This window comes from Colius striatus, chromosome 8 (assembly GCF_028858725.1).
Source record: "Colius striatus isolate bColStr4 chromosome 8, bColStr4.1.hap1, whole genome shotgun sequence".
Lineage (NCBI taxonomy): Eukaryota > Metazoa > Chordata > Aves > Coliiformes > Coliidae > Colius > Colius striatus.
Genome location: NC_084766.1, coordinates 5,988,936 through 6,124,345, shown reverse-complemented (window position 1 = coordinate 6,124,345; position 135,410 = coordinate 5,988,936). Strand labels below are relative to the sequence as shown.

At 40.4% G+C, this 135,410-nt stretch overlaps 2 protein-coding genes across 6 annotated transcripts; both read right to left on the bottom strand.

Moving 5' to 3' along the window:
- Positions 1–7,456: 7,456 nt before the first annotated feature.
- Positions 7,457–38,397, bottom strand: CSGALNACT2 (chondroitin sulfate N-acetylgalactosaminyltransferase 2). Its single transcript, XM_062001633.1, has 8 exons — positions 38,351–38,397; positions 21,705–22,953; positions 15,938–16,154; positions 15,307–15,408; positions 13,514–13,692; positions 11,867–11,961; positions 10,418–10,499; positions 7,457–9,455 (listed from the first exon to the last, which is right to left on the bottom strand). The coding sequence occupies exons 2-8, from the start codon at positions 22,366–22,368 to the stop codon at positions 9,163–9,165; spliced, it is 1,632 nt and encodes a 543-aa protein (XP_061857617.1). The 5' UTR covers positions 22,369–22,953; positions 38,351–38,397; the 3' UTR covers positions 7,457–9,162.
- An 11,518-nt stretch (positions 38,398–49,915) lies between these two features.
- Positions 49,916–129,448, bottom strand: RET (ret proto-oncogene). 5 transcript variants are annotated; one of them, XM_062000781.1, is made up of 20 exons: positions 129,154–129,448; positions 84,846–85,097; positions 82,937–83,230; positions 82,214–82,455; positions 80,417–80,618; positions 79,768–79,967; positions 75,220–75,478; positions 74,005–74,133; positions 73,060–73,170; positions 70,830–70,949; positions 69,064–69,320; positions 67,714–67,861; positions 65,173–65,280; positions 63,463–63,677; positions 63,232–63,354; positions 59,722–59,792; positions 55,905–56,042; positions 54,006–54,105; positions 52,391–52,538; positions 49,916–50,474 (listed from the first exon to the last, which is right to left on the bottom strand). In XM_062000781.1, the coding sequence occupies exons 1-20, from the start codon at positions 129,200–129,202 to the stop codon at positions 50,317–50,319; spliced, it is 3,324 nt and encodes a 1,107-aa protein (XP_061856765.1). In that variant the 5' UTR covers positions 129,203–129,448; the 3' UTR covers positions 49,916–50,316. The 5 variants fall into 5 exon arrangements, with proteins under 5 accessions (XP_061856765.1, XP_061856767.1, XP_061856766.1 ...); XM_062000783.1 differs by having other exon boundaries at positions 52,451–52,538; XM_062000782.1 differs by having other exon boundaries at positions 74,005–74,130.
- Positions 129,449–135,410: the final 5,962 nt, after the last annotated feature.

Genomic DNA, 135,410 nt, shown 5'->3' with positions numbered 1-135,410 from the left:
CATGCTACTTCAGGGTTACAAGCCTCAAAAGGCAAATGTTACAAATGCAAGAGCTCTGGAAATCTCATAAGCATTTTTAATCTGTTGAAAACTCTCTAGGGAAGTTGTTTTGGTAACCAAACATCCACAACAGCCTCTCAGAGTAAAGCAGTATTGCTTTCAGTCACCATGGCTCATTAGAAAAGATAATGATATTTACCAGCATTAAGAGGATCAAACAGACAAGAGTCTTCCTGATGGCCAGTTCACACTCATAATTAATATGCATATTACAGCTTTGAAAACTCACTTCTAATTATGTCCTATCCAGTCATTAGGGTAAATTAGCTATTTACACAGGCATAAAAGTAAACAATAAAATGGCTTTCCAGGCACTTCACTGCCATTAGAGCACAACAGTATGACAAGCAGGAACTCAATGCCAGTGAGATATCTTTAGTTACTTTAGCAGCAGCTTGATTTATCAATTTAATAGCTCCCCAAAACCAGCTTTCTTTTCACTAACAACTCGTGTAGCAAAATTCATCTGACTAGTCAGCTGACAACTGCTGTTAGCACATCTTTTGCAGATAAATCATGCCAACAGTCCCTCTTCATTCTGCAATGTCTATAATTGTATGATAACAACTCCAGCTTCTCAACCAATCAGAGGAGCCTGCAAACAGCATACAGAAACACAGTTTTGTCCTATTTGGCTTTCTGTGCAACCATTAAGTAGGGCTGTGTGGACAGTGAGATACTTAAAGTCTTTCTGCAATTGGTTTTATCCTAAACCATTAGTGCATGCTATTAAGGAAGCTTTCAGACCAGTGAGCACACAGGCATCAGCAATAGCTCTTTCCAAATTCTTTCCATGCATGTCTGGAAAGGCAGAGAGAACTGAGTATGCTTCTGGCACATCTGTAAGGGTCCCTGACACTGCAGAGTTTTGCCTTCCCTAACTGCTCCTCAAAGGTGAGTCTTGGAAGAGAGAGGAACAATATTTAGTGGGGTATTTCTGCAGTGATTTGAGGTACAGTCTGAACTGTAACCATTTCTGTAACATTATTCAGAAAGGGCATTGAACGTTTCTGCAATTTCCAAGATTGTAAGTGATTTCTAAAGTCAGCATTTTTGTGTCTTCTTAGTATCACATCCACCTTTTGCAAAGAAAATGGATGCAATTGATTGCTACAAAGTAACTGGGATGTTCATTTATTTTCACAATGGAAGATGAAAAAAACAAGACGTATGTCATGCAGTGAGTGCTGATACAGTCTCAGATACTCTACCTCCTGAAGAAGTGTGGCAAGGAAGAAATTCAAACCCCCAGTACATGCAACATTTATTTAAAAATACTAAGCCAATAAACGTACTGTTTCTAGGATGCATACTTTCAGATATTAAGAATCCTTTAGCTTCTAATAACTAATAATTAAAAGCACTTCTGTATAAAAAGTTTTGTAAGAAACAGTGTTTGGCAACACTAATATAACACAGTTACTTGGTAATATTAGTAGCACCTACCAGAACAAAAACAAACCACACAAAGACCAAAAAGCACACCACAAAAAACCACAAAACAACCAAACTGCACAAACAAACCCTGAAACAATCAAACAAACAATCAAAACTCCAGAGGACTCCTGTTAACAAACTCCACCTCTGTTAACAAACCTCACCTTGATGCAAAGCCTGGAGACCATTTCACAGGATTGAGAGAAAGCTGAATGGCAGCATGAACCCAAGCTTCAGTTTCAAACATCTTCTAGGGGTCAGGAAAGAAACAGTGTTACATTCAGTGGAAGTTCGCTTCTAACACTTCTAAACTTGCCTGCTTAATATGAAGAAGCAAGATACCTTAATCAAACTCTGTGTGGAAGCAGAAGTCCAAGTGAGATCCAACAGAACCTCATGATACAGATAGAAAAGTGTTTAACATCTTATTTAATACTTATGGCATGAGCAGAACTTGCGAAACATTGAACTCTTCATGTCTGTGGACATTATAACTCAGTGTTGAAGAACTAGTCTCAAACTGAGGGGGGGGAAAGACCCAACACCTAAAATACTTTATAGAATGGTAGGGGTTGGGAGGGACCTCTAAAGATCATCTAGTCTAACTCCCCTGCTCAAGCAGGTCCACCCAGATCAGGTCAAAAACATGAAATCCAAGCAAATAATTAATAAATCCAAAACCTAAGCAATTATTTTTTCCCTATATATCTCTTACCTCACTCGTCAAGTGGCATAGCATCCAAGTGTTCCAAGAAGAATTTCATGAGAACCCAACAGCCAAAACTGGGGAGGTAAAAGAGTGGGAGAAAGTATCCTTCCCTGCCTTCCCCTAGCTTGGGTGAGATTACTAATGATTTCTGAGAGGAAAAGCCTCTACAGGAGTGACCACAAAGCTGCACACAGGTACCAGCTCAATCCAATAACCAACAATATCACAGAATCAGAAGGGACCATCCAGTCCAACCCCTTGCCAGTACAGGACCACTTAGAGTAAGTCACACAATATAATCATATCAGAGGTTAACAGTACACAGTAAAATGAAATCACGGTCCTCATGAGGATGTTTATCACCCAGAAGGGTTACCACGGATTAAACTCAGCAGGCAACAACCAGACCACGCAGCTGCTCTCTCCTCCTCACCTCATCAGGACGGGGAGGGGAGAATCAGAAGGAAAAGGTAAAGCTTCACGCGCTAAGAGCAACTTAACAGGAGAGCACAAAGAGAGAAAAAGCAGCCATACCAAGGGCAGAGGAAAGCACGGAGCGAGCAGTGCCCGTGGTTTCTGCTCACCGGCTGCACCCACAGCTTCTGCGCGCCCCCACCGCGGCGCACATATACAGCTCGGGGGAAGTTCACCCCATCCACGGCCAAAGCCAGCCCTGCACTTCACACAAACCTTTAGCATCTGAGCACATGTCTTTTAAATGAGTTACAGTTTACAGATTCAATAGCTGAATTCATTCCTGTAAAGTGTCTAACACCAAAGCGTGCCCTGAGCTGATCTGGACTTCCCTTAATCAAGAACACTCCCTTCACCTCTCTCCCCAATTGCAAATTCCTTGGAAAATTTTACAATTAATGCATAGGACAGCTAAAAACAACAACTTGAAACGATTATTTCTCAATTCAGTGGAGCTGAATGTTGCTATTTAAACAAATGTTTCTATATTTACTACCCTTAGCACTAAAAGGCAGTGACTCTTCCAGGCAAACACAGCTGGCTTCTTACACACAACTTACTTAAAAAAAAAACAAGGGAAGTGTTATGTTATATAAACAGCATCTGCCAAAACACAGCAGGGTCCCACAAGGCTATGGGAGCCTGAGTGCTGACCCTGGGCAGACAGCTGATTCTGACTCCAAAGCATAATATTTTCATTTACCTTAAGACCACCAGCAGGGGTTTTATCTTCTCTGCAGGCACAGCCAGCCTTGGGAAAGCCAAGAGTGAGTCTCCTCTACTGAGTCAGTGATAGTCTGTGCATGGCAAGCACCTGTTTCTGACCCCCTGGAAACATGCAGGTCAAAGTAACCATGACCCAAGATCAAGTCCTCACTGTTCCTCTTTCTCCAGAATCTGCCTGTGGCTCTGACCGAAGGGCCTCAGCCCTTTGAGCTGATGGGGTTTGCGTTTGCACTAGATCTGGCTACAGGGGACCAGCAACAACATGATCCGAGTACCAACAGTGAAGAATTGATGAGCTTGTTCTGTGGACAGAGACATCCTGAGGTTTAGTTTCATGTTTGTTGCTGAACCAGAGTGCAAATCCAGGCCAACGTCCCCAAGAAGAATCTTCAGATGGAACTGGATCAATGGTCTGAGGCTATGTGTGTGAGGTTTAACAAGGCCAAGTGCTAGGTCCTGTATTTAGGCCTCAAAAAACTCAGGCAATGCTAGAGGCTTGGAGAAGAGTGGCTGGAGAGTTTCCTGGCAGAAAAGGATTTGGGGATGTTGGTCCACAGTGGCTGAACATAAGGCAGCAGTGTGCCCAGCTGGCCAAGAAGGCCAATGGCCTGTATCAGACACAATGTGGCCAGAAGAACCAGTGCAGTGATTGTCCCTCTGTATTCAGCACTGGTGAGGCTGCACCTTGAATACCGTGTTCAGTTCTGGGCCTCTCTCTGCAGGAAAGATGCTGAGGGGCTGGAGCGTGTCCAGAGACAGGCAATGGAGCTGGGGAAGGGTCTGGAGCACAAATCTCATGGGCAGCAGCTGAGGGAGCTGGGAGTGTTCAGTCTGGAGAAGAGGAGGCTGAGGGGAGACAGCAGCACTGGTTGCAAGGAGCTTCTCACCAGTGCGGAGGACAGTGATGCCACGGCCTCAGACCTCAGCTGCCCCATTCCCATCACTGACCCAGGAGCTGCGCTCTGTGCGTGGCCACAGCCTGAAGGGCAACACTGTCAGGAGCTGACTCATAACCTCATCTCTGCAGTCTCCTGACGACACTTACAAGCTTGAGATGGGACACTTAGCCAACATCTTCCAGTCATTTAGACCGATTTATGCCTGAAGCAACATGCAGAGTAGATTTTATTCTTCAATGAGAGATTTTCATATCTGAAACATGATTTACTTCCTTTCTTGGGTGAGGTTAAGAAACACCTCCAAGGAAGAGTTATACATTTTACTGGGCAAGAGCAAACCCACTCTGCATTACTGCCTGCAGCAGTAACCAGAACGAGTGACACAGCTGTGTACAAAGACCCATGCTCCCCCTGCAGCATAGCTATGCTAAAATGCAATCAGCAGTACTGGCACAGGCTGCCCAGGGGCTGGGGAGTCTGCTTCCTTGAAGGTCTTCAAGACCCGCCTGGACATGTTCCTGTGTGACCTGATGTAGGTGAACCTGCTTATGCAGGAGGGTTGGACTAGATTATCTGTAATGGTCTCTTCCAACTCCTGCCATTCTGTGATTCTGTGACAACAGTGGCATATGTTACTATCTCTAATTCCTTTACAGAACAGAAGCAATGGTGTGCAATCAACAGACGGTATGGTTAATGGTCTTAAATTACTGCTCTTTGACATGAACTTGGTACTGCTATGAACTTTCTGTATTTCAGCATGAACTATTATGACAAACACAGAAAAAAAGAAAAAAGCTTTATGTGTAGTACATAGCTCATAAGTGCAAAAAGGAGAGGAGCCATAACAAATGAAAAATAGATTGGGTTCTTAAGGAAGGCAGCACATAGACGAGATGATGTGAGATTAGGAGAAAACATGCTGTGAGACACAAGTTTTCAGTATATAGTTTATTTACACAGCACATGTAATTTCTTTTAGGTATGCTAAGGACTGGGGAAAACAAACTGCTCTCTAGATTCATACACTTTTCTTGCCAGTGCTGGTCAACGACTCGACTTTGCATTAACTGCTTGGGAGCATAAAGTGTCACTGTCATTCACAGCCACATAGAAGACACTTGTTATTTTGCAGTAATGCAGCAACAACTGATAAGAACTGCAAAATCTGAGTTGTGAAATGGGCTCTGCTCACGCCTTTCCCCAAGACTATGGCAGAGGAACAAGAAAAAGTGAAGCACTTCCAGAGGACTTTTTGGCAGAAAAAAAAACCCCAAGACCAAGATGACAAGCAGCAGAGGACCAGGAAAGCACTCATCATGTGATGACCTCACAATGTAGTTGTAGATATCTGAACAAGTTTTGGAGCAGTACAATGAACATGGTAATTTTTTCAGCAATTTGTAAGTCTCAACCTTTTCTCTATCTATTTGGGGATCACTAGGGATACATAAAGCACTATGTCCTCCTCTGGGGAATCCCTCTTAAAATAGACATCCATCCGTTTAACACTCATCAGTTAGTTCACTGGAGAACTTGCTTACAGGAAAACGTTGCATCTTATTTTGAACAAACACCTATTAATTCATTGAGGGACAATTCAAAGTAAGAATACTGGATGTACTGTTTTAAATGTAGATAGCCAAAGCCTCTAGTCTAACCCTAAAACAAAAAATACTCGAGAACTATAATAAAACATGCCACACTACTGTAAGACTTGAATTAAAAGCTGTAAGTTTAAGGTAGTTATTTATGTTTTTTAAATGTAATTACACAATCATTTAGAGGCAAATAGGTAGGCAAAATGGACAGGCATTAGGGAGCATGAACTGTACATGATTAGCAGTAATTCCCTGGAAGCACAAATTTAAAATCACGAATAACAGCTTTTAATTTAAGGAACTGATTTAATTTCCAAGGTCAAAGCTGCCAATAAGCTGCCACTCAACCTGTAAAGCACTAATAGAGGTATTTTCCTGCTGTTAATGTTCTACAGATTGACTGTGAGCAGTGAAAACATCTTCCCTGTGGATGCACACAGTGAGGTGTGTGTACTGAATCCGTGCAACAGCAAAAGGCATCCCAGAAGGCTCGGTGCTTCAGCTTATTCCCATTCCTACCACTGGGCTGTGAGTACCTCACATTGACTTGGCACACAGCCTCTACCAGTCTCTCTGGCTTTGGTAACAATGCAAGTGATGGTGCCTGTGCTCTCAATGAGCTGCCCATTACCCAGGCAGTTATTGCACAGAGCAGACCTGCAAGGGCCCACAAAAGTCTGGCACCCTCAGATACTCAGTTACTGAGACTGTTTGTCTCAATACACAACCCTGACATTAACAATTTCTAAGAAACAGTTGGGACTTACTTCCTTTTAACTCTAATGCATTCACTTCCACATTTTGAGACAATGGATGTAAAAACCAAAAGGTTTCAGAAGTGGTTCCTGTTCACTGCATTCAACTTAACTTCCTTGATTGCCCTCCAGCACTGACACCACACAGCGCTTTGGCTTGCACACGTGCTGACAGCTGACACTGTTCTCCTTCCTCACCATGACTAATGAGCACAACCACCCAGTGGAAAACAGCTGAAGGTGGGAGATCTGCTTATCAGCATCAGCAGGCTGCTGTGTTTCCAAAGACAAGGGGATCTTTCTCAGGTAGTGGCTAAGTGGTAAGAGCTGGGCTGCAGCAACCCTTAACATCTCCACGCTACCTGGGTATCTGTTACAGAGCATGCCAAGCTGGGCTGGTGTCTGAGAGGCACTTTTAATGCTTGTTCCTGTACAGCAGAACCAGGACAGCAGTAGCAGCTTTAAGGGCTGGAGTCTCAGTAAAAGGTTTCACTTGTGTTTTTGCCTCAAATCATCACATCTATAGATTTAATCTTTTCCCTCACTATCATTTTTGTTAGGAACAATCAAGATATGGTACAGTAAGATGAAATAACATCTGGTGTAAGTTCAAGTTGTCTGGGGAACTAACTCTGCACTTTCCTGTCTGACCTGGGTAGTAACTTGAGACACAAACCTGACCTGGTTGAACTTCTTTCTGCAAACACTGTTACTTCAACCCAGCGCATCATCTGCCTTGTAAAATATCATTGCAAAAGCTTATTGCAAAGAAAAAGCTTCCAACAACTTCTCAAATGCAGAAATTCCATTTATTATATTGAGAACATCGATTGCAAGAAGTCTTGCAACACATTCTCTTCACTCTAAGTACAATACAGTACACTGTTTTCCACAATAAGTTACAGAAAGGCAAAATTTTATGTACATATAAAAAGGATCAGTGCCCAGAACTATTTGCACAGCATATCTGCTATTGAGAAATCAACCATTGAAGTTTTTTAGTTGCCTTCAGAATTCTTGAAGTAAATTGAATTCACAAACTGCTCTTCATTACCTGATTTGAAAAGGGTTTTCAACTAATTTCTAAATTCAGTGAAGACCATGCAAATGGCTTAACCACTGAACTGGCATTCTCAGCATTCAGTCTATAAACAAAGGTGTTAGAAGTGAGGCATGCCATATGGTAGCATATAAGACAACATGGAGAAAAATGACCTGCCTGCATTGGAAATGTTTATGCATCCCAAAATAACCAAAAGGGAAGTAGCAAAGTAGGAGTGCCATTGTAAAAGGCACTAATATGAGACCACAGCATAATTTAGCTTATGCATGCTCAAAAAAAGCCCCCAAAATAAAGAACCCAAAATAAAGCACACTCCTGAAAAAAAACCCAACCCCAAACCCTAAAAACCCCCTAAAACTGAAAAAGCGAACAATAAGGCTACAGGATAATCAGTGGAATGGAAAGCACTGTATGAAGAAGGACTGTAATACCAGCACTTGCTTTTTCAGTCACTGAAACAGCTAAGGGTATATGACTGCCTCCCAAACATATGCCAGAAAAAGCAAGCAGAAGGACATTGGCAAGTGGGCCTCTAATAATGTATATGAAAAAATGGTTCCTCAGCTTAAAGGATGAAGATAGATGTAGGGGTAAGGCTTTTGAATAAGGAGGAGTGGGGCCAAGAATCTTTAACCAAACACGTTTAATAGCACACGTTTATAGATGGGACTCTGATGTGGCATCTACTGTGGGAAAAGGCCAGACCCAGAAACACCCGACTGGAACGTCCCCAACTTGTCTGATCCATCACTAAGATAAGAAGGTGGTGTCTCTTTTGCAGTGTGAAATTATGTTACATGCTCTAAAATTCCACTTGAAAAGATTTTCACACCCCTCCCCCTTCACATTAATTGTATATTCAACCATGTGAATGTCTATTAATACAGCAAATGCAGCACCAAGCCCTGGCTGGGAATTCTGTGACCCCTGGTGTACCAGTCAGCACGTCCAATACACCACCTTTCACGGTGAGATTCGTTCACACCTTTCTCTTGCTTCAACAACAGAGTGTAAGGACAGTATCCTTCTAAAGTCACAGTGCAGTGAGCCAGACAGACTGAAAATATTCCAGGCGACACAAAAGATGACTTAATTAAACACTTAAAGTAATGCAAATGTAAAAATTGAAATGTACCATGTGGAAAAAGTGTTGAGTTGTACATTCCATTGATTCTTTCCAATCATTACTGAAGACACTTTCCTTGGACTACTTAGGCATTTCCATTTATTTGAGGTGCTTGAACTTGCAAGATACGTAAGGTAATAGCACATCAGTCAAAAGAATCACTCTGAAAACAAATAGAAGAACAAAAGAAAACCCCTCTAAACTCTTCTTCACTGAAAAAGAGAGGCACTGCATTTTTAAGCTGAATTAAGGCTGTCAGATGATGCTGGTTGGTTGTGAATGGGAAGTCAGCAAACGCCAGAGGTGTGCCGTTCAGCCCACAGCTTCGCTGTTAGTCCTGTAAGCCTGCTTCCGGAGGTGAGTCTCGATCTCCTCCCTGAACACCAACATCCCGAGGTGGGAGTGAGAGGCCTCGTTCATGGCTTTGGACTGGATGCACATGCGATACTGCTCTGGAGTGAGTTCGTCTGCACAATGCTTCTCGTGCCAGAGGTGGAAGAGACCAGGCACTGGTGTCCTCACCACAATAAGGTCCCCATGCAAGTACTTTCTGTAAAGGTGCACATCCTCACCGCCCCAGCCTTTCACTTCCAAGTCAAAACCCCCTACAAAAACAATATCAGAAACCATTATTTTGGCTCACAGGCTAGATGCAAGGTAAAAAACAGTCACACTTCTTGTTTAATATGTTACCAGATCTGCTATGACATACCAAAAATTCTGGAGCAATTAAGTTCTCCATGGCACATAGAGGGAGAAGAGCTTCAAGCATACCACATCCTTCGTGGTGGAAATTGCCCAGGACACAGATCATGCACTGCTGACTTCAGAAAGTCTCCGAGAATAGTGTCTCCAAATCACGTTATGCATGACATCCCACGTGACAGCTGCAGAAAACTGCAGGCAAACCTCACTGGCTATGCTTTTGCATTATTTTTAGCAATCATAATGGATTTTAGCAGCTGGAAAATTAAGCAGTCATGCACCATACAAAAAGTCCTTTCTAGCAATGCCAGCAATTAGTCCATAGGTCACAACTCAAAAAGGTGGATTAAGGAAAGGAACTCGTTCCAGTGTTTTAAGTTCTTCTGCCTTTCCAGGACCATCACGAAAAACTGACCCAGACTCACACACAACTTCCAAGATGGGTCTTATGTCACATTCAAGCACACCAAGCTGTTCTCAGATTTAACAGCACGCCACAAGAGGGTGCTCAAGCATCTATCTACAGTCTCAAACTACTATGCTCGAATACTCAAGAATTCGAATGCTTCTTTGTCTATGTCGGTGGGACACGTGTCTTAAACTTGATTTATTTGCCTCAGACAGTCACAAAGTACAAGAAAAAAGAGATTTTAGAAGTTCTAGAGCAAAGTGTTGTTACAAAACAATACTGTGACTTCAACAAACACTCCTCAGATGATCTCACTGGTGAAACTTAAACAAGTCTGACTGCTGGGCTTGGGAATGTAATAAAAGAAATAAAATGTATTACTTTCCAGTTGTCAGATGAGAACAGAGAAACCATTTCTAAACACTGATCTTTTATGTTTTAGTGTCAACTTACCAACAGTCAGAAAGTCTGTCCGATACTGACAAGTCATCCCAAAGCCAAAATCCCGCCAGAAACCAGAATCCTTCTTGTGTACCTGGCATTTTAAAACAATAGCATTTTGAAATGAAAAAATACATCAAAGGAGGCAAGTTACACTTGCTTTTGTACAAAGCTAAGCTCCTCATCATCATTGGCTCCGTGCAGGGCACGGCATAAAACATCTCCAGTGTTTCTGTCTCATGCACAGAGAGACATGGGCTTCCTAATTAGCTGCTATTCATTTCACCTCTTGCCATCTGATTCCAAATGCTTAGTTTCCACATTTACCTTTGTCACACTACCTCTGTTTTCTATGTATCTGCTCAGAGGAGGCAGTAAATCTTTAGCAGTCTATTGCCAATTCATCTGATACTCCAATTTCTACCTGGTTTCTAAAGTCAAGTTGGTCTCTTGTTCTGATGTGACAAGAACAGTATGGTTTCTGACCTCAACCACACAACTTGAAGTTGTCAGCATCAAAAATTAAACGGCAGAGCCCCTGGGCTGGAGATCACTCCTCTCTCAGCTCACTCCTCTCTCCACTGTGATGATCTGGGGCTATAATATGCAAAAGCTTCCCTCCTACTTGTTTTACTTTCAGTGCAGCTGTGTTGAAATCTCCCTTCTCTTCTCCAAATCTGTCAGGCTCAGAAGTCCCAGCTACAAAAGCTAATTTCTTTTACACAGTCTCTTAAAAATGTCACAAGCTGGAGACTGACCAGGGTTGTGTCTTCTTCAGGCAGGAAAGATGCTGAAATTCTTTCTCCTGAATCCCCAGTTATCCTTAAACCTATTCTTTTGAATGTTTGCAGGCTTTATTTATTATTTTGACTACAAGCTTCCCTAGAAGCAGTGTTTCTCATTCCAAAAGCAAGATGACATTCATATAACTGACCACGGTTCCAGCAGATGTTGGATGACAAAGGTAAAGAAACCATCTGCACGGAGTAGAATATGAAGAAACCAACTGCCTAGACATCTCACCCCACCTCTTGAGCCCATATAGCACACTTCCTGCAGCTACCATTTGGGAGTTAGTAGAGTGGATACAGAGGCAAGCTTATCAAGCACCACTCAGAGCTTTTGTCCTTTCACCACTTCTTTCTTTGCCAGATGTAAAATGAAAGTGCTGTTATATTATGTCACCAACTTCCTAATATGCTGGCTTTTCAAGCCAGAATTAAGAGATAGATTAGAACTACCAATTTCATTTGATTAGGAACAACACTAAGTAGAAGTTCAAGTTTATCTAAGAATAAGTTTAAGCTTTTCTTCCAAGTGCTCTGCCCATAATTGAGACAAGTGTTTAGATACATGCTGCCAAAGGTCATAAGATAGTCTGTTTGGGATATCAAGTTCCACTTGATTTTGTTTTAATACAAAGCACAACTAATTCTATCCAGAATAAATCACTCTGCTTACCAGTTGCTGCTCCACAGGGGGTGGTAGATCTTGGTTGGCATAGACAATAGCAGGATTATAAAGGCTGAATACCACAGGATAAAAAACCTTTTTCCCTGGAAGTCAAAAGGTAATTGTTACTCACTGTGGGCAACTTTCTCAAAGCAAGAGGAAACCAGAAATAGTCTCTTGGTGTGAAATATTAGCTATTAACCACCTAGTGAAGACAAATAAATATAAGGTCTACCTGCTAGGACTTCCCATTTTGATAGCCCACGACATCTAATGAGGCAGAGTCCATAGGATAAAAAAATCCCAACATAGTCTATAGGCATACATTTCTATATATATAGTTATACATATTGATATACATATAAAATATTATATATCTATTGTATATCACTAGATGACAGGGAAAAATCCCTGCAATAAATTTGTTAGCTTTGCTTGGACCCACTTAATGGAATGAAGTAACACCTTGCACAGCTTGAGTTTTACAAGCGTGCCTTTTCCCACAAGTTTTCAGAAGTCTGTACATCCAAGATGTCCTGCGAGGGCATTAAAGCATCATGAGTATCCCAATTATGCTGTGACACCACTTCTATACCTATTACAGAAACCAAGATTCTGCTTCAAGCACCTCTTGCATTGCCAGTGGTACAAAGGTATCAACAACAGTCCACAGGAATACTCAGTACTCTCATTCAGGCAGGAACTGTAAATGTGAGAGAAGCATTTTGAGGTCTCCCTTGAAGCAGAAGTGACAAACTGTCAGGATGAATTGTCAAGCAGTCTCTCAAACTTCCTTCCCCATGAAAGCTCACAAGATGGTCCTCTTTAAAGTTCTTCCAATTACTCACACAACTTGTTTCATGAAGTGCAGAGATAAGACAGAAATGAAAGAAAAAGCAAGAAACAGGATCCAAATATCTGGCTTACAGTAGATTTTTCTTGCCTATTATGTGAAGGAAAGGTATCCATTCCAAATTGACATTTGGAGAAAACGGTTTCTGGCTGCATCAAATCTGGGATAGAGCAAGCATTAAAAAACCCCAAACCAAACAAATGTTTGACAGGAGAAGGTCTTAACTAGTACACTTGTTAACTCAAGAAAGCTTTATCCTTCTTGGCAGAAGCTTGTAGAACAAACAAGCTTCACACAAACTTGAGAAAAATGGTCAGAAAATTGCAGAGCCTGGGATGTAAATATGGAACATTTGCTCCGTCTCTGTAAGGAGCACATTGAGCAGCTCTGCTGAAAGCCGTTTGTGTTTGATGTGTCTTGGCCGTAAAAGTGAGAGAAGACATAAACCAAACTTGTTTGAGTTACTTCCACAGTAAGTGCTGCAATGACTTCTATTATACATACAGTCACCCTGTCCAGCTTTCTTTCAGACTGACAAATCTCAAGAGAATGTGATAGCTGTATGTATTGGTCAAAAGAGACAACATGTTGTTAAAGCAAGCTACACTAAGGCAGAAGTTATTTCTCACTCTAAATACCACTGTCTCTTGTGCACAGAGAACCTTTCACTTTTCATTTTCCTAGGTGCAGGGTAGTGAATAAGCTCTACCACTTGTTAGTTTTCTCTGTGCTCAACACAGATCTGTCAGTTTAAGGCAAACAAGATGACAAGACTCCATTAGAGCAACTGTAAAGCAATGTACCTGGCTCAGCATTTAAGCGACAACTGTTGAGGAATTCAGCTGTGAAATAAACATCCACATCGCAGAAGAACATGAGCACTTCCCCCTTTTCCCAGGCTCTGGCACCCACGTCGAGCCCCCGGCCTCGGTTAAACTCCTCACTCAGAGAGACGAGCGTGTAATTGTGGAAGTTAGTTTCTCTAGAAGAAAAATAGAGCCAAACCCAAAGTAAATCCATGCTGGGGGGCAGATGGGACCATTTTCAGCATTTTACAGTAATTTTACTGTACAGCATTTTACACTTTTTCAGCATTTCACAGTGATTTCACTCTGGACATTTTTTACAAGCCAGTGATATCATCAGAATGAGGGGAAAAAACCCAACCCTGTTGCACTCATTTGTCTTAAAATAAGACAAAAATAAGTGTCAGAGTTCAGACACTGTAAAAAGATGGACCTCAGTCTCACTTCACAACTTCACTGTGCTTCCAAACTCATTAGGCAAAGGTCATCTGTCTGGTGATGCCACCATAACCCAGTCAGTTGGCTTCTCCTCGCTGTCTCATGCCAGCAGCATATATCACAGAATCATAGAATCTTAAGGGTTGGAAGGGATCTAGAAAGATCATCCAGTTCAACCCCCCTGCCAGAGCAGGACCACACATGCCTCTACTTGTTGCATAAGAGGGAAGGAGCAGCAAAGGGAGACTGGAAATATAACTCGCAAATATCTTCAAATAAAGTTAAATGTCTACTTTGGAGACACTTAAGCAGCCAATGCTTGCAGAGAATAGACTGAAGATGCTCATCCGTATTTTCTTAATGGTGTTAAAAAACAGCTAAAAACCAGATAAATGTACAGTGAGTTTGCAGTACTGAATCTAACTCAATGAGAGGACATCTCACAGGGAGCATGGCAGAGCAGCCTCAGCAATACAGGCAATTGGCACTCAGCGAGCTAGATGCCAGGGAATCTCTGTGGGAGGAAGGCAGAAACACTTCTTCGTTCCCAGAAGGTGTCTGTGCATGCTGCCACATTTTAAGCCAGTGCCACCATAGCCTGTGCCCAATACACTCATTGAGCATTGTGAGATGGGGTTATCTGGGAGCCCAGCTTGTTCTTGCCTACCAAGGGTAACAGGCTCCCAGCTCCGGGACAAACACAAGAGCTCGGGCAGAGAAGGAGCCCCTTAGCTACATGTTTATGGACACTATTACCTATCAAACCCCTATGGAAAAACAAAAGCAACATTTGGGAATTTTCCTACTGTAATGCAGCACAACCAAACAGTGTTTCAAGCTGGTTTATAGCAGAAGCTAAGTATGGGACCAACTACCTAGTACCTAGAGAACAGAGAGCAAAGCCTAACTTGTCACACTCTGCAGCCCCCCAACCTACTTAAAATTTCTCTTTCTTAGCATGAAATAAAATTGAATTTCCAGTGAAAGAACTACTGAAATGCACATCTCAGTTTCAAAGAACTCAGATTTTGATCAATCTGTTAGCATGACTGAATATTCAACTGCAAAACTTACCCCTGTTGTTTTTTGGACTGTCAGATAGAAACCTCAAAGCCACTGCTGTTAGTCTTTTTTGGCCTATAACTTGACTTTAGTATTCTTCAGGAGACTTTTGCAACTGCAGCTGTGAAATGCCAACCAAAAAATGGCTTACTGTAAATGATGTTTACTTGTCCTATTCATCTGTAATGGACTACAAAATTATTCTACTGTTTCATCCTTAAAAGAAGAACCCAAACCATTTTAAATGCCAATCAATAGAGTTTGTACTGACACTGGATTGACAGACTTACCTAGCTACAGATTCTAGGATGCTTTTTACTTCTGATAGCCCATCTTGTCCAAAATACACCACTGTGAGGTGAACACGCTTATCCTGATGAATACACACATCCCTTTAAGCACAAAGATAAGCTGATATTAGTAATCACTTGCAACACAACAAAAGCATCAGGTACAGAAGATATTGCATTTAAAAGCACTGTCAGATTTAAGTATTCTGGTCAGACTTCAACTGGCTTCTCAAGCAAACATGGAAAGATGTTTTGCCTTTTCTTTCCTCATCTTTCCCATTTGAAGGTTCCAATACTGTGTGTCTCATTCCAACATCTTACTTATAAAAGCAAGGGCTCAAAAACTGTTGTAAATACAGGAACAGTGTTCAAGATCATCCATGTCCAGGTTCACAGGGACCCTGGCATTCAGTCTTAAAAGAGGTTTTGGTGCAGTTTGAGAATCTCTTACATCCTTCCAGGAGGAATATTTTCTCTATACAATTGATTCAATTACAAACATTCCAAGGCAATTCCACACAATGTCGGAATCATTAATTCTGTCACACATCCACCAGGAAATACATTTGGAAAATGAAACAAAAGACTGTAAACCAGCAACATAGCTCACTAGATAACCTCATGCACCTACCTAAAGTTTTGCATAAATTGTGCAAATGCCTCAGTTCTTCCAGCAAGAGGGACAATAATGTTAATGATTGATCTAGAAATATCGACCGTTTCACTCTTCACTTTCATGAGGGGTCCAAAAGGTCGGAACAAGGTGACATGCCTGTATTCCATGCCATCCATCTTCTTATAAAACAGCTCATACTGTGTCCCCTTATCTCTTTCTGTACGATAGTAACCTGAAGAATAAGTCACACAAGTAATTTGTGAAGTCAAAGATCCCAGCAATTTTATGTCAGAAACACCATTTTTCCCCGAGAGCTACAAAGAAGTGAAAAATAAAGCTTTTGCAGGAAAGCTTCTGGGATTATCCTAAAAACAATCAAAAAGTCTACAAACCACCAGTTATCATAACCACCCTCCTATGTTCTTAGGCCAAACCTGAAAAACAGTCTCAATCTCCAGCTTCCCCTTCTTAGGTTTTATGGTCCCACCATCAACTTCTCAGGCAGAATTAGTTGAGCCTTCCCAAGGAAAATGGAATTCAGCTACTTGTTATGGAAAAGGATGGCTGAAACCTAACCCTGCCTGTTCTTAAGCCCTTCAGTGAGGATCCTCCCCTGGGCTAGTCCACAGTAAAACCTGAGATCACCTGGCCAGTAATCAACACAACACAACGTGGGCAGAATGAGTGACACGACTTACTTGACCAAATGTGTAAAATCTGAAATGTACTAGTTCAATAAGTACCCACATGATAAAAGCTGGGATGCTTTAAAATTGTTTTCACTGCTGACCACTAGCTAGAGTGCCTGCTATCCTATACATAAGGATGTAGTGGCATTACACAGTTGCCAATAGCTTATCTTTAATCAAAGCATAAGCTTAGACGTCAGCCTACAACAGAAGGCTGCAGCACAGAGTAAAAGTTCCTAAATGAAAGTAACTTAATAAAACAACCCCACTGCTGTAACTTCATAAAGACCTTAACATGCAAGTCCAAATCTGAGCAATGTCCTGTCAGCCTTCAGTTGCTGGAGTATAACATTCCAAACTTCTGAATCTCACCATCCTACCAGTGCCACACTTACTAAAAATGTGGCAAGTGTGGGTTCCTTGAGTTATTCTCCTTGCTATGAGACAACCTCCATAGGTAATCTACTAATTTGAAAACACAAAAACCCAGAATTGAGAACAGACAAAAAAAAAAACCAAATCCACATCTGCTTTACTCCTTAGTGGGTTTAGGCTTTTAACACTCAGGACTGACTCATGTAATAAAACCTGCTACCTCACCTGCCAACTAGCACACACCAGCTGCCATCCATAATAGAGCTCTATAAGCAATGAGGTAAAAAGCAGCAGAAATAATTTAACAGCTGTTACTCCTGGTCCAAGAAGCTTTAACTCCCTTTGCAGAAGTTCCGTTTCTCAACCAAACAAACTGAATCTTAGGAATACTGGGCATCAATTATCAAAGTAAAAAAGCTGTTCATCTATTGCAGTGAATACTCTTTCTTCTTTTACAACTAGCAAGGAAATGTTTAGGCAATGGAATTTAAGACATATGCCCTATTTTTTCTTTTCATGTGTTAAAATTCCTTGTTCAAGTTCCCAGGACAGTTTCTGGTCTTACCCAGGACACATTAAACGGGGTGTCTGCATGACAAACAGCCCACACTGTTCTATGGATGGCAAGGACTCTGGAAGACTTATAACTTTGAGCTTACAGCTTTGGAATAAACAATTTTTACACGCCAAGGACATTTCGGGTGGGGAATCCTCCCTTGAGATTCAGACCTAAAGATAGCTTCTGGACTTTGCCCGGTTCCAACTGGAAATAGAGAAACAAAAGCAGTTCAATCAAGCAGCCAGCACTTGAATACTGGTAGACACTCAATAACAAGACCTTTATTAGAGATTAACTAAGTGCTAATTAGCTTCTGAAAATATGCTAATGTCTTTATTTCCCAAAGGTTAATTTTAAGTGTCTATTCAATAGAAAAGGCTTTAATCTCTTGCTAAATTGAACCAGTTATGCTGACAAATGTAACCCAAATAAGCTGGCTACACTAATAGTAAAGTACAGATATCCATGAAGGCTTCTCACCGAGTTTGGCATCACTATTCAAGCCTTTGTGACAGGCTTCTAAAGAAAGACAATGGATAGAGGGAATGTTATGATGCTTTTCTCATCTTACTTATACTAGCTTTCTCAATATTATCAAAGACTCAGTTCAAATCTATTTTTAATCCAGGACTATCTCAGAATGGCCAATTCAGCAATTATGTTCATTGCTTGTAGTCCTAGAACCTTTTGTTTGTGAAAATGTAATACTGAAACTGCAGAACAAAACTTGCTTTTAAGGTCAGGTTTTTGTTCTGATAATGTTAGAATTCGGGAGGTTGCAGCAGAGCAAAAAGGTAACAACGCAGCAAATGGAGTCCTGCAGAGCTGAGAAACTCTCTGGTTTTCTCCTCATCAGCAGAATGGGTGAATTGAGCCTGGTGAAAAAGAATTTGGAGCTTTCAGAAAGTATCTTCACTGTTGCAATCAATACTTGCAAGTCTTGGTTTTTACTTGGTGTTATTACTGGAAGCCTGCTAATAACCACGACTAGGCAGAGCTGCCCCAGCCGCATCACCTGTGAAAAACTCCAAAACACATTTGGTCATTACTTTGTTTTGCAAAGCTCGAAAAACCCCACAGCAGTTGTGGTAACACTTGAACAGGCTGCACCATATCGTGGATACAGCTTCCTTGCACCACTGGTAGAAGGCAGGGTATCTTCATGTAGAGACCAGGGAAGCTGAGCATGCAGTAAAAAAGCTGCATCAACAGTTAAATCAAGGGTGCAGAGCAAAAAAAGGAGCAGCAAGAACATTAGCACCCATGAGCTTGTATTTTGAAGACTTTTAGCTCATGTGGTATTAGAGTAATAAAAACCCAATTGATTCAGACTACCATGTATTATTGAGTAATTAAGTGGATGTCTTCAGAACAGTTTCTTTAGGAAATGTCTGTTTATAAAGTAGACAAGGCAGATTAAATTTAAATACATATCATTCTTTGTTGTCACAAGTGACTCCAGTAGAGGTAAATCCTAAATACAACAAGAAAAATATCTCCTGATGCTTTTACAAATCAAGATGCTGATATTCCACTGAGTGGGGAAAGACTATGTAAATGCTGGGAAAGAACTTCAGATATTCAGTGGTGATGAAGAGATACCATAAGGTAAAATTGCATAAAAGCTAAGATTCTAAATTTATTTCAACAGCCCTCAATTTCTCTAAGGATTTACTAATGCACCCTGAAGTACATACCACAAAAAATTACTAGACTAAACCTTGAGCTAGGTATCTTACAAATCTAGGAAAAAAGTTAAAATCATTCCCAGAACCAAACAATCACCTGAATAAAAAGTCAGCCTATTGAGGTAGGAAGCTGGAACACCTGTAGAATAAAAATGCCCGTTTCTAGCTTAGCTTGTATTTGTGACACAGTTTTGTGGGTAAGTTTTTGTAGGTATACCTGAAGCAGTTTGGAGAAAAAAATTCCTGCAAGCCAGAACAAAAGCATAATCAATTTATATTATGTATAAAATACAACGGCTCTGTATTAACTAATGAAGTATCAGTTCTCTCTTTTGCTCACCCCTCCTCCAAGTAATCCCTGCACCAAGTTTCTCAGCCTCGTTTCCAATTGCATAAAACTTCAGTCTTAGTCCCAAATCACTTAATAGAAAATAATCTTTCACAATCGAAGGATACAGAACTGAAGTGACAAACTATTTGACTTTAAACACTTTATCTGAATGAGCAATGGTAATTCAGCAATAATTTACTTGTGTTCTTGGTGCACTTACAGGAATGGCTGTGACTTCAGTAGATACGTCACATCTGCTATGAAAGTTGAACCCACCAGCCTATGATAGTTTAAGGGAGCGGTATTCTCTAAGTGGAAGGACATCAACCTTCCAACTGCACTTCCATCAAAAAGGATGCAAAACCTGCCAAGCCAGGCAGTGCACTAGAGCCCAGCCGCAGGGCTGCAGGCTGAGTGACCTGCAGGTACCACTTCCATTTCTCTCAAGTTTTGGAATAAAAGAAGAAAGAAAAACATGTCAATATTCAGATGAAGCCTTTTTTTTTTTTTGACTGATGTCTAAATTAGGCAGTCATATTCTCATATACACATAAACACAGAATAGCCACCCAACCCACAACTCCTGCCTGAAACAAGACACTGATAGGTATCACTATGGCTAGTTGCTAAGACACTCATGAGCTACAGCATAAAAATACTTTTAAGTGCTGTGTATTTTTTTTCTACAGTTCCTGAACTTATGTTTGAAGAAACTGCCTTTACAATAGAAATGAACTAGTTCGGCTTCTGAAACCAATTATCAACATACCGTTGTAGAGGTATAAAGACAGTTCTAAGGTCCTACACTTCCAGAGTTTCTGGGAAGTCTGCAGTCATTAAAAGCAGTACAGGAAGAAAAAACTGTAACAAGCAGCATCTAAAACAGCAAAGGAAAAGCAGCTGCACACTTCATATAAAAAAGAAAACAAAAGACTGACAGAATGAGTGCTTCCAGACAAAATAATGCTGGTTTAAGTGAGAATTGTACTAAGAGCCTAACACTGCACTAGCTGTGTTACACTGAGGCAGCTGAGTGGATTCTATGCCCTGCTCCACATTCTGGCATGAAGAGTACTGGCAATAAACTTTAAACACAGTAGTTGTTAAAAGCAGATATTTTTTGTGCTTCATTCCAATGACATCATCCTAGACTGAAAAAATTGATTATTCAAGGCTAACAGTGCCTTTCTCCAGCATGTATTTGCTTAATAGTACAGACACCAGTACAACTGAGATCCGAAATCTCTTTTACAGTAACACTTATAACATGGTCCACCTTTTGTTTTTATGGCAGCATGAGCTGTATTTAATACTGTAAACACAAAATAGGTTCTAGGGCAGTTTTTTATAATCCTTATGTCCCTCAGCATTATACTGCACCTCAAAAGCCAACTTCTACAGGAATTACCTCAATGCAACTTACAGGGTGTCACTAAATTCCAAAAGCATAACTGCTCTTTTTGTTTTCCTAGTAATGTCTTCTGTAATTAGATTTACAAGCACTGAAAGAGAATTTAGCAGAGAACAAGAGAACAGTTCAGGTTGCACAGCTTAATGAACTCTGTAACTAGTGTACCACAAAGGGTCTCTTCAGGACATAAAGTTCATCAGCTGACATGACCAGAACATGTTAGGCTACCAACGCTTCCCCCTCCAATACGAGTAAGCCAGCTCTATGTGAGTCAAAAGCCTGAACAATAACTGAAAGTGGCATAGAGATGAATGAAGAAAAAGCCTCTGTAGCTTCATTCTGAAGAGCTTAACTATGCTGGAACAAGAGAAATGAATCAGTTTCTCCCTCCCACTGCAACCAGTTTCACTGGAAGACTTTCGGTTATTTAGTACCGTTAAGTCACACTAACTTCAGCTAAAATCAGTTATAAATGCCTCAGTATTTCCAGCAGTTACAGCTTCTCCTGGACACTTCTTGTGGCGAGCTCTTCTTCTGAAATAGATTTCTTGGTCCCTACGCAAACACAACATAATGAAGCAGTAATATTCTCACCACTAGAACTGAAGTTTCTTACTGTGTAATTACCCTTCAAGACAATATGCAAGTAGGTGAAACCTCTACAAATACCAACACAACAAAGCACCTGTTGTGTCGTCATCTTAACTGGCTGGAAAGCATGTAACATACCTTCTACGAAATCATTCTCACTATACAGCTGCCTCTCTCCAACACCATCTTCTTCATCTTGTCCATCTTCTTCATCTGGGTTATTGATAACTTCTAGGCCAGCCTCGATAACTTCTACCAATTCGTCTCGTTTATCCTTTCTAACAGGTTTTTCTTCTGGATGGCGAGTGAGCCCCATCTCCAACTGGAACACCTTCATGGACGTAAAGCTTTCAAAAGGAATGACGCCATATTCACTGGGCAGTTTGGCCCCCACGCTCACCTCAGCTTTGTCAATCTGGGAATGAAGAAACTCTAGGAGATCGTTGGATGCTTGCTCTTTGGTGCCTTGGTAATTCATACCATTGACCTTGGGGCTCTTTTTTTCCTGTAGGGATTTCAATTTATCACTCATTTCCTGAAGCTCTTGTTTTAACTGAGCAATCTGACGTTTCAGACTGGTAGCTCGGTTTTGGTAATGCTCTTCTTGCTCCTGCAAGAGAGCTTGATAATATTCTTTACCCATGTTTTCACCTACAACACCAGGTAGAGATCCATTGCCATCTGTTTGTGGAGCACACTCCAGCAAATACATGAGTAGGACTAAACTGAACAGTAAAGCAAGGCCCACTAATAGCCATCGAGTCCTGGCTTGAATTACTAAGCCTCTTCTGGGCATTCTCATAGTATTTCTGTTTCCAATTCAAAAAGATGACTTATCTGCTCACACCTTCCAGGGAACATCACCCCAGAGGTCAAGTCTTAGAAAGAGAGAGAAAGCATGACCATAAGAATTGCTACAAGTTTTGATAAAGTAGTTGATGAGCAGTTTTCAACCTTTGCCTTAATCAGGTGTCATTGCAGAGATATAAATCTGAAGTTCCTACATCATCCATAACTATCAACTGTAAGCTTGGGTGACGCCATGCAATTTGCTCAGGATTTCCTACCCCAAACAAAAAAGCCTGCAGAGAGGAAGGAAGATGGAAGACACCAGCAAGGAGTCATATTTCCATTTCCTAATTCAACCCTAGTTGAAGGGTTTTCACCTATTTGCAGGTCAGTAAGGAAAGTCTGCAAAAGTCATTGTATACATTTGGAATCAACAGCAATTTTTTTCCTCATCCACTATGTGTGAGAGCAGTCTACAGTCTAGCAACAGTAATTGTCACTGGCTCGTCTGGCTTTTCCTCTGGCACTTGAATATTTTATTCCACTTCACCCTCCTTTCCTTGGAATCTGTGGTTTGAGTCAGCAAAATGAAGAGAACCTACAATTAAAAGAAAGGTGCATATTAGAACTACAAAGCAGCCAGTCATTTGGGAAAACACATGAACAAAGTTGTGACATGTGGATGCAGAGGGTGGCTAGAGGAAGGGGAGGTGAAAGGAGAAAGAGAAAACATTCTTTCTTTCCATTGCTTTACCCATCACTGATTCCCTTTGACATAGTGTCTGGAAAATAGCAATATGGACAGTCTAGTGAGTACACTTTTTGTATAGCTGGCTAAAGCAGTAGAGGTTCTTCTAGTCTCATCAACTTTTCTTACTTTTAACTCTCCCAATCCTTCTTGATTTGTTTTATTTTCTACTGTGGGAGGAAAAACAAGCCAATAAAACTCATGCCCTTCCTACTCCTGTAAACTAAACTAAAAATCCAATAACTATTTTGAGGCAGATGCAGCAGCTTGCATTTCCATTTGCTTTTACTTTAAGTAAGTCTCTTTTAGGGAATAATTATTCACTCACTAATTAAGTACCATAGATTTAAATACCAAAGTTGACTGAAACAGCATTTCAGGAGAGGTAAAATTTAACAGAAACCCAAATTCAAACCCCAGTTCCTGATTGATGAAGGGGAGGCATCAGGCCAACATTCACCAACATTTACACCTTTTGATTTGAGTAAGGTCACCCTCTTACGCTGGTGAGCAGACCAGCTCAGAGGAAAAGACCAGGGAAAAAGATCGCGGTGAGGCGAGAAGGGGATGCGAAAAATCCTACTGAGCAACAATAGCCAGAAAAAGGTTTATGGGCCTCTTCAGTGACAGCATAAAGAGCTAAGAAGTAAGCTTCAAGGCACGTTAGTCTACTTTATGATGCTAATAAAACATCTTTGGTTAAAACTTGGTTGTAGAAAATAAGTGAAGCTCATTAAAATTTATCCAAGGATGTATTAGCTGTACATTCATTTTGTCTGTGTTGTGTAATTATGGTTTGGAGGAAGTTCTGGGACTTGAGTAACGTCGGTTCAGGTTCAGTATGCTTATGAGATTAGGAAAAAAACGACCACTTCAATAGACTGTTACTCAAGATCACCAGCAGCCACAAACGCCATCTTCCTCTGTCCTTACAAGTAAGTCCCAGTGCTATCACACACTCTCCGTGTTCACAAACACCTTGCAACATTTCTCCCCAATCACATCCTTGGGCCATAGCTCCCTTCCCACCTGGCCTCTAGCAGCGGGACATTGCTTTAGTGAGAACCAGGTATCAGTGGTATCATGCTATTAGACATCCTCATTTCCAGGAAAGCTCCAAAAAACAAAGCCTGAGCGATTAAGTGATTTATTCAAACCACCAACACCAATGCCTGCAATAGTTGGTCCTAACTTTGCATGCATGGCACCCACTAAGGTTTTCAAGAGCTGCATACTTTGGAGTTGTCCAGTTGAAGTCTACAGGACTGCTTGAGGCAGTTATTAGTATTTCTAGTGTTAAACTCCCCACCTATGACCCTGTCCACGAATAAATTAGATCCACCATGTAGAAATTCCTAATACAACAGCTTAAAAGCAAAGTTAGCCGAAGCTTTTCTAATTCATGTAAAACTGTTGGATACTTTGGTACAAAGTGAATACCAGCTTTATCAGCTGAATTCTAGGTGACAGCTTTGTAAGTCCAAATAACACAAAAGCTAGTCACTCCTCACTGCACAAACACAACATTATATAAATGCCTAAAGACCTAAATGCCTCTAAAGAGTGATGACCACCAGATGTATCCTCTGACTATCAACCGCCAGGGTCCAGATGTAGTGAATCAAGAATGGAGAAAGAATTAAAAACAATCCACAGTACAAAACCAGTATAAACCAGAAGTGATGTAATATCATCCCAACCTTTTTTTACTACAAAGTTGTCTACATGGCATTTTTTTCCACGTTTCTTCCTGGATTTTTGTTCTGTTAGACTGCAAGAGGTGAAGCCATGATTAACACCATGAAGAACCACATGTTTCCTTACACCTATATAACTAGGCTGTACTGAAGACACTCCAAGTAGAAGCTGTCACACCTCAGATCAGCCAAGGCATACTGAAAAATGATCAAACTCCCTGTCTTGTACCAAATATTGACAAATCCAGTTCCAACTATTTTTCAGTGCACAACCTTATTACTTCTGTCAAAACCAACAGCATTTCTGCATCACTTTACACTGAAACAAAGCTGCTGTACCACTGCAGAAATTAGCTTTCCGTTATGTGGAGATGCTTTTGGTACTGGAGACAAGGTAGAAAACAAAGCTGGCTCTTACAGCTCAGCAGAACAGGAAGCTTTGCGCTTCTCTGATTAAACTGTAAAAGTGAGGAGAAAGGTAAAGAAAAAGAAAGCATGTACTAGAAAGCAGGAGTTACTATTTCTAGTTAAGGCTGTCTTGAGACATTATTTGGGTTACCATAGTACAGTCTGAGAAAGGGCAGTGCAGGCAGTTGCAAATCATGGTCAAATCAGGTTCATCACTGAACTTAAAGCCCCTTAAGTCACACAATCTCCTACCACCTTGGGCTTTAAACAAACAACAGCTGTTGTTAAGTGACACACATCCACACTCCTGAAGCTGGGATATAAGCCTATGGGGGCCTTTATTCAGTTCTTGCTCTACCAATAAATTGCTCTTTGTTCAGGTTTGCTAAGTCACAAAGTTTCTTTAGGTCTCAATTCACGCCTTAGAAGCAAGTGACAACATATTTCCTGATGTGGTGTCAAGAAGACACAATGCACCAGGAGATTAGGAGTCCCACAGACAATATCAGGGGGCAATGAAAGAACAACTCTGTTCTTAAGAACTTCAACTGTGGCCAAATATACATGGTTATGGTAAGTATGGATTAAGCAAGTCAGCAGTCTCCAGGGGACTCAGAGCTTGCATTGCATCACCAGCTCAAGAACAAAAGATGGTGAGTAACTGCAGACTTCTGAGCCTTCCTACTGGCACTTTACCTATTTTATAGTAGAGGGCTGTTTTATGTTGCAGTGCCTTAAGGGGTGCTTAGGGACAGAAACAATAAGCCATTCCTGAAGGGATGGAAACTACCCATGGCAGGCTCCTGATTCTTTTCCTTCTAAGCCTCTAATTATTCTCTCATTAGTTGAAACCCTTTTCTAGTGACTTCGTGAGAATCTTATTAACAAGACAGCCTTTTTGAATAGAGATAGGCCTTGCCTATTTATCTTGAACAATTTTCATGGGACACCACATAGAACGGGCATTTTTCCCCACTACATCTCCCCTGTGGCCTTCCAAGGCAAGGAACATTTGTGCAACCAGTTATGTTAAAAAACATTAACATTTTAAATTGCACATGGAAGGGTAAGTTAGTTTGCTAAAGCAGTGAGACTGAGCCAATTTGGACACCTCTGGGTTTTTTTTCCCAGTATTAATTCTGCTGAGAAAAGTCATCATAAAGGAATCAGGCACAGACTTCATTTCACATCCTTCAAGGAGTGAGCGAGGCCAGTAGGAATCCTAATTCTCATCCCATCAGAAAAGGAAAGTTTACAAGCCCTCTCTTTTCACTACTCCTTCTTTCCAGAAAAGCAGTAGCTTTGCATATTTACAATCCAAATTGGATATGAATGAGATCTGGCACAGCAGACTATTTTAGGAATTCCAGTAACTACTCCCAGGCTGCAGCAGATGATTACAAGAACAAAGGGGCTGTGAAACTCTCGAATTAGCAAAAACATGCAGGACCCCAAGAATCATAAAAGCAAAGTTAATTCAGTGTCACATGGTACATTCTGAAGTTTATTAACAACAACAATAAGATCATGCAGAAATAAGTAATCATGCACAAGTCCCCAGGATCAGCGTTTTGAGTTCCAAACATTTAAATTGCACGTGTTGATATTTAATTCTTCAAACCATGTCCATGTGCAATACTCCCTATGATCTCAGACAAACAACACTTACACAATGCCTGTAAAGATTTGCAGGTTTTCCAGAAGCAACTGGTTGTTATTCTTTCTGCATTTCCAGGGCCTTATGTATATTCAACTATGGAAATGTTTCTGTTCCTTACAAAAGAGCTCATTGATTCTCTAAGCACAAGGAAACAGACCAGCATGCTAATTGAAAACGCTTTTAAATTTGTTTTTATTATATTAGCACTCTGTTTTGGTTCCTTGTTGCAAAGGATGAGTAAGTCTCTCTAAAGAGGGGAAACATTCACACTTAAAGCAATGACCTAATTCAGTATGCACCCGGCTTCACACCAGACTGTACGGACATGCCTCATTTTAGCATGTTCTAATTCAGACACAACCTTTTCGTTCAGCATGCCCTAGATGGTCATAGTTTAGCTGCTTATGAAATTCCAGCTGATATTCATAGTTATTGTTCATAATTTCACCCAGATGCCACAGATATTCACTGTCTTAAACCCCGTCCACACAGACATACTTCTCTGCTTGGCAAGTTAAACAATGAAAACATAAGATCCAATGTCATGCCTTGAATATTCCTCCTTATTCTGAAGAAGAGTGTCACTGAAAGGAGAATTGCTTGTGAGAACTGGATAAACACTGTGTGCACAGTTATTTTTTCACTTGCTGAAACCAACACAAAGCAAACTGGCCATCTTTTGCTGTCACAGACCATCTTTGCATAAACCTTAGAGTGAGAAACCTCAAACCCATCATCAGAAACACATGTCTGTTTACTATGCTGAGGTATACCCTCAGGAAAGACACAAAGAAATTTGTTCAGGGTTTTATTATATATTTCTAGTCAAATGAGTATGAAAGTCAGATTTTTCAGCTGCAGGGAAGATGAATAGAAAAGGGGAAACAAAGAGGAAAAAAACATCTCAGAGAAGAGTTTGGGAACATAGTTCTCACTTTCCACAGAAAGCTAATTTTTCAGTTTAGTAACTCACTGTACTAAGTAACATGTTTTTATCACAACTCCACCATCTGATTTGCTTTCAGTCACAGCTCTGCTTCCCAAGCACACATGTACACACATGCACACACACTGCTGGATGGCAGAGAAGTGAGAGCCACTATCAGTTTCTGGAAAGAAGATCTACATACAAGCAAACCAGTAGGAATGTAAAAATCATCACAAAATATTTTAGAACTCAGAGGCTTTACAATAAGTCCTGAAGAATTTGAGAGATGTGCTTACACGCATCGCAAGTACTGCCCACAGTAAATCAACCACATCAAGAACAAGCAGCAGCTGATTTTCAACTTTCTGAAAGTTTAGAGCATAACACACAGTTTTAATTCATCATAAAAGTTCTGTTTGTAAGCACAGTACCTCAGCTATGCTACTCACATTATCCATCTGACACTAAAGTGAATTTTAGTTCCAGCTATCTCTTACGATTTCCATCAACATTTCCTCATGTCCTTCTCTGTACCTTTGCAGCACTCCCATCATGTGCCATACTGCCTTGGCATGCTCACCCGGAGACTATTGCATAGGACCAAACCTAAGTGCACACACCAGCCCTCAACAGGACAGAGTAGCTGCTGTAGTTATTTTTCCAGACATTGCAGAACTACATCAGAAGTGCAACAGTTAAAAAAACCCAACCCAAACAGAGACAAATCTGCCCTGGGAGAGTAGGTGACACTATCGGTTCTCCATCAGATCTAACTCAACCTCAAAACCTGTGATTCTTAATTCTGAAAAGCTTATTGGCATCACTTGGTTGATAAACCAAGGAAATGGCTGCACTTGGCTCACGTCCATCACTGACACAGCAGACTCCAGCAGTATCAGCTATGCAGTCATCTATGTTACTGCAGCCAGCCTCACCTGGCTGCTCATCAGCCAACCACCCAGAACAGTGCTGAGCCATCAGTTTAGCACTGCTCCTCATTTTCATTCATGGGTCTGGGCTTTCTTGTCTCCCTCTGCTTGCTTTGTTATCAACTCTCACTTGTAAGCACTTCCAAAGACAGGGGGACAATGATGACTACACACTGATTGCTGAACATCTTACTTCACTTTTAATTAAGGACATGGGAAAAGAAAACCTCACCAGACAGTCAACACAAGAACCACTGCATACATTAAGGACAGCCTGTGATGAATTATAAAGTGCTCAAACATATCTGCAATAGGTAACTTAGGATATTTGCTTAGCTCCGGAATGGGAAGGAAAAACATTCATGCCTTTGGCACAAGGATTACAGGGGTGGTCACAGTATACCAGGAAAAAAGTAGTTGAGGCATGGGAACCTGTAGGAAAACGTTACTTCAGCGACAGGTGACAACAATCACAGGATCTATTACTCCCAAAATAATATTCCCTATGCAAACGGTTTCTTTTCCAAAAGCAACACTGTGATTTTGCCAGAAGAAATGCTGTGCTCAAAAATAAATTACGACTAACCCTCCACAACTTCCCACTGTCCTATTAGAGATTCCAGTACACAGGGAAGATAAACAGGGCTTCTTATCTCACTTGTTTCGTGCAATAGATCAACTCACACTCAACACTAGAGAGAATTTATCGATTAGAAACTCTGTCTTCTTCCTGGATCAGCTGCTGTTTGTTAATTGCATCTTTTCAAGAGACGCAACTGAAGCAGTACACTTTATACTAACCTTTTTTAAGAAAAAAAAAACATAGAAACAAGTAGCATTTAATTTTACTCTTGGAATTCAATCATTGTAAGATAGATTATACCCAGGCTTATCCTACAAAGAATAATCAAGCAGGGCTTGCTCTTCAGAGCCTTCCCAAACACACTCTTGCAGTTTCTGCCCCAGTTTCCCCAAGTTCATTGGCATGTGTTTTTACAACAGCAATGCAGACCATCAGGCCAGTGCAAAGGACTCATCCTGCCCCTGTACCACACAGCCCTTCCCATCCCTGTATCCCAGACCAGAAGAGAAATCAGCACAGCAAGCCGACAGACCAGGAAGCAATATGGACTTTATTGTCCCTGTTCTCAGTGCTACAGCTAATGCAGCAGTGAAAGCGAGCAGGTGATATCCAGTAATCTAGAAATCCTGCTGGTTTGGCCACAACAGTCCCTGGAAAGAAAACAATCATGCTTGTCATCCTCAAATGAAGGAAACACTCACCGTACTGAAACAGCTTAAACACAATTCTTGCTAATTTACTGTGAAATGACAAGAAGAAAACAAGCCTTTTGCTTAAGTGACTTTATCTCCCACAAGTTAGAGGAGCAAACAAATTATCATTGTCCTTGCTCTTGTTCCTACACAAAACCCAACCCATTGCATAGTTAAGTGGACAAATGAAAGAACAACATCATTCAAATTATTTACTTTACACCTAATCCAAAGTAGGCAATGAGTTTATGAACAGGAGTCCTGCTTTGGCTTCTGTGAAGCCAAAGCAAGTCCATTTGTCTGGAAACTGCTGAATAGAAATTGGAACTTGAAACCCAAACAGCTACGTCTTAACTACACTGGTCAGTATTATCCTATTTCAGATAAGGCCAGGAAACAGGAGTCAGCTTATAGTCACTTTACTGCTTTTACAAGGAGACATCTGCTTAGCAAGAAACTAGGTAAAATGCCCTAAGTAAGACTAGTTGAAGGAGTTTTGTTTGCTTGCCTGTGTGTTTTTAAATCATTATTATTAAACAGCTATCCTGAAAGACTCATTACCTACAGCTTCATAAGATAAGTAACTTTTTCTATTTTACAGACCTTTTCATAGACTAATTATGGTTGGAAACGACCTTTAATATCATCAAGTTCAGCCACTCACCTCACATTGCCAGGTCCATCACTAAACTAAACCATATCCCTTAGCAACTCAGTTTATACTACAGTTTGCACTACTGAGCTTGCTGTAGGCACTATTCCCCTTTTTAAACTTGGCAAAAAACCCACAAACTCCAAACTCAGAGAAGCAAGTCTTCCTGTTATTATAATGCAATTAAAGGAGCAGCAGTGTTATATGACCACACTAGACTTCTTTTGCCTACTCTACAGCTTGTGAAAGTTCTATCTAGAAATGGGAAGAAAAGCACAAGTAGCAACCTTACTACAGTTATCAGGGAAACACTTTCCACTGCTATTCCCAACATTAGGCAAGAAACCAATTACATTTACTACATGCTTTCCAATAACCTTATTAACAACATTCTGTCCATAAGAGACTGGATAAATTATACATCTATATGTACAATCTGTCACTGTAACGTGGCAGCAAGGTGGGCTCTCAGTCCAGAGCACATCACCTGAGCAACCTTACCAACTCAGGTCTGTTCACTGAAGGCTGGCAGAACCTCCAAACCGTGCTCATAACACTGTACACTTCATCAAAGGCAAAAGGACAGCTGCATTTCTGGAGAGGATAGAAGGAATGGAACCTACAAATATCTTTAGAATGGATAAAAAGCAGTGTGGTAGGGTAGGTTCTGCTTTCAGCACAACAAATCAGCCACGAATATGTCACCAGAAGTGAAAGTTGGATGCCAGATGATTGAGAAACATGTGGTACGTTCCAAAAGCACAGCTAGATGCACTCATGTCATCTGTAATTTTCCAATTTGACATTATAACTAAGCCTTAACTTACTCTTAGAGGAGTAGCAATACCGGGCTTCATTGAAAGCTGAGAGGACAGCAGCTTGTCAGAACTATCTATCTTGGCTTCAGTTTTTTCTTAAAGCTTCCTTACATTGAAAAAGACATCAGTACAAAAAATAGAAACACCAAGCACTCAACACTTGGCCTTACTCTGCTCTATCTCTCTTCGTTTTGTATTTGCAGTCCCTGAAGTCAGTCTTTGGACCACTTGGACCATCTTATTTGTTCCTCATCTCTTCAGGAAATTGATCTCTCTTCAGGAAGAGAAGGTCATGATTTGGCAGAGAGAGAAGCCAGGAGTTTCTGTAAACCTATATTTTCACATTCCTTGTGCCATTCTTCTGCTGTGCTCACATTCTGCAGTTTGTTGGGGTTTTTTTGCTACACATCAAGGGACACACAGGTTATAACCACAGACACCTGTTGCAAACTATTCCAAATGCTACATTTGACAGATGGTGCTACTGGCAGCAACTCTTATTAAGCCATTTGAATGTTTTCTTAAGGTCTTGTTACCTTCTCCTCTTGTCCCTTCAAACAGACAACTTAAATTCCTGTTACACTTCCATCTCTCCACCTAGTTAGGGAAAACTCTAACAGAAGCTCAGGGTCTTACACAACTAAGGAGCAACTCTGAAGGGTTAAATGCAAAAAACTCCACGTCACTGGATTATGTGACCAAACAAACCACCTTAAAGGAACATATTTTGTGAAATTAATAGTAGAATCTGATACAGCATTTTGTATGTTAAAACTCAGTCATGTTCTAGCACTGGGAGTGCTGGGGCAGAGTTTACCCTGCACAGACATTGCTTCCAGACTGTGCTGGGAAAAGGCAGGCACACCAGTCACATCAGCATCAGCCACAGCTGATAATCATCCTCCTAATTTGCAAATTTTATGTCTCCAGATTTCTATCTCTATCAGAAGTTTCCAAACTATCATTCATCAGTCTTCATTTCCACTCTACCAGAGCATGTAGGAAGACATGCAAGCCACCTGCCACCCCTGGGGCTGTGAGTGGTAGCAATAGTGCTGACAAGTGTCCTTATCCTTTCTGACACCACTGCTTGTGGAAATCTTTAAGAGTCAGCAGAAGCACAACCACAAGTTGTCTGAAAGCTATCACCCAAAACAATCTTGCACGACAGATTTGGTTTCATCTACAGGCTGCCCAGGGAGGGTGTGGAGGGTCCTCCTCTGGAGGTTTTCAAAACCCACCTGGATGTGTTCCTGTGTGACCTGATCTAGGTGGACCTGCCTCAGCAGTGGGGTTGGACTAGATGATCTCTAAAAGCCCCTTCCAACCCCTACCATTCTGTGATTTTAGGTGACACTGATGACTTCTATATAATTCCAGAGACTCTAAACTGTGCTCAAGATTTAGCATTTTGTATTTTCATAGAGTGCTTCAAGGCACAAGGTCACTTACCTCATTTCCTCTGCCTTAATGTAGTTCCACCACTTTAATGCAGCACGCTCCAAACAAGCTTCAGTTGCTTCCTGTGCATCACTGCTCAACACCTGCCCTTGCAACGGCAACAAAAACTCAACCCAAAAGAACCATTTGAGTATTATTTCTTCTGTTTCTACAGAAACAATACACACATGCAAACACATGTATGCACACTGCAGTAGCACAAAATCTGCCTGGTTAGGTATCATGCTGCAATTAACTCTCTCATGTTAAATGCCACAGGACATACCCATAGCATCTACAACCAAAATTATTTGCAGCACCTCTGTACAGCAGCAATTCAGCCATCAGCTTTAAACTCTCACACCTTTCTGCAAGCTACAAACTGTTCTTCCATGTCTTTCCCTTGCAACTGGCATATGAAAAAATTATTAAGTCCCTTCTCCCTTACAAGATAATCTGGGACTAATTACCCTGATTTTCAAATCCTAATGTTAATTTTAAAATGAGTCTAGCTTTGTATACTACGTTCTGGAGAATTCAAGGCATGCAACTGTTTTGACTTGCACAAAAGTGCTCATCTACTGTCTTGACAAAAGGCATGATCAACAGTACAGACACATTTTAACAGTTTGTGGTTGATGTTTGTCAAATACAAGAAGCAGATATCTAGAGAGGGTTAAAAAAACCCCTCAGCTTTAAATATACTTGAAAATGCTTATTACATATAAGTATTGTAATACATGCATGCATTTCTGAGTCTACCTTTCAACTCCTAGCTGTTCAGCACTACTATTTCACCATTGAACATGAGAACCAATGTTGAGTCATGTGCAGCTCGATGAGCGGACTGCTGCCTGTGACAGCCACTAAGTATGTGGCAGGACCTATCTCCAGAGCATTCATAAGCCATGAAGGAATTTTACTGCTGTTCTACAAGTGGAATACGAGTTTCTCTTAAGAGAAATTCCCTGTAGAATTACACAGAAGAGTAAAATTAGAGAACAAGTGCCAAATGTATCTGTTTGCCCAGCTCTCTCCCAGCATCAGTCCAGCCACTCCTGCACTGCCAGGATGGCTGCACTACTGCAGCTCTGCACACTGTTTCCCGAGTTGTCTGTTGTGTACTTGCATTGAAACTCACATGGGTAAATGTTCTTACCTCTCCATCAAAGTAACTCATTAATTGACAGCTTGGATAATTTCTGGCCATAGCAGAGAAGTTGACAAGAGGACTCACTTTTGACACCAGGACACAAATGCTGACTGCTGAGTGCTGATCTTGGCTTCCCAAATAGCTGCTCTGAAGTGACATCCCTACTAGAAAGCCCAGGACCATAAAGGAGAAATATCCTCTTCCAGAAGCTGCTTCACCAGTGAAACAGCACCACTAAGTGTGGGGAAGAAAGGTCCAAGAACCTCCCAAGACCACGGTGGGAGCTAAAGGAGGTAATTGGGCCCAATAAGAGCATAGTGCTGGAAGACGTGTACTGCAGGCAGATGCTAATGAGTAAACAGGCCAATCACTACAGCTATTTTTTATTAGAGTTGGAGATAACTAAGAATGGCAGGAAATGGTTAGAGTAAAAAAGTACATGCAAGATTTCTATGATTGTGATTTCCTCACATGATAGCTTCCTTACCTCAAGTCATATGTGAATGTTCTGAACATGGCTTTGGAACACCGATGCCCCACTGATGCTCTTTCCAAGGCTCACATTGGCATTCCCAGCACCTGCAATGGCTTGCCAGCCTTACCAACTCCCCAGTAAGTTTTAAAGCATTCAGTTTGTGAATGAAAAAAGCCTTTTAAAAGAGGTAAGGTAAACCAAGAGATTTTTAGAAGGTATTCTTCCCACCTCACTCCACTCTGATATAATTGTGGGGCAAGTGTCTCCTGCCAGCCTCAGCATAAACCAAAGAGAAGCAGGATGGACAGACTAGTGCCAGCATGGAAAGAGTACAAGCTTCTCGCACATATTTTAGTGTGCCCTATTTTCACGTGCAGTAAAATCTTCCAGGATTAGGAACAAAAAGCTCATTTTCCTTTCCTCTTGAACCTTTGCTCTTTAATGACTACATAGAGCTTGCCACGATTATCTAGTCACTCTTACTTTCTTAAAGAATAACAGTTTCTCAGCCAGCAGTGACCATCAGAACCACCAGTTTAAATCAGGCACACAACAAAGTGTAAGACATCCAACAACTACTAAGCTGCCTGACTTGTCTATCTACATTTTTAGGTACAAGTAAGATCCCCACAGCCTTACTGTAACATTTTTTAACAGGCTTAGATGAAAGCAGCAGACAGATGCACCTCCAAAGCGCCTCAGACAGAATCCTGTCCCACTATTTTTGCACCAAAGACACTCAGGACAAGGAAGGCTGCAGCTTGCTACTGCCTTCACACATGTTTTTGGGTTTTTGATTTTCAAAAAAGAGCTTCATAAGAAAGAAACTGAGTGTACTGAAGTCATTGCACACTTTCAAATTCTTCCACCAATATTATTGCCTATTTTCTAATCATCATGCCAAATGGAACAGTTCTGGCAGACAGTGAGAAGTGCCCTTGCACTGATTCTTCTGATAAGCTGTGGCATCAACTCAGAAGTAAAACTATATTCCCATCCCCTCACTAAAGCATTACACTTCTGAATACCTTGCAAGTTACAATTTCATTCTCCATTTCCAGCACTAAGCCTGCAAGAACACAATTAGTTGCACAGATAAAGCACAGTATCTTATTTTCTCTTTCTACAAAAGCTATTAAGCTCCTGAGACACTTTCACATTTTCTTTTTTTTTGAGAACTGTTTTTCTGTAAAGATTTCATTCTGTTGTTTTTTTCTTTTTTAATAAAGCCTTGTGCTTGAAACCCTGGTCTATTTGTTATTTTACTTCTCCAGAAACAAGATGATTACGGTCTCCTCCTATACTTTTATTCTGGAGGGTTGATCCTCTAAGAGGCTAGAAGACAGATGAGCTAACTGAAAGCCAAGCACTTTATCAGTTCCAGTGTCACCCAAATCCTTATCCAAAGCCTGAGATTCATCCCACCTCCATGATCCTGCTTCAGCACTGTTTAAAGAGAAAATACTGCGAGTCATGAAGCTTGCTTCATAATGACAGACTGTTTCAGAGCTAAGGAAAATATTGTGCAATTTGTTTTCTGCAGTAAAAAAAGCCTGGCCTCCTATTTCTTATATCTTCCCTTCCCCAAATTTGGTTTTATCTCTTTTAAAAGTTCTGATCATTTTGGTGATTCCTTTTCAAAAGAGGCAGGTCCACAGAACACTTCTGGCAAGCACCAAAGTAGCAGCCTGTAGTGCAGCAGTAGAAATTGTTGTGCCAGATATGTTTGTGGGTTTTCTTGGCAACAGACCACATCTACTTATCATTTAACTATGCCCTCAGAAGATGCTTCTCACTGACTTGGGAAGACCTGTATCCCAGGGCTGGAACTTTTCAAAGCAAAGAATTTCAATTCAAGAATAACTTGGTGCAACGTCAACCATGAAGCTGCAGCCTTAATGATATGCTTAGAGTTTTCTTTCTTTTTTTTCTTCTTCCTTTAAGCCTGAGGAAGACACTGAAACGGAGTCATGGGATCAAGAAGGGAAAGAACTATTCACGATCAACTGATCTTAATCACACCCTTTAGTGGGTTTCCTCCAGGAACAGACAAGCTAAACAATTTCTGTTTGCGCCTGTACTTCAAAACCCTTATTCTTCCTTCCATTTTCAGCTTAACTGCAGCTTAGGACAGTGGTGCTATAGCAACACTGTGGGTCTCCTGATCCTTATGATAAGGGCATACTTTTGGGACAGTCTCCCATAAAAGCCTCAGGGTATAATTGAGGCCCACAGCTAACACCCCTTGAGTAAAATGCATCTCTCTCCACTGACAGCTACTGGGAATACTTCCAAGCCACTGCCTTTGACAGCATTTTGGGACTTACTGTCTAGCTAATAAACACGGGAAAACCAGAAGTTTCCTTCAAACACATTGAAGCAGTACAGTAACTTTCAGCCCATCCATGCTGGAAAAGAAGAAACTCTCTCACAGGCCAGGCCTCTGCATGTACAGTCCCATAGGAAAAAAAAAGAAAGAACTTTCACTGTGTGATACTGTAGGTGTTGAAGGACATTTACTCAGCATTAAAACAGCTTCACCCTTTTTTGTAGCTCTTCAAAGTTACCCATCAGAGTAAAAGAATACACATAGTCCTTACCCATCACCCACAAGCTTAGCAGAAGCGATCAGTGTCTCAGTTTCCACCTGACAGAGGGACTTGAAGAGAAAAAACCACAACCAAACAAACTACAAAACCACAGAACAAAGTAAATGTTAATTATGCAGATCTGGATCAGGCTTTACTGAAAACACACAGTATCAAGTTGTAACTTTTCCTACACTTAGCTTTAAAAGCTGTCTTGCAAAACGCAAAAGCCATGCTTCTGCTTTAGCATTCCTTCTATACATGAGTTAGTTTCAGGGTTAACGGTCCGATGACAACGATGCAGCTTTATTTCTGATGTTCAACATCAAAACGTTCCAAATTTCACGGTTTACGAGAGCACAGAATTTACTGACCAAGAACCCCACTGACAAAAAACAAATGAAAACCACCGTTAAACAGGTCTAAACACCCCACTGGAAATAATCAAGTGCGCTCTCATAATTTCTTCTGCTTTGGGGAGCTTGGGGCGGGGGTGGGGTGGGGGTTGATGGCGGAAGGAATTGGGCTTCTTGCGGTTTGAGCAAATTACAATGCCATCGCCGACCAGCCCATGCACTGGAACGGAGAGACGGCAACTGTGACCTCTCCAGTCTCCCGCTATCACCGATCGGGGCCGGTCTCAAGAAGAGCGGGGAGATGGGCAGTGATGCTCTCTGCAGAGATTCGGCCCCGTAGCATCCCCAGCGCTGCCTCTGGATGCCCGCATCTCCCAAAACGCACTCCCCAGCTCCTTAAAGCAACGGAAACGCAACGGCGAGAAGGAATAGAGAGATTCATTTTATTGTTGAGAGTGCACTAAGAGGGAAAATCGCGTTCGGTTTGCGGGGCCCCCGCCACGAGGGCGATGAGGAGCGCTGCCCAGGAGCGATCCCATCTGTTCGCCCCTCCGGGCACTGCCGCGGCCCGCAGCGCCGGGCCGGCAGCTCCCTCGCCCCTCCGCCGGCCGCGGGCCGCCAGCCCCGGCCCCGCCGCACACCGCGGGTCGCGGGGACGGGCCTGCCGCGATGTCGCTGCCCGCCGGCCGGGCCGAGCAGAGCCGAGCCGGGCCGGGCCGGGAGGGCTCCCGGGGTGCCGCTCGGCACCTTCCCGGCGGCAGACGAGGGACCGAGCAGTGGGTGAGGAGCGCGTCGCGCCGGAGAGAGGAGCGCGGGAGGGAGGCGCCGGACGGGGAGGGCGTGAGGGGCGCGGGGCGGCCGTACTCACCGCGCGGGCCCCGCCGCGGAGCCGCGGCCCCACTTCCTGTGCGCTGGGAAATAGGCGGGCGGGGCTCTCCGCCGCGGCCCTTAAAGGGGACGGCACCGACCGCCTCCGGGGCGGGACTGGCTGCCGCTGGCGGCCGCGCTGCAGGGGCACCCCCGCCCCTCTGGGCTGCCCGCGGAGGGGAAGCGGAGGCCGGTACCCTGGCGGGCAGGGCCCGGCTCGGCCCCGCGGCCTTTCACCCGGCTTTCTGCCCGAGCAGCGCGCCCCGGCCTCCACACGCCGTCCGGCTGCAGGCGCGCTGGGCTCCGGTGCGCCAGAAGTAGGTGTCCGAGAGCTCATGTTCGGAGATTCATAAATAGCCCTATGTGTGACCGGTGATAAGCACCGTCCTGATGTGTCGGGGCGTGCGCGTCTGCGCAGGTCTGTGCATCGCCGCAGCGCCTCAGCCCACGCGTCAGGCGCACGGACCGCGGCAAACCTCCGTGAACTTGGGGATGCCAAAAGGGCACATCCAGGCCCACGGGCACTGACCCGCTGCACAGCCACGGCAACTGCCACCGCACGCGGCACAGCGGGAAGCTGACACACGGGCCGCGGTTGCTCCGTGCTGCTTCGGACCTGCTACCCCCTGTCTTGTGCCACTGCTCAGTCCCGACACTGTGGCACAGCGTGTTGAGGCTCCCGTGCACCAGGACACGTTGGGAGTGACCTGCTGGGCAGCATCTCCAGGGGAGGGACCAGGGAGTCCTGGTTGATAACACTAAGCATCAAACAGCAATGTACCCTCGTGGCCAAGAAGGCAAATGGCATCCTGGGGTGCATCAAGAAGCGTGTGGTCGAGGGAGGTTCTGCTCCCCACGCTCTACTCTGCCCGAGTGAGGCCTCATCTGCAGTCCTGTGTCCAGTTCTAGGCTCCCCAGCTCAAGAGAGACAGGGAACTTTTGGAGAGAGTCCAGCACAGGGCAACCAAGATGATCAGGAGACTGCAGCATCTTCCTTATGAGGAAAGGCTGCAGGATCTGGGGGTCTTTAGCCTGGAGTGGACAGGATGGGACAGGGGGACACAACTCATTAATACTTACAAGTATGTAAAAGGTGTATGTCAAGAGAATAGGGCAACACTTTTTCTGTAGTGTTCAGTGATGGGACAAAGGGTAATAGACAAAAGCTGGAACACAAAAAGCTCCAGTTAATCACAAGGAAAAACTTCTTTACTGTGAGGGAGGCCTGGCACAGGCTGACCAGGGAGGGTGGAACCTCTTTGGAGGTTTCCAAACCTGCCTGGATACATTCCTGTGCTCCCTGATCGAGGGGAACCTGCTTTAGTAGGGGGCTGGGCTGGTTGAGATCTAGAGGTACCTTCTGACCCCCATTATTCTGTGATTCTCTGGGCACTACGTAAGTATGGACAGTCGACACCACTACGCCAGCAGTGCAGATCAACAGCTAGCAAAGATCCAGCAGCAGCACAGTGATGCTGATTTTTCGTATGTTAACAAAACCACAGAGTTGTGTAAGCTGGAAACTCAGGGTCTACAAGAAGCAGAATTTACTCATCATTATTTTGTGCTTACCCAAATATTTATTTATGGTCCTGTATTTCCAGAAGAATTTTTTCCTGCAGGGTTTGACTTGAGAGGAAGCCAGGCTTAGGGTCTCATGCACTTTCCACTGCATGAGGGGTGGCATGCAGCAGCTTATAAGGATAGGGCTGGGAGCAGCTCAGGAAGTGGGTGAGGTAGTAACATTTTTCATGACTATATGTCAAATGTTTCTGGCCCCACTCATTAGAAACAGTCAGATGCACTCACAAGTAAGTAAAGGCTTATTCTGAAAAGACCTGCACCCCCCACTTGACATCAGCCCGCTGGTTTGCCTGTGACTGCCCACCTGCCTGAAAGTGAGGCACAAAGTACTTTCCAGAGCAGAGAGTCCTCTATGGTCCATGCAGGCACTTTCCCATCCCTTGAAGTCTGTCATGAGTCTGGATCATCAAACTTGGGTATTCACCAAAAATATATTTGAAGAGGCTCATGGAGAGGCAAGTTATCAGAAAGTTTAGATGTTCATGTAAGCACTCCTGAAACTAGGTACATGTGGGTTCATTCTTTATCAAAAAATAGTATGTAAATACTATTATGTAAATACACTGCTATTTTAAGCCTGACCCCCTCTGTGAGGTTTCATTGTTGCATGTTACAGATGACTGTTGCCTACACCTCAGCTCCTGCTTGTGCTGTGTGGTGTGGTGAACGGATAGGAGTTTACAAGCCACCCACATTATTTTACTGACACATTATTTTACTTTACAGCAGCATGCTGTAGGCATAATAGAATGGAAATAAGTGAAATTACAAATTTCATTAAATACTGCCACAATGCAGATCTCAAACAAACTCTGACAACCCTGCATCACCCACTGGTTTGTCTACAGAGAGCGAACAGACTCTGCATATTGTCCCTCAGGCTTCTCTCGTATTGCTTTTCTGCACAGGAGTTAGTTGCCGCTATGCGGGGAGTTCTCTAAGGTGCTTTACAGGAGATTGTACTTCCCCTTCCTGGAAGATTTCATTTTTTTCAAACTGAGAGAAGGAAGAATAGGTTTCTTGAACTCTGGCAATAGCAACTTCGGTATTCGTAGTCATCTCTGTAGCAGAGGTCTACCGCAACAGGAAAAACAATGTTTTTGCAGTGATGTTGTGTGTAACTTCCTGACTCGCCTAAGAGAGTGAGCTATTCCAAGATGAGACATTCCTTCATCACTCAGGCCTATATTTATGCTGACAGATGTCGTAGTTCTTATTTGGTGTTAGTCTTGCAGGCCTATGGAGGAATTCCCAGTTTGTGAATAAAGCAGGCAATAAAACATGTAGTGAATGTCTGTGTTCTAAGCCACAATTCTTAGACAGTTCTCTTTAGTTATTTGCAGACCTCTTAGCATCTGGAAGCAGTGAGTATGTGTGTGTATATATATATATATATATATATATATACATATACAGGTGACAGCTTTGAATTGTATTAAAATATTAGGATAGGATGATTAGTTGAGAGATACACAGAGAGACTAAAAATGTTTTGCTAAGCTTTGGTAAATGCTGCTCTTAAAGGGTACAGTTAGGGGAAAGGAAGTGGCTGGCAATAGCTGATTCAAAGAAGAAGAGTTTTTCACAGTAGCATTAGCTCCAGTCCCTAGTAGTTTTTATCTCTTTTTTTTTTTTTCCCTTGCCTTTTTCTTTTTTTTAAAGCCCATGTGTGGGCTGGAGAGGAAGAAACAATAGGAAAAAAAAAAAAAAAGAGGAGCTGATCTGAGAACACGATGCTAAAGTGAAGGAGTAATGTAAGTGAGACCAAAGGAGAAAAGGAGAAGGAAAACAAAAAGCAATCATTCAACAGTGGATATTTTTGTTCTCTTATCCTCTCAAGCTGAAATGAAATGTGTCTGTGTAATAAGAAAAATGGTCTGTTATTTTGCCTGAAAATTCAGAGCTTTAATTACCAAACAATAGTCATTAGTTTGCCTTGACACAGGGCTTTTTGTCAAATACCACAGCTCAGCCTTACTGATGGCACAATTCCAACACGGTCCCATGTGAAGCCACTTTCTTTATCCTTGTTTTAATTGTTGCAAATTATTTATAACATTTATTGAACTATGCAACCAGAAGTATAAAGAATTTTTACTGGCCTGACATAAACCACCCTGCAGTACTTTAATCATTTCCAGCTATATTTTTTTCCCTTTAAAATCCTCATTTTGAGCTTTTATTCTAAGTTATGTTCCATAACCTTTTGCCACCAGTCCTGTCCAAATGCATCTTGTTGCTATGGGCTATGAAATAAGGGGTCATAGGATAGTTGGTGTGCTATGGCTGAATTAGCTCATAGCTGCTTTGGGGAATGCTCATCTTAACCTCAGGCTCTGCTGAGGACACTGTAGTGTGAGCAGCAGCCAGGTCAATGAAAGGCCAACCTGGGGCTGGCTTTGTGTGTACCTCCCAAGGGAAAAAAGACACCATTGCTGTCATCTTACCCATATTGTGGGGCATCTGTGGTGAGTATTAAAGGTGATTGGGAGGCCTGCATAGTTTACTTTGCTGCTTCAGAGGCTGAAATAATCTCCTGATTTACAGTAGGTTTAGGAGAGACAATGCACATGTAACTTACTTTGTACCAACTTAGCAGAGCAACTTGACTATGCAGTGATCTTATTGTTACTGTTCCCTCTATTTTGGATCGTAGTGACGTTTTGATTTTGGCAATGCTTAGACTTTTGGCCTCTACATCTTTGAAGAACTGCATTTATTCATGTAATGTGGCTTGGTATAAAATAAATACTAATTCTTTGGTATTACAATGTATTGAATTTTGGACCCAGAAGCATATAATTTATATAATACTTGTGACATGAACTGCTATAGATTGTTTTTTTCCTGCTGTGTTGGGATCACAGTTGCTAAATTACTTCCTGTCAGAAATGCCCATTAGAAAACAGTCTGTACAGACTATATCAACCACAGTATCAACCAGCTTTACATTTATATAAAGTACTTTCATACATTAAAGCAGACACAGTAATTTCTATACTCATTGATGAAAATAGAAGACATTCCTTATTGGAAATATAATCGATGCAATCACAGCTGTGAGTGAATGTAAATGAGATTTAAATTTACCTACAAGCTGAAAAAGCTTTCTTCTGGTAACAGAAATACTTATTGTAGCCCACTTGTTTTTCCTTTGAGTAGTGATACTTTAGTTTAACTGTATCAATGCTATCAGCATCCAGAAAAGTGCATGGAAGGCTATATCAGAGTTGTTCAGATATAGTCTCTTAAAATAACATTTTCTTTGTGAAATCAGTACTTACTGTGAGTAACAAGTGTTTGCTGAGCATTATGATGGTAGCACGTGGATCTCAGAAACATTGTAGTACAAGGGGTATGGGCATCTCTTTGGCTTGTGCCACAGAGGAACAGGACCACAGCAGAAGGAGAATTGCAGAGCTGTGTTAAGTACCCAGGCTCTGCTGCTGCTTCTGCTGAGAGCAGGAGTTGATGTTCTACAGTGGTAGTTGATCATTTTTCCTGGACACAAGGCCTTATTTTCTCTGGCAGGCACAATGGGTCTTATGCCCAGGGCTCCAGCACTAGCTTGCAACTGCACCAGGGTACCACAGCAGACAAACAGAAACAAGACATGTGGTAAGTAATCCACAAATAGAGTCTGCAATTCTATATTGTTGTATTTCTGACCATTCCAAGATGCTTTTATTAAATAGTTTGTCTAATGACACCAAGAAGTGCTTTACACATTTTGCTAAAAAGAAAACTCTATCACAAATATATTGACTGTAAAGCAGGTCTGAAACAAAGCCCAAGCAGCCATACCCTGCACCTAGAATGGAAAATAAATTAGGAGGACTATGACTAGAGGACTCAGTATCAGGCAAAACATACCAAAAATGACACATTCCTACCTCTCCCCTCCCTCCAGAATTGCAGAACAGTAACCCATTAAAGCTATAAAATAACAATCCTATAAAAACAATCCTATAAAATGACTTTTAAACTGTAAAATATTTTAAAACAATCCTACAAAATTACTTTTAAACTGTTCACTGTCCACAATGCAGAAAAAGAAATGTTAGATGATTCTATGTAGGAGATTTAAGCCAGATGCTCTTTCAGGAGCTCTCCTTGTCTGAGAAGATAACACTATAAATTATCAATGTCTTTTGGTTGGTTAGGTTCCTTTTTGTACTCAAAAACCTCATGCACCAAATCTATCTCAAGTTATTCAGATATTTATCTACATTAAATAGGATATCTTTATAGAGAGAAAAATCTGGGCTTCCTTAATCTGAGATGCTTCATGTTTCACACAAAACATTCAGTGTATCAGTATCTAATGTGCTCTATTGTATAATCTGTTTTACCTACTGGGCCTGACTAACAGGCAAAAAACCCACCACCCCCTTCCACACGGAATAAAGACAAAGCTGTGGGGAAGTACAGTGTAGAGATGATTGTCCATGCTGACAGAATAGCAAACTGGTGTTCATTTCTTTATACAATAGATGGGACTATAGATAAAGAAACTTCTAACGTATTCACTGTGTTGTGCTGGCCCATTTTTGGCAATATCTATCTATTCCACTCCAGTTTTGGGTTTGTTTTTTTTCCACCAGTGTTAGCTACAAGCTTACCTGTCACTGCCCAATAAAGGTCTCCCTCCCTTTGAGTCCAAACTCCAATCAGTTATTTCATAAAATAAGTGACCCTTGTTTCTTTTGTTTTAGGTGCCACTCCCTGTTGCATACACATTGTTAAAATGCTTTTAAGTGTAACATGTTCTGTATTTGTAAACTACTCCCATAAAATGGACTTGTAACAACTGTTTTCTCTTTATCTTTGTTAAGGAAAAGCTTTGCCAATGAGAATCTTGCAATGACTCATACCTATCAGTAAATGGATCTCCAAATCAAATTAATTCAAAGCAAGATTTTACATTAGAAATGCAATCATAGGAGACCTGAATGGCAAGATGCTTTGAAATTCACTTGAATTTGTTCCCACTCCTTCTCATGTACATGGAAAAATTGTTCCTGCTTTTCCTTTCCTGCTCCTATTTTTAGAACTAGAATGGCAAGATCTGGCAGCCTGCACTCCATTTAAGTTAAGGGCTATCGGTTTAGAAGTATTTACTAGATGGAACAGAATAGTTATAAATTACATTTCTATTCTATTTTTATTCTTTTTTAAATGTAAATGTCAAGAATATCAGTTATCAGTCCTGTGACAGTGCTAGACAAGCAACAATTTGTCCTATTTTAGAAAACAAATCATATCTAGGACAGGATAAGCACAGAGATAAAAAGTTTTCTCTAAATTGACTTTCTGCCACTCAAGCATCTTTGAAACTGTGTGCAGGCTGCTGTGTTAAAGCTACTGACATGTGCTCCAAACATGAGGATGCTCATTATGAATGCAGATAAATGCAAGGTTTAAGACTTGGCCACAAGTCACAGGTAAAAAAAAAAAAAAAAAAAAGAGCTTAACCTGTGAATGCCATCAGGCTGCTGGTAATTTTGTGTGTGTGTCTACAGTTTTCATCTCTCAAGTCATAAGCCTGCTGCTTGACAGCTGCAACTAGTCCAGGCTGGCTGTAAGGTTTGATAAGACCCAAGCTAAACAGAAGCAACATGTCCTGAACCTCCCAGCTAATAATGGGATGTGAGGCAGAACAGGGTGGTGCTTGATTGGGGCTCTGCACAGAAGCTATTTACATGGGGAAGACCCAGTGGGGCTGCCAAGATGAGGCAGTGCCAAAACAAAGGGGTCCTTGGGCATCCTTTGCCTGAGAAGGGGAACTGCCATCAGTGTCCCAGCAAAAACTAACACAACATTCTGCTCCAGCTTTCCAGGCCAGCAGCAACCTTCCTGCTACAGAGAGAGGTCAAGGCACAATGAACCTAAAGCTGGAGATGGTGAGCCACTAAGAGACTGTGTGGAGTAAGTTAAAAATTGAGATTAGAACCTACTTGCTTAACTAATATCCAGATTAACTAGGGGCTCTTGTTTGCCAGTGACATATGAGGAGGTGCTGCCTAATTGCTGAGGGGAAGGTGCTATTTTTGTGTACATTTCTGTTGTAATGAGGACTACAAGGTCATACGCAAAGTACAGTACTGTACTTTCTCCTTCTGTTCCCCTATGTTCACGTCTTGTATGACAAGGTCTTTCCTATATGTTTGATGCATTTCATAGCAATAGTGTGTGCTATTCATATTACTGTATTTCAAGGTCTAATACCATGAAAAATCTTTTGTTATGCATTGCCTAATAAATATCTGATTGTCATTTGAAATGGGAACTATTGCAAGTAATCTCTAGTTTAAGGCCTAAATGCTCATTGCACATTTTTTAACACTAGTAAACCATATGGGGACTCAGTTAAGGAAGTAAAAATGATTCGATAAACATTTCTGTTAGGTGAAAATGTGTCTGATGACAAATTGTTCCAGTCTAATTTGATCACTTACTTTACATTCATGCATGTAAAAATAATGGTGATAAAGGTCTTTCAGTGTAAATGAAAATATTCTCAGTAGTGTCTTTTACAGAAATCCACATCACCTGTTTTGGCTCAAAATATTTACCAAACTGTCACAGTGCATTTTAACTAACAATCCTGCAAGAGCAACACTGGGTGACACTTCCAACAGTCACATTTTAAAATCAAAATCCTTATGATCTGAATAAACTTAATGCCTTTCTGTTTGCTGTGTCTGGACCAGGCCACTGTTCAGAAAGCCTCTCTGCACAGGAAAGTCAGTTCAGTGTTTGAATGATTTCCTCACTTAAGGCTAAAAATCTCTGTCAATCATTTATACCTTGTAGCAGAAAGAATCCTTCTTGTCTTCTGCTGTCAAATCTCTGATAGTCCTGACCAGAAAAAAAACTGTCCCGGAGAACAGTGAACTCTGTATGCTTCTTGCTGGCTGATTCTTTAAGCTGCAAACACATTTTTCAAAATACACTGTGACTCTGGTATTTATCTCCCATGTATTTCCACAGACTTTCCCCATATCTCAGTCTTTGCGATGCTGTTCCAAACTTTTCAGTCATCTTAAGAAGATGAAACCTTTACCAGCTTTCTCAAGGATGAAATTAAGTTTTCTTACTAAGATTTGATATACTTGTATACATGGTGAGGGAATTGACTCTTCAGATAGATGGCTTCGGCTGGAAAATTCAAACCATTTATCTCACTATGGACAACCTGCAACTTGTCTATGGGGAACGTTTCCTGGTGCTACCCAGGAGCTGACGCTGCTGAAGGTCATCTCTAGCATTTTGTTATACATTTACCATTGTGGCTGCAGTGAGGGACACGGGTTTTAGGCAGGCTGAGTTTTGAAACAAAGCACTTCAAAACTAGAAGTAATTTTTTTAGAACTCTACAAATCAATATTTTTTTTAGATGTAATTTAAGGCTTGTATTATTTATCTAAGATTGATTACAAAATATCAAGGAACAGAAACTTGCTTTTACTATACATATTTGAGACTTAGGTTCAGTTGGGTGTACCACATAGATTCCTGCACATTTTGCAGGACAAATTGTAGATAAAACCTCATGAGTTAAACATTATGTCTCTCATATTCACAGCACAAAACTTTTCTGTTTTATGAAACAGGCTAATGTCTGCAGGTTAACCTCTCAGTACATTTTCTGAGTATCACACCTCTGGAAAAAAAACCCCTGTATAACATGACAATAACTTCCCCGTGCTGCTGTAATGACTGGAAGATGCACAAGATTCACCCTCTCCTCTGTCACAATTCAAAGCACAGGTGAGGTAAACCATGTCATCTCTGTGGATGTTCAGAAAAGGCTGGCAGAAAGTCTTCCCTCCAACCTGCACATTTAGGCAAGTCATTTGTTCCCTTCCAATTCACCTCCCTCAGGGCAGCCAAGTGCATGAGTATTTCTGGCACCGATGGAAATAATCACCTGCAGTGTATCACCTTTTTTCCCCCATGTGGAAAGTACATTGACTTTCTAATGGAGAACTGAAATGAGATTGTCACCATTCTGACTAACAGCAATGCAGAACAAAGAGGAAACACTTCAAGGGAAGTATTCACAAAAATAGCATACACAGAAGACATAAGAAGCTTTCATACTGTGAAGGAATACTTGAAAGGAAAAACCTATTTCTTACCAACATTCATGAGCAGAAAAGGAGGAAAAATTAGTTGGATTAGGAAACCCTTGTTAAGCATTTTTCAATAAGTTTATGTGATGCAGGTTTATTGTGTACAGCAACTGTAACTATGAACTGCATATGTATTTTATATGCAGAAGCTATGTCTGGTAACATAGGTGACCATAACTATTAGTGAAATTTTTCACAGGAATTAAAGGTTGAAACAACATTGACTCATGCTGGAAGTCTAAAATATGCTTTCTGCATCCACTGGTTATTGCAGCATCACTTACTATCCCACTCACTTACCATACAGCAATGTTGTTGCAGGGCTTTTCAGGTTAGGAACTGAGTGCTTCATGTCTCCCAGTTGAATAGAAGATGAGTAATAAAAAGAAATTCTTCATTTAAGGAATAATGTAAAAAATCTTGATTGCTCGTGGCAAATAAAGAATTCCCATTTAAAGACATAAAATACAGGAAAAGGACAGGAAAGCAAAAAGTTACCACAAGTGCTATTTTCCTCTCCTTTTTTTTCATATAACTCTCAACAGGGGGGGAAAAAAGCCCAGATAATGGGCTTAATTTTCAGAGTGCCATTTATTTCAAAAGGATGCATTCTGACAGTTATGTCATGCCAGTGAAGATCACCATTGTATTACAACTGAATCCTTTCTGAATATGCAGCTGCATCTGTTTACTGTACACAAGCATTACATGACATGGCAAATGTTTGTACAAAGAAAAACCTGGTCATCTTAGTGCTTGTCTGAAAATAGGGCAGGATCGAGTATGATATCTGACAGTGGTGGTGTTTCAATTCCAACACAGCACTTTTTGCCCCACTTTCTGTAAAACAAAGATCTGTGTTTGGGTTTTGGCAGTCTGACTCTCTTGTTTCTGAAATCACAGACTTTAATGGAAACATAAAGTTGATACACAAAACAACAACTGAGAACAGCTAAATTGGATTGTTAAGTGACAGGAGTAAGCTTTGGTAGAATTGGATTATTTAGAATAACCGTCACAATGCTAACGAGTCACTTGGGATTTACATCCCAACATTTGTAGCAAACAAAAAGTTATCAGGTTACAAATCAAGACAAAAGCAGTGCTCATCATTTACTCTTCCACACAGAACATGACCCACAGTCTCACCGTTCTCCAAAATATCATGTCAGTGTTGTACACATAACTTTTTAAGTATTTTTTTAATATATTTCACCTTAATGTTGGCATTTTCCTTGTGTAGTTTCCTGAACACACCTCACTCATGACTCACTCATGAGCTTTGCTCACTTATGACTTTCAAGGTAACCAGTTTATTTGGAGTTAACGTCATGGCAGTGTGCTGTGTGTGGCAGTGTATCCAACTTGGAGCTGAAAGGAGGACTCCAACCCACTGAACATGACTGCAAACAAAATCTCTTTACTTGAATTCAGTCTAAAAACCCCATACAGTCTATATTGAACTCATAGGAGAAATTATGATTGTACAAGACTGTACATTTTAACATTAGTAAGATGTAGGTGATGGAAAGTAAACTGTGTCAGATGACCACTCTTGATTGCCATCAATCTATACAGCTTATCTTGTATCAAATTTCTCTCCATTGTGCTAAAAGTAAGAGAAGTTAAGACTAATAAAACAATTTCTCTTCTCATTAAGACAAGACAATACATTTTACAAGACTTCAAATGTTGAATCTCAAGTCCTCTGTTGAGTTACTTAATGTTTGCTTCCAAACTAAGACACAGGCTTCATTAGCGCCAACATCATCGCAACGCTTCTCGTTTGCTAGCAAGCTCAGTAATTTTGGAGCCTATTTCCCTCCCCTCCCCTTCCATATATAGTTTGTGCTTCCTGCTTAGGTCAAGTGGTCATATGCTAACAACTGCTATAAAAGCAGCAGTTCAAGTACAATTTCCCATCCAAGAAAGCTGTAACACAGGATGGTTAGTCTAAAAAACAGTGAGGCCATTTGCAGTAAGAAGTTGCCAAAAGGAACCATATGCAAAATGGCAATTTGGAAAGGAGTACTGGAACTGCAACTCTTATCCAGCTTGATATGTTTTCTGAAAGGGGAAATGACCAATTATAGTCTTCAGCATGAATAACACACTTTAGAAACTACCAATAAAAGGGTATGCCGATTTTATAGTTGTTGATCGTACAAAGAACGAGCCAATGGACTTTGTATTCTTTGCATCTTTGTTTCCCCTCAGGAGTCCGTTACCTTTCACAAAGAAAATTTTAGCTATCAAACTTGTCCATAAATTTTGCCGCTGAGTGTGAAACCATCCAGTTAGCATATACACTATCATTTGCATATCTTGAAAACACAGAGTTAGTGCCATCGAATCTTGTGAGTGGAACGGGGCTCTCCTCAGGCCAGTTCGGGTATGACATGCCTAAAAATGAAAACAGATAATTTTTTCTGCACTGAAGAACCATAACTTCATGTGCAGACAGTAAGGCCCTTGGCAAAACTCCCTTCAATATTTTAAGCCAGTCCACTGGATTTTGTCCCAAATCAATTAATAGAAAGGATTGTTTTGAAATCCCTGAAGCACAAATTCAGATGTAGGCAAAAACCCTGACAAAATAAAGTGCTTACTTGATAAAAAACTGCGTGGGCACGCACATGTGCATAATAAAAAGCTAATAGTTTCTCTTCTCGTGAGCCTTCGACTGCCCGTAATTGTACTTTTTAACAATCATGTAGCAATATATTGCTTTGCAAGAGGAAGCTCTTGCCGTACAGGAAGTGCTCCACGAATGAATAAACCTATTTGGGACAGGATCCAAAGGCCATTTGAATGACTGAGAGCATTTCCATTCACTAATAGGGCACCTTTCCTTCGGTGTCGGTGAGGCTTTGGGGACACTCTCACACCCTCACCCTGGATCCTCTGCTTAATTTTAGGAAATCCCAGGAGCACAACTGAGTCCAACTGAGTCCAACAAAGTCCTGAGCACTCTTGTCTTGATTCAGTACTTAAATGTGTATTTCAGGCATGTAATTATTTGCATCGAGTCCGGTATTTGCTTCTCAGCTTAGGCACAAGCGATCACCAAAATGGAAGCAGAGTGCTTAGCACCATGTTGATCTGGCTGTTCAAGCAGAGAAACACACCAGGCTCAAGATTTTCAAAACCAGAAATCTGATTTCGTTGCTTATTAAGCATTCAGCATCTGCCATCAACGATGGTGGCAATTTCTCCTGTTACTCCATCCTTTTAACAATCTGGCCACTAAGTGCCCCAAAGTGAACGTGAGTTGGGGGAACCTATTAAGGAAAATTGTAGCTAGGGTATAGATCAAAAATAGACCCAAAGCCATGTATTAATGGCAACATTTAAGCTAAAAGATACAACTTTTCAAAAGTCATAAGGCTTGAAGAATGAAAAAAAAATATATATCTGTGATGTTAGTAAATGTCTAAAAACATGTCGAATACTTAATCAGGAGACAAAGTGTAGGAGTTTTGGCAAGAACCATTTTTACTGTCCATCTCACCATCACAATATGAAAGCATATGTTCTTTTTAAAAACACTTGCTACATCATTCAATCAAGGTTTAGTACTGACATGTTCATAATAAATCAAAGGACGTGAAAACAACCGAGTGTATTTTCAAAATGCCCGTGGTTCACCCAATTTTCAAAGGACTTGAACATGTTGATTTAGTCTGTATATAATACTTATATACAGTATTTCTACTTTCTGTATATAATGCTCTGGCTTCATCCTATGATACATTAAATAGACATTTCAGCTTATGGAACCAGAACGCATTAACAGCAGCTGAAATTTAGATATTCACCTTGATAAACGAACAACTGTTGAAGATGGGTCAATGAGCTATAGCAAAAAACAGTATTTTAAAAAAAAACGCTATTGCTTAAATTAGAGGTGCAGAATCTAACATACTTTAAATGTCTCTAGCCCCTTGCAACAGGATAGTTGAATTAGATACTCATTAGCATTTTATATTTCCCCTGAGAATACTTCCCTGATCTTTTTTTTTTTGTTTTCCTTTTATTGTATGAGATTTAGTCATTTATTTTCACATCCTTTTCAGAACGTTTGTTTTAAAACACAGCTGCAAAACGACTAAAGGATGATCCTGATGCAAACTTGGACATTTACTAAAAGAAAAAACGAACAAACAAAAAAACCCAAAAGAAGCTTCCAAGCAAACTTTGATTGGCTTCATTCAGACAAGAAACACTGTAATGGGGTTACAGAGTCTGAGAACAGTGCAGAAGAAAAGATCTTTTTTTTTGGTGTTGCTAGAATCTAGTAAATGCATGTGAAATTCTACCATAGAGTTTGTTTTCAATCCATGTGGAAGGGAGGGTTCGAGGGAGGGGAGCATTATTACAGTCCACAAGTGGTGTCTCCTCTTCCGAGAGCCCATCATCATAAAGTAAGGAATCAGAAGGTGTGGAAGCTGCAAGATCTAAGTAGTCCTGAGAAATGAACACAGGAGAAGCTTGGTTAATGTGCCTGGCAGAGTTGCTGTCTGGGTGTAAAGGTTAAATGTGCATCTGGTTTCTTGAAAATGAATAACCCAGACCCCACTGCATCTGTCTTTTGCTAGTACCTCTGACACCCGAGTAGACTTTCCCTTTCTCCAACTGTAGCATCTTTGGATGTATCTGATTAACACTAAACATGCAAGAGACATGTTAATACTTCCTTACTTGATTCTGCACATCAGTAAAATAACCAAGACATTGAAGGGCTGCTTTTTTGACCTTCAGTTTCTGCTATGCCTGATCCATATCTACTCCTGACAGATACCTATGCACACTTAGAAGGTACTGGGACCTTCTCATCACTTCACAGAAGCTATTACCTTACATAATCATGTATAAAGTTATCTGTGTAAATATTGCCAAATAAAGCTTTTCCTGCTGCTGTTCTAAAACAAAATATTTAGGTCAGCCATAAGAGTTTGTAGGTGTTGATCTATGCTGCCAAACTGCTTTGATGCAAAATGCAAATGTCAAACATTTTTGACTAATCTAAAATACACTTTTTCCCTTTTGAAACGGCTTTTCCTTTGGAAATCTACTGAAAGGAAACTTTGAATAGGTAAAGTTACCAATTTTATAAACTGAAACATCTTCAGAAATTTTCATTCAGAAAGGCAGGAAGAAAAATGACTGATTTGTCAAGCTCTGTTTTGGATTGGCTTTGATTTAAATGAGGATGAAAATTTCAGGAAACTTGCCAGCCTCTATATTACCAGTCTGTCACTAGACATGCAGTTCACCTGCATACTGATTCTCAGCAGCTATAAAAGCATAGTGGTTGACAAGTCAGAGTGATTCAATGTGCAGTCTAGACCTTTCATTTAGCCATTTTTCATTTAGAACTTATTTCTACATTCACATTCTGACCAGCATTCTGCCCACTTGTTTACTAGTCCTTTCTGTGCACAAAATAAATGCCACCACATCCTCAAACCTGATAACGGTCACTGTATTTCCTCTGGTTTTCATCTGTAAATGCCCCCTTTCCCATTAACAGTAAAACCTCAAGTGTTGTTGTGTCGGTATGTATATGTTTTATAAACATATGCAACTTGGGACCTATTTTTAGACCTCAGCATCCATTCAATTAGAGAAAGTCTAGATAGTAGACGGTAGTTTTAAAGTAATGCAGAATGGTGGAAATGTACAGCTTTCATATGTCTGTTGCTATAATTGTGTAACTAAATCAGATTCAAGGAAATAATGCATTCTTCTAGTTCTACTAGAAGAAAGTAGGTACTGCTTTCAAAAAGCTGGATGCATTTGGAAGAAACTAGATATGTAAATGCTTCCAAACTGATTGAAAAGTGAAATGCTTCACCAGAAATGATATGAACTCTATATTCAAACTCAGATAATCACACAAACTTTCAAAAACTCATGCTTTCCCATACTTACCCTACTCTTCACCATCATTTTCTCTAGTTCCTTGCTGATCTCAGCAAATGTTGGTCTTTTATCAGGTTCTTGCTTCCAGCAGCGCAACATCAGGTTGTACCTGTGACCCATTGCCGGGTGAAAAAAAACCCCAAAGTTGTTAGAAGTGAGTCCTGCTTTTGCTCAAATAAATTATAGCACTGGAGTTGAACTGGGGCATGAAGGTCATTCACAAGTACATCACTCTTTGTTGTGCGTTCTATTAAACATTTCCTTGACTCAACAACTGACATTCACCAGAATGGGCTTTTATTTTTGTGAGTTTGAATTATGACACTTGGTTGTCCTTGAAGGGTTGTAGTCTTCAGCTTCCTTGACTATTTTCACTTTGTCAAAGGACTATATCATGTGTAGGCAGCATGCCAGGTTTCTAATTGATTTTGTTTGCATATGACTTTGAAGAAACTAGTATATCATCACTGCTGTGCACCTCTCAACTCTGAGAGCTCTGCTGCTAGGTCAGAAAGCAGAACTTTGCTTTTCATTTGTTTAAATTCTGAAAAAGTTCAGTAAACTTTTCTTCAAAATGGAGCCTAATCTAAGGCTATTTGCACAAACTAACATTCTTTTGATGACCTCCACTATTGTTATTTTGATTACATCCCGTTTTGTTCTGCCTTTAACTGTGTTCCACAGCGTACAGCACGGAAACGAAAGGGAGTAGAATTGAAGACTATTGAATGACTATCAGACAAACATTGGCCAAGCTCTGGATGTGTGACCCCAAAGCCTGTGCCATTCATGTTATTATTTTGCAGCTCAAGTGTTTTCAAGACTAAGTGATCTAGTCACAAAAATGCTCCAGTTTTGGAAGTGGTTGGCTACAAGACGTACAGTAAGCTACTAAAAAAACATTTCATTTTTTGCTTTCATCCATGATTTCCCTCTTATTTGACTAAGCAGAGAATACAATTTAAGAAAGACAGTCTTAAGTGAGCTCTCAAGCCCGCTCTGACAAACTTCTGAATAACATAGGAAAAATCTGAACCAGTCAGAAAACCAGGATGTGGCTTGAATAAAAAAAGAAACTCAGACGTGGTCAATTTGCTTAACCTAATAATTATCAATGAGGTAACATATATTTAAGGAATTAAGTATTTTTTCCCGCTAAGCTGAAAAACAACAAAAACTGAAAGGTTATTTGCTAGAGGATATTTGTCAGTGACACTTGCCCTAAATTCAGAAACTTGTATTTTTTTCTCTTTGTATGGTGTTAAAAAAATGAAATTATATTATTTGTAGTGGAATTTCTCAGCCCAGATGTGGCCAAAGCACCCTTCATATTGCAAAATCAGTCAAAGGACATTTCATAGTGATTATAGCCTGGTAACTTCCTTACAAAAACTGACCATGACCAGATTCTCAGGCTGAACATAGAATCGTGCCTCATCTCCAAATGCTATGTAAAACCACAGAGAGAAGATATTTCACATATAGAGTGTTTTAACAAACCAGCCAATAAAATAAGAACTCTCTCCAAACAGAAAATAAATTGTCATGGACTTAAGTCACAGAAATTGTGTGTCTTCTGGCATATAGACTTCTGGGTCAAGGGTCACTTCTCCTATGAAATGCCAGGACAATGACTAGACAACTGCTTGAATATTCAGACTCTTTTAAGTTTGGCAATATTGTTGTTCAATATTCTACAAATATTTTGGATGTAGCTGCAAAACTTCTGGTCTAAATTCTTTTCCAGTGCTTTACTGTCCTTTAATTTCATTGCATTCTTTGAGCACTACGTATGTTGATTATACCTCTTAGATATACACTCTTTGGGTGGTATTTACTTATTTGTTTGTCTCAATGTATTTATTCAAGAGATGCTTTGTGAATCTCATCAAATCAAGAGCTACTTACATTTCTTCACTGCAGTTTTCTGGTCTCTCCATTCTATAGCCTGTTTTTAGGAGGTTAAAGAGTCTTTCAGGAGCAATACCTGGGTAGGGATTGCCTCCCAAAGTTACAATCTCCCACAGCAGAACTCCAAATGACCATCTGAAAAAAGAGAAAATGAGCTTTTATTTAGAGGGGTACTTTTAAAGTTTTACTGTGGCTTTCACCCAACAAATCTCTTTCCTGTGTTTTGAGAACCAAACCAAATTTAAGAGATTGCTGATCCAGGGAGGCCACAGAGATACATATAGGGCCATCCTTGTTCTCAAATACAGCTCATTAAAAAGATCAGCAACCAAGACAGCAGAGATAAAGAATACCGTATTTTATCCATTAACAAAAGCTAACTGTATCCTGGGAAGACCCAGGACAGCAGAAAGTCCTTTCCGTGGTGGCCCTGCCCAAAGGCTTCTTCCTCCTCTCTGCAGTCCTGGAGGTGACTTTCTCTTTTCCTTTGGCTGCAGAGAGAGTCTAATCTCCCTAATTAACACACATAGTCCTATTCAGAAATAATTGTCTGCACTTATACAGGCTGACTCAAACTCTTAGCAAGGGACTGGTTTGGTCTCTTGATTATTTCTTTACATGCACAATTTAGTTTTTCAAATTATTTCATTCATAAAACATTGTCACTCGATCATGCCTTTGATTTCAGCTGGGCCATTTCAGTGATTCAGGGCTTAATTCTCTTAGAGTTGATGGAAAAAGAGGAAAGAATTTATTCTAGAAATACCAAATGCCTAAACTATAGTTTAACATAGAATAGAAGAAAGAAGAAACTTTTTTTCCTGAAACGAACAGAACAAATGGTGACTTTTTAAGCCTACTTTATGGATGAGCTAGGACAAAAAGGCCTTGCTCAATGAGCTGGAAATATTTAGATAAATTAAATTAGTCCTTTATTGGAGGGCAGATCAGGAGAAAAGAGGCAAAAATGTTTTTCTCCTCTTTTCTTAGTGGAAGGCTTATTCAAGACACAAAGAAACTACAAGTTACTCTGGATGTGCTTAACTGACAGAACTGCGTTACGCACCTAATGCCAACCAAACAGCAGTGTCTAATTCCCTTTGAAAATCCTGTCTCAAAATGTAAGCCCCAAACCTCAGCTCCTGTCTGAGTACTCTCCACCTGTGCTTCTCACATTCTAAACAACAGTGATAACCCCAAAAGTACAGCAATAAAACTTCCAAATGGGGCAGAGAAGTCAAAGGGAGTCTCATACAGCCCTAAGAGATATGTTGCCAACTTTCTTCCTAATGCCATTCATTGAATTAATTTTTAATCACTCTGCACATTCTTGAAAGCTAATGAATATTTATATCACTTTCATATACTTTATTAATATACCTCCTCATACCCATTTTGAGGCCAGTTATGCTCTGCCATCAGGTTATCATTCTGTTCATGATTAACTCAAATATATTTGGTAGCATGAAAGGTTTTATTTTATAAATCTGCCTCTTCTGCTTAAGAGGAATTTTACAGAACCTGGAAGGAGGGAATAGATGAATGATTTCTTAATTAAAGATGTTTAGTAAATGGGCATATTAGAAAAGAATTCTGTAGAATGCTGCAATGCTGTCAAATCATCATGTGAATTAAGCAGTATGGGAGGAGAAATGAGACATGAAGAATTTCTCATTGTGCCATGTTTATTGCTGAACACAAGTGTGATCAGAAAAAGCTAGGAAAGAAGAATATAAGAAGAGGAAGACCGTAGACCAGCTTTCCACTGATGTCATTGACCTCTGAAGCAAAAAAAGAGGTTTTATAAATGCTGGCACGTGGTACTGCTATCAAGCACTGCTAACCACTAACTATACAGAAAGGCTTTAGAAGGAAGAGGCTGGAAAACAGAAACACAGAGTATCAGAATAAAAGAGCGTACTGAAATGGTTGTTGAGCATATTAATATATACACGTGTTCACCTAAACTATAGTTACATCATCACAAAGAATATTGATAAGATAATATTTTCAGTGAGTGTAGTTATCTAAAATAACATTCCACGATGCAAAAAAGCACTTCATTTCTGAATTTGCTGCTGTTGGAACAGAGAGCTGGGGAGGGTTTGCTTTGCAGCTCTGTGTGTCTCAGTACTGTTCTGTAAGGACTTGGCTGAATTAGGAGCTGCCACATAACACTCTTGGATTACTTCAAGTATCATGACATGAGTAGTGAAGGTGCCCTCACCAGAGTCAAAGGCATGTTGTAAGTGTGGCAGTTATTTCACCTTTTCTGCCATTGTACTGAAGTGGACCAGCAAAGAACAATGCAGTGCTGTGTTAAGAATAACTGATGCATCTCCAGGAAAGCTGGTAAATCACCATGGCTTTACACAGAGATATTAATGCAGACCTGGGAAGTAGTAAGGTGTGCTGGCCAGGGCTCTGAGCTAGCTTGCTTGATGCCAGCCGGGCAATCTCTGCATGGCACTGTATCACATGTATAAGAGGTGGGCTCCTGGGCTTAATGAGCACCCATCGGGAATATAAACAGAGAAGAATGGTATTGGATCCAGAAGATCAAGCAACAATCAAAGAAGGGGCAGTTACCCAGCAATGCAATCTGTTCTGGGCCCAAGCCATAGTGACAAGCTTGTTTTGCAGAACCTAAAGAAATTAACACTTCTCTAGGAATAGTCATTGTAGAGAAATGTACAAGGAAATGTTTTGGAAATTCACTTTGTAAGGAATTTCCAAGGCAAGCAAAATATTTTATTTCACTAAAACTACTTTGACCTGCAGAGCGGAAAGTAAAAAGTGAATGTAACTAATTTCAGAAGTACAATTCAAAAGGTTCCTATTTGCACATACTGCTATTATCAAAGTGTCTTCCCCTAAAGTGTCATTGAGATTGGCATGTTTTGCTTCATCTTAGTCTAACAAAAACATTACTTTAGTTAGATCCTCTTTCAAGGGAAACCTGGAAGGCATCAGAATGCCACCTAGCAGAAAATCAGGCATGAGTACTGCTGCTTTAGCAATCCCTTAGAGGTTTTTCTCCTAAATAAATAATTCTGAGTTTTCCACTGTCTGCCTGGTAACTAGTCACAGGTATCATTCATCCCAGAGAGAAAGAAATGAAAGTATCTGATCCTAAGTTAAATATATACAAACACTCCTCTTCCTGGCTCTTCACTTACCAGACATGAAAAGAGCTCAGCTGTGGTTGCTTTGATACCTAATCATCACAGATGATGATTATACATAGAGAAGCATACCCATCTTCAGGGTCTCTCTTTTGTTAATTATGCAAATCAACTTGCATCTTGGCACTGGAACTGGTCTGTTCCCCTAATGAGGAGCTGATTCCCTGAAAGTCTGAGCTGGCAGTCAGGAAAATTCATTGGAGCTTTATCATTGATTTCAACAGGAGTGAGGTCAGGCATGAAACTCTTCTTCTGTTCTCACCTCATCCCCCATCTGCCACCAAGAGTTAAAAACAAGTGATGAACAGGAACTGGGAAGTTCCTGTATGACTATTATCTTTATCAAAGACTAATATTTTGTGTCTATATGTTCAAGGGCAACTATGTCACATGATCAGATCCTGATTTCAACATAAAGTACGTACCTAAGTACCTCTGATAATCTTCTCTTGAGACTTAACAGCAAAAATCTATCGTACCATTGCCAGCTGATGGGACCACCCAGGCTGTATTCTTTGTGTCTCTTTGTAGAAGTAACAGCTTTGGCTGCTGTGTACCTTCTTGTGCTTCCTCCCTCATCTCCTTAAACAAGTAAATAAGCCATAAAGAATGCAATAATTTACACTTACACATCGCTTTGTGTTGTATAGATATGATCAAACAGGGATTCTATGGCCATCCATTTAACAGGTATCCGACCCTAGGAGGAAAGAAAGCAACAATGCAATTACTGGCCAGTGAATTAAGTTTCCATGCGGAAAACCAAGGCATTTATCTTCAAAACTGTAACGGATGCTGTATCCATAGTGTATTATTTTCCAGTGGACTGAATGATTTGTCATTTCATAATAAGAACAGCAAAGAAAACAACTGTAAGAAATTCAGAAATCACTCCTTCGTTTCACTCCACACACCTCAGTACTCTAATCATGTACACTAAGGTGGTGTGGGTTTGCTTGGTCACCAGCTTAATTCAGATGAAATTCACTGGGAAATGAGCAAATGCAAAAGTGATGGGGAATGGTGATTAAAGAGGAAGAGCTGTCTCATTTACACCACAGTTGATGCATAAATGGAAGCACCTGGACATTAAGATACCTTTGCGTGCAGAACTGTACCTGGACAGTAATTTTCAGTTGCTGGTTATTAAGTTGAATCTACAAGTTGCTACTTTCCACTGGCAGAAATTCCCTGATAAATTCTGAAAAATCTGCCCTAGATATTAATGAAAATCTTGCTTTGCAAAATTTCCAAGATGTTTCACAACCTTCACGCCATCACTAGCATTCCTATGCCTTACTTCTCATGGAATCAATATATATGCAACAACTCTTTCAGTAGCATTTGAAACTTCTCCTTTCTTCTTATTTTTGTTATGCTCCCTGTTTTCCTATGCAAGGAGATAAGATGCTTGTTAGGCTCTGAATGCTACACTGACGAGCATCTCAGAAGTGAAGAGAAAACATCTACTCAGTGCATCAACACCCCACCAAATGAAATGAAACTGCCTTTTTGGAAATGCATTATTCCTAAAATACAGAGCAACTGGTATAGATACAACTGTTAAAACACACAGAAGATAGCTAAATGAATGTGGCAAAGCTTTTTTTTATGTATGATTATGTCCTCCAAAAGGTGCTTTTTTTCCTTAACAACTTCTTTTGGCTTATGAAATGTTCACAGAAAGAGACCTGAGAAAAACATGGAAAGCTAAACTGAAAACTCACAGTACTTACTGAAACCTTTGCAGAAAACTCTAAAATTTTCACACACAAAAGATTCTGTTGGCAGCTCTTACATATGAAGTCACAGAGGAAACTGAACCAACACCAGTCATCTTAGAAACAGTCAACAGAAAACAGTGCTAGCGAACATCTCAGTCTGGCCTGGGATTGACATGTGAAAGTTCAGCTGATGTCAGTGGCAAACAAGGCAAACAAGGCTTAACCCATCTTTTTTAGTCTCAAAGTTATTATGCTCAAGCATTTCTTTTCAGGGAAGTAGTATTGTGACTCAACAACTCGCCTTCACATCAAGTTTCCCTTGCACAGTCCTACAGGTGAAATGTTTCCCCACACTGAACCCTGCTGTGGCACTGTGAGCTGGCAGAAATGAGTCTGGGCACCTGGTAATAATTTACTGTGCCAGACAAAATACAATTGGCTTTAAACAATCTCTGGCAGGTAGCACTAGCAGACTTCTGAATCTACCCTGACCTGCTATGTACCATTTTGATTAAGATTTGATATCTTTCATACATTTGTAGGAGGACTTTGCATCAACTCTTCTTGCATAGATGTGGTAATTCCTGAAATTAGGAACTTTAGAGAAATGGTCTCCATTTTTACAAGTCCTTGGGATATTTTCATTTGTATTTTAATTGTAAATAGGAAAAGAGAGGGAAATGTCAGGGTGGGGTTTTAGTTCTTTGGAGTTTTGTCCTTTTCAAGTAGAGTGATGAGGAACTGGATAAATGAGAGTGTACATCTCAGTTAGAAATGGGTTGCCCTCTACCTGTACAAAGGTTAATAGTCATAATGCTCCTGCAATGAAAAATAGGTGTAATTCTTCTACATTTACATGAACAAAACACTCCAGAGGACAACAGAACTGCTGAGGTGGGCAGTGACTTTGGCCCTATGCTCAGAGCAGAATCAGCCACGACAGGTTTCTTGAGACTATTTACAGACAGGTTTTGAGTACCTCCAAGGACAGAGACTGTCTGGGCAGACTGTTCCAGTGTTTGATCACTGTTACAGTATAAAAGCTTCTTCTTCTGTTTCACTGGAATTTCTCATATTTAAAATGGTGCCCATTGCCTCTTGTCCTATCACTGGGCCACAGTGAGCAGAGCCTGGCTCTGTCACCTTTACTCCCTCCCATCAGATATTCATACACATTGATAAGATCCCTCTGACCCCTTTATTCTCCAGAATGAACAATCCCAGCTCCATCAGCCCCTCTTTGCATGTCAGATGCTCCAAAACATTAAATCATCACAGTAATCCATCTTTTATTTGTATTAACTAACTTTCTGTCCTGATTTCAGCTGGGATAGAGTTCATTTTCTTCCCAATAGCTGCTACAGGGCTGTGTTTTGGATCTGTGCTGAGAACAGTGTTGATAACACAGGGAGTTTTGGTTACTGCTGAGCAGCGTTTTCACAGTGTCAAGGCCTTTTCTGCCTCTCCCCCTGCCCTGCCAGTGAGGAGGCTGGGGGGGGGGGTGGGGGGTGGCACAAGAAGTGAGGCGGGAGCATGACCAGGACAGTCCACCCCAAGTGACCAAAGGGCTATTCCACACCATAGGACATCATGCCCAGTACATTAACTAGGGAGAGTTAGTGGAGAGGGGTGGATCACTGCTCAGACATCAATCAGAGGGTGGTGAACAATTGCTTTGGGCATCACTTGGGTTTGGGGACCTTTTTCCCCTTTTTTATTTCTCTCTTTTATGCTATATTCCCTTTCATTACTATTATTATAATAATAATTTATTTCATTTTAATAAGCAAACTGTTCTCATCTCAACCCATGAGTTTTACTTCTCTTTCCCAGTTCTCTTCCTCATCCCTCTGGGGTGGGAGAAGCGAGCGAGCAAGCAGTGTGCTAGCCAGGGTTAAACCACAACACTTCTACATACTAGAAATCAATTATTTTTTTGATAAGTGAGAAAGTTGAGATATATATAGATAGGCAACTTTACAAATGAAGACAATGAAGAGGGGCAGGAAGTAATGGTGTCTTAAATATGATATATTTTTACACATAGAATCACAGACTTGTAGGGGTTGGAAGGGACCTTTAGAGATCATCTAGTCCAACCCCCCTGCAGAAGCAGGGTCACACATACATAAATTAAGCTCATCATTTTGCTTCATCTTAATTTTATATTGGTTTTAAATAGAGAGAATTATTCAAAGTTAATTAAAAATAGCTATTACCTTTTTCTTCTGTGCTCAAGTCCTGCAGCTTGGACTGGATGGTCGCTTCCAACCCCTACAAGTCTATGATTCTCTTGATTAGGCAATAATTCCCAACCAAACTAATTAACAGGAAACTAATAAATAATACTAAGATGTAAACAAATAGATAGGAAATGAACTAATAACTCCCCACTGTTTGCAACATGCACTGTACCTTGCTCCTCTTGACATATGAGTCTTCCTCATACACATCACGGGACAGGCCAAAATCAGAGATCTTCATTTTGCGCCCTTCTGCCACCAGCACGTTTCTGGCTGCTAAGTCACGATGGACAAGCTTTAGGAAGAAATCAACAATGGTGTTTATGCATCTAGGGGAGGAATCACCTGCTGTCATGTCCACCTACCACACGGACACGCTGGGATCACCGCCACGCTGGCTTACCTTCATTTCTGCAAGGTACTGCATTCCTCGGGATATCTGCCACGCGAAGGAGATCAGATCTCCCATTGTTAAGGCTCTTTCATCGGGGTTATCCAAGTAACTGGAGTTTCTGTTCCCATCACTACCCACATAGCTTGGTCCTACTTTTCGGCTTTCCCTGAGAAAACTGCGCAAGGAGCCGTATTTAGCATATTCCACAATTAAATACAGCGGGCCTGAAAGGAACCAACACACTGATCAGTAAACAAAGAAGAGATAGCCATTGAAATTCTGTTTTCAAGAAGGTCTCATCAACACACTGTTCTGAACAGTCTGAGGTTCAAGACACCTCTGGCTTTCATGTAAAAGGTGCTGAATGGAACCACAAAATACATTTAGCTCACGTCCTCTATGGAAAGTGACTGTGCTTTGGCCTAAATCAAAGCAGAATACAGTCTCTTGCCTATATTTTTTCATCTAGATAATTTGAGACTAAAAAAAGAGAGAAACTCTTACAAACCAGGTTTGCAAATCAGTCTGACTTTGAAAAATTTAAAAAACAGAATCAAAATACTTCTCTGCTGTGTTTGACACCAAGCTTATAAATCATCTGTGCTGTATTTAGGGTCCCATTTCTGAGCACTTAGAAACACTCTGACATTCCAATCCATTAGTTTCTCCTCCTCATTACCCACAGGAATAATATCCACACAGTGCTTCAATGCTAAATACATTTATCTGCTATATCAAACCCCTCCCACCCCATACACTAATGAATCAACCTGATATTTCTTAAGAGCCTGTGGCTCAGAAACAATTCACTACTTTTGGGATGAAGAAGTACATTGTACTGAAAAGAAAAACCAAAATCCCACCTCAGTGGTTCATTGCCTTACTAAGGCTCAGAGATAACTCAGTTTTAAATTATCTTCTCTGTTTGCAACTAGAAGTGCCACTTGCAACAGAACAGGGTGAGCAAAGAAGGCAGTTCTTTGCCCAAGGCTGCAGCAGGCACACTGTGGTCTTAGGCTGTCTAACCACAGATGCAAAAGGAAGAGGATGTTGCCATGCAACTTCATTTAACGTGAGCAGAAAATGATTCCCGTCAACTCCTGTGCACTACAATGAAAATATGCTTCATTAGCAGTTTATAATGCACGAGTCTGAAAATTTTCCCCCTTGAAAGACCTCTCTCAATGACTGTGGCCTTTAGCCAATATTTCACAGCATGAGGGAGACAACAGTTTTGTGACTGAGGAGGAGAAATGAGTGTCAATCTAATTATCCAGCTATATTTTGGCAAAAGGATTTGTATTTCTATTTTGTTGTATTATTCAAAGGGAGATCTCCCTCCCTGGCTCAGGCTTCAAAGCATTGTTTTAGTCTGAGTAACAACAACAATAATGAAAACTCCATTGAAATTTAAAGCTAAATCATATCTGAAAACACTCACTGAGCATCAACATAATATACATATCGATTGGAAGAGAACCCGTGGAAGATTGGTTAAATTTAACGTGTATTAAAGAAAGCCACACAAGGAATGCTGAGAATTAGCACTTCCTCTTCCCTTTGAACATTACTTTCCTTACATGTCCCTCATTTTTTCAGCCAGCAGCAAATGTAAAAAGTGCTCAACAATTATTAAGCAGTGGTCCAAATCCATCAACAAACTGTTCTTTAATTCCTTGCTTCATATTTTCATCTTAATAATGAGCTTCTAATATTTACCATCTTGACTGCAGGCTCCATACAGTTTGATGACATGAGGATGGTTCACCTGTTTCAAGAGGTTGAATTCTGAAAGTAGATCTCGCAGCTCACTCTGGGAAGCATTTTCTGCAGGAAGTGTCCAAATAGACAGTTGTGGTTAGGAAACCATTACCCAAGAGTTTTTAACATCCTAAAAAGTATGAGATGAACCACAGAGTTCGGAAAACTCTGAGTTTCCTCACAGGAGAGAAATTTCCCCATCTCCACTGTCCTAGAGTCATTCATATCAGAACCAAGCGAATGGGACTGCTGCTGTTCTGGCATGGTAACCTGCTCTGATCATCACTCTGCCATGATACAAATGACTACAGGAAGAGTAGGTCAGCCAAGAATGAGAGCAGAGTCTGTAATGTCTTGAAGATGCCATGAAATAATTACAGACCTTTTCAAGTGCTCTCAAGCAACTTTTTAGGGTTAATTAGTGTGATTGAAGCCTCAGAAACATCTGAAAGCCAAGATTTTATGTTGATCAAATCAAAACGACTCGTTAACTCCCATGATACAGCCCTCCTCAGTACATATTGTGATGGAATAAAAATTCACTAAACTACTGGTTTGCACTTGTAGCACAACATCCAGAATCTGAATTCAGAAACTAAACACACAGTTCAGATTATTTTGCTGGGAGATATGTCTGCAGACTTTGCTGGTGTCAGTGGGACTCGTGACAATATACAGTCCCTAGAGACTGTCTCAGCCTTTCAAGCATTTTGTTTTTGTAGAATTCTTCTAACAAACTTCCTCTGTAAATGCACTGGTGCTTGAAGGATATTTTTAGTCATAAAGAAAGCATAAGTCAGAGATAATCCTTCTTCTACCTCATCCTTAATCTCTCTGATAGACAGAACCTCCTTAGTGTCTTCAGAGTGTCATTACTGGGCAGTTGACAAGTATGCAGTCACCTTTACTTAAGACTAATAAAAAACAAGCTCAGCTTCTGCTCTTTGGCACTGTATTATGCTTCTCCATATGGATTTATTTACATATCCATTTAGCATACGTGTGATAATAGTTTGCCCTGGACATGACAATTTCTTAATCCAATACAAGGTTTGTATCTGACACATATTACTTTATTGTCTGAACCTCCACTCAGACTTCAGAGTCTTTTACCTATCTCCTTAGGCAGGAGACACCTTTTATGCAATAAGCAAGAGGCTTTCTCCATTAAAATCCTGTAACATCCATATATACCATTCCCTTTTAAAGATCAGGCAGTGTATAATTCCTAATTCTTAGACAAACTACCCTTTTTGCATCTGTTCCAGGGACAGAATGGGTGATGATGGCCTGAATCAAGATAACCGTCCTCTAAAATTCTGGACAGTATTATATAGACCACTGTGGACTAATGCATCTTTCCAATACTGGAGTTATCATCTGTTAACAGTACAGTTAAACTGATAACAACAGGTAAAGATTTTCACAATGACAAATGTTCTCTACAATCAAGCTGGAAAATGAAAAGTCAGGTGACTATCTGCCATGTAATTTACATTACAAAAGGAATCATTAGAGCCTGAAGCATTACTGTAAATGTCAGATCAATTTATTAAAGTAAGGTGCTTAAAATGAAGAGTTACTCCTCCACGTTATCAATTCTGTCAATCCTTTCCTTCATCATAGCAAGGGAAAGCTGAATGTTAAATTATCTACGAGGAACAGCAACAAGTTTACCACTGTGTCTTGGAATCTTAACTCAATCACATGTTGTTGATGAAAATGTGCTAGATAAAGCACAAATAGGTAAGAAATGAAGTAATGACTAAGACTATTCTGTGGATGATGATGCACAGGTTGTTATTTGAGTATGACAAGTAATAGTTACCTAGTCTTCACTAATGAAAAAACTTAGTTCCTGGACTTCCTGCATGAAAATAACCTATTCTCCCCTGAACCTCTTGCAATGCAGGCATGCACCTCACAATGCATTTATTTCTGTGGTAAAATGATGGGATATGCAGCATCTTTGCTCTCAAGCAGCAGTAGGTGTAGTTTTAAGGAAAATCCTTTTGCATATAATAGAAATCATTAAGTAAAACATTTTCCTACAATGACATGTTTTTACTTATATACAGCAGTGAATTGTGCTCAAGATCTCACATTATCATCTTGATAATATTTGGGCATACTTTATTTTCCCCAGCTGTAAAGCCTCAGGGAAAACTGAAGACACCAGGAGACAGCACTGGGCTATTCAAGTCAATTTGGCAGAGCTCATAGTGATCCAAAAGCAGATCAGAAAGTTGAAAAATAGATGGAATTCTCAATCAGAAAAGTAACTTAACGGGTCTGTTCTTTCTCTTGACATGATTAGAATGTGATTTCTTTAAAAAGCTACTAAAGTCAGAAAGCAGTGCACAATGCTGAAACAAAGAGAGGTTGTAACCTCAGGTATTTGTAGCTGACCTCTTACTTTCATGCTAGCCCCTCTTAAAATCCATTCAGAGGTTACAACAAACAGGTTCCAAGTCATTTCAGACCCAGCCGGGAACGTACCTTTTAACATCTTCACTGCTACAGTGGTATACCCAGCTCTTCCCTTCAGTCGGAACGCTGTTGCCTTGACAACCTTTCCAAATTCTCCCTCTCCAAGAGTCTTGCCCAGAACTAGGTTCTTGCGAGGGAATTCCCACTTTGGATCTTCCTGCAGGAGAGAAAAGGAACTCTATAAGATGAAGCAGGAAAAGGTGTTGTTAGCTACACCCAAACCTTTAATGTTTAGTAGGAGACCATCCTTCAGGAACACTGTGCTTTGCTGGGTAACGTCTGGTTGCTCTTTTTATCAATATTTATCAATATTAATCCCATAAAAGCTTCTGAGCCTCTAGGTGTTTAGTTTGCCATTACTTTGAAGACATCTCCTTCAAAACAAGCCATACACATAGCCTATGGGTAATGGATTATAGTTAAGGGTTTGGGAAATTGGGTACAAATGAAGAATGAAGTGTTATAGGATAAAAGCTTGCTTTCAGAGTAAGTATAAATATATGACGTTGGACTTCACAGAGAAGTAGATCAGTTTTACTCATGGAATAATTTCATCAGGGAAGACTATCCCTCTCTTATGAAATTACTGCTATTAAGTCTTAAGGTTGCAAAATGATGACAGATGTACAAACCAGAGAAGAAATTAAAGCAGATGGAGCAGAATGTCTGTGAATACCTCAATAGCTAACACTCAGATAGATCTGATGTTGTCACATATGTCATATAAAGGGTTAGTTTTTCTCTACTGTGTTGGGTCCATGGAAATGCACCAGCTGGCAGACATCTTGAGTCGTATGGGGTTCAACACAGAAGAAACTAGATTAAAGGTGTGTGACAGTACTACTGGGCAAACCCCCTTAAAATGTGAGTAAAACTCTCACTCCAACTGACACCTATAGTCTGTATATCAGAAATCAGGAAGAGATCTCAGTGGGGTTTTTTGTTTTGCTTTAAACTTACCTGTGTTGCTGTACTAAAGATCATCACAAAGACTACAAACCCATTGATTATCAGTATTTAACTGGACAACTTTCAAATAAAAGCATGCTACTGTCAAATGCAGAGAACTGAGGAAAAGCTTTTAATACTGTCAAATGTAGAAAAGAAATCAGCTCAAATGAGACCCAAGATGCTACAGTGTATAAAAACTTAACAGAAGTGGAAGAATATACTGGCCTTACAGAGTAAATGATATGGTTTATCCAATTACTCATGAAGTAGCTTCAGTTCCCTGCTTGTACACGTGATTTCCGACTTACTTATTGGAGTTGGGTACCTCTATGAATAGATTGCATTTCGGTAGCATTTTCTGCATGCATAAACAAGACTCTTTAGGAACAAGATAGACATCAGGCTTACTGGTATTTTAAAGGTGTCTACAGACACCTGGTTCTCCATGGAATCTAAAGAAGGCCGGCGGACGTTAGTGGAGGAATAACTGATGGGGTAGGACTGGGCTGGGCGCCGGAACGTCATTTCTGCTGAGGCAATAGGGGGCTTGGGAGAGTTCTTGTGGTAACGGTGGATGAAATAGGAAGAAAGCAGCACGGAGATGATGAAGGACAGCAGCACTGCCCCTGCTATCACAGTCTTGCACACGTCGTCACACAGTTGCTCTGTGGACCAAGAAGAGCTTCTTAGAACTTAGCTTGTTCCCTGACTTGGCAGTGTATAAAAAGCACACAGGTGTGACAGAACCACAACTCAAAACAATCTGAAGGAGAACTTAAGAGCTAATTCTCAATGAAGTTTGAGAACTTGCAAATACACACATTGCAAACATCAATTGTTTTTATTTTGGTCACCAGCAGGTCATTGTTTGCCTAACTGCCTATGCAAATATAAGGACAGACAGCTTGACCCCATGTTTCTTATCTTCATAGATGGAAGCTACTCTGACACTCTAAGACCCTGCCTACCATTGATCATCTTCTCATAGCACTTATCTCTCTGGAGACCTGTAACTGAATTCTGCTCATGTTCATGTTAAAATCATTCAACTCAACAAACAAAATATTGTTCAAATAGCAGTTTAAATCCTTATGTCAACTGTTAGATCCCAAAAAATACTTATTTTCATCTTTTTTTTTTTATTATAAAGAGACTCTGAGTGTTTCTGCTTTGGGTTTAACAAACTAATTGTTTCTGAAAACGTTGCCTAATGCTGCAACTGCATTATATTCTTTATGTATATTCTTTCCTCTCCCACTTTACTACTTCCCCTTTTGCAGAAGCACTTTCAGTGCTTACTCTGGAAACTAAGTTTCTTTAAGACCCTAGTGAGTCACCTCCTGAGGAAACTGAGAGCCAAAATATTGTACTTGGCACTGTTTTTCATCAGATAATCCTGACTTCAAATACACAGCTGAATCTGCAAGCTGTACTTCAGAAATAGGTGGAAACTGCACAATGCCTCCCTACAGGGAAAAAAGATTATTAAAAAATAAAGAAAAAAAAAAAGAGATAAAGCAAGAAACTTTATGCTTCCTCTTTTTCTTATGCCTATATAAAATTGGAAGTGCAACCTGAGATATAGTCTAAACAACTGGGGTTTAGACATGTAAAATATTTCATGTTATGTTTATTATTAGCAATAATTAAAAAAAACCATTTAATCCCCATCCATCTGTTTAAACCAACTGTGAGAAGCTTTTATGTTTAAACAAAGGTCAATGAAAAAAGTAATCCACTTCTCCTAACACAACAGGTGCTGCCTCTCTCTGACATTTTGAAATTGAGATTTTCAGAAGTGATTAGGAAGCTGGAATTACTTGAAAGTAACAGAAGTCATTATTCCAATTCTCCTAGCTGTCCCTGCAAATAGCATGTGAGTCTCGCTGAAATGCAAATGCTGCTGTAAATTAAGGATGACCAACCTGTTTGTCATGTAGCAATGGATAAAAAAGAACCTTTAGCCAAGGCTAGAAATAACCCCCCTCTGGAAATTCTCAGGCTCCATAGCAGAAGTTAAGGTGCTGGTTCTTAATTAATTTTATATAAGCAGACTCTGACCAAAGAGTTCTTATTAACATGCCTACAAGTTTGGATTGTTGTATCTATAGAGAGAGCAAACAAAGACAGCAGCAAAGATTAATACAAGAGTAGCAGGTAATGTTTAGACTTACCCTTGATGTCATCTTTCTCACAATAACAGTTCTGTCTTGGGAAGCAGTAACAAATTCCATGTCCTGACTTAATTCCAAGATTTCCAGTGCCTTTCCCATGACCACCAATAATGTTTCCACCTAATCGAACATAGACACAAGCTAAGACTCAAATTTTTTCACAGCTTTCTCCTAATATGCATCTGAAATTTGACTGGGTAGCAGAGTGCAGCAAAAATCACAAGGTTTCCTGAGAATTAGGGGGCAATCTAAGTTCTCAAATATTGGAGATCCTGAACTGAGCTGCTTGACTGCTTGTTCCTGGTTTAAATCATTAGCTGTTTCCATTGCCCTATGGTGGGAAAGAGCTTTTCCTCTTTCTAGATCATTTGGGAATAAGGAAAAAATGTGGCCCTATCCCATGCCACGTAGAAACTCCAGAAATTCAGAAGGTAAACCCACTGATTGTTGAACAAAACCAAAGATGATGTCCAATTAAGTTGAAAACTATTACGTACAAAGCAAGGTACAAGCTAAGCACTGTATTTTTTTCTACTATCAGAAAGCCAAAGTTCAGAGGAACCTACAAACTTTAGTCAGATTCACACACTGCAAACAGCCCTGAAACAGTCAGTTAGTACAAGTCTCTTGCTTAGAATGTAATTAAGTTGCCTCTATTTGATAGGCACAGCCACAGCACTAGTTGTTCCAGCTGAGTGCCCTTGAACATAACGTTCATAGTATTAGAGTGAGAACACGTATTACTGAAGTACACAGACATCATAATGATAGATGAATTACAAAAAATATGTATTTTAGCAACTGTCTGTACTTAAAGAACATCCTTGAACTTAACATATCTGGGGCTTTCTATTTATTGCCTACCGTTCCCAAAGAAATGTCCTCTGCCAGTAAAACCTGATATAACAGTACTCGCTCACCTCTGAGCTCCCAAAACACATCAATTTCTTTGTCTGTAAATATACTGCTTTTGGGCACCAGCCCAGGTTCAGAATTGCATCAAATCATGTATAAAATTGTCCAGCTCAGGAATTAAGAAGGCATACATAATATCTTGAAAGCTTGTCTTACTTGCCTGCTTTTATTATCTAATAAGACAGTATTTCTTTCGGGCTTCTGTTGAGCAAAACATCTGATGCTGCATATGTTCTACATCACATGTTTCAGAGTACTGCAGCCTCTGGCACAAATATTTCCACTTCTAGAATTACAACTGATTGTGGTTATTACTAATTTCCTTACAGATGAAATTACTTTCATTCACTTCAAGCACTTTTGCCACTTTAGGGATTGGTTTTACGAACTCTAATGAAATAATTACGGTTGCGATACAAAGGTACCTCTTCATTCATTTTATAGAATAACCCAAATCCTAGCCTGTAAGAAAATACTAGTTCCTCTAGGACTCCATTTTAAAATGCAAACTTGGAGTGTACAATGTCAGAGTCAGAAGAATTATCCGAGAAACATCTAAGTCTTTACTCCTGAATTAGACACTGACAATAAAAAGACACACACTCAAAAAGTATCATCTCACAGAAGACTGAAACTGCTCAAGTACAATACACTCTTTTTTCTAACCTTTACATCTTCAGGGTGATTGGTGAACTTGCAGGTGTGAGTGGGTACATGAGTGGAATGTAGAAAGTTGTGTTCAAGAAAAATCACAGATGCATTTCAATTCTTCCTGCATGAGTACTGTTCGTATGAAACTGCCTGCACCTTCAAACAGCTAAAACACTGGACCATTTTGATGGTCACCTAGCAAATAAGGCCAACTGCCTTTCCCCAAATGATCCTCTGTAACCACATTTATTTTAAATCAAAATCTGCTGTTTCTTCCTTATTTAAACTGGAGTTCAAATAGGCATGGTTTCTATCATATTATGCTCAAGTTTGGAAATAGGGCATTAAATTCCCCAAAAGCTACACCTCTTTCAGCACATACCTCCACTGGAAAACACTACCTGTGAGTTAACAGGGGGAGTACAAGGAGAATTACAGAGTAAATCTATCTTTCCATCACTGTCAGCCAATAGGTGTTGGTTGACTGTCTTAAAGAAAAAAAGATCAGTCCCCATAACCTTAATTCTCTGATATGAATCGAATGTAGACATGACAATACGGAGAAGCTAAACGTTGAGCTTGCAAAGGTATCTGGGAGCAAGAAAGTGCAGCTTGAATACATCAGAAACAACAGAGAAAAGATCATCCTAAAACATTTCCTTACTTGTGCAGTCTTGAGGGCACACAGCTGGATCTCTGCTCTCAATCACATCACAGATGCCATCCGGACAAGTCTTGATACTGGGGGTGCACGTGGAATAGTTTGTAGTGATCCCTGTCAACACAGAAGCAGACAGATGCACAAATACCATGAGGCTTCAAAAGAAGCTTATGGCATCTTCTCAGTGCATAATGACACACCAAAGCACAGGTTGTTTTTCTTTTTAAGGTAGTACCTATGAATACAAATATTATCTGTTAAAGTAACAGGCAAGATAACAGCTAAAAGGAACAGGAATAAATATTTCTTCCTTTATGCTTTCTGCTTTTTACAGCCCTTTGGGCATGTCACTTGCAGTTACAGGGAGTGTTACTTGAAAGAGAGCTACTTGACCATTCTGAGACTGAAGAGTGGCTTTCACAACTAAGGATGTCTCCACACAGTTTCACACCTACTTGCATACCAACGTTACAAGTAGTCAGCATTTGTGATGCTCTGGCAGTCTGAGCGGACTAAAGCATCAACACAGAAGCACTCTTCTGAAAGAGTCAAGAGGACTGTCACCCATCAGATCTGTGCTATGGACTGCAGAAAACAGAGACACGGCTTCTGTGCTCCCTGTCTGCTGGGACATACCTGCTCAGATGCTCATTGGTGTGTTCCAAACTCAATTCATAGTCACAGAGATTATCTTGCACCCACTAAGTCATCACACACTCCAGTTACACTGTTGCAAACCCAGCTCACTACCTGGTGTTTTACTTACTGCCTTCAGCATCACCAGTGACAGGATCAAGAATGACCATTCCACCTTAATCTCATTTTCCTTCCCAGTGCATGTTTCATCTGGGTAGTATGATTCAATTTTTTTGCCTTGCCTTCTGTGTAGGAAGCCAAATACACAATTACAACTAAACAGAAGCTTGATTTCTGCCAACAGGAATGTACCTTTTCCACTTCCCTGTCTCCACTGGCATCTTCCTGTTAGGACCCCCAGGCCCCCACACTCTTCACATTCAGCATGGTGCTTACTCACAGCACAGGAATCAGGGCAGTCCTCTTCTCTTTTTAAAACTGCTGGGAAAAGCGTTTGCTGTCAGTTTAGCACAAGGAAGTCAGCTCAAAACAAGCAGCACCAATCACAAAGAAAATTCAGTTCCTGAGCATACATAGGAAGGAAAATAAAGTTGAAAGGAGCAGAAGACTAAACACTGAGTCAACTATCAATAAACTTAGGTAACAATTTAAGTCCAGGTGCTTTTCTTCTCTGAGATAAAACAGCAAGATCACAATGGCACAACTACCTTTGTTTGATAGCACCCTGTCAATGCCTAGACCTGCAGAAACTTGGTAACATACTGAGGACAGAAAAATGGAGACCATAAGTATTTAAAGTTTTGTACCAAACTTTTAATTAAGGGATAACACTTAGTACTCAGGCTAATGTAGTACTAGTCTAAAGAGCAACAGCTAGAAAAGCATGATTTCGGATAGCTCTTGCAAAGAGAGAAGTCCATTGCACGCTCTTGTTTCCTCTTCCTCAACCCATTTGCTTTTGGCACAGGAATTCTGATATGACAGAAAGGAATGGAGGCAATTATCAGCTACAATTGTAAGATTTTGTGTGAAGCGTGATAAGGTTAGAAGGTAAACAATTACATTTCCAGTGTAAAACTCCTCTGCTATGGCTGTTATAGAATATTTCCAGCATTCTGCCCTCACAAAATGAAGGCAATGCAATTGCTACATGAATGTTAAGTGGTTTTTTTTTTTTAAACAAAAAACTGGAAAGAGAAGTGGTGAGAATGACAGAATAAACAGGCTAGAGATTTGTGGTTTCATATATAATACACACACTTTTCTTTTTTCTTCTATAGGAATACGTGATACGCAAAACAAAGGTCACAAACACACAAAAAAGGTTCTTCTAAATCAACCATCATCATGAACATCAGGAATTGCACACCTGTGCATTAATTCTCAAAATAAATACCTGCTACAGGCAGGTCTGAATCAGAACTCGAAATGCAAGCCTCTCTATCTGTGTCTGGTAGCTCAGACTACTTATTAATGCCCTGGGTTTATAGATCACCTTGCTAATGCATCACTCAACACCAGTAACACTTCTAAAGAAATTAATAGCTCTAGTTGACTCCTACTTACGAGTTCCTTCCAAGATAACAGTGAGAAGGGTTTTGGTATGTTTCTTGCTCTGCTTGTCAGTAGCTTGAATAGTGTACTGTATTTCCTTGCATTCGGGTCTGCGCAGTACAGAGGAATCGTTCACGTAAAGGCTTCCATATTTGTCTTCTCGGCCTTGAAGTATGCTGACAGGATAGCAGCTTACGTTGGGGGACAGTAACTTGTAGGTGATGTTCACACCACGGAACTTCAGACAGTTTTCAATGCAGATTTTTCCTACCTAAGCTCAAACACCAACAAAGGAATCACAGGCAACAGAAACAAACCCGTGCGTCCCAAATATTCTGTGCTTCTCAAAAACACCTGAAAGGAAACTGAGAACATTACACCTCACACAGATCAGCGTTTATCTTGGGCTTACACATTTTACTACTGATGCAGCGTGTGAATGCTTCCACCGTGATGTACTGTCAGGGAAAGTGAGAGGTAAAGCATTACCACTTGGAAATGCATAAAGGTCTTGACCCAGAGACCCGGTGACATTTGGTGCCTACCGCTGATGGTCACCAGTGTTCAGTAAGAACAAGACTCTGGGATGTGGGAAAGTCTGAGTTCAGTCCCTGCACTGTCTCAGGCTGACCAGTGCAAAACGACTTTGGTCTTGCTTGAGAAAGCAAAGAGCACAGTGTGAATAAAGCCGAGGCTCTTCCCAAATAAGGCAGAAGTTGCTAATACATAATTTTCATAACATTACAGTCAAAAAGATTCTGGTCAACAGAGTTCTCTGAAAGCCTTAAAAGGAATAAGAATGTCATTGTTTCACATTTGCAACTTTTAAAACATTTTCATCTAAATGTGAAAATATGTTGGTTTGCCATATTTGAACTTCTGTCTGCCTGACAGAGTATCTGTGCTAGAGCACTCTTCGGTCTGAAACAATTTATCTAAGAAGCACAGGAATGTAAAGCCCTGATTCCTGTCCAGCTCCTACAGGAACTGATCCAAAGCTCACTTTGGTTTTTCCATTTATAAGAGTGGGATTCGGATCAGGCCCAGAGGCATTGGCTTTCCTTGCAGTGAAAACCACAATGTGATGGGTGGGGTGTTACTGAAGGGTTTCTTTTCAAATGCTGCAGTTAAGATGTGTTTTCAAGTAACAACACTGCTGGTAAAAGCAAATCTGTATATCTTGGGTTTAGCATTCCTATTAAAGAATGCTTTTAAAAAAAACTAAAAGTTTATTGTACTAAGATCTCTTCCTAAGGGCCTGGAGTACAGTCAGAGAGGAAGCTTTTTCAGTCCTAGAAGCATGCTTTGCCGTAAGATAGTCTCACTTCATCTAACTTATCCCCATTCTCTTTGCTGTCTGATCATTTGGCATCATTTTTGTTGAGTTTTTCTGGTGGTAGGACAACATAACAAGAGACTAGTAAAGCAATAAGAAGCTAGGGCCTTTCTGCCATGCTGTCTCCTCTTCACAACATGCTGGGACTGGCAGGGAGAAAAAGAAGTAAAGACAAGACTTCAACTGTTCATAAACTCTGTCTAGACACAAGGTCTAGACAGGTCCTTTCCAGAACCACGTCATCTTCACTTTGGTGCTGCATTGCAACTGGCAGTGTTTTGCAATTGCTTAGATGGTGTTTCTTTGAGGCAATAGGAGAACATGATGTTCCATGGTGTGAACCTTTATACAGACTAAACCGTCCTTTCTACCTGCTCTGTAATAACTGCATTCTCCAGGTACCTTTTTCATCAACAGAAATTTCCTGCAAAGGAGACGGAGAAGGCTCCACAAATTTGGGGCATCTGAAGAGCAAATGGACCAGTTCTGCTTTCTCTGTATAACCTGAGAAGTTAAAAGTGTTCCCCTCAAGAAATTTCTACAAGAAAAATAGGCTTTCTCTTTTTGCCTGATTCCACTAGGGAAAATGCCCAAGCTTGTCACTTTGCTCTGCAGCACAGGTTCTGGAGCCAGCACAGCTCTTGGGTGCAGCAGAGCAGAGCCCCAAGGGAAGGAGGTATAATCAGCCAGTCCCTCTTTCTCATGAGGAGGGTGAAAAATAGCCTGATAATCAGGATTAACATCGACACACAGGGGAGGAACCTACAATGGTGCATTTTGCAAGACTCTCAATAGTTGATACAGAAATACCATTATCAGGAAGAGGAACAGAAAAATCCATCTTTTGAGCTCCAGAGTTTAATAAAGTCTGGCTAATGATAATGTTCCTCTTCACTGAATTCCAGGGACATTTGGACATGTAACCTCTCTAAAAATCTCGGCCAATGTTATTCATCATTTGTCTCAGTAAATGTCAATAGAGCTTTAAGCCCTTTGATAAGTTAAATGCCACTGGGCAAGCCTGTACCATCAGGGCACGCTTCTGTTATTCAATTCATTTAGCTGCTCAAATAGACAAATGGCATCAGCCCAGCAGTTAATCATTTCTTCACGCTCTTGTGTTTTCCTTAGGGCAAGAGACAGTTCAGCCTTCATATCGACTTGGCCCAGTACTTTTACTCACTGCTCTGGCACATCTCAGCTAATTATGCAGACAACTTTAATAATGTGAAGTGCTGGGGACTAAGCTGCTTACATTGACTTGTGCTCCAAGCAGAGCACACTGCAAATTCGAAACTAGTCTCTGGAGTAAGTGGATGACACTAGCTGATTGTGAACACCATCCTCAGAGGCAGGATGAGTTTTGCACTTCGCTGGTCGAGGATCAGAACAAAATCTCTTTGTGAATCTGTGTTTAGGCAGCACAAAGAAAGATCTCTGCAGGCAGACTGGGGAATTCTTGCCAGCAATGGTTTTTCCTGCTACTACTGCCACCCAGTGAAACTGCACACTTACTGGGAAGCCCCATTGCTTCCAGAAACCCTAAAATTCCCTTTCAGATGTTTGACTGCTCTGACAGCACCCAAAGTCAGCATCTTTAAAAGTTAACTGTTTTTTCTGTTGGGTTTTCTTGGAGGGGTTTTGCTTCTGGAACTAGAAAATTATACTCCCAGACTTCAAACAAACATGTTGACTCAATCTAGGATATGCACAGATAAATATGGCCTAACCAAATTTATTTGGGAACTCCTTTATTCATAATATTATTGGATGCCTACACCTATATATAAAAAACATAACTGTGTATGTATAGATATATACACACACACAAACCAGTTAATTCATCTATACTCATACATATCTCACAATGAAGTCGCCACACTTTTTACAATTACAGTCATGTTGGGACATACATACAGTTGGGGCCCATTTCTAGATGCTAAGAGCTAGGCTATCAGTATCTTACACACCTATACTATTACTTCTTTTAAGGGGAAACCCACTGGTTTCACCCTGTCTCCAGGCAAGAGTTTTTCACACCAACGAGAACAAAGTTTTCACCATCTGGTACTACAAAACACCCAAACCCAACATGAAAAATATTGTGATCTGCACAAAAAGCACAAAATATGCTCCAATTTTTCTAACAGACTGCAAATTTTGAAGTTGCAGCCACAAGGCATCACAAAATGTCATAAAGAAGTAGCTTTTTGTAGAGAGCCTGCTACATGAGCACACTTGGTATCTTTCCCTTACTTAGGATATTGAATGCAGACTGTGGGGAAAATGTTCCTTGATGAAGCAGTAGAATTTTTATTGGTCATGTAAAAGCCTGTTCCATACTCTGAAGAGCTATCAAGCCATAGAGCATTTCATCAGATTAAACACAAGAACAGCCAATATAACTTCCTTTTTTTTTTTTCTTCTTTTTTACAATTAGCCAGAGGCTTAAAGATTAATAAAACTGAATCCTTCCTTAGAAGTCTTCTAATGAATTGGTTTTATCTGCAGTTGCAATGATCATGCTTTAGTCTCAGCCCTCCTCTCTGCTACAAATACAGCAGCAGTTTTATAGCTTCAGTTAGTTATGAGGTATACTTTCCAGCAGCTCTCCAAAAATGGCTTATCACTGATGTTTTTAATATTCACTTTCATAACATGAATTATATTGAACTAGTTCCTTATTAATGTACGTCTTCCAGAGGTATTACATTGTAATTTTCACCTGATTAATGTCAACCTGCTACAAAGTGTTTCTGGAAGGCATTATTAATAGCAATGGTGGTGATTAAGCTAAAATGAGGGTTAAATTAGGAAACACATTAATTACTAACTAGTCATTATCTAGAGAAAAGCTATTAACACACTGGAATATGTACAGCTAGAACTCCAATAGCTGGGACAAATTTCTTCCTTTGCCTTTGATATTTTTCCAGTTATTTATGCCTAAGCCACCCATGCTTGCAAGTGCTCCTGTCCATAACACACATTACTTCTCTCTCTTCATACTTCCATGTGTGGCCCCTCCTCTGTTGCTATGCTATAGGAGAGCTAGTGTCCATCCTACTTGCTATCCACTGCATGCAGCAACATTCATCTTGTTCTCACACTTTTCATCCATTCTACTTAAAGCAGCTAAAGCTGATCCTTTAACGCATCTCACCCCAGGGATCTATCTGCTGAGATCTACCACAGAGTCAAAGTTTAATTAACAGAGTTCTTACTTGTGCAAAGCGTTCAGCATTTCTGTTCACTGTGAACTGGTAAGTCATGTTTGGAAATTGAATGCTGACAGGGAGGATGGAGACATTGAAATGAAGCATCACCGATCTCTCGGGGCCATGAAATTCCGTGTCATTCACCAAAACATCCAACTGGAAGGAACGGTGCTCTGTGACTGAAATACTTTTATTCAGCACCAGTTCTGCAAAGGAAAAGGATTAATCTATTACCAATCCATGCTACCTGCAAATGTATATTTTGATACTGTAATCCCAACAAAACTATCAAAATCATATATATCAAAGCTATTTCTAACAGGAAACAGAAAGCGAGTCAAATATGAAAAGATGCTCCCATGGAGTTATGCTCTGTGCTCTTCAAGATGTTTGGAGAGCTCCTCTTCCCTTCTACCTACCATGCTGAGAGCCCTACAATCAGAACCTCTTGCTTATTCATATACACAGCATGATCCCAGACACTCCCTAGCCTGTAGACACTCAAACTCTGAAGCACTTGTTTAAAACTTGCTCAACTTGAAATTTCTCACCTTTCTTTGGCTCGCTATTTACAAAATGCTTGGAAAGGTTCAAGAGCTTATTGGTCAATTACTAACAAAGCAACTTGTCCTTTATTTTAAGAAAAAGACCTTACTGTACTCATGTCGAGTTCCTCTCACTTGGCTGCCATTGGGGCTGAAGTGGATTTCATCAAAGATGTGTTCCACCCGAAACGTCTCACTTATCCAGGGCTCGTCAGTAATGATGGTGCCTGTGTATTTCTTTCTGCTGCTTTCAAGGGGATAAATAGGTGTGGTGTCTGCATCATACACAGTCAGAGTAGCAAGAACAGTTCCCTAGAAGGAAATAATAAATGACACAGTTGAAAAAACTGAAGCTTTCTTCCTCTGATGCGTGTTTGGGAGATTGAAATGTCAGTCAAATAAAACCTTACCACTTTCTCTCAAGCCCCCTTTCATTCAATTTAGCTCCAAGTTACCAAAAAAGAAGGTGGCAGTGAAAAAAGAACCTGTCATATAATTATTTGATTTATGTCTACATATACTGCTAAACTTTTGAAGTAGGAAACAAGTACAGCTCTCGACTTTTTCGTTAAAAAAAGAAATCAATGGAATCCTACAACACTAGTAAAAAAGCAAGCAATATGTGCATTTTTGACATGAAACAGACAGGTCAAACTCATTAACCATATGACAGAAGCAGCCTGGGTTATCTGCCTTCTACTTAATCTATTAGATTACAGTTGTCCACCTGGACACTGAAGTCACAAGTTACTAGACGAAAAAAAATGACAAGTTCCAGATATAATGCTTTTTTGTGTCCACTGCAAAATGCCAGTGAGAATGCACCCATGAAATTCACAGTGACCACTTTGCAGGTTTGTAATTTCAAAGAGAACATTTTGCTTTATAAAACAGCTTTATGAGAACTCTGCTTTCTGTCATTCGTTGCTAAATGAAACTCCCAAACCTCAACATTTTCTAAAGTAAAAATAAATGTATGAAATGTTCACAGGTGTCTTGTCAACACCTGTTCTGGTCGGGAGGTGGCAGCAAACTCCCAAAATCATTCTTTCCCTTCCAGACAAAAGCAAAATGTGCTTTGGAGGGAAATTTGACGACAGAGACAAGGTGCTGTTATGAAACAGAAGTCCTCTCATGAAAAATACATCATTTAGGCTCCCGAAAAAGTGCTTTCTCTATACAATTGACTTATAAATGGTTGTTCCTCTGGTGGAAGAGCCAAAGAGTCCATCTGTATACTTCTCTATTCAAGCAAGTGGTGCACATAACAAGGGGCATAGAACCAAAGAGACTCAGGGGTTCAGACTTCTGGAAAGATCACCTTGGAGTGGTAAAGAAAAAGTGGAAGGGCATCATTAAAGTAAGACCCTGGAGCTCTCCCTTGGCAGTCTGACACTGGAATCTTTAACACCTTTGCAGGTGCAATGTTTGTCTGCAGAAGACAAATGCTTCTGACTTTCTGTACAGCAAAGTTACAGCATCCTAATAAACATTCTGAATGAGTTCTGATATCTTATAAAGATACGCTTATATGGGAAGGGTACATGTATAACTTGGTCTAACAACACCCAATTTTAGTCATCTAGGGGAAGCAACCCTGTAACAGAGAATATGTATGGGAAGACAACAATCCTGACCACAGTGTCTCAGCAATTATCCATCCCAATCTCAGGAACTGCTCACACTTCTCCACTGTTCAATTCTCAACCCAGACTCTTTGTTTACTGGGGTCTGAATGAGCTCTAACTCGTGGGAGAGTTGTTAGGACAAACCCAGCATTTTACAGTCACAGGCCTGTAGAGTATGGTGTGGTGATGTGCTGGTTGCTGAGATTCATCCCCCAGAGCACGGTGTCCCTCAGCAATCGTGCCTCCTTCCTGTAGGCACTAGATAAAGGAGAATGTTACCTCTTTCCTGTTGAACTTCACGACAGCATCTGCAGTATCAGTGCCATTGGGAAGGAAGGGAGGAGAGTCATCTTCATCTAACACATTCACCAGGAAGGGCACCTCAACCTGCATTTCCCTGAAGCCGTCCCTCACGGTACATTTGGCAATCAGCTCGTATCTCTCTCGCTCTTCTCGATCCAGACGCTGCGTCACACTCACGCCAGTGGTGTTCTCATTGTATCGGAAGGGCATGCCTTCATCTGAAAAACACAGCCACGGCATCAGTAGGGACAATTGCTTCCCATTACAGGGCTCTGAGAGTTTACTCTGTTTTTTTAATACTCTTTTGCAATGCACTAAATCCATTTGGACATCGTGACCACATGATAAAAGGCAGACACAGAAGTGAAACAGAAGGGAGCTGGGGAGTTATTTTAGAGTAGGCAGAAAATGTGAAGTAGATTAGAAGATCCTACAGTCTAGAAGCAGCACAATTTAAAGCTCAGGATATTCCTGGTCTGCTCTTAGCAAGTTCAGACTTCTAAAACCAATCTTTTCCTTAGGGAAAAAGGGTAGTCCTCCTTCCCATCCCCCTCCATATAATGTCAAAGGGAAAATCTTTAGGTTCAGCTCATGTTTGCAACAGAATTTCCTTTACAGAATCAATTTACAAAACAGACCTTATCAGTGCAGCTGTTTACATCTATTGCTGCTATAGGAGTAGCTCAGTTCCAGCTTTACCTGCCAGCAGGTTGTAGGAAATGCTGAGATTCTGACACAGATGATGAACTGAGGGTAACTGGAGCTGATGAAATGTGCCAGGTGGTTTATTCTCCTTGATGTGAAAGGAGAGATCCATTTCTGTGAAGCAAAGCTGCCTTGCTGTCAAAGAACTGCAAGCTGGTGCAGTAGCATTGATCAAGGAGAGGAAAACCGTGGTGCGTATCGCAGAGTCGCATTCCTTCTCTTGGAAAGGGTGGGATGAAAGGAAGACATACAGCATCACCTTTGATAATGGCATCCAGTTTCCTACAGCTTCAGAAAAAAAACAAACCAACAAACATCAGAAAAAATATTTTAGAGAAGACAAGCCATTTCTGTTACTCATTTTGTACTCTAGGTCACACCAACCATACAGCTTTATTATGTAATAAAACTAATCTTCCACACACCATCTGCTGGTGGGAAGACTCTAAATCTTTGTCTTAACAACCCCAGTAAGAAAAAATACACAGATGTTAGCACCAATTTTAGGTGACAGAACCTCACAGCATGACATCAGCATTGTGTCTGTAAGATACTGACATAAAACAGGTAACTATTAGTAATCGCTATTTTTACAGGACTGTTTTTTGGAGGGACTAGAACAGAGTGGAGTGGCAGCAAGGAAAAAAGAGTCCATGAAATGTTCAGGATGTTCAGGACAGACACATGACTACTAGCAATTCAGTCACAGCATTCATAATTTACACCAGCTGAGTGTATAGGCCAAATCGTCTATGTTTAGATGTTTCACCATTTTGAAATATAAAGAGCTGGTCAAAATACAGAAGTTAAAATTCAACCTGTAACATCTACTAAGATACTCTCAAGCCTTAATTATTTTGATTACTTCGGTTTGACTACAGACAGAATGGCAGCATCTTTGTAAGAGATGTAATTCACTTGAAAAGATGCTCTAGGTCACTTTGATCCCTGTGAACAAAACAAGGCTCTCAAGTTCTGGATAGCTGTTCTTTCTTTGTTCAGTTACAAATAGCTATCTGATATTCATGAACACTGAGTACCAAAATTGCAGCAAAAATGGATGAGATATCTAAGCACTTGCACTTACAAAATAGAGCAGTATGAGGCTGCAGGAGAACATTTCAACATCAAGGCACCAAAGCCAAAGGGTAGTGTTGATATATGGCTCTTACCAACTCAAGACAGTTACACTACATACTCTCTCCAAACAGTAGAATTTCTGCAACTGATCACAGCAGTATGCCATTAACTCCTCACCCATTTCCTCCTCCACCATCTAACGATATCTAATTTCCTCATAGATCAAAATCACCAAACCCAATTCACTGCTAAGAGCATAAAAGAAGGGGAAAATACCTGATAATTAATTAATTTCTGTAGTTCAATAGTGAGCTCCTCTAATAAAGCCAAGTCTCAAATAAGCAAGAGGAACACTTAACCATTTCTTCCAGGAGCTGTTTGGTGTTACATATAAATGTCCTCCGTGAATCCACGTTACCAGAGACCAAGGACCATTTACAGAAGAGTTTGAACAAATCTAACTGCATTGGTCTGGGCACAAAGTGCCCAGCATTAACACAGTGGAATTGGCTTAATTTGCATCAGAAGATGCAAATCTCAATGTAAGGCTGTGACAAGCAGCAAAAACATTTCAAGTAATGCAACTTTCCCACTGTATTGGGGTGAGGAACTGGATCTGTCCCAGGTCAATGGCCATCCCAGGTCATTTGGTCTCCTGTAGTTGCTGTGGGTTTCACTGTGTCTGGCTCCTCATTTTAAAAGAGTAGATGTATTATTTCCAGCTTTGATGCTCATATGCTGATGGATAAATCACATGACCTGAACGTACTTTGCATTAACTACAGGATATTTCAACAAGAAAAGCAAGTCCTCTCATACTTACACAGCATGTTAAAGTCTTCTCTATCCAGGCTTTTGTCGAGGTAGAGAAGTCCTGTTTTTTCTCTGATTTGAAACCAGCGATTTTCATGGGATCTTGCTCGAGAAACGATGAGATTCTGGCACAGGTAAAAGTGGGCCACTTCCCCGTGGGAATCCCTCAAGGCGTGGATGCGCAGGAGCGGCGTGCCTACCGGCTGATCAATGTAGACATTCTCTGAGTACTCCTTCCTGGGGAAGTAGAGACCAAAGGCAGCTGCAAAGGAAGGCACAAGAGAGGAGAGGTGCTCCTAGTTAAATCGTTTCTGCACTGGCATTTTCTTAAGAGAAGCATTTCCAAAGAACCAAGGGCTTTGTTCTCTAAGGATTAAAGAAGCATTAAAAATGGTATGAAAAAAACAGATCCTCATCTGGTGTAAATAAATGCAGTCCTACTGCACTCAAATCAGGGACGTTGCCACCAAAAATTTGGTCTATACTTTATGTTCAGGTTACAAAAGTTTCTCTCTGAAAGCAAAATCACTTTTGTGTAAGTACTGCTCAGTTTAAGCAGAAAGCTTACTGAAACTCTGCTTGCCAAATTTTACTTAAGCTCATATCTGGAGCTCTCAGATGTAATTCCATCATCTCACAGGTGATAGTCAAAGAAGGAAAAAGACTTTGATGAAATCACACACTTTGAAGGCCTAAACACACTCTCTGTTGAGAGGAAACACAGAACTATATCAATGGCTTGCACACTTTTCCTTGGATTACATAAACCTGCTCTTACATGGGAGCCCTTCTGTGGCTCTCCCCCTTTCTAAACAGGCCAGCATGATACTTTTGGTACAGAAAATCGGAGTTGCTTAACTAAAAATCATATGGAAGTCTTGTAAGTATTTAAAAGATGACAGATGGGAAAGCTGAGAACTGACTTGCCTGAGTGAAGAAGGAAACTTACATTTATTTTTCATACCATACCTATGACCGACTCCTTGTTCTCAGATTTCCCCCCTGCTCCAACACTGCAGGCATTTACATTTAGTACGGCTCAACTGCTTCTTGATGCCTGTTCCTTCATCTGATCTCATCTCACCAGATCATTTGGCAAAGGCATCTCTATCCATTTCCAATGCTTCCCTTCCAATTCTACTGCTTGCAAATATGATCACAGTGGAATGCCTGATCAGCAAGGAAGGTATAAAGCAATTGCACTTGCGTGCACTGAAATAATACTGCAACCGGCACTCCTGTATTTCACCTGCACTGACAGTCAGTACCTGCTCCCATACAAAAGAATACCTGCATATTGCAGAATTTAGCATTATTGAACCTGAATTGTTAAGGAGGCATATAAAAGGCTCACACATCTGCTGAACCAATGGAAATAATACCAATTTCTCTATGTTACTAATACGAGACTATCTTAGCTTAAATGAACCAGACATAACTGGAAGCAATGGTAACACAGCAATAAAGGTAGGGATACAATGCCAACACATCTTCCAAATAGCATCAGGCTAAATCACATATTTCTTTTTTATTGTTGTAGGATCCATACACTGTTTTACTGAATGGAGACAATTGCAAGCAAACTGTAAACAAGAGACCTCTAATTCCATTTGTAAATACCATAGAAACCACTATACCTTGCAATGATTCATGACGTCATCAGTGTCCCTGGACACAATCACAACCATGAGATTTACAGAGGCCTATTGTTTATTCTACACATATTTTGCAATATATGAGGGAAGGAGCAAAGCGACATGGTAGGTAGATTCACTCCAACGTAATTCAAAGGGAAGCCAACAATAATCTTTTTGAGAGCTTTACAAAAACATTAACTCCTGATGTTTCCAGTCTAAGACAAAACTAGAACTTCTGATTCTGGTGCTATCACCATCTTTTTATAAGTTACATCCCTGACCACTCAAAATAATTTTTCCAGTCCTTCTGTTTTCCTTTTTTGAAGTGCAGGAAAATCTGATGAATATGCATGACTAGAAGTCCTAACAAACTGGTTCATGAACCAGAGGGATGAGATAATATCCAAACTGTAAGTCCAGTCCCAGTGTAAGCAAACAGATGTCCATGAGGTGTTTTCTACATCTTGATTCTAGAATTATGAACACCTTCTCACTAGAAATCCAACACTGAAAATTCACTGATGAAGACTAAAAAATTACTTTTAACTCACTGATGCATACAAATGAGGCTTATACAACATTACCTGCATAAGAGAGGAATGTTTTGTTATGTTTGTGTTTGTAAGACTGGGGTGAACAGTCACACTGTTGTAAGTCACACCTTTGTAAGACTGGGCATCACAGGCACATCACAGCAGCGTAGCTGAGACATGAAATCACCTCCAGTAAAAGAAACATGTCGAAAGTGCACTACATATAAACAGCATGGATATGTAAAGCATGAAATTCAATAGAACAGGTAACACCAGGATATTTTGAGTTGCAACTATTTGTTACCTTGTCTTAAACAAGTGTGTTAATCTTTATCTGCTTTGCTCTACAAATGTCGGCCCACTCTGCATGCTAATATGTACACAGCCGTGTTTCACAAAGCATGTGAACAATTATGACAGATATTACCACTTAAGAGTCTGAAATGTTGCATGCAACTAGCCCTCAGCAGAAGTCAGCACCCTGATTGCTCTGCCTTTGGAAGAAAAAGCTAGTATTTCTGCTGCAGACTCTGAAATTCATTGGCATCAGTTCACAGGAACAGCCTTGGTCCATTGTCAGAACACAGGAGAAAGAATCCTCTAATAGAAAAATTGGATTTCTCTGTAGATAACAGAAATGAAAAGCAATGTTTTGCATTTTAAAAAGATAGGATGGCTCTTTCATGAAATAATATAGAATCTGCATTGCTAATTAACTAGAAATGTTTTGCACAAATATAAAAGACATTTTCATAAAGTAGGAATAGCCATTGTAAGAAATGTAAGTAGAAACGTGATGCTTTTCTCCCTGAATCAAACTCAAAAGCTGATGAATCTAAATTCTGTCCATCAAAAGTGTTAGTTTTCAGTACACAGCATACTTCTATATTAAGGACAACACCCAAGGACAGTTTTAAGTGACACCATGGATATGGCATACTTTGATGTTTTAGTTAGAAAACAAATATTTCAGATGAAGCAGCTTTACAACTCTGGAGGAACTTAGATGGTAAAACTGAAAAAAAGAAGATGATTTAGCCACGTGACAAGATTCATTCAACATTGCTCATCTGGAAATTGGGACTTTGTAAAGTGGTTTGTGTCACTCTTGTAACTCCATCTCAAGCAATGAAAGAGATGAGAGGTACGCAACAGACTGCCCAGGTCACAACCACACTCTGCATATAAATCTTTGGAAACTGATTTTGAAGGAGACCTTTGAAGTAGAAACGTAGCACCCACTTCTCTGAGCTGCATTCATTCCTTTAAGCCTTAGGAAGTTAAAGCCAGATTCAATAAACTTGCCATCTGGCAAGTGTGCTGCAGGAGCAAGAGGTTCTAATCCTGGCCACAGCATCTTGTGTCCTGAAAAAAATTACTCATCAATTTCCAAGGACTCGTACAAGCTTCCTATGGAAGCCAGATGGAGTTTTTATTGAATCTGCCATTTAAATAAAGAGGAATTTAGATGATTACACTCAAAACTGATGGTTAAAGTGCTTTTGCTTAGGAATTAAAAGCAGAGAAGCATTTCACGTTACAACCTTGACATACACCTCAAGAAGATCACACTCTGCAACATACATGAGTAACATGGCAGTTACTGAAATGTTTTAATTTTTTTGAGGACACTTCAGCAGTCCTCTGTTTTACAATCAGTGCAGAAAACACAGCAACCTCTGATGGATGAGCAATATTATGTGATAATAGCGTATCAGTAACATACAGAAGAGAAAAGTGATCACATTTAAGCGGATGTAATGCTACTGACTAATAGCTCCTACAGGAAATAGATACAGTTATGAGAGCAGTTTCCCAGTTCAGGGAGAGAAAGCAGATAAAATGAGTGTGGAGAAATGAGATTATACATACATTGAAGCCTTCATGACTGTTGTAAAAAACTATACATGTAACATTGGTGAGTGACTCTTGATGAAGAGTGTTAAACTGACTACAGCAGCTTTATACTTTTCTCATCAACCACAATGAGAAGAAAACCCCCATTTTAACTTTTTAGTCATAAAAGAAAGTGGCAGGAAATTCTGTGCTAGCATAGAAGAAGACTTCATTATAAGACTTTCTCCCAAACAATGTTTGTAAACCACCTTTAAGGTACAATTGTAGACTTCAGAAAACCTGTTTTGAAGTGAATTACCCCAGTATCAAGATTTGCTCTCGGAAAAGACACGCTTTAACAATTAGAAAACTCTCTCATGCCTGTATGGATCATTTCCAGAGTCTGCAAGCAAGCTGAAGATGGTGAGAGGAGAGGACAACCAGCACACGGTGAGGTCACTGGTGAGGAGCATCCTGGCACACAAGACAGCCCGTCCTGAAGAGAAGCTGGTGCATGTTGCAGCAGCCAGTGAGCTCTTGAATCTGGGACTGATAACCTCAGAGTTGAAGCCATACTGATTATGAAAGCAGTGCACTATTAAAATTCCAGGCTCTTCACTTAGCCAAACCATTTGCCTCAAGCTAAGTAAGCAGGTGTCTCATGTAGCTCATAGTGACAATTCAAAGCTGAAATGACCGCTGCTTGGCTTAGGTTACACCGTGTATTTGAACTAAAGGCTCCCTCTTGATTTCAAGACTTCAAACGACTGAAATGTCACACATCGCTCAAATTATTTTTGGTTTCATTACTTATATAATTTGGAAATCATCTCTCTAGACAAAGTGCTTACTGTTTTCCACCTTCTTTTACCAGTTTAAGTGCAAAAGGACACTTTTTTCCAATAGATTAAAATCTTCACAGATCTCATGGCTTATGAATATGCCTTTAAAAACACAAGTTCTGGTTTGTGGTTTTGAGAAAATAGAAGAAAAAATAAATCAGCAAAATGTAAATGAAATGAGGACAAGCTAGAACATAAGAGGTTCCAAAGAAATATAAGGAAAAAGTTCTTCCCTTTTCTGGGGAGGGAGCACTGGAAGAGGCTGCTCAGATGGGTTATGGAATCTCCTTCACTAGGGAGATTCTAAACTCACCTGGATGAGCTCCTGTGTGACCTATTCCAGGTGGTCCTGCTCTGCCAGGGGAGTTGGACTGGATGAGCCTTCCAGGTCCCTTCCAACCCTTAAGATTCTGTGATTGCTTTTCATTCAGCAAGTCATATATACTCATACAACCCACATCTGACAAAACTTACTCAGACGTCATCAGCATTTTGGAGGAAATCAATTTATTAAGAACAGCCCCCGGGCAATCAAAATTCTTAATCAAGGATAGACATGCATCTCCAAGATAAAAGGTATGCTTTAAATGCAATGATAGCTCCATCGTTGTGACTTACAGGATTTAATGATGTAGCAGATGAACATGGGAGTCTGATGTTAATAATTCCTCATTTGTTGCACAGCATCAGATTCCAACAAGCAATTATCTGGCAAGGTTAGTTTTGAGTTCCTGAAATAATTATCTTTACTTTTGATGAGTAGCCATTATGTTCCATTACTAGTATTAATATACCCAACATTCAATTCATCAGAGAACAAGAGGAGCAATGCACTTGCATATTGTAAATTGAAGGACTTAGTCACTTAATGCCCTTCTAGCTCCTACAGTATCAAGAAATAAACTCACTCTCATAAACCAAACAAGTCAGTAATTTAGGAAAAAACCTGCCACTTCATGGAAAGGTAGCACACCACAGCATAGCTGGAAACAATGCTATGTGGACTGGACACCCTGCAAGGGTCTCAAGACAACACCCACCAATTAACACAGGTGGATCCATCTCATAGGAGTAGAAATGTTTTTGCCAGCATTTAGGTGAAAATTTCTTCAATCAGAGTTGCTTTAACAGAGATAACAAGCTCCACATTATGCAAGGAATCGATCCAACCTTTCCTTTGGTTCAGCAGGACTTTAAATGATGAAATCCTCACTGCACCATCCATCATTGCTCTGGGACTCATTTATGAGGTAATCACAGAAGAACTATTTCAAATAGACCTGGCTGCACATCACCAGAGGTAGCCACTCAGAAAACTAATATTGGGCAGAATATAACCATGGTTTAACCAAAGCATCGTGAAAAGCTGTTTGAACACCTCTGAAAGTGACCTGTCAACAAGGACCAGCTCTGGTGCTCGGCTCCTACCAGCAGTTCATTGGCAGAGCATGAGCTGATGGTTTCCTTTTATAAGCCAGGGTGAGTTTCATATTCAAAAAGAGCAGGCTGAGGCAGAGCTGATGCCCTGCAGCATCCTTCACTCCTCACTTCTCCTGGAGGCTGTCATGTAACCATGCAGTCGTGGCACAAGACAGCCTGTGCCAGACAGAAAAGTGGCACTGCTGGTTCAGGGACACCGGCTCTGCTCTTCCCTCCCTACGAGCACCAGGATAAACCCTGACCCTACTAAGCATGTAACCATCCACTCAGAGGAGACTGTTTCTGTCACAAATACAATTCTTGAAAAATTCTCTTTTCTTTGTTTTAAATACAGACAAGTCCAGTCCAATTGTGCCATTAGCTCCCTGAGGTTAGGCTGCAGCTTTAGTCCCTAGGTGTAAATATGAGTCCATCTGAGAGGCATTAGAACAATGACGAATAGAAAAGGCAGCACACACCTAATTAACTAGCAAGCCATTAGTGCAGCTCAGCAGCATGATGTTATTTATTTTTAGGTGTGTTATTTCTGAGCTGATCATTACAGAAATTATAACAGATGTGATATTGTTGTGGTTTAACCCTCAGCCAGCAACTAAGCACCATGAAATAAAAGCAAATATAATAACAAAATAGTAATTGGAATATGACAGAAAGACAGAGAAATAAAACTGAATAAAAGACAAGTGGTGCACAATGCAATTTTTCACCACCCACTGACTGATGGCCGAGCAGTGATCCACTCCTCCTTGCCAGCTCCCCCAGTTTATATACTGGGATGTCCTATGGTATGGCACAGCCCTTGGGCTAGTTGAGATCAGTTTTCCTGGCCATGCTCCCATCCAGCTTCTTGTGCACCTCCTTGCTGGCAGAGCATGGAAAACTGGAACATCCTTCACTTAGCACTACTCAACATCAACTAAAACCTCAGTATGTTATCAACATTATTCTCACACTATATCTGAAACACAGCACGGTACCAGCTACTGGGGCAAAAATTAACTCTATTCCAGATGAAATCAGGACAGATATGAACCAGAGAGTATAAGAAACTGTATTAAAGTGAAAATGAAATTAATTCCTTTTTCTTTGTTTTTAAATAAAGCTACTTGTGTGGACCCTAGGTTACAGTGGATTGGGGAAAGATCCCTGCAGAGCTTCATACCAGAACTTTCTAAAAGTACTCTCAAACTTTATGGAACAGGGTAATTGCACCTGTTGTGTTCATTTAAATGTAGCACAATGGTAAGGGAATGATAGAATGAATTTCAATTGCAGCAGTATTAGTGAAATACATGTTTTACAGAATGTGATACTTCCAGAGGGAACAGGTCCTTATGAAGTGATGGTAAGCAGAAACAATACTTAACCAGAATATCTTCCAGACCTCTTAAACTGGTCTGCTTTAAGTTAATGGCCTCTCTTGTGATTTTCCTCACCAGATTCCCATGCTTATACAGAAAACAATCCTGAATTTTAGACTGGAAACACAGAAATTGAGTAGATACATATATTAGATTTAAAAAAAGATCAGTAGACCACCTGTATTAGTGCTAGTGAGGAAAAGGAGAATGAATTCCACAAGATATTAATGACAGACTTAGAAAGAAGGATCAGACAAAAAGTTTGCTTCCTGTATCAGGCATTTTGAACCTAAATTTTCAAAACGTCATGATCAAAGACAGATGTCTGCAATTTGTTAACAATAAAACATGGATTTGTGAGAATTGTCAAGATTTTCATTTCTGTCTCAGTTCCAGAATGGAAAAATCTGTGCAGCAGAGTATCTACCAGAGAACGGGACAATGCTTCTACTAAAGCTCTACATAGCAGTTCACTGATGCTCAGTTCAGATCAAGGTCAAATCTGTGCCTACACTTTTCTTTCAGAGCCTTTACTTCTCGCTAAGTTTTAGAAACTCGATTTTGAACTTCTCTAAGTTCAAAAAAAGCTAGAAGCTTCCTTTCTCTTGCTTTTTTATGGGTTTTTTTTTTGGTTGGTTGGGTTTACTTTAGCAATAGGGCAAGCTTTTGATACATCATTGTTTTAAAACCAATGTTACTAAAATTTAAACCATCTCATAGAAATTAAAATGCAAGGAAAGCTTCTGGAAGAGATGAAGAATAAGATCTGAAAAACTATAAGTTGGATTGAGAACTTGTGACAATATACATGTATACACACACAGAATTCTGTTTGCAAACTTTTCTTTAAGTAGTACAGCTAAAACAGCCATCAGGACTGTCTGTAGGTGACTTGGGCTGTTTATACAGAAGCAAAACTAAGTAGTTACAGTACAATGGCTGTGTAACAGGCTTTCTATACATCTCAGCTCAACTCATCTGCAGGATCATGAAGCCCATGGTTGTAAACATTAAAGAAATATTGAGAAGTCCAGAATTTCAAGATATTATTTCTTGTATTACCTGATCCTGAATTAACATCTCTGTATGTCTCTAACAATTATATAAACAGGAGAAAAACCAGGAATAACTACAGGTTCAAACTGTGCCCCCACGCATAAACTATGCAGCCTTTCCCAACTTCAATATGGAAGGTTAAATGGAAGTATTCGAAACAATGATTTATGCATGAGATAATCCAAATCACATCCTTATAACTAAATAGCATCTTATTCAGTGTGCATCTGTCTAAAGCAAAAGGAACACTAAGAATAAGTGATTTTAAAGAACAGCAGCTCAATTTTTGGAGACGTACAAAAGTTTCAGCATCAGAAACCAGAAAGCATATCTACAGAGACTGCTATAAGTACTATCCTATCACTGGAAACATCTTGTACAAGCTTACATACTGGTTTTATTATTGTTTGTTATAGGTAAGCTGGAATAATACTGGTTCATAACATGAATTCTCTCAACATACCCCCCTCAGCAGGAACTGGGTAGGGCTAGGGGCTAACCTGGCACTGCTGAAGACATACAAATAAGAGATTCAAGTAACCAAAGGTTCATTTTACATTTTAAATGGTCCTCTCTTTCCTCCATGGTACAGGTTTGTAGAAAGGGGATGACAATATCAAAACAAAAGGCAAAATGGAGAGCAAGTGTTGCAATACCCGTCTTTATGAAACTCCCAGCTCTGTTGTAGACAGGCTCTGCAACCACTGGGTCACCTCAATTCTTTTTGGTGATTTTCTTTTGCTTTCACTAGTTTCAATGAACCCAAGCATCCCAACACATTCACGGTCCATTCACGCTGCTCACGTTTCTGGCAAGTGGAATGATTCTGCATTATATGACAAGAGGTGCCAAGACAAGAATCTGGACTCAGTCTGCTGTTTTATTTCCAGTTTTTAAAACAAAGACCTATTTTTCTCTCCATCCTCTGTGCACACTCTGTGTGCCTTCTAAAATGTGTTTGCATATTACACACATTCAGAGATTGTGATAATGAGAAGCTAGAGACCAGTGATGTATGTATGACTCTTGTGTGCTAAACCTGACACTAGTCATAAATCTTAACACCATAAAATCCTCAATTAATAATGTAACAACACACAAGTGCTCTAAATTCTTGTTATACTTTCATTAGCTTTCACATATATTTACTCCAGCAGTGCTGAACTCATCCACAAGGTAAACACTGCAGCAGTGATTTGAAGAACAAGGTACTGAGAACTAAATACATTTATTTCACCAAAAATAAGTCATGATCCACTCTTATCTCTGGAAATTGTTCAGCATACTTGGGAAGATCAAATGATCCTTAAAGGTAAAGATAAAAGCTTAAACTCATTGTCTTAGTCAAAAGGACATTAGTATCACAATGCCTTTCCTACATTAAGATAGGGATTTAGATCACTGTGCTGCTTCCTTAGTCACATACTAAATTTTCACAATCCCAAGTGATGAAAATAAATGAAAAACAATTGACTGTTGATTTATGACAAAGATCTGTATCTGCAAAAACTCCTGCATTCCATTACTGCTTTAGCTCAAGTTTCCCTATTTCCTTTCCTCCAGCTGCACTTTATTCTGCATCATCAAAAGGAATGTGAGTCTTCCTGACAATTATAAATAGATGGAGTGAAACATCAGGGATCACTTTCTGGCAGCTCTGTGTAATTCTGGTGCTAATGACCACAAACACCTCCATGTATTTCTATGTTTCATTGGGGAAACACACTTAAGTGAAGCAATATTTCTCACAAATAGTTTTTTTTCCTCCTCACTGTCACAGGACCGTTACAATTAACAAAATGGTAACCCTTGACCAAAGAGTAACAGTAGCAGTTTGGGATAATTACACAATGTCTAATTCTTCTGGATCAACAGTAGCCCCACTACCTGAGTCATGGCAAGAGGGGTCTGGTTTTCAGAACAAAGGTGCATGTGGCACCTTCTCATTTTCTAAGGGAGTGGATGACTTCACAGCACCTTGATCAATTTTTACTTGGGATTCTCTGCTGTTGCACTGAAAAATCTATTTTCTATATTTAGCACAGATGTGTAAAAATTAGCCTTTTAGACCTCCTGCAGTGACATGGGAAATGATTTGTGTTTTATCCATATCTAATATCTCTGTCTCCCCTCATTTTCTCCAGTTCCTGCAGTTCGTGAAAGAGACAGACAGCAATATCATTACTGCCTTACAGTAGGAGGCAATCAATGAAAACTTTTCCTGCAGGTTGTTGGAAAAAAGCCTGAAAAGAAGGTAATCACATAAACATCCACCTTTCACAGGAAAGTGCTCTGTTATAAAGAGCTGCTATTCTCTTTCCAAACACTCAAGGGAGCTATGAGCCCACAGTTCAATTCTTCAATCCAGGAAGTGAGATCTCAGTGTAATTGTGAGCTTATTTATTTAAAGTTTTCTCAAGAATTAACAGAGCATGTTAGCATAGATTATTATATTTTAGGTGTAGTTTATTATATTCTAGGTGATCAATGAAATGCACAAGATAAGATCTTGTCAATTTGGTAACTTTTACTTTATTATCTTCCCCTTCTAAAAAACAGACTCATATTCTTCAAATGGAAATATATGAGAAGATCTTAAATATTCTTATGACACACCTGCATTTGAACCTCTAATTAAGATGCTCTATCATAGAACACACTTTAAGTTCTCTTACAGTACAGACCTACTTTTAAACTACTTTTATAAAAATCTATATTATACCTGCCATCATTAAATATATGTAAATGACCTGCTTCAATCATCAACGTTTAATAAAATAGAAGGAATTTTCCTTTCATAGGAAAAAAACCAAAGTATTTTCTGTGACTAAATTATTAAAAGAATGTCATAGAATGGCTTGGGTTTGAAGGGACTTTAAAGATCATCTAGTCCCAGCCCCCTGCCATGGACAGGGACATGTTCCACTAGAACAGGTTGCACTTGGGGACTTTTAGACATTACTACACAGTAACTAGTCATTATATTGTTGTCTTAAAGCATAAATGTTGTCAGCAAAAGGGTCGAAATTGTACTGACAAGGCTTGGAAACGGGCTGACATAACACTAATGATACGTGTTTGACACTGATGGCTTTTCTAGACAGCTCTTCTCAAACAGCTTTAAGACAGACATGAACTACATTGTATTGCTGACAAGTTATGGGAATGAACTAGCCATGTCTAAAAGAAACAGTAATAAAAGCAGCCGTAAAACCTGGAATAGCAGGGGCCTTTATAGGAGTTTACAAAAGCTTTATTTTCCTTTGAGTGAACTTCTGGGTTCTAGCCCAGTCCCTTGCTACAGGGCATGCCAAACAATCACAGACACAAACCAATCCTCCTCTGATTAGTAAAGACTGAATTCACTTAACATATTTCATAGCCATTTCAATGCCTTTTCTACTCCAAAACGGTTTTTACCATGAAGTTAAATCCCTGTCTCCTGTTTATATCTGCCAGTGTCAACAGAAGAGAAGGCAATTCTTTAATATCTCTCCTGCAGTCACTTTTGATAGAGATCTCACTACTCAGAAAGCAGCAGCGTTTCTGATGGCTCTGATCACTTAGTGTCTTTAACTATTAGTAATTTCTACTACATCAAGTCCTGTGCCAAGTCCTGGGTTGCACTGATGCACAGAGAAAGTCCTTAATGTTGACATTTATTCCAAATTGTAAGGCTACCAGAGTAGTCATTCTGGTCACACATTTTTTGATGTATAAACAAAGTGTGACGGTGTCAGAGTCAAAGGAAGTACTGTAGTCATTCAGGGACTAGCCTCTGGGCAACCAGATCCAAAAAGAATACTGAAGCACAAAGTTTACACATTTACATTTCTCACAGATGGTGAAGGTGATGCTTTCTGCTCTGTTTGTGAGCTGAAAACACTTACAGTGGCATCTCCAGTTGCAAAGAAGTAATAGGGTCTTGTTCCAGGATAGTATCTCCATGCACATTTTATCAAGGCATTTTGGTTTTTCAACTCCTCTGCAAAGGTGCTTTCTGCACCACCTCATCAAGAGCTCATGTTTTAAGTGTGAGCAAAAAAACCCCTCATTTCCTCTGCTTTCCCTCTGTCCTTATGGAGGCAGTAATGTTCACTGGCTGAAAGACTACAATGCATAATGAAAGGAGAATTTCCAATTTAAAATGAATAATCAGAAATGTAAATTAAAAGTTTGAGGCATAGTCTCTCTGCTCAGAAGCTCTTAAAAAAGACCCACCACCACAAACACACTGGCATTAACAAACCAAACAGAATTTTATATCATGGCCAAGAGTCATGGCTTTTTCATCAGTGTTTTCCATGAAATACTGTTTCTCAGGATCAGCAATAAAGAGCTGTCTGGCTTCTTGCTTTTTGCTGTAAAAACTTAACAAAGCTTAAACTTAAGGCATAGGCTTATTTATTCCCATTTTGCCATTAATGATAACTGTTAGATTTCATGTCCAGAACAGACCACAACATACAAACCTTTATGACTGTCAGATTTCTTTCTATGCTACAGCTACCAATAAAATGTTCACAGTGGGGTGTACTCTTCCTTGCATAAATCTTCTTTGCTGACAGGCTAAGGAGTCAAGACTGAAGCTAAACTCTACTAGGATTTGTGAAGTCAGTATGACAGAATGAAAAGAAATGGAAAAAACCAATTTGATGAACTAAACTCTTGGGACTCTCATGTTACAAGGGATTAAAAAATGCCGGATTAGGAAATTTCAGATCAGAGTTCCCATTTGCAGTTGTAATTAAAAAAATAGAGAAAGAGAATAAGAAAATGTGACATGATCTTTGCAACATAATGAAATGACTATTACAAAATATCTTTGTATTCAAAAAAGTGACCTAGAGCACTGTTTGGTAACCCAAGCCCTACTGAAAATAAGAAACTCAGTTTCAGTTCTGACATGGATCCAGATTGACTCTAAACACTACTTCTTAGGTGTTATCACATAAAATGCATACAGCAATAGACTAAATCAGGTACTTAGGAACTTGTTTGAATAATATTCTCCCAGTTTCAGCCTGCAGAACAAAAGATCCAGACTAAAAGATGAATCTTCATGTCTCAAAGATTGACTGATGAGCACTAATGGTTAATGCCCTGGGAAGTGGCAAATACCATGTATATGTGGTGAGCATTACTTCTGTTGCTGTGCTAACACATCTCTGAGTGAAGGATGGCAAAACGTACTGGGAAACTCCTCACTTTCCTAATGAGACCTCAGTGATGGCAGAAGTTTTACAAGTATTTTGTGGCCTTCCTGTTGCTTTGTTCTGGAATGAACATGGACAAGTTCTGGTGGCGTTTGCTGGGAGTTCCCACACAACAGGTGGCAAAGAAGTCAGGAGTCAGAAGGAAAATAACAAGCAAGTGTCAGTCCCTTAGCATATTTCTCTACTTTTAAAGCAATTACTTCAATAAACATTGATGTCAAGGGAAGAGATAAGATTTTGGCATTAGGCTTGCCTAAGTCAGGCCAAAGGCACTGCTGTTTCCAGTGACTATTCCCTAGTTTTCATATGTTATTAGAAAGGGTCTGACCTCCCATATTTTCCATGCACTGAAGAAGACATTGCTTACCTAGCTAACCCAACTGACTTGTGCCTTTGGAACACAGTGTGGAAGTAAAATCCCCCTTGGTTTCCGGTACAGAGGACCTGCCAGTGAAGCCCAGCACCCTTCCACCACTCTGCCTCATCCTCTGGAGGAAGGCTATGTAGGTCTGTCTCCAAGTACATCAGCATACGAGTTCCATTTAATGCTGCAATTACAGTAGTCCATTGAAACATGAGACAATTGTAGGAGGCAATTTAGATGAAGGCTATCTGATCTGCTAAAGAGTGTCCCCCTTGCTATTATTTTTAGGGATAGCATCACAGACACATTTTTAAGCTACACAGAAAAAAAACGATGTTGAGAGCACTGGAAGCACTCAGCCTGTAGCCCCATTTCCTGTGATGCAAACACATTACACCTCCATTACCGACTCCGTGGCCTTTCACATGTGCTTCCATACTTGCACATAAAACTGAGTGCTTCAGAAAGATGGGAAACAATCAACAGGCATCAGATGCTTAGTTACATGGATTATAGTCAGTGCTGCACTGAGAATGGAAGTTCAAATAGCAATACAAAAGGGTAAAATTCATAGGAGTAGACCTGTTGGCCAACACTTTTGACTAATTTTCAACCTCATCATCTCACTGGTCTCACTTAGACGAGGAGAATCTTGAAAACTACAGACTGATGACTATGTCTCATTAAAGGATGCACAGTGGGCCCAAAAGTTCCTTCAAATGCTTCAAGTTTTAAGGCTCACGTGTTTTTCATCAGCAATCTTGGCTCTTAGATTGGATATCATTTGAGAAGACTTGGGTGAAAGGTATAGGCTAATTGGCTGGGAGATATCACAGCTGGCAGAGCTGTGCCAAGTCTGTCTAAACTTCACAAAGAGAGCCTGGACACAGAGCACTTCACCTCTCCTGCTAAGAGACCACGGGCTCAATGTACATGTGAGTTCATGCTACTGTTTGAACAATGCTGAGCCTGTACCAGGCTGTAGATCCAGATCAACTCAGAATGCAGGCACAGCTCACAGAAACAGCCATTTCTAACATTCAATGGCCTTATCCAAACTTGCCAAGGTCAAGAATCCTATAGACTTCATCAGGTTTGAGACTACACAAAACACTTTGCAAATACTTGCAAACAAGGTAAGAAGATAAATTTTGGTGCATCCACAACGAGAGCAATTTGTGAGAGTATGGCTTACACTTAAGGAGAGAAAGATGTATGCTTGGGGACTACTGCATAAAAACGTTCAGTCAAAAATAATAAGAAAGTGCAACGTTTCAAGAGTTCATGCTAAGGAAAACACATTTAAACATTTCAGTCCCTACTCCCTGGGTAATGAAATATGTTGGTTTAAAATTCCTTGCCCAGAATTTAGGATTAGAATGGTATTTGGACTATTAAACTCGTAAGAGTTTAATGTGTTTAATGTGTTTCTCTGTATCAGTAATTCAGTCATCTTTTTGTTTCAAGGTTGGACAATACCCTCTTTAAACCAAAATTAATGTAGCACATCAATTGTAATTCTGCAATGATCCCCATCCATTTGAATGAATGCTACTTTACCAAAAAGCCCAGAGGAGTCAGGCAGTCTACACATCATTAAAACCACTGTTCTGTAGTGGTTGCCATAAGGACTGACTTTATGGACCCACTCAACGCAAAGCTCTTTGGCTCACCCAGTTTTGCTAAAACACCACTTTTTGCAAATATCACATTGCTCTGACTCAAAATAGGAATGCCTAGCTGCATATATGCTATTCTGTACTTTCCTGTATACATTTGATTGGCAAACCTCAGAAAGGATCGCTCATGTTGCTGCAGTGATGATCAACAATGTAATTTTAAAATTAGATTTATTCATTATGGGTTTAATTCACTTTGCTCTGAATAAAGACAGGGTAAATCAACTTCTACAGCTGTATGAGCAAAATATAACTCTTCTGGAGCAAGAGACAGAGAGAAGAGTCATACATCAGTCCTCCACGGTCATAAGGCCGAGGTCCACAATGGAATGGGCAGCCTCTGTGGTTGTATAGCTTAGATCTAGAGCAACGTGGCTTGCTTACCTGCAGTTCTGTTTCCTCAGCATTACCCTAGTCATGGTAGATCAGTTTATTTTTCTGACACTTTGTCCATCTCCCACACTTATCCAGTTAGCAACCTCTTTTCCACTTTTAAACGAAAATGGAGAAGGCACACACAGATGACACACAGATGGCATGTGCTCTGAGAACACTGTCCTGTGCTAGAAACTTTCTAAAACTCATGCATCACAGAATGCTTGAGGTTGGCAGAGATCTCTGGAGATCATCTGCTCCAAAACCCTTACTCAAGCAAGGCAGCCTAGAGCCACTTGCCCAATTACTTCAGGTAATCTCTTGTACGCCGAGTCCAAAAGAACGCTGGCCAAGAGATGTTTTGATCACACAGAGACACAGTCTCAACAGTATTTCCTAGATTTTACCTTTGATTCAAGAAAATCAGAAAAGTTACATTTAAGTGAAAGATGACCTTTCAAGAAATGTTTTGTTTCACAAAATGAGAACCTCCTGCCAAGGATGTAGCACCATGCTAAAAAGATTAACAGTAGCAATTTCTTAATGTAGCTATGGATTTGATATTTATAAAAGCAAACATATCTATTTTTAAGTGTGGATTTTATTTATATATCTATGCTCATACAAACAGCACTGCACAGATCTTAGTTATGATCAGGAAAAAAAAAAAACTGCTCCTTTAAACTGTAACCATGTTTACTCTGGCAAATTTGGATTAAATGTATCTCTTAAGTATGCAGACTACCTTGTCTTCTAAAACATTTAATTTAGCCTGGAAAGCTCGTAAGTGAAGCTGCTGTCATGGTTATCAATCATTACAGAGTCCAGTGTTTCAAATACAGAAGCAAATCAAGGATAAGATTAACACTGCTCACATTTCTATTTGGATGTAAACAATTCTTATGATGGTTACCCACAGACTAGACCATGTACATGCTCATTCATAAGCATAAACACATATCTGTGAAAATCAAACAAAAAGTAGTGACAGCTACACAGACAGACTTTGAACCCTAATCATTTTGCTACAAAGCAGAACTGGTTACCCTAACTGCTCGTGTGCTTTTCCTACATCGAGTATTCAGTTAGTGTGCACAGATTTTCTATCTGAAGACACGACTGCATCCAGCAGATCTTTTAAAATCATAATTAGTTTCTCCAATCTTAGCTTTAGAGAAGCTTTATTTTTCGTGTAGTTTCACACCCCTCTTCATCTCCTGCACAGCTTTAGTTCTCAAGTTTTCTCTTTGAATTGTCATGAGATTGGCACCCGCAGCGCTCCAGAGCTCAGACAGAAGCCTTCTATTTCCAACTGAACCGGGCTTCTAGTTATCGACAGATAAAAGTGAGTGAAACTGGATTGTTTCCTAAAATAATGCAACAGAACAAAGTTTCCAGTCCTGGAAAAAAATGGTTGATGTAGCTAAATATAAGCATGAGTGGTTGCCTTTAAGCAAAGGAAGTTACTCATATGCTCTGCACTGAGCCAGTGCCTTGAGGCTCTGGGACCTCAGTGCCACAGACCTTTGCCGTTATTGGCAATATCAGCAAAAGAAGTTTTCACTCACATTTCATCTTCCCACCCTCCTTGCTCCCACCCCCATCGATACATTGTGGAACTGTGCATGGCAAAAGGAGCAAGTTGGGTTTTTATCAACTGTACCCAGAAGAAAGATGGCATGAACAACCCAGACCTGTGGTTCCTAGTCTGCACAAAGGCACTCCAGTGCACATGGAAGGAGCAGTTACCCATGCTTTCTCTTCTCCCAGTATATCCCCAGCTGAAGATGATCATGGTTCAAAGGGATTTCCCAGGAGTTTTTCACTTGCCTTCAAAACACCACACACCTTGGGAAGCACGGCGAGTGCTACGAGGCACTGCCAACTCTGAGCTAAAGCTTCATGGTCTCACTAGATGAAGCTCCCTGGGGATTACTTCACCAAGGCTGTGACCAAGAGACTCCGGTTCACCGGCACAACTGACAGGACTGATGAGACAACACCACTTATCTGCTTGGGAGATACATGTGACTTGTCCATCTGCATAAGAAAGTGTATGTTGAGGTCTTTTAATGAGGACTACGTGCAAATCTGTAAGAGAACAGATTGTTGTATTGCCTCTTCCACAACAATCCAGACAGATTGTTGAGCACAGACTGGGTCAATTGCATGTATTTCAATTTTTGGTTTTTTAAATTCCCCTGAAAACTGACATAAGAAACTGAGCAAAAACCCAATGAGAGAGTTGATGGCTTTTGTATTTCAACATAACTTTAGTCTGCCTTTGGGACGATGAACTTTCTCACACTTTTGATTGATGTAACTAGCTTAACTGATTAATCACTTTGCCTCCTAGCAGTTCCTTCCTGCTTATATCCAAGGAAACAGTCAATTAGGACTATAATTAATTCTTCCTCTCATGATGGGGTGAATTTGGAAGGCTGTGACCACATGAATGCAGGCAGTGCAGCTGGTTAATCTGCAATGGTGAGTCTCATCCCCCTAATGAACAAACTACAGCTCTTATACTTCAAACAGCAGACAAAACATCCACATCCTCTACAGAAAACCTTACCTGGACACAATGCACATTCTCCATCACGACTTTAACTAAACTAGTTGTTCTAAAATAAACTCCATCACAACAATAGGCTTTGACAAGCAGAAATTCTTTCAGGGAAACCACAACCACAGGATGTTCAAAAGTCAAGCTAAACAGCCACTGAACACCTTTCTCACCTCAAAGTAGAAGCACTCAGGAAACAGCTAAACAGGAATTCAGGGAATATTTCAGTAGATTGTCTTCACTCTCTTAGCCTTTCCATTGATTTGTCTGCATTACAGCCTGACAGCATTGACTTCACAAAATACAGAACCTTCCTTCTCCAAGGTATGATGAGTTTGGAGATTGTTAGGTTATTTTGTGAAGCAGTTTCTGAAAACATGTTGTAGGCATCTAAACTATTCATGTGAAATTGATAATGCTTGAAATGATTTAATGTAGTTTTATGTTGACTACGTAAATCTGGTAAAGGCAAGAGACAGGGGCAGATTAGCAAACTAGTGGGGATAAGCTTCTGAAATAACAAATGAGCTAAAAAAGATGCCTCAAAATATTTTGAATGAGTGAAGAGGTGATATTGAGTTTCACATTTACAAATTTGGTCTCAGAGTTACAGATCTGGATCAGACTTCAGACTGAAAGGTTTGGTTTCCTGCCCAGATCAGCTGCAGAGCAATTTCATGAGATTACCACAATTCAAGAGAGAGATATGAAAAATCTCAACCTCTATTTTGCTTCAGCCTTAAAAAAGTCTGAATTTACATACAGTTTAATGTGGGTCTGTACTTCACTCCTCAGAACATTCCAAATGGAAATACCATGAGTTTATCCAAGTCAGCATTGCCTCCAGACACTCAGCTCACCTCCTCTTTTCTCTCTTTTTTTAAGTCCCAGTGAAAGGAAAAATTGCTAAGAAACGTGCTAAGTAACATAGTGGTTCCCTATTGCTCATCATTATTTACATGGAAACAGCAAATGGGTACTTAAGAGTGGGTTGCTGATTTGATCACAGATTCCAGATGATTTCCAATATTTAAGGCATTAACCACAATAAACTTTGATTTATTATCATATTGTCTTTATTTATTTTCCCATGAATGGAATAAAAACTATGTCACAAAGGAGCTGCTAAGTCAGACAACAATGACCTTTTCTTACCATCGTGTTTATCAACATGCTCACCCTGAAAAGCACTGGGTGTACTGTTAATTAAAAACAACAATATTTACTTTCAATCAACTGATATTATAAATAACCACTCTGAAACAAACACAAAAAAAAAAAAAAATCGAGTTAACCTCATGCCAATTTTCTTTTCTTTTTCAAATACCCAAACAGATGTCCCAATGAAATTTGCCATTATTCTTTCCAGAGGGAGAGCAGCCATGATTTTTTCCAATAACTTCAACAGATTTCATTCCAATTCCGTTTTCCTGGGCAGCATACTAGGAAAAAATGGGAAATTTGCTTTCCTGAACACATCTTATGAGGAAAATAGCACTAAATCAATCTTCATTGATACTACAACACCAGACTGAGCGGGCAAGTGCCGTATTCTGCACGCTACTCAATGAATTTGCTCTTTACTGATCTTAAAACGTTTTGGTGATTGCAAAGACTACAGTTTCAGCAGGGTAGCACATAAAAGATACTGCTGTATAGTTAGGTGGCCAAAAATTACAAATCATCAGTGTATTCCTAAAAAGAGAAGTATCTCTGTGTCTAATCAGTAAGCCAGCATAACCATTCCCCAATTGTTCTGTCTGTGCTTTCCTATATATTCTTACAAACATGGGATGCATGCTGCTGAATTCTTCCCCTTTTTTATGCTTCAGTCTCAGAAGTACATTTGTAATGGCTACAAATTTGCCAGTTTTCCATGTAAGGACATTTCCTACAGCTGTTCACGAAACTGGTGGGTGAAAAAAAACAAGAAGCCAAAACAACAAAACCAACCAACAACGAAACTGAAGTATTAAGATAGTTTGTTGCTCTTGGTTAGATGTTATTCATGGGAGAAAAAAGAGGGTTAAAATACATGAACAGTTCATTTGCATTTTTGGCAAGAGGATGTCTAAGGTTCCCTGGAGATATTCTAACATCAACCTAAACACCTTAGAAAATGAAGGTATCCTACTAATAGATAGGTAGCTGACAGGGATGTAGGCTTGGAGCCTGGCAATTGAGTCCTGATTTTATCAGCACTTAGAAACAAAGGAAGTCTACCTCCTGTCAGGAAACCATGCAAACGAGAAGCCCACTGTACTGATCACTGTTCCAAGTCACTGATCTAACAGAGGAGGCTTCAATAGCTTGGGAAGCAAAGCCTGGATTGAGAGCTCGATCAACTGGTAGAAAAAACACCCACTTAGAGTGGCCTCCTCATAAAATCGTTTCGGCTGGAAAACACCTTGAGGGTCACCAAGTCCAACTACTTACCTCAGACTGCCAAGTCCACCACTAACCCATGTCCCTCAGCACCTCAGCTAGAAGGCTTTTAAATATCTCCAGGGCTGGGGACTCCACCGTCTCCCTGGGCAGCCCATTCCCAACGCTTAACAACCCTCTCAATGAAAAAAAAAATTCCTAATCTCCAATCTAAACCTCCCCTGGTGCAATTTGAGGCCATTTCCTCTTGTCCTCTCATTCATTACTTCAGAGAAGAGACTGATCCTCCCTTTGCTACAACCTCCTTTCAGGCACTTGTATGGAGCGGATCATCCAGCACAGTCGGGCAGATCATTTCAGTTTCCTTTGGTTGTGTACATTGTCAGGTGGTCGCAACAAGGCAAATCTAAACTTCAATGTCATTCCTGATCAAAAAATGCCCTGTATGTATTCAGTATGTTACTTCTGCTCTCAAAGAAATAACATTCATTGAAAGATAACTTACAGGTTATGGAAAAAATAAGGTTTCCGACAAGTGTCTGATGGTTCTCAAAGTGGCAGTACCCCAAAATATCCTCAAGAGAATCTCACCAACCAAGGTCTCCCAGTCCCCATTTCCTCCTGGCCAAACGCCACCAGCAAAAAGTGATCAAATACATGCTGACTGGATGAGTATTCCTAGGATTTAATAACAAGTGAACAATAAGAAAAAACAAGTAGTCATTTTTGTTGATGCATTCCTATTTTTTTGGTAGCACAAACAGATTTTTAAATCCCCAGTAGATTTCTTTCATCCCTTTTCACAGCCCTTACGCTCTGTCCACAACATCTGACTTAGCATCAAAATAATTAAACCACTTCCAACACTAGGTTAATAAATATTTACTTGCTCAATCTGAAAAGCACAGTGGTTCGGAATGTGCAGCTTCATGACAGCTATAAGCTATATGCAAAAGGTTTCCTCCTTGCCAAGGGTTTTCATAGAGTAACAAACAAATTATGCAGTGGAGTTTCTGTGTTACCAAGCCCTCAAAAACATAAACAGGCATATATCTCCTCTTAAGAATCCCTCCCCATCACTCTGGTACTAAGTGGTCTCATCATGTTTTAATATATTTCCACTTCCTCCATGAGTTGTCAAGAATCTTATCCCCGTTTTACACCTGGAGAACTGGGGCACAGAAAGGTTAAGGATTGTATCTAAATGAGTTTTGCTGTCAAAGCTATCTATGTTCATCAGGTAAAATCTCTTAACACAGATGTGTCTTCAGGACAGGCCTAATCCATCTACAGTCTGTGCTGTTAAGGATATAATTTCCTTTGCAAAGAGGAGTTGAAGTAGTAAGGGGAGTTATGAGCCAAATACAAAATTCCTCTCTAAGACTGCTTTGCACTGACAGTCCTAATACACTGCATACCAGAAGACCCAGAGGACTTAACCAAAACCACTCACCCTGCTTTGTCACAGGCACCTCATTTAACTGAGGTCTAATAAATAATAGATTAAAGCTCTGGCCACGGTATCATCTCTTCCCTTGCTGTGATTCTCGTAAAATTATACAAAAAGGACTTCCAAAAAGTGTGGGGTTTTTTTTAAAAAAAGGGTCTCTTTATGAAAGCAGATACAGAGATTTTAAAATACCAACAAAAAAACATCCAGGCATCAGAGTAGGACTTTGCTCAGATGATACCTGCTAACGGCCAAGGTTTGAGCTCCCGAGTCATCTCCTGTGCAGACATGAGCAGCCCGTGCATGGAAGCAGCCTTGGGTTTGCAGAGTGCTGCAGGGTCCTAGAGGTTCCTTTGGTTTAAGTGACCTGAGACCAGGGCTGCAGGAGGGGATACTCGAGGACAAGGGCTGCAGGGCATACCACACAGCTCTCTTTTGTACAGGAAACATCATCCAACGTTGGCTTAAATTGACTGGATTAAGGCAGCGCAACCGCTGTGTGACTGTAACAGTTTTGAATTTGACTCTTGGATATCCTTGAGTTCCAAGATTTTAACTGATTTATTTGATGCTTATCCACCAGAATAAGAAGGGTCTGATAGGAAATGATGATCGCAAACATCAGCAGCTGCTATGCAGAGATGCTACTGATACGGAGACAGCTGGGTACACATTTCTGCGGTCATTTCCTTGATGAATAGAGAGTGCACTGTTGCACATAAAAATGGCATTGTCAGCCTCTCTGAAAACACTATAGGTTCAGTCCTGATCTGAATGACCAAGACTTGTCTTCAAGAGACAGAAAGACTCCAAATTCTGTCAGTCCTTATCCTGCTGGCATTCCACTCCCAGGAAGACAATAGCTTTCACCAGCAACTCTCAAACCTGTAAGACACGCATCTGATTCCGCACAAGGTCACAAGTGACATGTCACTTAAGTGCACAGGGAACAGAGGTTTTAAAAAGGATACCCGTTCAGCCAGCTAGGCCCATGCTCCGGCCCAAAAAACAAGCAAGCCCTCCCTCTGGGAAAACTGAACTACTAAGTGCTCTGGGCAGGCAATCCAGGACAAGTTGGCAAAACGACACGAGAGAAAGAGTAAATCTTCTCCTCAAAGGCTAACAGGCAAGAAGGCAAAACATGGGCATGTTGAAGCTTGCTCCTAAATGTTATTATTCAAGAGGAAGTTAATGACTCTTCCCCTGGTCCACAGGATGTGTTCTCTCCCCATAAGCTATCATTTAAAGAATCAACTAGTACTAACTAAGCACGCTATTAGCTGTTGATATTTAATAACACAAGAACAGAAGCTACAGACCTGGCCTTGCCAGGCCTCTTGATTAAGGGCAGCATTGTAACTAACAGTGCCTTTGGCACTTTGACAGTTTCAGGAGGTTAGTGCAAATCTCTGACAGGATTTGCACATCGGCGCTTGATACTGAGTCACTGACCAACCATTATGGACACACACACCCCAAAGTTTAAAAACATCTCCTGTTTCAGAAATAAATCAGCAGAATTATGACATCTTCTCAAAAGGTATTGCTCCTGACCTTTAGATGTGGTAAACAGTAGTGCAGCAACTGCAATGAATTTCTCGATTGCATCAGCAACATGAATATTCAATAATTGACATACTGATGCCCCAACCAAAACCAGCCCAAGAATTGCTGATACTCAGTACTTTATGGTACAAAGAAAGAAACTGTCAGTAACACAAGAGAGCTATGCAGAACAATTTAGAGGTGTTTCTAAATTAGAGTGATCTAGGTCAGTAAACAGAAAAATCTTACAGCAAGGACACAGGAGTTTCTTTCCTTAGAAATCACATTTACACCTGTTCCACACTCTGAATACTCAAATCAGTTACAGATGTCTCAGCCTCAGAAAACAACTCAAAACAAGACAAAACTGCCACCCAGAGAGCCTGATAAAACCATTTCCACAAAATCAAGCTACAAAAAGCTTGGAAGAAGATTTCACCTGCATTAACCAACTACAAGCTTTTTAAGACTGTAAAAATCCAAGAGTATTTTACAACACAAGATATACACAAAAACATATAAGTAGATACAAAAGCAAGGCTAAAACCTAGGAAAATAATTTTCCAAGCTTCCTTCTAGGGAGATGAATTAGACCATGGAAGAGTCTCCATTGCTTGGGACAAGTTGAACAAAGTTGGACAGAGCACTGGAAATGCATAGTGCAGGGAAACTTTGAAACCAAACACTTTCAAACGTCTTTTCCATCATTAACACATATTATTCTACTATTATTCTACAGCAATCAGGTCTAAGTTGTTATACAGTTAGGCAGTTTCCACTTTTTCACCAAAACAAGGGTGAGCTATCTATCACTGCAAAGCTGCTTCCAACAGGCAAGCCACAGTAGCTCAAAGCAGGGAGATAAAACAGTTCCATGTCAGAGCTCTCCTGCTGAATGCCTTAGTCCGAGCCCTCAGTTTAGCAACACGAACATGTTTATGCTGGCTGCAAAAGGACTTCAAATGGCTTGTCTGCAGAAATTACTTTAGAGGAATATTATACATGACATCATCCAACTACATTAAGTCAGTTCAATTACTGCTAATCAACTTAGAATATAACTGTGGAGTTATTTTTAGAGGTTTTACTGAGGTTTATTAGGAGAACATATTCTAGCACTCCCTTTATTAAGATGCCATGGTGTTCAGCTATTTTGAAAAAGGACAATTTGATTTTTAGGCCTTCTGTGTAACATTCAGATTTCTCAACACTTTTTCATCCCTTCCTACGCTCCCGTTAACCACGTTTCTTCTGAGGACAAATGTCCATTGATTACCAATGAAAACATGGTGGTTGCAGAGGATTTAATTTGGGGATAGATCACAGATTGCCAGGTATAACTATCAAGGAATTTGCTTCTTCCTTCTCATTTGAAGCTCAAGGAACACATTCAAAATCCTAACAGCATCCAAAGCAGAAGTTCAAAGTATTACATGATATGCAAAGGAGAGCAAAGTCCCCAATAAATGCACAGGGACAGATAGTTTTTCACTGTGGACACTGGATGCTCCTGGGCTGCAGGACTGCTGGTTTGTTTTGCTGAAGCAAATCTTCTGGTTTTCACTGGTAACTTTGACATGCCCAGCAGTGCCCTGGTCTGGAGAAGGGCACCAAAATACTTTAGCACCACAGTGGTATTGCAGAGCTTTCTACCATACAGCCACTACATGGGAAAACTAATTCTTCTGAGAGCATGGATGGGAAAACCTTTTCCAGTCTCTTCAGTTTTCTCTCTAATTCTCTTTAGAATAAGTATATTCTAAAGAAGCCTTCTGCACGCCTCTTCCACAGGGATCTTGTCTTATCTCTCATGCCATAATAAATCAAGAGTGAATCCGTAAACATAATACTAAACTAAGATTAGTGAAGGGGGGATATGTTAAAGAGTAGGCAAGTTAAAAAAATGTCACCCTTCCACTCCCTGCTTCCACACTCTCTCTAGACAAGCTTTTATTACTTGGCCAACATTTTTGAAGGGTCTGTTTTGCTTTCTATACACATGTAACTCCCATTACTGTCAGTGGAAATTATGTATGCACATCAGTAGCAAACCAGACCGCAGGATATTTAGCTCTCTAAGGTATCCATGTCCCTGTTACAATCATGTTTCAGGAGAAAAGCCAACAAATGTATTTGGAATTCTGCCTTTAAACAAACACCATATTACAACAGGCACAAGTACTGCCTGATTCTTCCAAATGGAAGAAATACCCAAGAGAGAATCCTACTTAAACCAGCAGAAGAGTGAATTAGCAGCGTTTATCATTTCCCACCACTCCTAGGATGTTGCATTGTCTCACTTGATTAAACTGATAAGAAATTTCCCTGTAAGAGAATCAAAGGCAAGTTTTTCCACTAAGTTATATGCTGAAATGGTTAAAAATCTACAGCAGTGCTTGAAACTAGCAAAGGGTAATATTTAGTTACTAGAACTAAGAGTACTTTTCCATTCACAAATTGCTTTTACAATATTGGATCTCTATCACCATAAATTGGAGAAGGAAATAAAGGGTGAAATGGAACAGATTTGGCCAAGAACTTAAATGACAAAGAAACCATTTTTCCTAACTCTTGTGACATTTTGTCCTCTGCAGCCTGTCAAGCATTTCTCAACAAGCCAGTGAGATGCCCTCTCAGCAGCCAAAATCCCAGGAGATCACATAGGTTATTCTTTTCCAAGTAAAGAATCCTGATGTGCTAAAGCTCTGACAATCATCTGCCATTCAAGTTACTATTTTCCAAACGATGAACAAATATTCCTTCAGATACCTACACAAGTTTTCTTTCTAAGGCTCTTCATATTCACATAGCTCTTAAGTGTTCATCTGCTCCTAAGGCGAAGAGTGAAAAATGCCCATTAGCAGTATCATATTCATCACTGCATGCCTAAAAAGCACTTGGTTCCCAGTAAGCATACGTCTTCTCATTCTACTGCTAATCATCTGACACTGCAGTGTTTTCCCTAAACCACACAATGTTTTTATTAAGAAATTAAACCTGATCATGAACGACATTGTCTTTGGACACAGACACTTATCCTGCCAGGTTACACACCAAGGGACTATAAAAGCAATCATGGTTTCTAAAACTCCCTATTTCCTCAATGAACTTACTGCTCTCTCTCTGTGCCAAATGAAATTCTGATAGGGTCTCAAAACCAACATAAAAGGTGAAATTAAAACTTAATGAGAGTTTTGCAGTTGAAATCCACAAAGCTTGATATTAACCAAAGTTATTTCCCCTCCATCAAGAGGGGAAAATTCATAATGGACTTTAGAGTCCCTTTGAACACCTCTGTTTGAAAACACAGACGCATATTTGCAGTGTATCAGAAGGCACAAATGCTAGTCTAGACATCACAGCTACAGCCTCCTCCTTTATTCTTCTCTGACTCATATATATCTGCATCTACCAGGTTGTGTTTGTCCACATGGTTTTCCTGGTAATTTGAATATCTCAAAGACCCTGGCCTGAAAATTACTCTATAAATATCCAGTGCATCAGTTTTACTTATAAAAGTGATTAATTGAAGAATCTGAGCTGTTACTACTTTGAATAGGAAATAAAATGTCACTCAGCAAGCCATAAATCATGAAAGTTGCCAATAAAAAAAAAGCTTGAACCATACTACAAGAAGCAGTAGAAGTGTGCTATCTGGAAAACAACAACAAAAATATACCTATTGTTTGTTTTATTAAGCAGCTATAAACTTTTCAGACAATAGCCAACTTTGTTCAAAATAAATATCCTTCCCTGATTTATTATAGATAAGAAGTTTCTTGTTGCTAACATTTCTGAAGGCAGCAGAGCTTGTCTGGATGTTTGGCCAAAACTTCACCTCTTTTTGATGATGGCTATCTTTTTTTCCCACAGCTCCTTGATTTCCTTTATTTTTTCCTTCCTTAATCATTTAACATACTGGCATCAAAAAACTGCTTGATTCTCAAGTAACATATTGACTTTGTAAGGAATAAGTGAAACAAATGAATTCATTTAGTAAAATGTACTTGCAAATCTATTACAAAAAGATTATTATCAAGCACACTGTTGATCAGCTTGTAAGGAAACAACGGAAAGTAAAACCAGCCTCGCTGGCGTATGGTATTGTTTTCCATAAGGTGTTTGTTAAACGTTGTACCTTTATCATGAGAATGGTTTTCACTGTGGATCTGTTGAATTAGTGTTCTCTTTCCTCTGTTTTCAATAAATCTATCCTGCATGGGTAGCAGAGGAAGAAAGGCCACTTTAATAAGGCAACTCCTGCTCTGCTTTATAATGACTGTGGAAGAATGGCATTGAATATTTGCTTTATGTATCTTTGACAGAGCTTAGTCTGTATAGTGTGGTAAAATGCATGTTCACATTTTAGCATACACCCAAGCTAACATGTTTCTCACTTTTTCAAATTAGGAATGATACACAACAATCGTTAACAGAGTTTTCCATACATGGATCTAGCAGTTTTCTAATAAACCAAACAGCCTGATGAAGAAAGATATCTTAAGTTGCATTGCTCTCAGGAAATTAAACATGGCTCATGGTACATGATACATATCAAGAGTTCTGAGTAATTATAATCACAGCCTAGCAAAAACAAAGTACTTCATAATTTTTTATAGTGTTTGTGGCTGTCATACCTAAATGTTGCCTGAGGAAATTACTTCTATACTCAAAAATTAAAAGCAGCTGTAACAGTAAAAAAAAAAATAAAATCAGTCTTTGCTTGTCTTCAAACAGAGACTCTCGTGAGGAGCAAGTGTCTGTGTCTTCAAATATGTCTTCAACACTGGACTCCCTAAGTTCTTTTTGAGCATTTAGAGAACATTGCTCCAGTCTCAAACCACAGGTCCAGTTTCCCCGTGAGCAAGTAGTCTGATTCCAAGTACTCATGTGCTTTGCTCAAGGTCTTGCAAGATGCCTTGCTCTAGAAGAATACACTGAAATTACACTCTTGACATAGACCAAGGCAAACTTGGCTGGGATATTTTCTTGATGCGACCCCAATACATCTGCTGTAAACAACTTCATTTCTTGGAAACAGCTAACAACAACAGCAACAATCTGTCACAAATCCAACCTGTCTGGCACAAAAAACAACCAGCTTTGCACATCGGAAGCAACCCCAGGTGATGAACAAGGAGGTATGGATGGAACTGACAGATGAAGAGAGCCAGATACAGCTTGTTTCTAAAAGAATTACCTCTCTGAAATACCCTTCTATGGATTGTTAATACATTTGACTTTGTTGTTCCTTTGCTGCAGCTGTCTTTAAAAAGAAAATGGGAAAAAAGAGCAAACACAGGTGTTTGCTCAAGGATCAATGCACCTGCTGTTTCCCTGCTCCACCTGCCCCTGTCACCTCACTACCTGGTCCAGCCCTACTGCTGGGATGACTCAGCTTTTTTAATGATGTCTTCTCAAGGATTTGTTTCTGCATGAGGAGAAGGAAGGATAACGCCCTTTCTTTAATACCACACCACTTACCTACTCTGCATCTCTCTTTTACCTTTTTGGAAGCAGCAGAAAGCACAGTGGTTCAATCCTTCAAGGCTTCCGAATGCCAGCCTAATGTGCAATTCACCCCTCTGTAATGAAAGACATCATAATTCAAGGGCATCTGCACCATCCTCCCCCAGATAACAATTTACCAGAGCAGCGAAAGGGAAAGAGCTTTCAAAGTTTGTTGCAAAATTTCATTCTGTGTTCAAATGGAGTTGATGGATTTCCAGCAGCAGAGTGGAGTGATCTGCTTTGAATTAGCCATTATCTTTTACATCCCTCCATGTTTCCTGTCATCACAAAAGAAGATGAGTTACCCTTTAACTTACTGTAGAATAATCTCTGACTACCAGCAAAGGGGTAGTTAATGCTGTTGGCAAGGATGATTTAGGAGACAATTTCAGAGCTCAGTTAACTATAAAAACAGAAGTCATACTAAAACAGCCTCATTCATTCTGCGTAGTGAGGGTGAAGGAAGCAGGGCTCAGTATCACAACTGTGGGGAGATGTGACAGTAGGATGAGAAATGGTAGCTTCTCACTACCTCACTCAATCAATGTGTCCAGCTTTACTGACAGAAATAGATGCTAATCAACCACTGCTGAAATATTATATATTAAGTATTTCACCAGTGTCCAGAACTGTCCTGGACCAGTTCTGACAGGCCTAAGTGTACAAAAGGGAGATCCTTACCTTACAGATCAAGCAGATTAATCCTTAACTCACAGATTTCTTATCTAAAAACAGACAGCTGCAGACAGACCAGACAAACCTTCAGTATTCTGAAGAAGGCTTGCTTCTAAATTTATTTTCAAGCATATTTTTAAGCCTCCTACAATGAAAATGCCCATTGTTACTTTACAGTCTTTTCTGTGTGCCTTAAGAACAGCAGCAAACAAAAGCTCTCAAAGTCATTTGACAGACAGAAGTTTTTGTTTGCTTTGACTTCTCTTTCCTTCAATTGGCTTGCTGTTCTTACACCTTGAAGAATGTACTCTTTTTTCCACACAAAACTAACTCCCTGCCCCCCAAAAAGTGAGATGGAGCAGTTTTATATTCAAAATTGTTTAACAAAAGTTTTGTTATGGAATATCATCACCTAAAACAGGGGTTCCCAGCACTTTATATACATCCCTCAGTCCTCATCCTCTCTTTCACAACAATATACATGTTTATCATCAAGGTTTTAATTGAAAGCACTACTGAAACAGCTGTTTAGGATGGCTTCTTGGATCTTTCATATGGTTGACAGGCCATCAGTAGCATGAAGCCCACAGTTCAAGAACCTGTGGTCAAAATGCAACTCATTTTCCCATGGATACTCAGCTGCTGGGGGCACAATACAGAAACACTGACATGGAGACAAAGACCACCAAACACCTCTGGACCATGCACTGAACTAAATCATAATTTCAGAAGTATACTCCCAGAGAGAATAAAACCAAATAAATCCGCACATATTTATCTGTGTATTTGACAATATGTTGACCCTTAATTTTATAATGAGAAACCCAGACTCCTGCAAAGGCAAAGCACCTTAAATGCACCTGATTCTCCTCCAGCAATTTCAAAATAACAGTAACATGATTTACTGAGATAAAATCAGCCAAACAGCCCATGTGGTGTATTTAATTTCTTCTATACTCATTTTATGTCCGTCTGCAACATCCCACTTCATATATCACCAAACAGCGTCTTGTTATTGAAAAAACACCATAGACGCTTAAAATAGAGAACCACAACAAAATCTCTGGGTCTCACTCCATTGGTAGGATTGCTACATTGCTGCAAGGGCTTGAAGACCCTGTTAAATATTCACTTTACTTTGGCAGTGATTATGATGGCCATCCCTGGCCATTTGTTTCCCACAACAATCCAAATGGGCGACTTGTTTACCCAGACAGCTCAATTAAGAGACAGTAAGCCATGAGACAGTTGCCAATGACCACATTTAAATGACTTCTTAAGATTTCAGTATTTATGTTGCATTAACATAAAATGGAGCAATCCCTCCCTTTTACAACTTTTGGAATAAAAGTAATTTGCAAACTCTGGACGTTATCACCAAATTTGGTTTTCTTGATTGGATTTGGGGAAAAGTCATGTAGCAGAAGGAATGGAAACTAGTCTCATTGTACTCTCCAGAAGCAAGCATAACATCTTTAAAAGAAAAAAACCCAAACACTGCTATTATTAACAGTGTCAATTTAATTCTTGTTTTAATTATTTTACAGTCTACAGATTACCTGAAATCTAGAAGGTGAGGCTCAAAAACACTATGACTCCATTAAATGCAAACCATTAAACTAGCAAACCATTTCATGAAAATCTTGCCCATTCTGCTTTTTGACAGTACTTTCTGTATTGAGAGTTTCCTGACTTCCCCTACATTTTGGTCTATTTTCCGTTCTTAAGTAGATCTGACATTAGGAACGGGAAAGAAACATGCATTTGTTGTAATTTCCCCAAGCCAGCAAGATAGAGCCAGAAGCTGACATGTAATACCTGAAGTAATTTGTTGTGTCTTTTTAATTTTTAGTTTCTTCTCTCATTGACAACTGTTTTTAAAGCTCACTCTTAAAGGCTACATTTTGGGGCTTTGGTCTACACTGACTTCATATGGGCTTCCAACACAAAAAGGTATACGCAGATCTTTGCACAAAAAACCTCAATGTTGTTAATGGTTTAGGCAATAGCTCCATGATATGTAGATGCATCTTCATCCATTATCTGGTGATATCTAAGAGCAGTCATAATTAAAGTTGCTAAAAAGGCATGTCTGTTGTGAAAAGGAAAAGATGAGATGTTCCACAGTTTCTCCAAGTCAGCTCTGTGACAATAATGCTCCTTCCTATCTTTTTAATTAAGAAAAACCCCGAGTTAAGGTTCAAGGCTTTTATTCTATTGCTATTCTATTGGTACTCACAAGCTATTCAAAAGCTAGATGTGGAAAAAAAACCCAACAAAACATTCCTCCCAGACAAAAAAAAAAAATCACGTCTAAAAGAAAAAATAAAACCCCCCAGCTGCTGTGACAGTGTCCGCACTGTTTATCTGGACATTTGGAAAGGTAATCACGTAGCCCAGTGCAATCTCATCTCCAACAGCAGCTCCACATATTTGTAGGTTTCTGTCCAAATGGTAGAAAAGGTGACAAGGTAACAATTCTGCTTTAAATCAAGACTAACTAGGATTGAATTCAGTCCTTGGAAAGGAGGAATAATAGTCTCTCTCCTTCTTCGTGATTTCCTGCCTCTGTCTTAAATTCAGAATGTAATACAATCTATTGTGATGCTATGCTGCCATATACAAGGTAAACAAAAATCTTCTTAGAATGGGAAATAGAATAACACTATAGGGTTGCATCATATTCCCCTATAGATTTGTTGATACCAGTACCACCAACCAACAGCAGTTTAGCAGCTCATACCCCAAACCCCATTTGAAATGAAGCATGTTTAAATGTAAACACTCAATTTTAAAATATGTTGGTGGCATTTTGTAATGTGCATCGTTATTGAGTGCATTATTGCAGTGCAAGACACCAACTGTGAAACACAACCAACAACAGAAAAATACAAGCTGCAGTTCATCAAAGATTAAAATCTAGCTAAGAACTGCACTACTAAAAGGGAAACCTAGAGGAGAGTTCTCAGCAGCACAAGCCAAAGACAGATAAATGATCCTCGCAATTGCAACTTAGCATTCGGGGTGAAAAATATTGACAGTAGAGTTGTAATCCTGGTGATGATTTTTTCATGGTCTTTATGCTGTCATTAAATTTTCATTTAGTAAAAACTGCCTACCAAACCATAAATCCAGTTTAACTCTTAAGAAAACACATCCTCAAATCCTGTTTCTACTTCAACAGCTATTATCACTCCAATGCATTTCTCCCTCTGTCTCAAGAAAACGAAACTCTCTCTTCTGCCAGGTGATGAGGTTAGGCCATTTGTCTCTATATTTTATAAAGGTCCTGATTGGACATCCCCACTGCCAGTGTGAGGTCCCCAACTCATTGCCTGGGATTTAAGACCACTGAGCATGGTATTAGAGGTTGATTTTTAAAAAGACAAAGACAATCACATATCAAATATATCCTTGGGGATATTCTGGAAACCAGAAACTCCAGAAAGCTCCTCTTGACATCAAAGGCAACAAGCTCCTGTCTATTCAGCTGTTGGTGATTAACAATATAATTATTTTGACATCAAGTGTCCAATTGCATTGACCGTGGCCTCAAGTTATCAGGATCTCTTAAAGAGCTCTGATCGAACACTAGGCATTGACTTCAGCAGACACATAAAGGATGCATTTGTCCTGTTGCCTACACCCTGGGCATAAAACCATAAGAAGATGAAGGCAAAAGTTTTCACTGGAGGTCATCTAAGTCATCCAAGGTAGGACCAATTACACACAACCAACATCAATACATTGCTGTCCCAGCTGTTCTTAAGATACTCCCAGTGACACTTGTTGAAAGTCAGTGACAGAAGTCTCATGGTGACTGCAGACATCTGATTCCTAAACTTACCAAAACACTTCCCAAATCTCACTGACTATATGAGCCCATGAGTCCTGTCTCCTCCATTACTCCATTTTTACTACTGCATCCATCTTCATAATACTTCTGCATAAACTGAAAACTCTGAACTCTGTGCTTTCTCAGTTGTCTTGTCTTTATGAATAAATGTTGGCAATTGTTTCTACTTTTCATCAAAACCAGCATTTGGTAAATTTGTTGTCATTATCCTTTGCATCCCATGCAGTACGAAGGCCAAAATGCACCATTCAAAACCAGAAACTTCCAGTCATCAGCAAACAAATGAGCCAGATGGACTTCCAGTGTGACTCCACATGGCAATTTTTACATTATCACCACCACCAAGGATAAGGTAACAAAAAAAGAAATTCTTTTGTCAGAGTGATTTTTTAGCAGCAGAACATTTTATGATATAATGAAAAGTCCTTGTTACCACTCTCCTCATTATTCTGACACATGTAACTACTATATTCAAGCTAAACCGAGTTTGTGATTGCCAGCCTAAATACTTAAATAGCATGCCTTTCCTTAATTGTTTCCTAGAATTTGACAAATTTTGAAAGGCTAAAGTAGTGATTTATACAGACTCTTCTAATTTGCTTTCTAATTGTCAGGTAGTTAAGATACTTGTGCCATGATGCCAAGACTTCTTGGGCAAAGAACTGATTTTTTTTGACAAAGGAAAAAAAATCCCACCTAACTGCATGATGCCATGAGACAGAGCTTCAATTAATTGTTGGAAAAAATATAAAATACAAACAAAAACAAAGTCTGTGGCAGCCAGATTAAATAAACAAGTGCAGTAAGTAAAACTTTGGGCTTTCTCGTTCTTTCTTTCATTAGGCATTTACTCCCGTGAAATTTTGGTCCCATTTTCATTTGAAATTTATTGGACTAAAACCTAAGAAGAGGAGGAGTTAAAAAAAAGACCCTTTCTCCAACAACAGTAGGCTTGCTTAAATGCCTCAGTATTGTAAGAAAAAAATAATTTTAAGTGTTTCCTTTATTTTACAGAGGTTTTATAGGGGATCTATCACAGCCCCTTAAGATGATCCTTCTTGTTAATTAGTTTACCGAAACTGAGTTTTAACTGTTTGGGTTATTTTCTCTCTCTTTTTAAAAAAAAAAAAAAAATCCAAATTAATCTGGAAAATGTCTGTTATGAACTCACTCACTATCCAAAAAGTACTTAGGAAAGAAATTTAGGACAAGTCTTCTGATCTTCACAAAGGCAAAAGTTTATCAAAGTAATAAAACTGTTTTAAAGGCTTTCTCATTCAAAGCATGTCAGCAATGCTGAATTGAAATGTGCAATAAAATTTATATTACAGCCATATTGTTCCCCCCCTCATTACTTTAGAACTTCAAATCCCAAATTTAAACACTTTCATTGCTTTCTTCTGTTTCATAATTGAGATTGGGATGAGCCATTGTACAGAAATCATCTTCCTCAGTCTTTTTTATTTCAATGACATTCTCAACTAGGGAAACCTCTACCCTGACTTGCCCAAAAGCAATAATAAGCAGTCATAATTTCTTTATATTGGTTTCTGCATTTCTTTCCAAAGACACTGTGACATCAAAATACAAATGGGATGCCTAGGATATAACTCTTAGTTCAAAGCGACACAAGTGATCCAAGGTAGCAGAGCACCAGAATCCACCAGTGAATGTCTACAACTCAAGGGAACAACAGGTCTATGGAAATGTTTAAGGGCAGACTTCATCTGGTGTAACTCAGGGCAGTTAGGCCATTAAGAAGGCTTTTCAGTAGAACTATGCAGGTAAGTAAATAAATAAACACGCACACACAGACATCTGTTCATGCTCTCAATCAAAATTATCTCAAACCAATTTCTTAGTCACACTAAGAAAGCTGTCAGGAGCATTGTATATAACTCACAGATGACCAGGTAGGGCAATTCAGCTGTAAACATACCAGACTAGACACTTTATAACAACATGGAGCTCAGCACAAGCTAACCTCACCTAATCACTCCTGAGTAATAATGTGTGCTGCGTACAAACCAGCTGGACCTTTGTATTCTTCAGGCACCAAAAGAAGTTTGAGGTGTTACACTTCCTTGTAATGTGTTACACAACAGAGAAAACCTGCATTTTGGAGCCATGACAATTGTTAGTCTAGGTACACTCCAGGAAAGTGGAATTTAACATCAAAGGGTAGCAAAGAGAAACATGGCACCTGAAAGCACTGCCAGTTTTAACTTTGGGAACATCTCTGCAACTCTTTATAGGGGCTTCATTCACCAGGCCCAGTCTAAAATGCTGTGCTGATATGGGATCAACTTCAGCATATGTCCACCTACTTCAGAGATATGAGAAGGCTCCAATAAAGTGCTTTACAAAATGTTGTCCTTCAAATTGGAAGTACCAAAGCAATACTTTGTTGTTGTTAATAATGAACATTGGATACTTTCTCCAAAGGTTCTGGCAGCACTCCCCAGTTACCACAGTGCAATTACACAGGACAGTAACATAACAGTCAATGCCCTCTACTCAAACCCATTCTCATTCCCCTACTCCCAGTTTGAACTTTTAATAATTTTCTTTCCCTGGAAAATAAACTCCTTCCTTCTTTTCCCAGTCAAATCAAAACGTTCAGCCTGATGAGAGTTTTTGTACCTTCTCCTTTCTCCTCCCTCTTATTTAGATTTTATGAACAGCACCCTCTTGCTTTACAGATCACAGAACTATGATACTACAATTTAGAAATATTTTCAGATCATTTGCCAGTGTCTGTTTCTATTGTTTGTGAAAGAAAGCCTGATTACAGCCCTACAGTACATGCACATTTCAAACCCTGTCCTACTTTGCAATGATTGACTGTCATAAATGAACATATCATTCTATACTGGGTATTACCACCCAAAAAGACATAATTAATTTAATTAAAAGAAAAAAAAATCAGCTGGTTCAAGCCATGGATGACTGTTAGGGGCTAAATTCAGTGAGACTTTTGCTTTCCTTTATGCACTATTTTATTTGTATTAATCCTCATTCTTTCTCCCCTTCCTCTTTTCTCTCCAAAACAGCAGGAACACTGGTGGTCAGTACCTTCCTCCCAAACACACAGCAGCATCACAAAGAGCTACTTTCAACCTGATAAGTAATTTTTGAGGAACACAGTAGCAGAGGGTGGAGAAGATAACCTAGAGAATCAAATCTATTCTCACTAACATTCCGTTTTCTTACATCCTCATTTCTCTTTGCAAAGAACTACTTTTCAATGTCTACTTTCAGATAATAGGATATGGAAAGCCACCTTAACAAAAGCAAAAGCTCCAGAAGCCAATCAGTGAAGAAACCAATCAGTACAGAAGTATCCTCTTAAGGGAGTCTGAAGGAGCTGCTCCACAGCATCCTTGTTAGAGACCAGCCTGAAAGCCTCAGCTATTGGTATGGTGAGGTAAAGAACTACCAAAAAAATATGCATCTACTCTTCACAAAATCAGGGAAACTTCTCTGTGTTTTTAAGCCACGATGAGACTTAAATCCATCTTCAAAAATCAGCTTTGGAACAGCACCAACAGGACCATTGGATGCCTGCTCTAATCCTGTGTCAAAACTGCTCTTCAAGGGGCTTCAGAGAGATGCAAACCCCCGGTCTACTGATGCCAAGACAAATTTTGCCATTTTGCACATGAAAAGAACAAATAATGGAATTATCCGTATTAGGAAACTTGGTGTCTCTGAATGAGGAGAAAAAGCCTAGATTTAATTTTATTATCTAACACTGAAATTTGTCTCAGAAGAAAGCTGTAATGGACACTAAAAAAACCCACCCATTACAGCAACACAAGCAACTTTGTTATATGAGTTAAATATAATGTTTAATTAGTTTTCTAAATGCGTACACTGAAAAGCCATTAGACCGCCATTAGGAGTAACATATCCATTTTCTTTTCACAATCACCTGACTTAGTTATAGCCAAACTTCTAAAGTAATTCAGTCAAACAACATTTTTTGGCACTATTATCCCAGTAAAGTTTCCAATCTCTTTTTTTGACCGTGATTGCTGTAATTTTCCCTGAAGTTCTAAAGCTCCATCTTCATTTTGGAGGATTTACAGAGCATCCCATTTCGGTTAAAATGCACCTGGTGTGTTTATGGTGACATTTCCAAATCTGAAAACTATTTGGCTATTTTTATGAAGCAATCTTTAAGAAAACTAATTTTTTTTTTCTTCTTATGTGGGGAAAAAAAAAAAAAAAAGACCAAAACATCTGAAGAACAAGGTGGCTTTATAGACACTTTTTTAAAAGCCCAACCAAACAACTGAGCTCCAAAAGGAACCAAATCCATCTGGCTATTCACACCTTAACTGACTTACTGTTTTATTAACAACTTTCTTAACAACTTTATCAAGTAGCAACACATCAACATGAAAACTTGTCAAAAGGCTCATGACGACCTCATCAAAACATCGTAGAAGGGGTCAGTATCTCTCCGATGAAATGCGAGATCTCACTCTAAAAACAAAGCCTCTCAACAGATTTTATTCCACAGCTACCTATGGCTTCTCTGATGTTTTTTATTGATGCATCATCACTAGAGATTCTGTAAAGTTTTCCAGTATATTTTCCCCACTTAGTGCCAGTATGCCCCAGCATGGGGTTCTGTGATAGGCAACTAATAATGCACATGACATGCAAAGAAAAATGTTACTGATGGTGGTTTTTCACAGAAACCTAAGAGACAGTGTGAGACAATGAGCAAATCTGTAGCACAGCTGTTAACTCAACTTAAATCCTGATCTAACCAAACTAATATGCAAACCTCAAATCTATCCTTCTCCTACAGTAATTGCTTTATTTATCCTTGCAATGCTTCAGTTGTTTGCTTTGCCAAAGTCATCTGGAGAATAAACAATTCCAAAGTTTCTTTGGAACAATTTGGTGACTTTTCAAGCTCTGCTTCTCCCAAGCCAAACAGAATCAGAAAGAGGTAAGAACAGACTCTGCTCTGTGAACACGCTCAAAAGAGCATGCTCTTAACACACACCTTGTTCACGTAGGGAATCACCATCCGTATTACAGTAAGTTTTGCAACGTTACTAACACAAAGGCTGTCGGGTGATTTGTTACATTTCAAACCCAAGACACAATTCCAGTCCATCAGCACTTGGCATCGCTTCCAGTTCTGCCAGAAAGCTGGAGGATGCCAGTTTCTGAATCAAGCAAACCCTCTTTACTGCAGATGGACTCTAAATGACCTTCGCACAAACAGGCTCTCCAGAAAACACCAAGCTCCTGTCATAGGGGTTTTTTCCCCAACTCATGCCATACTTATGTTTGCTAGTTTGCATTATGGGGGAGAGGGCAGCCCAGGAGGAGTGGGAGCTACGAATCCTTGCTTACTGTTAATATATCCCCTTTAAATACACAGTGTGCATAAAACAGTACAGTTGCCAAACAGGGTACAAGAAGATAAATGTTATTCAGTTTCCCTCAAACCAGTTACCTTAGTTCAAACCCCAAAAAGACCAGAATTAGTACTCCCCTTGCTACCAGCCTGCACCGTGGTGCCAAGAGTGCAAGTACAGCAACAAGAGAACGAATCCTTTCTCTCCTACCAGGGTTCAAAACAGGGGAGAGGGGAAGAAACAGAGATTAAGAAAATACATGTTTTCTCATCAGTTGTGCCTGTTGTTTCAGGGGAAAAATGAAACAAAAAGATATACCAATAGTAAACTGGACATGGGAATGCTACAGAATGTGCATCTTGTGTTTAGGTGCTGAGCCAACACTGTCATACAAACTGACTGCTTATGTTAATACAACAAGAAATCTTGTCTGGTAACCAAAGTCTAATGAATTAACTTTTTCATTATTTAAATACTGGCTTTTTGTAATCTCCATATTAATTTCCTGTATATTGTATTTATTAACAAAAACCCCATGAATGAAGTCTAAGACCAAGACTTCAACAACCTGACTGGCAGAACTAGTCAAGCTAATACTGCATATTGTGCTGAAACAGACACTGAGAAGACAGACAGATAGGCAAATACAGGCATCAGAGAGACAGAAGGTACAGCACAAAATAACATTGAGAAGAGAACTAAATATAGCACAAATATGGATTCTATTAGCAAGAGTTAAAAGAAACCCTAACACAGCATGTTACTTATAGTGAAATGGAAAATACTGCAGGTTGTGAACTTGGGTGTAAAACTTTGTTTGCAGAGGACTTGGAGGGTGAAGGACATGAGAATAGGAATAAAGTGAGGAGAGACTAGAGGGCCACCTTCCCTGAAATCAGCAGGAGCAGCCGTGTCACGGTGCAGGCAGGTGGAAGCAAGTGACATGGGTCACAGGCAGCTGCCAGGTGCCTGGGGAAGAGCAAGTGCAGAAGATACTGAACCTCTGCCAAAGAAAAAGAACAAAGTAGGAAAGAAAGTACCATATTTAATACTCTTTTTACTAACAAAGAGAGCAGTAGCATTTGAGATTTCCTTGTAACTTTTAGACCCTCTCCATGTAAGATTTAATGAAGTGCCTCTTCACATTTCTCCAAATTTTCCCTTTGTCCTTTCCCTACAGTCAGGGTTATAATCTAAACCAAGTAAAATCAAAATCAGGTGTTGTCTGACCAGATCACTGACAAAATAACAGGCACAAAAAATTCATACCTATCTTTAGTCTGGTCCCCGACTCAAGTCAATGGTTTGTGCTCCCCCATTTGATCTGAACAGCACTGGTTTGATCTAAATATGTCAGTGCACAGGCAAACTTTATTTGTTTAAGTATGGCATAGGTGTTCTTTTCCTAGGGAAAACATCCGTTTTCTATCATGAAATACAAATATTACACAAAATAGCAAAACTTTGGGGAGAAGAATGTCAATATTTGCACAGCTGATTTCTAAAGTCTGTCCTTGATCTGGATGCAGGAGTTGAGCCAGAACTTGTTGTAAATTGTAACCAGTCAAAATGAAACATTAACAGTAACCCTAGCAGCATGAAAACACACTGTAAGAATCGATCCCATAGAGTGTTTAGATGAATATCAGAATTAATACATTCATCAGTCGATAAACTAGGAAAAAAATGAATAATCTGTATTCAAGAGCACATTTGTTGAAGCAGCATCTCTATTCTTTCCAGGTAGAAGCAGGTTTCCCCTTCCAATTTTACAAAACATCTATACTGTAACGTTACCAACTTCATTTTACCCATTGAAAACAGATTTTCTCTTCAACAGTATTTCCTTTAATAACAACAATTACTTTACAGACAAGGCAATCCTACCCAAGTCTTTCCCACAGGCACTCATTTCTACACTTAACTGAACATGGTCCTACTCTTTGTGTCAATGAGCTTTCAGAAATGAATCAGAACTCCAGTGTCAAGCAGCCATGCTGTGTAATGCGTGTGGGAACACACTGAGGTCCTACAAGTGACAAGATGTAAAACTTCTCAAAAGCACACGTGCATGCTCCATAATAAAAACCTGCCCTTCTTTTAATTGATATTGATGAAAGAGGTAGATGTCTTAATTTGAGAAGAAACAGTCCTTTTATTGTCTCTATTTCTAGGCTGCTGCATGTTAATAGCGGTGCCTGCAGGAGACAGGCGCATTGCTTATGGTGCAAAAGCTGCAAGGCTGCAGCCCTTTCTGCTTCAGAACAAATGGTTCACTGTGCTTTTTGAAGCCCGCCAATACAAAAGAACCAGACCTAATCCGTTCAACTAACAGAAAGCTCACCAAATTGATTTATCCAGCTCACTTGGTAAAATGCAATCTCCTTCCAAGTTCGAGAAAACCTTTGGGTTAGTTGTGAGCGTGTGTTTTAAGAACTACTCCACTTTTAAGCCTTCCAAAACCCCCCAGTTGGACAAATCAAAGGAAGAGGTGAGTGCAAGGGTATTGCTGAATGCTCACTTTAGGTGGGAAAACTCTAGGACAACATCTTGTCCCCGTGAGAGGGATTCCTTCACAATATCTGACAAGAGCATAATATAGTTACCACTGGGGAAAAAAAACCAACTGTCTTTCCCCTTGGATGGAGCCCACCGAAGTTTCCTTGTGCTCCTCCCCCTGCTAGGGGACTGCAGCCTCACACATAAGATAGCTCTGTTTCTAAAGTGGAATTCCATGCATGCAGGGATTTTGCTAATACCTCCAAGACATAACCAACTCATCCCTGTTGTCAACTCAGCTTTTATTACATAAATAGGAATGTGTCACACGTATAAACACTGTGAAACGTTGTGCCTCTCCAGCAACGTGCACCGCTGCAAATATGCCAGACTTCTTGAAATAACTACCAATACCGTTACCCTAAGTGTGATCCTAAATGTGCACAACTTTCCTCCTGCACAGTTTTCGTAAAAATTAAGGGGAAGCAAGTACTGAGCTTCACCAGTCAAAGCTGAGAGCAGAAACAAAAATAATGAATGCAGTTATAAGTATGAGCAAGTGGTATTTAAAAGAAAAAAATCTACTTGGCAGTCTGTCCTGCTCAAATAAATTCACTTCTATAATATCCCTTCAAGCTATGGACAGATCCAAGAGTTAATTTATGTTCACATTTAATAATAAAAAGTCTGTCAGACTGATTTCCAACTGCTTAGATGTGATTATTTAAAGAAGGGTTTAGATATCTATCTAGAGTGGGAAGAACCAACAGGGACAACTCCCTTTCCCACCCATGACTTTCAGGGTGAAATTCGTATGAAGTTGTATAAGTAAAAGCAAATGATGATCTGACTGAAAGGGAACCAATGAAGAAAAAAAGCAACCAAAAGTAAAAGAAAGTAGTTCTGGAGTGCCAGGAACCAGTTAGTTCAGTATGTACAATATCACAGGGCATCACAGCATGAATAGGAGCAAGTTCATCTGTCCAGCTTAAACGGAAATCACTGACAATCACTTTCAAGGGAATGCATGTGACTCATTCCGGCTAATGAAAACATTCCCCTCCAACTGAAGAATTTAGGTAAATTACTTTTCTCCCAATTCTGCCAAAAACATTAAAGGAAATGGATTTTGACAGAGATAAAAGCAAAGTAGGCGTGATAGATCATCCATTAGCAACACAAGTATGGCTAATTCTTCATGACAGTGAAATTACTTGGGATATAACCCACTCTGTGATTTTAGTAGGTGTTTAGATGTAGTGTATCCCACATAATTTATTCCCAGACATCCTAGATTTGAGTTTTTATGAGGATCAGGTCTTAAAAATAATGTACTAGGAAGAGAAAAAATAAGAGCAACTTAAAGTAGTTTCTCACACCAGAGAAAAACATTAAGTAAAACAGAGGCTTCACAATCTCCACAAGTTACAGAGTACGTTAAGGTGCTGTGAGTAAACACAACAAACAATAAGAAGGAATAACTTGCACATTTTATAGACAAGCACAAGTACAGAATTAACATCGCACTTGACTCTCTTGTTACAGCAACTAGTGACCTACTGGGCTGGTTTGGGGTTTGCCTGTTTTCATAAATGTGTTTTTGGTGTGTGAGATTGTACAACATTCTCTAGCAAACAACTTAGATTTATTCATGTAAACATCAGAAACGTACTGGCAAACAAAGCCATATGGAAGAAACAGAGATATAATGGATTTTTTTGTTTGCTTTAGAAACTTGACATCTGTGGACAGCATCATCTAAGTCACAATCCAGTAACTTTTCATATTTTGGTCATTTTCATTTATCATTTCAAATCCCATCTAATTTGATGATGCGAAAAGCTCAGCAAGAAGGACAAGAAAGAAGTAAGAATATTTCAGAAACTTAAAATAGGACTATATTTGAATATTCTTCCCTTTCACATCATAAATTTAAAGAACAAGGAAATTCACATCTGTTCTAACTTAGGTTTAGAACTTAAAAGCGAAAAAAAGAGAGATTAAGGTCATTCGTATCTTGTTTGTATTTTGGGAAAGACATTCGAGGCTGAATCCATCCGCCGGTAGTACCCATCACCTAAGCCCCGCAAAGCTGCCGCGGTACTCACCCCCGCAGAGGAGCAGCAGGAAGCCAGCGGTCCGCCCCGCGGAGGGCATCTTCCCCCGCAGCCGACGGCGCTGCGAACGGCACCGGGCGGGCTGCGGGCCGGTGCTCACGGACTCTCAGTCGGGCCGGCCCATGGTCCGGGGCGGCGGCAGCGAGCCGCGATGGGACGCACCGAGCCGGGCAGGGACGGGACGGGACGGGGCGCCTCTTCGCTCCTTCCGTCGGTGCTTCGCGGTCCCGCCCCTCTGCCACCGGCCAGGAAAAAGAGCCCTCGTCCCTTCAGCGGCACCGGCGCCTCTCGAGCTCTGCGGGGAAAAGCCCAAGTCACGGTCGAAGCCTCACTCCGCTCAGCCGCGCCTGCCGCCGAGCCCCCCGCGCTGCCCGGCGCGGCACCGCCCGGCTGGGGCCAGCCCCCGGCCCCTCCTCCGCGCCCGGACGCGCTCCCCGGGCCGCCCCCGGCCGCCGGGCCGCGCTCCGGGCCACCCCGCCCCGCCCCACCCGCGGAGCCGCCGCGGAGGGGAGCGGAGGGGGCGCGGTTGGCGGCGGCGGCTCCGCCCCGAGCATCCCCGCGGGCAAGGTGCGCGGGGCCGGGGCGCGGGCAGCGGCAGCGCCGGGCAGACCCCCGTCGCCTCCCGGAGCACCGGCCCGCGACCCCGCGGGGAGAGAGCGGGGCGCGGGCGGGAGGAGGAGGCGGCGGCGGGAGGGGTAAGAGGACACGCGAGCCGCGCAAACACACCAGGTGCGAGACAAAGCAGGGACAGGCGCTGCGGCACCAGGCTGGATCCAAGTGTCCGCCTTCCCTCCCGCCCCAAACACATTAAACGTGTTGAATAATTAATCCGTGGGAGAGGAGACAATTTTTGCTTGATGGCAGGAGGATGCTGTGCGAGATGAGCTCTACCTGGCAGGCAACCAAAGTAACCCGGAACGCGAGCATCCCGCTCAGCGGCGAAATGCCACTTTTAAACCGCAAGCGGGAAAAATAAATAAATAATTAAGTACGTAAATACGAACCGAACTCAGCCAAACCAAAAATATACGCTGTACCAACAGGTCGGGCGGACGGAGAGCTGCAGCCTCAAACAGCCGCCGCCGCCGCCCACAGACCCCGCGCAGAGCGCTCGGCGCGCCGCGGCCGGACCTGCCTCCGCCCGGCCCAGCCCCCGCCGCAGCGTCCGCGATCGTCCCTCGCCCGGCCCCGCCGGCTGCTGCTGCCGCCGCGTCGGTCCCGCCGGGAAGCCGCGGGACGGGACAGGACGGGACGGGGCGGGCACAACTCCATACGCCCGCCACCGCGCTCGCGCAGGCTCCGCGCTGGCCAGCGGCCCCCGCCCGCCCCGAGGGGCCACACCGACCTCTCGGGTGGAGAAAACCCTGCCCCTTTCTCTTCACCTCTGCTCCCAGCTCATCTTCAACCTGCTGGGGAAATATTTTCTTCCCCCTCCCTCCCCAAAGCTGATGTGTCCTCGGCAGAGCCGCGCTGCTCTTGAGGTCTGGACATCAGGATGCAGACGCAGACCAGCAGCAGCTGCAGCTCAGATCTTTCCCAGCTTTCGCACTTCGAAACGCCCAGGCAAGAGCAAGAAGACTGTACAAAGTAGAATGACACCCGCTGCAATGTCATCAAGCAAGAACTGCTGTAGATTACTTAAATACAACCCAAATATATCCTCTCTCTAGCCTAGCAAGGACTCTGCTCAAAATACCCAACACTGATAGAAAGCACAATACAAGAAATTACCCTCCAGAGCTGAGAAAAGAACCAGCCTATTTTAACTTTTCAGTTAGGTCTCCAGCAAGGATTCCCATAGTCTGCATCAGGCTTGGGAAAATAAGCCGAGTGCACGCACCTGGAGGGGTAATAATGAATTTGAGATGAAAACTACCGACCTCTATAAATTAATTGCATCTGAAGCTGCCTGACAGATAGTATAAATTAAACTTTTGAATACCTCCTCACGTACCCAAGTGGGGCTTTCACAAATGCCTGGAAAAGGGGACTGAGAAGCATTATTTGGGACATCTCCATAAACCAAGGGAAAGGCTATAGCAAAGAAAGCAACATATAAAACATTAACATTAAATCAATGCTCTGTGGAGAAATGTCTTACGTTAAGCCAAGCTTTATCTTAAATCATATTTAAAAGCTCACACAGTATACAAATCAATATTGATGCCATCTAAAATACACCACTATCATCTGCACTGATAAATGCCAGTTTACATCCAGGACAAAGTGACTTCTTGGAAGAATTTCAAGGACTTCCAATCTCTTCTGGCATCTCAGCAACTGAAGCCAAAGCTGTACTCTTCTGCCAACTTCAGGCTCTGCTCCAGCGCATTAAAACTGGTTTTAGATGCCATCGTGTTCATCATACAAGGAACAGAAGTAAGGTCACCAGAATAATTTTTTCATTTGATTTCCAAGCTTTTAAGTTAAGCAGATTTATATGTTTTCAGAGGATCACAGATTAGGCACAGCACACATGGGAAGAAGTTGCCAACTTGGATGAGAAGGGAACTCAATGCTAGTGTCCTCGTTGTTCCAGCTACTGGAACATCCTCCCAATGTCTTTCCTGGAGCTGCTGCTCTTTGTGGTGTCCTGTACCCTTTGCAAGCTTTCAAAAAGGAAAACTGCTGGTATATTGAGGAAAAGTAGTTCAGGCAGGAAACACGGACTAGCATACGGAAGACAAAAATATCCTCGATGCAGCGTGTCATGAAACCCTGCAAAAGCCTATTGAAATGGAGGCATTTGGAGTTTTCATTCAGATTTCAAACTTCAAGGAGAAAACCCAACCCCCTTCCTGCCCAGCCTCATTTCTACACCCCTAAAGAGGCCCAACACTGTGAAGCATCTGCCCCTTAGTTACTAGAGGACTAGAAGCCTAAAACCACCTCCTCCTTCCAACAGCTGACTTGTGGTCCAGTACACCTAAAATACACGTTCATGTTATTCACTTGGTTTCTTTGAAGGACTTCTGAAAACTGAATGAAAACCAGTACTAGTAAATGTGGAATAAAAAGGTAAATGTCCTTAACTCTCCACACAAGCTCAAACTTTATGGTGACATCTCCAATCACACTCCTAGCAAAAATAGTTTAGAAATAAGTCGTTGCTTTCCTGCAGGCTGGTAAAATTGTGAAACTATGGCTCATACTCTGTCTTATTTTTTCTTCTCCAGCTTTGAGTCATTCATTTGGCAGAGCAGATTGAGCTATTACATTATTGTGGTTCTTTTCCTTTACAAAGGCACCCTGAGATGTCTTGATACGATAGTGCTCACTGAAACTGATGCTAATTGATAACTGTTTCTTGATTTCATCAGAAGTCTTGGGTCATGCTCACATTTAGCATCAGGGCAGAACACTTGAGGACTATTCCACCTTTCCATGTTTTTCAAACATCCACGCATGAACAGGAAAATATTTTCAGAGACAAAACTCCTCCTAGAGCATTGTGTTTGAAATCCAATTCTTGGTTGCCTCAGGACTTCAACACTTTTCCCCCATGCTACAAGGTTGGTTGTTGTAGAGTCTCAGTGTCTGAAGTGCTATTGTGGACCATGTTAGGAAAATCTTGCTCTAAAAATTGCTTGTTAATGCTTAACACTACGTTGTGATCAAACCATCAAGCTTTTCAAACAGTTACAACTAGGATGGCACTGGGCCGATACTCTTCCTGAGGTAGACCTAATGGTTAAAAGGGCAGATGAAATTCTGATCCTGGCAATGACCAAGAATTATTCTGCATGACATACATAATTCAAGTTTTCATATACATATTTCTCAACAATGCCTAGGCTTTCTTTTCATATCCTTCTGTCTACTCCTTTCTTCCCCACTTGTTACACACAGCTAACATTTAAACTGCACAATATCCACACCATCTATTTAATTTCTTTCCATTTGAGATCACTGAAAGAGCTTAGAGTACCACGTTTTCTTGGAGAGAAGATGCTGTGATTTCTGTGAGAACAGAACAGCACATCATGACCTGGGCTAAACCAGGAAGAAACAAAATCCTTTGGTGACCTGACAATGCTACCCTTCATGTGAGCTGACTGCCACAGAGACTGTCCTCATCAAACCCCACTGCTGCTTCTTGGCAGTGAGATTCTAAGTTCCCCCAGCAAAAGGTAGTTGTTGTCACAGAGCTTTTGAAAGTATGTTTATCCCCAGCAAGGCCTGATTTGTGGCCACTGGGTTGTTTCACTGAAAGCATCAAGTTAGCTATCAATACCATCATGACATCACGAATTGTAGCCATCTGTTTTCTTGGGCAAAACAGACTGCAATGTCTGATACCATCAGAAGTCAGTAATAAAATAGTTCTCAAACCCTTAATTTCTCTGAAGTTTTCACCTGCTGTATTTAATTGCTGGCAGTTTGTGGAGTGCAGGATGACTGCACTAGAGTGCTTCCTCGCAAAGAGGGAACAAGTTCTAATACTTGCAAACAGATGATTTCTTGTTTAGTTTCCACTAAGAATCTCATGTTGTCTTACACCTGTCTGGCTACTTTAGCCCTGAAAACTGACGGAAAAATATAGTTCAGTTTTCATGTCATTGTTCTAAGGATAATCCTGGGAGTGCTACAAATGCTACTTATTGTACCAATTAAAAGGCATATGGAGCATGTGTTCACCATCATGCACGCTGACACTCAACTCTTGTATTTTCAAAGCTCAGAGTCAAATCCAGATCTGTGTTTTGGATACTTTTGTGGACCAGCAGGGTTATAGGAGGGTGATTCCAGCTGGATGGAAACCTCTTACTGAGATGATGTGTGCTGCCCCATGTGAGAGAGCCCACGACGTCGCAAGGCCGCTGCGCACATGGCAGTGCATCCAGCAGAGCTGTGCCTGCAGATGCCATTCCAGCAACGCAGGAACACCCTCCAGCAGTATCAGAGACAGCAACAGGGCTGATGACTCACAATTATCTCATTTGCACAGACAATCCTTTTTGCCTGGAACCACACTATAACACAATCCCAACAGTTGTAACCCACAGGCACCTTGGCATTGATGCTCAATGTTTGTTCCATTACTCAAGAGGCATTAATTTCCCTGATGTATTAACAGACAATAATATGATAAATCTCTCCACATCAGTATGAGCAATGAAGTTGTTCTGAACTTTGAAGACTGGATTTTTCTCGCTTTTAGACAAACATTTTGAGTGCGCCTGGAAACATCATGAACACGCACAAGCACATTCACACATCCCCCATCAGAATTTGAATGGTAGGGGGTAGATATTTTTCCAGAAGTTACAGTACAACTAGTTGGAGAAATATATTGAAATTGGCAGCTGATAAATTAAAACCAGCTAACAAAATATAAAACATCCTTTGTTGACTCTTCTCCAGGTTCATTTCCAGTAGATAATGTACTACTACAACCACAATGATAAAAAGGTTATTTTTATCCTTGTTCCTTAGAGTTTGGTGTCAAGTATAATAGCCCACCTGAGGGATGTGAAACCTCAATTCCCTACTTATTTATCAAGAATTTACAGCCCAGATTACAGCCGAGGCAAGTTTCCTGCTCACTGCCTGGCTGAAGTACCCCTACAGCGACCTTGGAGAGGTGAATGTGTTAGGGAGTGATCCTGTTGAATGTACAATCAGATCTACCCATCGTGTGTTACAAATGACCAAAACCATTTCTGAAATTTGTAGATTACCCTAAAAACTACTCCATTACCAACTCAAACAAAACCAGTAACAGTCAGATAAGGCTCTGATACTTTCAAAACGCCCAGTAAATATTTGTGAATCTCAGTTGGTGTTTTATTTCTTCATGAAATACTTTGTTTGGCTACAGAGAACTTGAAAACATGACCACAGCATAATCCACAGTTTTCAAAGCTGTAGAACAGAGCTATGATAACTTATGTTACTGGGGGATTTGCCCCAATACCATAATGGGTAAAAGTCACCTGATAGTTTTCAGTTTCCTAAATCACGGGGTCAAATTCTGCCAGGGAAGAGCTAACAAAATCATGTCCATTATTCAGTTAGGAATATCAGCATGAAGGCACTGTAAAGTTAATGAAGAGAAGATCACATTCAATGGAATAACAATTAATTTTGTCACTATAGGAATTAGCATAAAAATATCAGATTCAGGACTTACAAGGGACTTCACCTCTAAGTTAACCTGTATTGGGTTAAATGATCTACATAATCTGATTTACTTTCAACACCATGTGTTACTAAATTGTAACCATTAGAAACCAGGAAATACGATC

What these genes read in the sequence shown, in the direction of transcription:
- CSGALNACT2 (XM_062001633.1), bottom strand. Translation starts at nt 22,368, where the DNA reads ATGAGAATGCCCAGAAGAGGCTTAGTAATTCAAGCCAGGACTCGATGG. An exon ending in TCGCTTAAATGCTGAGCCAG is followed by an intron (nt 11,962 to 13,513) that starts GTACATTGCTTT and finishes TTTGACTTCCAG; the next exon opens with GGAAAAAGGTTTTTTATCCT. An exon ending in GACAGACTTTCTGACTGTTG is followed by an intron (nt 9,456 to 10,417) that starts GTAAGTTGACAC and finishes TTGTTTTTGTAG; the next exon opens with GGGGTTTTGACTTGGAAGTG.
- RET (XM_062000781.1), bottom strand. Translation starts at nt 129,202, where the DNA reads ATGCCCTCCGCGGGGCGGACCGCTGGCTTCCTGCTGCTCCTCTGCGGG. An exon ending in CCTGCTGCTCCTCTGCGGGG is followed by an intron (nt 85,098 to 129,153) that starts GTGAGTACCGCG and finishes CTTCCTTTGCAG; the next exon opens with CTGCCTTTGGTCTCTACTTC. An exon ending in GAAAACTGCAGTGAAGAAAT is followed by an intron (nt 54,106 to 55,904) that starts GTAAGTAGCTCT and finishes AATGGGTCACAG; the next exon opens with GTACAACCTGATGTTGCGCT.